This window comes from Chenopodium quinoa, unplaced genomic scaffold, assembly GCF_001683475.1.
Source record: "Chenopodium quinoa cultivar QQ74 unplaced genomic scaffold, ASM168347v1, whole genome shotgun sequence".
NCBI lineage: Eukaryota > Viridiplantae > Streptophyta > Magnoliopsida > Caryophyllales > Amaranthaceae > Chenopodium > Chenopodium quinoa.
In genome coordinates, this window is record NW_018743697.1 from 1,559,088 (window position 1) to 1,701,330 (window position 142,243).

A 142,243-nucleotide genomic window follows, 5' to 3' on the forward strand; every position below is an offset into this window, starting at 1 on the left:
TCTTGATCATGCTTTTTCTAACATTTTTCAGGCTCAGCGAGATCTGGTTCTTCTATTGTCAAGATTTATTTTCTTCTACAACGCGGGTGGGTCTTTTAATTGATATTGTTGTGTTTATTGACTCACATTATTTTTCCATTAATGTTTAGCATTTCCTTCCTGCAGTTGATAAGCTTGGTGACTTTCTGAATAACTTTCCTACTTTTCCAAATTCATTCTTAATTGGTGGTCCAGCAGACATGTTTGTCATTGAGCTCACAGATCAGGTAAGTGATGAATGTGTGACTCAATATTATATCCCTTGGAACTTGGTACTAATTTTAGTCACATTGCCACTTAATATACTGCACAGCTTCTGAAGTTGAAGGTGGAGCCTGTTTTGCTGCATTACTTATCTCAAATTAAGGTTCTTCAAGGTGATACCACCTATATGTGATATCAGTGCTCAATCTTTGTTTCTTACACTTCTGGGTGTGCTACATCTTTGTCTTATATCTTTGGCTTGTCTGAAAATTAACAAATGCTCTAGGTTTGGAGCTTAGGATGACTACTAGTACACGGCTGAAGACTTGCTTGTACAGTTTTACTTCTCCTGGAGGTCCAATGTATCCAACGAGAGCTGTTCGCCATTCAGCTTGGGATGCTTTGGATGCCCTTTTTCCTGTGAGTACTAATGTCTTGGAGTTTATAAGCATATTTTCGTGTTAGATTGTTTGAACTTGTGTTTTTGAAACTTTGAGGTATCCAAATGAATTAGATCCTGTGGTTTTCAGCTTTACCTCTCGATTAGGTGTTGAACTATTTAGGGGTATGGCTGTGTTATGTACCTCTCCAGATCCATTCTAGATGGGAATTGATGCTGGATATTGTTTAACTTATAGCTGGGTAGATTGCTGAAATTTAGAGAGCCTGTGTATTACTACCTGGAACTTATTTTTGGCTCTAGCTTGCCTTTCTCACTTGGTTGGATGCTAATAATTTCTGACTGAAGCCTTCAATTGGCAGTAAACTTCAATTTTGAGTGAATATTTGCACTGAAGAAGGGGTTATTGTAATATGATTGTTGCCTTGTGAGTGCCACACTGCAACGTCACTGTGATTGTTGATAGCTTTAGGAACCCACGCTTGAAGGATTGGCTAGATGAAGTGAAAATGAGGACACTGCACTCTATTTAAACATAGTGATGGTTGCCTGTAACTTGCATCCTTCTTCCATTCTCTCACTACCCAAAATGCCAATTACCTGATAAAATGTAAATGGTGGAGAAATGAATATATGGACATATGCTTGAGGGCTGACACTGTTGAATTTAATCTTAAAAAGGCTTTTTCCCCATGTCAAGTGTAGAATCTAATTTCCTGAGCCCTGAGGTTAAGTAATAGTAGTACCTGTCAGGCTTAGAATAGGATGATGCCAGGACCAAGATATGTCGAGAGATCTATGGCTGTAATTGTTAAACATTGGGCTAACACCAAAATTCCTTACCCATGTTTACCCAAATATCATGTAGCAGTTGCACAATTGATGCCAGGCTCAGGATAGGATGATGCCAGGACCAAGATATGTCGAGAGATCTATGGCTGTAATTGTTAAGCTTTGGGCTGCAACACCAAAATTCCTTACCCATGTTTACCCAAATATCATGTAGCAGTTGCACAATTGGGTGGATGACCTGGACACTTAGCATGTCTGTAGGCGATGTTGTCAGTGGGACTGGTTCACCAGGGAAGTTAAAATTAATAATTCTGAAAGTTGAGTGGGCAGTTATTAAATTAAAGTAACTAGCCAGCTAGGTGTACTGGTATGTATCAGTGTATGCATGTGGGGGGGCTATCTAGTGCCTTAAGAAGAAAGGGGTTGTTTTGGTGAGAAAGCATGCAAGTTATTTGTTCTATGATTGTCTATGTGCTCATTGTCTTGGTATTGCTCTGTGGGAGTGGTTGGCTCTGAAATGATACATTCATCTGCATCTACAGGTTGGGCAATATCCTCGGCATCTCATCAGTCTGTTCTTCCGACTATTGTATCCTTGGTACTGGCCATCTTCCTGTTGGCATTTTGTAATCTCTTGCATAAAAGCTCTGTTTTATTCTTTGATAGGTTTGATTGTCTCAAGCTGGGATGTGTTTAGGGGACGTAAGATGTCTAAGAGAGACATGTAATTCCATTTCCAAAAGACTGGAATGAAACTTTTTGAGCACTCTTTCACCCTCTCTTGATTGATTTTCCACATGTACCAAGTACATGTATCTTTGTAAAGTCTCGTGTGTGTAATGGAGATGTTAGATACATTGTTGTGGTTGAATTAATAAAATAAGAAATACGAGTAGTTAAAATGCAGATCTAATCACACGTGAAATGGAGATAAATTCGTTTGTTATGTCTCTTTAAGCTTGGCATTGGTAATATTGCTAAACCCTAACTATAGCAATTGGGGAAGATTTACAGTGCCAAGGAGACAGCTATCGATAGATGGAGTTGTCCAGTTTCATGCTCGAATTTAAGGTGTTTGCACAGATGGCAACTAAGTACATAAATTTGTTTTTATTCAGTTGTAACAATGTCTTTCATGCTTGCCAATGAAAACCTTCAATCGTTTATATCATTAATCACGCATTTGTAAAAAAATTAAAATTGAATTATAATAAAGTATTCAGTGAGCTTCGTCAAAGAAGGTACTCATTGAGACTAATTTTATAGTAATTCACGACAATGATTTTCTTTGATTATAATTCACATTATGTAATTGAAGATGAGTAATGTATCAACTTGCAAGTAATTCATATGACACAGCTTTTAATCAAATCACAATGATTTTACATAATACTCTCTCCATCCTTAATTTAAAGCCCTTTTTTCTTTATTATGTGAGTAACAAATGCTAAAAAAAGACTTTGTATTAAGGGACGGAGGGAGCAATATTATTCTGAGCCCAAATCTTTCATACTCAAATTATTGCAATAATAGCATAAGATTTACTCACCCAAATGACATTCAATTCACGAGAAATTGTTATATACACCAAGAGCTGTCAACTCGAGTCGGGTCAATTCCATAACCTATGTGGGTCGGGTTTAGGTTGGGGTCATGCTTGAGTTGGGTCACATCGGGCCATACTTCTTATCGGGTTTAGGTCATGATACATTCGGGTCGGGTAAACAATAGGTAGGGTTTAATTTGGGTTAAAACTGGTTAGGGTAATTCACTGGTTCTAGTCAAGTACGGTTTAAGTCAATAATTTGCAGGTTAGAATTAGGTCGGGTCATTCTCAGGTTTGAGTCGGGTTCGGTTCAAGTCAATAATTTGCAGATTATAATCAGGTCGGGTCATTTTCAAGTCGGGTCATTCTCGGGTTCAAGTCAGGTTCGGTTCAAGTCAATAATTTGCGGGTTATAATCAGGTTGGATCATTTCCAAGTCAGGCCATTCTCGGATTCAAGTTGGGTTATGTTCAAGTCAATAATTTGCAGGTTACAATCAGGCCGGGTCATTTCCAAGTCAAGTCATATTCGAGTTCAACTAACTATAAATAGATAATTATCATTTTTATCAAGCTAATTATTTCCTTGACTATAATATATATGGCAATATACTAGGGAACTATAGTCTATAATTTAGGAATATAATTATCTCCTTTGAGTATACAACAAATATGTACTATATTTAACTCTTAAATTTGAGGATGATGCTCCTTTCTTTTGCTGGACTGGACCGACTTGGTCTCCCTAGACAAAATGCTTTGATCAATAATAATAAGGTGGTCTAAATTGCATTTAGGGTGATTTGAAATCGAGTCAGTAATAATTTAGGTTGAATTTAGGTCGGGTCAATAACAAGTCGTGTTAATTTCGAGTCGAGTTAATAACAGATCGGGTTGAATTTTTGGGTCGGGTTAGTAATACGTATGGTAAAATTTGGGACGGGTCAATAACAAGTCGGGTTTAATTTGGTTCAGGTCAGTAACAAAACGAATTGATTTCGGGTCGGATTTGTAACAAGTTGGTTTAAATTCAAGTCGGGTTAAAAACGGGTCGGGTTGAATTCAGGTCAGGTTAGTAACAAGTCGGGTAAATTTCGGATTTTTACGGGTTAAAACGGGTTTGGGTCAATTTTGGTTCAAGTCGGCTTTGGTGCAAGTTAATTAAATTGGCCATTGTAAACTGGTAAATCGGTGCAAGTTAATTGAATTGGCCATTGTGAACCGGTAAATCGGTGCAAGTTAAAAAAACCGGTAATTGATCGTTTAAAGGCAAATTGGACCACGATAACATTTTGGCAAACCGGTAACCGGTGCAAGTTGGACTCCCGGAGGATATTAGGGACCATGATAAACATTTTGGCAATTTTTAATCCGAGAGAAAAAAAAAAGTCAAAAATTACCAAAATTGAAAGCTAATGTCCACGCTTTTTGAGAAATTTTGGAGATTTTGGGGCCCGGTTCGCAAAGTGTTGAGATTTTAGGGAATACATCTGGGGGGTCATATAATGTCGTTTGGAACCTTATATGATCATTATATGTTGTCATAGATGTTTGTAATAGGCTTGAGTTAATGAAATCGGTGCCATTTGTAAACCGGTATATAAGTCGTTTAAAGGAAAATTGGATGGTTCCACCCACCCAATTGGACTCCCAAAGGTTATTAGGAACCGTGGCAAACATTTCGGCAATTTTTATTTTCGGGCGATAAAAAGTTAAAAAAATTCCAAAATTAAAGGCTAAGATTCACGTTTTTTTTGTGAAATTATGGAGGTTTCGAGGCCCGGTGTCGAAAAACTTGAAATTTTAGGGAATACATCTCGGGGTTATATAATGTCGTTTGGCCATGTTCATAAATGTTCATGGTAGGCTTGATTTAATGAAATCGATGCAAGTTATAAATCGGTAAATTGGCCGTTTAAAGGCAAATTGGATGGATACACCCACCCAATTGGACTCCCATGGATATTAGGGACCATAGTAAAAATTTCGGCTATTTTTATTTTCGGCCGAAAAAAAGTCAAAAAAATTCCAAAATTGCAGTCTAATATCCACGCTTTTTGAGAATTTTGGAGGTTTCGGGCTCGTCGGTCGTTGAAAAGTCTTGAAATTTTAGGGAATACATCTCGGGGTCACATAATATCATTTGAAACCATATATGATCATTATTTGTTGTCATAAGTGTTCATCATAGGCTTGAGTTAATGAAATCGGTGCAAGTTGTAAATCGATAAATTGGTCGTTTAAAGGCAAATTGGATGGTTCCACAAATTCTATTAGAATCCCGGAGGGTATTAAGGACCATGGTAAACTTTTTAGCAATTTTTATTTCCGGCCGAAAAAAACTCAAAAAATTCCAAAATTAAATCCACCTAATTTGCGAAATTTTGGAGGTTTGGTAAACTGGTGTCACAAAGTCTTAATTTTCTAGGGGATACATATCGCAGTCTTATAATGTCGTTTGGAACCATTTATAATCATTACAGTTGTCATAAATGTTCGTGGTATGCTTGAGTTAATGAAAACAGTGCAAGTTAAAAACCAGTAAATTTGGTCGTTTAAAGGCAAATTGGATGATTCAACCCACCCAATTGGACTCCCGGAGGGTATTAGGGATCATAGTAAACATTTCGGCAATTTTTATTTGCGGGCAAAAATAAGTCTAAAAATTCCAAAATTGAAGGTTCATGTCCACGCATTTTGAGAAATTTAGGAGGTGTCGGGGCCCGGTGTCGAAAAGTCTCGAGATTTTAGGAGATACATCTTGTGGTCATATAATGTCTTTTGGAACCATATATGATCATTACATGTTGTCATAAATGTTCGTGGTAGGTTTGAGTTAATGAAATCGATGCAAGTTGTAAACTTGTAAATTAGCCGTTTAAAGACGGATTGGATGGTTCCAACCACCCAATTGGACTCCCGGAGGATATTAGGGACCATGATAAACATTTCGGCAATTTTTATTTCCGGACGAAAAAAAGTCAAAAAATTCCAAAATTGAAAGCTATTATGCATGTTTTTTGAGAAATTTTGAAAGTTTCAAGGCTCGGTGTCGAAAAGGCTTGAAATTTTAGGGGATACATCTCGGGGTCATATAATGTCGTTTGGAACCATATATGATCATTATATGTTGTCATAAATGTTTGTGGTAGGCTTGAATTAATAAAATCGGTGCAAGTTGTAAATCGGTAAATTGGTCGTTTAAAGGCAAATTGGATGGTTCCACCCACTCAATTAGGGACCATCGTAAACATTTCGGCAATTTTTTTTTCGGGCGAAAAAAAGACAAAAAATTCTAAAATTGAAGGCTAATATCCACACTTTTTGAGAAATTTTGAAGGTTTCGGGGACTGGTGTCGAAAAGTCTTGAAATTCTAGGGGGATATATCTCGGGGTCATATAATGCCGTTTAGAACCATATATGATCATTATATGTTGTCATAAATATTCGTGGTAGGCTTGAGTTTATGAAATCGTTCTGAGTTGTAAACCGGTAAATTGACTGTTTAAAGGCATATTGGATGATTTCACCTGCCCAATTGGATTCTTGGAGGATATTAGAGACCATGGTAAACATTTCGGCAATTTTTATTTTCGGGCTAAAAAAGTCAAAAAAAAAATGGAAAAATTAGAAATAATAATCCCAACTTTCATCAATTTTGATAGAATAATCCCACCTTTGGATTATTCTGGAATAATCCAAACTTTGGGGGTAGTTCTTTTTCTTCAATTCCAAAAACCGGTGACCGGTTGAATGGGTTAATTTTTTTTTTTTTTGTTAAGTGAAACGTGTCACAAGTTAATTGGTCAAAAAATAATTTAAATATATATATTTTTTCTTCTTCTCAAAAAAAAAATTTAATAAAAAAAAAAGCCAATCAAAATCCGGCTAGCCACCAACCACGAAACCCGGCCAGCCACCACATGACGTCGTCCGATCGGAAAACAGGGCTGGTTTCCCCTTCCCCTCGCCATCGTCGCCAGCCCTTTCCCGACCTCCCGCTGGCCAATTACCCCAGCCACGAAAAGGCTTTTCATTTTCTCTCTCCTCTCAATTGCCCCCAAACATCCACTCCGACAACCACAATATTCGGCACCTGCGCCGATTTTCCCCCTCCCCTTGCCATCGAATCTCCTTCTCCAACTTTTCGGATACCCTTCTCAATCGAAAACCCCTAAAAACCACCAGGGAAATTCCTTCAAAACCACCTTGCTTGCTCCCGAAAATTGGCTACGATTTCAATGACTGCGATTTCGGTGGCTACGATTTTGTGGCTGCTGTTTCGTGGCTGGGATTTCGTGTCTGCGATTTCGTGGCTTCGATTGTTTTGTGGGCGGGAAAACGGTGACTGGGCTTGGATGTGGTGGTGGAGGTTATGGTGGATCGGTGGGGTGGTGGCTGGGCTGTGGTGGAGGTTAGGGTGGATCGGTGGAGGAAGGGAAGCTGGGTATTTTTATATTTTTATTTTATTTTTTATTTTTTTTTAAATTTTTGGACCAATCAGGACTTGACACGTGTCAAGTGATCTGATATAATAGGTCATTGACTTTTGCTGACCGGTTTGGGATTGAAGAAAAAGAACTACCCCCAAAGTTCGGATTATTCCAGAATAATCCAAAGTTGGGATTATTCCAAAATAATCCAAAGTTGGGATTATTCCAAAATAATCCAAAGTTGGGATTATTCTATCAAAATTGATGAAAGTTGGGATTATTATTTCTAATTTTTCCAAAAAAAAAATCAAAAATTGAAGGCTAATACCCACATTTTTTGAGAAATTTTGAGGGTTTCGGGGCTAGGTGTCGAAAAGACTTGAGATTTTAGGGGATACATCTCGGGGTCATATAATATCGTTTGGAACCATATAAGATCATTATATGTTGTTATAAATGTTCGTGGTAGGATCTAATTAATGAAGTCGGTGCAAGTTGTAAATCGGTAAATTGATCGTTTAAAGGCAAATTGGATAGTTCCACCCATCCAATTTTACCCCCAAAGGGTACTAGGGACCATGGTAAAAATTTCGGCAATTTTTATTTCCGGACAGAAAAAAAGTCTAAAATTTCCAAAATTGAAGGCTAATATCCACTGTTTTTTTTAGACATTTCGAATGTTTCGGGGCCTGGTGTCGAAAAGTAATGAGGTTTTAGGGGATACATCTCGGGGTCATATAATGCCGTTTAGATTTATATATTATCATTTTATGTTGTTATAAATGTTAGAGGTAGACTTGAATTAATGAAATCGATGCAAGTTGTAAATCAGTAAATTAGCCGTTTAAAGGCAAATTGGATAGTTCTTCCCACCCAATTTTACTCCCAAAGTATATTAGGAACCATGGTAAACATTTCGACAATTTTTTTTCCTGGCGAAAATAAGTCTAAAAATTTCAAATTTGAAGGTTAATATCCACAAATATTGAGAAATTTTGGATGTTTCGAGGCCCGATGTCGAAAAGACTTGAGATTTTAAGAGATACATCTCGAGGTTGTATAATTTCGTTTGGAACCATATATAATCTTTATATGTTGTCATAAATTTTCGTGGTAGGTTTGAGTTAATGAAATCGGTGCAAGTTGTAAACCGATAAATTGGTCGTTTAGAACGAATTGGATGGTTCCACCCATCAAATTTGACATCCAGAGGGTATCAAAAGGACCATGGTAAATATTTCGGCAATTTTTTATTTTCGGGCGAAAAAAAGTCAAAAATTTCCAAATTGAAGGCTAATATCCACTTTTTTTTTAGACATTTCGAATGTTTCGGGGCCTGGTGTCGAAAAGCAATGAGATTTTAGGGGTTATATCTCGGGGTCATATAATGTCGTTTAGATTCATATATTATCATTATAAGTTATCATAAGTGTTCGTGGTAGGCTTGAGTTAATGAAATCGGTGCAAGTAGTAAACCAGTAAATTGACCTTTTAAAGGCAAATTGGATGGTTCCACCCTCCCAATTGGACTCCCGGAAGGTATTAGATACCATGATAAATATTTCGGAAATTTTTATTTCCGTGCGAAAAAAAGTCAAGAAATTCAAAAATGAAACACTAGAATCCTCCTTTTTGAGAAATTATGGAGACTTCGGTTCCCGGTCTCTAAAAGTTTCGAAATAATAGGGAATACAACTCGGAGTCATATATTGTCGTATAAAGTTAATGAAATCGGTGAAAGTTCTAAACCGGTAAATTGGTCGTTTAAAGGCAAATTGGATGGTTACACCCACCCAATTGGACTCCCAAAGGGTATTAAGGACCATGGTAAAGATTAGGGCAATTCTTATTTTTGGGCGAAAGAAAGTCAAAAAATTTCGAAGGTTTTGAGGCCCAGTGACGAAAAGAAATGAGATTTTAGAGGATACATCTCGGGGTCATATAATGCCGTTTGAAACCATAAATGACCATTATATGTTGTCATAAATGTTCGTGGTAAGCTTGAGCTAATGAAATCAGTGAAAGTTGTAAAGCGGTAAATTGGTCGTTTAAAGGCAAATTGGATGGTTCCATCCAAACAATTGAACTCCAGGAGTGTAATAAGGACTATGGTAAACATTTCGGCAATTTTTATTTCCAGACGAAAAAAAGTCAAAAATTTCCAAAGTTTAAGGCTAATATCCCACGTTTTTTAAAAAATTTAGGAGGTTTCTGGACCCGGTGTCGTAAAGTTGAAATTTTAGGGAATATATCTCGGGGTCATATAATGTCGTTTGGAACCATATATGATAATTATTTGTTGTCATAAATGTTCGTGGTAGTCTTGAGTTAATGAAATCGGTGCAAGTTGTAAACTGGTAAATTGGCTGCTTAAAGGCAAATTGGATGTTTCCACCCATCCAATTGGACTGCCGTAAGGTATTAGGGACCACGGTAAACATTTCGTTAATTTTTATTTTCGAGCGAAAAAAAAGTCAAAAATTCCAAAATTGAGGGCCTATTATCATATACTGAACTCAGCTGAATTGAACTAAGCTGAAAAGAACTAAACTTAAAATAAACGTATGAGAACAAGACCAGAAGGCTAATATCAACGTTTTTTGAGAAATTTTTGAGGTTTCGAGGCCCGATGCCGAAAAGCTTTGAGATTTTAGGGGATACATCTCGGGGTCATATAATACTGTTTTAAACCATAAATGATCATTATATGTTGTCATAAATGTTCGTGGTAGGCTTGAGTTAATGAAATCGTTGCAATTTGTAAACCGGTAAATTAGCCATTTAAAGGCAAATTAGATGGTTCCACCCACCTAATTGGACTCCCGAAGGGTATTATGGACCATGGTAAACATTTCGGCAATTTTTATTCATAGGCTAACAAAAATTCAAAAAAAAAACTTCAAAATTTAAGGTTAATTCACGCTTTTTGAGAAATTTTAAAGGTTTTGAGGCTCGGTGTTGAAAATCCTTGAGATTTTAGGGGATACATCTCGAGGTCATATAATGTTGTTTGGAACCATATATGATCATTATATGTTTCTTAAATAATCGTAGTAGGATTTAGTTAATGAAATCGGTGCAAGTTGTATACCGATAAATTGGTCGTTTAAAGGAGAATTGGATGGTTCCACCCAGCCAATTGAACTCCCACAGGGTATTAGGGACCATTGTAAACATTTCGGTAATTTTTATTTACGGGTGATAAAAATTCAAAAAATTCCAAAATTGATGGCTAATATTCACGCTTTTTGAGAAAATTTGGAGGTTTCGAGCCCCGGAGTCGAAAAGGTTTGAAATTTTAGGGGATAAATCTCGGGATCATATAATGCCATTCGGAACCATATACTACCTCCGTTACGGGTTATATGCAACGATTTGACATAAAGCAGAGAGGAAAAATGTCTAATCATTGCACATAACCTGTAACGGAGCTAGTATGATTATTATATATTGTCTTAAATGATCGTGTTAGGCTTGAATTTATGAAATCGGTGCAAGTTGTAAATCAATAAATTGGATGTTTAAAGACAAATTGGATAGTTCCACCAACCTAATTGGACTCCCGGAGGATAATAGCGAATACGGTAAACATTTCGGCAGTTTTTATTTCCAGGCAAAAAAAGTCGAAAATTTCCAAAATTGAAGGCTGATATCCACGTTTTTTGAGAAATTTTGGAAGTTTCAAGGCCCAGTGTCAAAAATCCTTTAGATTCTAGAGGATATATCTCGGGGTCATATAATGTCGTTTGGAACCATATATGATCATTATTTGTTGTCATAAATGTATGTGGTAGGCTTGAGATAGTGAAATCGGTGCAAGTTGTAAATCGGTAAATTGGTCAGTTAAAGGCAAATTGGATGGTTCCACCCACCCAATTGTACACCCGAGGGGGTATTAGGGACCATGGTAAGTATTTCGGAAAATTTTATTTCCAAGCGAAAAAAAGTCAAAAAATTCCAAAATTAAAGGCTAATATCAGTATTTTTTGAATAAATTTTTGAGGTTTCGTGGCCTGGTGTCGAAAATCCTTGAGATTTTCGGGGATAAATCTCAGGGTCATATAATGCCGTTGGAATCATATATGATCATTATATATTGTCTTAAATGTTCGTGGTAGGCTTGAGTTAATGAAATCGGTGTAAGTTATAAACCGGTAAATTGGCCGTTTAAAGGCATATTGGATGATTCCACCTACCAATTTGGAATCCCGCAGGATATTAGGGACCATAGTAAACATTTCGGCAATTTTTATTTCCGGGCGTAAAAAGTCAAAAAATTCCAAAATTTAAGGCTCGGTATAGAAAAGGCTTGAGATTTTAAGGGATACATCTCGGGGTTATAAAATGTCTTTTGGAACCATATATAATCATTATATGTTGTCATAAACGTTCGTGGTAGACTTGAATTAATGAAATCGGTGCAAGTTGAAAATCGTTTAATTGGTCGTTTAAAGGCAAATTGGATGGTTCCACCCACCCAATTGGACTCTCAGAGGGTATTAAGGACCATGGTAAACATTTCGGAAATTTTTTTTCGGACGAAAAAGGCAAAAAATTCCAAAATTGAAGGCTAATATCTAGGGATGTCAGTGGGGTGGGTCTAATAGGAGACCCGCCCCATCGGGGCGGGGATGGGTCTAGCTTTGGCGGGTCGCGGGGCGGGGATGGGTCTAAAATCCATACCCGCCATGGGTGATGGGTCGGGGATGGTTTTTATGTAATACCCGCCCCGCCTAGACCCGCCCCACACCCGCCCCGCCCCGCCTCGCCTGACCCACCCCGTACCCGCCCCGCCCCGCCCCATACCCGCTTTATACCCGACCCATACATGCGTAAGATAAGTGATTAATGCGATAAAATCATAAAAAAAAAAATTGTGCTAATTGTACTGACTTACCTAGCCCAGTAGCCCACTGCCCAGTGCCCACCCTCAAATGCCTCAATCCCTCATTCTCAAAAACAAAAACCCTAATTTCTCATAATTCCTCTCACTCTCTCCTCTCAATCTACTTCCACGCATGGTCACACACTCACACCCCTCTCTTCGATTCTTCTTCTTCAACCTCGTGTGCAATCGGATCTTCGTCTTCAACCCGGTATATTTCTCGTCAATTTACTTGATAAATTTTTACGTTTTTGTTTGATCTACTTGAATTCAATTGTATTAACTTTGTTTCCCTTTTTTTTTCACAGACCACTGTCATTAGCCATTTAGCCCTGTTGAAATTACTCCTAAAACAGGTTTTTCTGATACATCTCGAAAGGTAAATGCATGTTGTTTCTAATAATTGTACTGCTAGTATGTGTGTGTGTATTTTTATTCATGTTGTTGTATAAAGATTTAAAATTAGTAATTGATTTCCCATAATGTTTATGGTTTTACCTTTTGGCTATGAATGTTTGATGAAGTTCTTTTGTTATAAATCATATTTGTTCATAAACCTAATTTAATCGGCAAAAGCCTATATTAACTAAAGTTGTCAGGTCCAGGAATCTCTATTGGGGTGACATTATTAATATAGGGATTAGGGAGTATCAAGTATGTGGGGAAACTTATTTCATAATCTAACAAAATTGTCAACTCCCTGGATGTCTTTTAACCATAAAATTATTTATTTCATAATCAAATTTGCATCATACATCAGCATTATATGTAACTTGGGACTACCATTTTCTGAATTGTAAATATGTATGACAAAAAATGCATACTTTCATAGTTTCATGACCATGCAATTCATTGCAAAATATAGGACATAAAATATTGATGCAATTTGCAATAATTCTCACTTCTTTAACACTAACTTGTAGTATTTTTAATATTTGTACTGTGAACAATTTGGAGTTACTGTTTTTTTTTCCTCTTATGTACTATTAATTTTTAGTTATATAATATGCAGGATTTTAATACTAAATTGACGGGTATGGGGCGGGGAATTAGCGGGGATGGGGCGGGGACGGGGCGGGGACGGGGATGGGGCGGGGGTGGTTTTGGAGTAGGACCCGCCGGGGCGGGGATGGGGATAATTTTTAGACCCGCGATGGGGATGGGGATGGGGATGGGGATGGGGATGGGGATGAAAATGTGAGGCGGGGATGGGGATGGGAATGCCAAAATCCGCCCCGCCCCGCCCCGTTGACATCCCTACTAATATCCACACTTTTTGAGAAATTTTGGAGGTTTCGGGGCCTAGTGTCGAAAAATCTTGAAATTTTAAGGAATATATCTCGGGGTCATATAATGTCGTTTAGAACCATATATGATCATTAAATTTTGTCATAAATGTTCGTGGTAGGCTTGAGTTTATGAAATCGTTGTGAATTGTAAACCGGTAAATTGGCTGTAGAAAGGCATATTGGATAATTCCACCTACCCAATTGGACTTCCGGAGGATATTAGGGACCATGATAAAAATTTCGGAAATTTTTATATCCGGACGAAAAAAGTCAAAAAAAATCCAAAATTGAAAGCTATTATCCACGTTTTTTGAGAAATATTGAAAGATTCAAGACTCGGTGTCAAAAAGGCTTGAAATTTTAGGGGATACATCTTAGGGTCATATAATGTCGTTTGGAACCATATATAATCATTATATGTTGTCATAAATGTTCGTGGTAGGCTTGAATTAATGAAATCGGTGCAAGTTGTAAATCGGTAAATTGGTCGTTTAAAGGCAAATTGGATGGTTCCTTCCACCCAATTAGACTCTCAGAGGGTATTTGGGACCACGGTAAATATTTCGGTAATTTTTTTTGGGCGAAAAATAGGCAAAAAATTCTAAAATTGAAGGCTAATATCCACGCTTTTTGAGAAATTTTTGAGGTTTCGGGGCCTGGTGTCGAAAAGTCTTTAAATTCTATGGGATATTTCTCGGGGTCATATAATGCCATTTAGAACCATATATGATCATTACATATTGTCATAAATGTTCGTGGTAAACTTGAGTTTATGAAATCGGTGTAAGTTATAAACCGTTAAATTGGCCGTTTAAAGGCATATTGGATGATTTCACCTACCCAATTGGAATCCCGGAGGATATTAGGGACCATGATAAACATTTCGACAATTTTTATTTCCTGGCGAAAAAAGTCAAAAAAAATTCCAAAATTGAAGGCTAATATCCACGTTTTTTCAGAAATTTTGAAAGTTTAAAGGTCCGGTATCGAAAAGGCTTGAGATTTTAGGGGATACATCTCTGGGTCATAAAATGTCTTTCGGAACCATATATGATCACTATATGTTTTCATAAATGTTCGTGATAGACTTGAATTAATGAAATCGGTGCAAATTGTAAATCGGTAAATTAGCCGTTTAAAGGAAAATTAGATGGTTCCACCCACCAAATTGGACTCTCAGAGGGTATTAGGGACCATGGTAAACATTTCGGAAATTTTTTTTTTCGGGCGAAAAAAAGGCAATAAATTCCAAAATTGAAGGCATATCCACACTTTTTGAAAAATTTTGGAGGTTTCGGGGCCTGGTGTCGAAAAGTCTTGAAATTTTAAGGGAATATATCTTAGGGTCATATATGATCATATAATGTCGTTTAGAATAATATATGATCATTATATGTTGTCATAAATGTTTTTGGTAGGGCTTGAGTTTATGAAATCGTTGTGAGTTGTGAACCGGTAAATTGGTCGTTTAAAGGCATATTGGTTGATTCCACCTACCCAATTGGACTCCCGGGGGATATTAGGGACCATAATAAACATTTCTGCAATTTTTATTTCCGAAAGAAAAAGTCAAAAAATTTAAAAAATTGAAAGCTATTATCCACGTGTTTTGAGAAATTTTGAAAGTTTCAAGGCTTGAATTTTTATGGGAAACATCTCGGGGTCATATAATGTCGTTTGGAACCATATATGATCATTATATATTGTCATAAATGTTCGTGGTAGGCTTGAATTAATGAAATCGATGCAAGTTGTAAATCGGTAAATTGGCCGTTTAAAGGCAAATTAGATGATTCCACCCACCCAATTGGACTCTCATCAAAGGGTATTAGGGACCATGGTAAATATTTCGGCAATTTTTTTTTTCTGGCGACAAAAAAGGCAAAAAATTCCAAAATTGAAGGCTAATATCCACACTTTTTGACCTATTTTGGAAGTTTCGGGGCCTGGTGTCGAAAAGTTTTGAAATTCTAGGGGATATATCTCGGCGTCATATAATGACATTTAGAACCATATATGATCATTATATATTGTCATAAATGTTCGTGGTAGGCTAGAGTTTATGAAATCGTTGTGAGTTGTAAACCGATGAATTGGCTGTTTAAAGGCATATTGGATGATTCCACCTACCCAATTAAACTCCCGGAGGATATTAGGGACCATGGTAAATATTTCGGCAGTTTTTATTTCCGGGCGAAAAAAGTCAAAAAAATTCCAAAATTGAAGGCTAATATCCACGTTTTTTGAGAAATTTTTGAAGTTTCAAGGCCCGGTGTCAAAAACGCTTGAAATTTTAGGGAATACATCTCGGGGTCATATAATGTCGTTTGGAACCATATATGATGATTATATATTGTCATAAATGTTCGTGATAAGCTTGAATTAATGAAAACGGTGCAAGTTGTAAATCGTTTAATTGGCCGTTTAAAGGCAAATTGGATGGTTTCACCCACCCAATTTTACTATCAGAGGGTAATAGGGACCATGGTAAATATTTCGGCAATTTTTTTTTCGAGAAAAAACAAGGCAAAAAATTCCAAAATTGCAGGCTTAATATCCTTACTTTTTGAGAAATTTTGGAGGTTTCGGGGGCCTGGTGTCGAAAAGTTTTGAAATTTTAGGGGATACAATGATACATCTCGGGGTCATATAATTCCGTTTAGAACCATATATGGTCATTATATGCTGTCATAAATGTTCGTGGTAGGCTTGAATTAATGAAATCGGTGCAAGTTGTAAAAATCGGTTAATTTGTCATTTAAAGGCAAATTTGATGGTTCCACCCAGTCAATTGGATTCCTGGAGCGTATTAGGGACCATGGTAAGCGTCTCGACAATTTTTATATTCGAGTGAAAAATAGTCAAAATAATTTGAAAATTCAAGGTTATTCATGCTTTTTGAGAAATTTCGAATGTTTCGGGGCCTGGTGTCGAAAAGAATGGAGATTTTAGGGGATACATCTCGGGGTCCTATAATGCCGTTTGGGACCATATATGATCATTATATGTTGTCATAAATGTTCGTGGTTGGCTTGAGTTAATGAAATCGGTGCAAGTTGTAAACCGGTAAATTAGTCGTTTAATTGCAAATTAGATGGTTCCACTCAGCCAGTTGGACTGCCGGAGGGTATTAGGGATTATGGTAAACATTTTGAAAATTTTATTTTCGGATGAAAAAAGTAAAAAAATTCCAAAATTGAAGGCTAATATCCACGTTTTTTTAGAAACTTTGGAGGTTTCGAATAAAACTGTCAATTCGGGTAAACGGGTCAGGTTTGAGACGGTAAGAGTGGGTCGGTTCAACTCAGGTCAAGTCATTTCTGATTAATTCCATAACCTATGCGGGTCGGGTTTGAGTTTGGTCACGTCGGGTCATACTTCTTATTGGGTTTGGGTCGGTTAATAACAGGTCGGGTTACATTTGGGTCAGGTGAATAATAGGTCGGGTTTTCACGGGTTAAATAGGGTTATGGTAATTCTCGGGTTCGGTTCAAGTAAATAATTTACGGGTTAGAATCAGGTCGGGTCATTATCGGGTTTGAGTCGGGTACGATTCAAGTCAATAATTTGCGGGTTATAATTAGGTCGGGTCATTTTCAAGTCGGGTCATTCTCGGGTTCAAGTCGGGTTCGGTTCATGTCAATAATTTGCGGATTTTAATCAGGTTGGGTCATTTCCAATTCGGGTCATTCTCGGATTCAATTCGGGTTATGTTCAAGTCAATAATTTGCAGGTTACAATCAGGTCGGTTTATTTCCAAGTCAGGTAATATCCGGGTTCAAGTAACTATAAATAGATAATTATTATTTTTATCAAGCTAATTATTTCCTTTGACTATAATATACATGGCAAAATTGGCAATATACTAGGGAACTACAGTGGCAGATGCAAGGCTATTTGATGGGGTTCCTTGACACCACTTGTATATGAAAAAATAATAATTATTTTTTTTCCTATAAAGTTGCTTATATTTTTAATTAAATGACCCCATTAAAAATTATCAAATGTGTTCTGATCCCGTTTAATTTTTTTTTCCTAGATCTGCCACTAGGGAACTATCTTCTATAATTTTGGAAAATAATTATCTCCTTTGACTATACAACAAATATATACTTTATTTAACTCTTAAATTTGAGGATGATGCTTCTTTCTTTTGCTGGTCTGGACTGACTTTGTCTCCCTAGACAAAATGCTTTGATCAACAATAATAATGTGGTCTAAATTGCGTTTAAGGTGATTTGAAATCGTGTCAAGAACAATTTGGAATGAATTTAGGTAGGGTCAATAACAAGTGATGTTATTTTCGAGTCGAGTAAGTAACAGATTGGGTTGAATTTTTGGGTCGGGAAAGTAATACATATGGTAAAATTCGAGTCGGGTCAATAACAAGTTGGGTTGAATTTGGGTTAGGTCTATAACAAGTCGGGTTGATTTCAGGTTAGGTTTGTAACAAGTTGGGTTAAATTCGGGTCGGATTAAGAACATGTCAGGCTGAATTCAGGTCAGGTTAGTAACAAGTCGGATTAAATTCAGGTTTTGACAGGTTAAAACGGGTTAGGGTCATTTCGATTCAAGTCGGGTTTGGTTCAGGTCAATAATTTAAGGGTTACATTCGGGTCAGGTCATCTCTAGGTCAGTTTATGTTTGGGTTTAAGTCTCACATACTCGGGTCAAGGGTTGGTTTCAAGTCAAGTTTGGGTCACCATTTTTTCGGGTTCAAATGGTTCGGTTAAAAATCGGGTTTAAATCAGTACTTCGAGTTGAGTCAACTTTAGCAGGTCTATATACACCTTATGTACGCTGTGTACGATGTACTAATGAACATTTTTTCTCATTTTAATGATTGTTATTCATTTAAATTTTCACGGTTTGCTGCGTTTTGAAAGAATTATTGTGTGTGGTAAAACCTCCAGCTCCTAACTTAAGCCCAATCACCATAGAAGGGCTTCAAAGCAATTTTCATTTTTGAAAGTAACCATGGAGAAATGTATAATATAGTCCCCAGAACTAGAAATCTGAAACACCTAAAAGCTAAAGTCAATCAAGTATTTCCCTCCTCCCTTGACAAAATGGAATTGAAGGGGGTATCAAATGTTAGGGTACTAATAGAAGAACTAAACACGCGTGATCCTAACTGCAATTCCTCTTATTCTAAATCACTAAATTGCTTCATATTATAAAAATAAAAAAAAAAATATTTAAAAAACGACTGCTCAAATGTGAAGGAAAGACAGGAAAGCAGCTATAATACTGATGCAATCATGCAAATACTATTCCAAACCACTTGATTAAGAGCAAACTCTAATACTCAGTACTTGGAACGGTTTACACCCCACAACTTCCAATATGTAAAACCAAACACACTTCTATCAACAGAAACACAAAATATATCTCAAGGTTAAGAGTGTACCCATCATAATCAAGTTATTAATTATTAACATAATCATATTTCTTTTTTGTTAATAGCAGTTACTAAACTCTACATGATTGTTCTATATGTTAATCAACCAAATGCGTACACTTCATCTGTCAATTAAAGAGCAACCTTAGAGATGAACTTCCATCAAGTCGATCTCATTAGTAACACACTTAACGTAAAGACCCAGTTATCCAAACCCATTTTTGTAAGGGGGGCCAAAATAGTCTTATAAAGCACAGTAGACTTTCACTGTCCTTTGTTTACCAAGAAACATTTGCTAAGTTGCTATAAGAGGAACCAAATCTCGTCTACAGATCTCTGGCTTCTTCAGCTGCAAGAGACTACGACTCCACACCACACCCTTTGAGGATTTCAAACATAAAAAATCGAGAGAAATCCAAATTACCTTGTTGCAAATAACAACCACGTCACAACAGCCAGAATTGAGAGTAATATCATCAAGCAGCTATGCAAACAAGATCTATTACACACAATCCATGCACAGCAAATCAAGTCATCTGGCCACGTCAATCAGATACCATGTCATTTAGGCAGATTATCAACTGGTTTTAGCAGGTTGACATCACCAAACTTAGATTTGGAGCTTACCCACAGCTCCATCTCTATTCATAAGCAACAAGAATCAGCTGATATAAGATTCATAATTCGACTCTTCAAACTTCACTTTCCTGAAGACTCAAAGCCCAATGGCAGATTTCAAACATCTAAAAAAACCTGGCATTTATCAAGATCCTCCAGGGAAGATCTGGTATTTAATCTGAATAAGAACCCTTTTTACTGCCATGACAACAGGTCAGGCAAATAAGAAATTGATTTCCACAATAAGGTAACTAACATAACAATAGAAGACTTGTTAAAAAGTCAATTGCATAATCACTAGCTTAAGCACCAAAAGACAATTAAAAATAGCCAAATGAGCAAACAGAGGCCCTACCTCGTATCCAAGCTCAAATGCCAAGATAAAAAAACCAGAACTTCATCAACCGCATACTGACACTCTGAATGAGAAAAATCAAACTTCCATGATCTCGAGGGTCTGTCTATCCACATTGTATTCGAACAGCCAAAAAGATCCCACTTCGTTGCAAGGTATATGAAACAGTGAAAGTGCAAATAATCTATATCTGAATAATGACATACTAATAGCTGTTCATTAATTGGTATTTAACCCCCAACCATATGAAGTCTGGTACAAAGCCCAAGCTTTTGATACCAAGATCCAACTACTGGCCTCTATCTGCTTGCCTAAAATAAGATGTCGGTAGAATTAAACAAAACAGTTGAAACAGCCATCAAGGACACAGTGTTGCAAGAGTATAGGTTTAAGACCCAAGAGAAGACAAAGAAAACCCATATTTTGCTTAGTTAGTCTGCATTGCTTCTGAGTGATACTTGTCCAAGTCGGCATCCAGGTCATCTACAGATACTGATGCCTTTTCATCACGGCCTCTTCCCCTGCCACGTCCTCTGCCAGAACCGGAACCAGAACCACGGCCACCACGAATGCGTCCCATTGCACCACCTCTTCCTTGTCCACTGTGAGAATTTCAAAAATGGAAAGAAAAAAATATTATTTTTAAAAAAAAAATTGAATTATGACAACGTTATCCAAGAACAGGTAACTGACATATTAGTCTATCAGATACCAGTAAAATCCTATTAGAATAAGAAACAGCTCACAATATATTCAGGCAATAATAGAGTAGCAATATCATGTAGTATGTTGATGAGATGATATCTACTCCCTCTGTCAATTTTAAATCTTTACAATTGGAATTATATAGTGAGAGAAAAATGGTTAAAGCATAAAAATTAAAAGTGACGGAGGGAGTAACTTTTCAGGGCAATTCATGGTAATTAATTCATTTTGCTAGCAAAACTAGGGCTTGTTTGGTTTACATTCCTAGGAATTTTATCTTGTTTGTTCTAAATCAAAGGAACTTGAAGTTCCCATAACCAACAGGGGACCTGGAAATTTGTTTGCCATGATGCAAGTTCTAATTCCCATGATTTTCTACTACCTCCATTTTCATTTTATTGTTAACCAAAATTATAATCACACTATTGCAAATAAACTTCCAAATCAAGTTTTTAATTGCTGCTGTCCATCTCTTATTAATATTGATAATAAGCATTGTAAAGCTGATATATGAATATGATTATATGGAATTTAAAATGACATCATATAGCCCACTCATTAAAAACATGAACGAATTATCAATACCTAGATTTTTTTCGTTTAACGTTTAGTGGAAAGGTGATATCAATACCAAGACTCTTATTCATTACAAGCCAACTCATTAGTTCATTGCCAATTTTAAAATGAACGTATTTTAAAAATAAATAAAAAAAATAAAAAAAAAGATTTGACTGAGGTTTCTATCTATAATAACATTTGGACAAGAAAAACCCACAGGACACTACATTTATTATGAATAGCGCTATGCAAATTATCCAGTTATACCATAGTTAACTTTTCTCACAAATAAAAATTTAAAAAATATCACCAACACTTACTATACATGTATATGCATAGTTGCAAACAGCTTGGTATTCAATGACCATGACAGTCTCTACTAGTCTACTAGACTTAATTATTCCACTTCAATCTTCTTCCACAATATCAAGAGTAATAAGCCTCAAGTCTCAATTTAAAACAAATATTAGAATGGAAATAACAGCATTTACAGAGCATCCAGTCAGTCAATTAACCAACTTGATATTTTAGTCCTAGGGACACCACGCAATTCACTGAAACCATGAAATTGTAGATACAGATTCATTGTCAGCTTAATTATTATACACGATTATAATAGTTGCAGATGACATAAGTATTTCAGGATTAAACAAGATAAATAGCTCAATTATTGGACATTATCCCCCCCCCACCCCCCCCCCCCCACCCCCCACAACCCTGTTCAAAAGAAAAAGGGTCAGCAACAAGATACAATTTGTAAAAGTCCCAGCAACCTAGGTAGAGTACATTCCAAGAAGTCATTATGGTACACTTATTATTCAGACTGGAAGCAAGGAAGAGCAAAGAGTTACAAAGTACGAAGTATATAGACCAACAAAAATAACACAATGCATTGCTACACCACATATCAAATTAAGTGCATGATCTGACAAGAAAAAGGAAAAATATCTTCAACTGTTCAGATACCAAAAATAGGAACAAAGTATCAAAGTATAAGAAAAAAATACCTTCTAGGACCAGGTGGATTCCTAACAAGGCCATTAAAAACTGGAGGTAAAGCTCCCATAGCCGCAACATTTGTCCCCACGATCTCGATTTTCATTGGTTTACCATCAAGTTCTACGTTATTATACCTCTTGACAGCAGCCAGACCATCTCCTCTTCGTGAAAATACAACTTCAGCAGTTCCCTGATAAATAAAAACCCAGTCTAAACATCCACAGTACAAAACCGCACAAGACTCCTGGAAAAGAGGAGAAACAGAAAGCCTCAATACCTTCGATCTCCCACTCCTATCGTAATGAACAGCGTAACGTTTCAGGTCACCAACCTCAGAAAAGAGCTCCTGTTATCAATTATTCCAGAAAACATTAGGTTTGACACCATCCATTTCTTCAATCTATGATCAAAACATCTACGTATGATGGAATACAAACAACTAGGAAAAACCCAGTGGCAACCATGTTTTGTTTTAGAATTTAGATAGCAAAGAAGAAGAGAGGAAAGGAGGAAGGAAGGGGGAGAACGGTGAGCTCCATTTTCATATTTCGCTCTCCTCCCCCTCCCCCTCCCCTTCCTTCCCCCAATCCTTTATCCAAACAAAGGAGATTAATCCTCCACTTTTCTCATCCACCCCCCCCCCCTCCCTCTTTCCCTCCATTTCCTCTAATCCAAACACAGTGCAAAACTTGTATCCTAACCAAATATTGTAAATGAATTCTCCAGATATATAGGAATAACAAAGTGCCGGTAAAGTACGTACCAGTTCAAAATATATTAAAAAAACACACTTAAATATATATGATTTTTTTTAATTAGTTTATTAAAACCCACTATTTGACAGGCTTAAATAGCTCTAATATATGATAAACAAACAAATTTCCAAGCTAACCATAAATTTAACACTTAACGAACATCGAAACGGCCTAAAATTCCAATAGAAACAATATAGGGAGGAAATTGAAAACCCTAAGTTTAGAATAAAAATAATTTTTTTAAAAAAGCGAAAATTTAATACCTTGATGTCGTCATTAGAAACACCGTAATCCAAATTAGAGATATAAAGCTTAGTTCCAGTCTCAATTGAAGACGCTCCACCACCACCACCAACAACACCAATACCACCTTGATTACCAAACATATCATGCTGCCAAAAAGAATCAGGTGCCTGAGATAAATAAAACCAAATCACAAATTACTCAATCAAAAATTCAAAAAAATAAACAAACAAAAAAAATTGTGAAGATTTAAACGGCAAATAACAAGAAAACCCTAGGAGAGAGAAAAGATGAAAACCTTGGACATAGGCATAGAATAAGGGGTAGAACGATTGGCAACGCGATTATTAAATCTTCGAGAAGGTCCGGGGCCGGAATAACCTCTACCACCGCCTCCACCTCTGCCTCTACCGCCGCCGCCGCCGCCGCCACGGCCGGAAGAAGATTTGTTGATCTTGATGAGATCGTCGAGAGACATGTTTAACCGATTTTCCATAGCCATTGAAAGATGTGAAGATTTGAAGAAGAAGAAGAAGAAGAAGAAGAGAGAGAAAATTGAAGGGGGAAAAAATTGGGGAAAATACAGAGATCTAGGGTTGGCTCAAAAGGAGGATGAGAGAGATTAGGAGGATGATGGAGAAAAAAAGAAAAGGTAAAAATAACACTGTGTTTGTATGACTCGGAAAGTCGGAATAGGAATATACAGTAGATATTTTTTTGATTTGATAAAGATAAAATCGTTAACCAAGTTGAAATTTGTGAAAAATTGTGCAAAAATGGTGTCGTGGTGTAGTTGGTTATCACGTCAGTCTAACACACTGAAGGTCTCCGGTTCGAGTCCGGGCGACGCCATTTTATTATTTTTGTATTAGCACTAATACATCGGATCCTATCAGAACTTTGCGGTTAAGCTTGCTTGAGCGAGAGTAGTAATAGGATGTGTGACTCCTTGGAATAACTCGTTTGGAATTTCTTTTTTTTTAAATGATGGACGTAGAGGAAACCGTTTGAGTAATTAAGCAATTATAGGAAACCGTTTTGAGTAATTAAGCAAAGTCAACTCAAATATTACCTGAATCCAAGTTGTCAAATAGAAAGAAAAAAAAAATACATTGTATAATCACACATCTAAAACCAGACGGTTAAGGCCTTACAAGTATAATACATCGTGTAGTATATAAATCTCTATCTCTAAATGATCCTATCTGATTGTTGGTTGTAAGACAAGCCGAAGGATTTTAGAACAAAACCAGAACAAACCACAACAATGGGAGCAAATATGATTGGGATGAAAGCATCCAAGGAAGACCCCTTGACCATATGGGAAGGCAAGCACATACTCTTTCCAGGCAAATCCAGAGGAATCTTCACGTAGCCATGAACCTCGCATCCACGGGATTGCCATAAGAAGGCAAGCTCAGGGAAGAACGCAGCCACCGCTGCCACCATGACCAACACACTCGTCCACATCCCTGCACGGTAGAGCGTTCGACTGTCAGTAGCTAATCGATGATAAAATGAGCTCAAGGCTAATGAGAGGGACATCTTGATTGATGATAACAAATGTAAGATGAATTCAAAGATTCTACTTATCAGTTTGTTAAGGGGAAGAACAAGAAAGTTATAAAATTATTAATCAATAGAGAAGAGGAGGGCACACCATTACATTTCTAACATTGACTATTTCTTTTTAGAAATGGATACCTCACCTCAAGCATTATAGGGAATTAATTATATTAAATAGAGATTGTACAAGAGATTAAGATAGAGATTGAAATATTCAACTGTCGGGTGGTTACCCAACTAGTATGTCAGAATAAGAGTATGATCCAATCATCTACTCCAGTACAACATTCAGTTTATCATAAAAAGAATTACACTTTGTTTGGATAGGAAGAAATGGATGGAAAAGAAGAGAAGAGAAATGGAGGGGGGCAAAATCTCTTGTTTGGATAAAAGATTGGGGGAAGGAAGGGGAAGGAGAGGGAGGGATCCATTTTCCCTCTCTCTATAATAACCATAATCTCTCCAAAATTGGAGAGATTTGGAGGGAAAATGAAGCTCACCTCCCCCTCCCTTTCTTCTCCCTTCCCTTCCTCCATTTTCCCTCCCCTTCTTTTCCTTCCTTCTTTGCTATCCAAACAATGCATTAAGTCTTACCTGGGAATAAGAAGAATCAAGAAATGTATGCAGAACTTCTTGCCCGGTATCCAGGACTGAATTGACCCAGCTTTTGAGGCCTCAATATACCCCATTGGTACCATTGCATCCGACGTTCCATTCTCAAAGAGCTTCAAATCATTTTACCATTGCATCGCAGCAATACAAATGTTCTACGCCTCATACAATATTTGGGTTCAAAAACTATTGTTACACCTGCCAAAAGATAATCAAAGACCATGAGTATTTTTAGTCAAATCTCGCAGAATTTGCTTAAGATATGACGGCTGATAAATGAGTCATGATTTAATAGAGGGGATACATATATTTGATGGTGTATCTAACATAATCTAAAAACCTTTTGGAGGCAGCTTCATACGGCAAGTTTATTTCCGTGCTGCACTTCATTAGTCTGCATGATCACAAAAGAGCAACGAGAGTCCCTCACCTTTTTCCACATTGTCTCGCCTTCAAATCTTCAATAACCAATCCCTATAGTCCATGATCAATCAATTCATGCATCAAATCATCAAAGCACAACTTAAAACTCCAACAACAGACCTACTCACACTAACACATTAAGTTTCACCATTTTCTCTCATCAATTGCTGCAAACATAAACCTTGTTCCGAAGTATGTGCCATGGTCATAAAGCTACACTTTCTTGTCAAAGGGGATCCTTCAGCAATCAGTGATTAGACAATCCACAAGATAAAGCCAGGAATGGAGCCTATAACACATAGCCAGCCTCATTTAAGCTAGACAAGGTAATTCGTATTACTTGCTCACCCCCCCCCCCCTCTTCCCCCTCCACTCCCTTAGTACATTTTATTGCATTAAGATAAGATTATTTTGGTGAAACAAATGAACAATTTAAAATAAGTATTTATCCATCTCTTAGTCAGAATACATCAACACATTGAAAACACTGTTCAGGGATGTGCCCGAAATTAATATGTAAAACGATGTTTGAAATCTCCCCCCCCCCCCCCAAAAAAAAAAAAAAAAAAAAAACTCACACACACAAAAACATCCTTTTGATCATTGTTGTCACCCACATATATAACATGACAAATCCAAACAAGGCCTGTAGTTACATGTAGGACAAGCCACATGATGAAAGCACCAAACCAGAACAAGCCACAATGACGGGAGCCAATATGACAGGGATATAGACATGATAAGAAGGCCCTCTGACCACATGAGTAGGCAAGCACAAAATTGTTCCAGGCAAATCCAGTGGGACGCTCATATAGCCATGAACCCCACATCTATGGGACGCCCATAAAAAGGCAAACTCAGGGGAGAATATAGCCACAGCTGCCAGCAGAACCAACAATCCTGACCATAGTCCAAGACGGCAGAGTGATCGACCATAAATTGCTAATTGATGATAAAAACAAGCATATGAACAATGAAAATGACATCGAGAAATCAGGAATTCTGCTAATCAGTATGTTTAAAAGGGAGGATGAGAATATGAGGCTTTTGCATCAGCACTGGGGGGTGGAGAAAGAACACCCCAGGGGTCCTAAGAACTCCTCTTACATTGACTAATTTTGTGTAGTTACTGATATATGGTAATGGATAACCTCACCTCAAGCCTCACAAAACATTGACTTATTTTTTTATGAAACATGTGAGGTTAGAGGGAGAAAGTGGAGAAAATCATCTGTTGACTTGGCAACTTGCCAACAACTAATATTGCAATTTGGAGATATGAAAAGTACTATTATTGGATCCAATATGCTTAAAAGGGTATGAAAAAAAATCTATAATACATCATTCAGCTTATTTATTTTATATTTTTTTGATCATAAATCTGCTTCAGAAACAGTCATCAATACACTAAAAAAAATAGAGGACAGCTACTATAAATGTTTGGCAAATAAGTAGCAGTATCTTTAATAGTCTGCCATTTACGGCAAAAGTCATTCCAGAAAAGTTAAGCAAAAATCTTAAGAGTGTAGCAGGCAAGCTAGCAGTTACAACAAAACATTGAGAATCCAAAACGCAACAACATACCTGGTGACAATGATTAAACACTGCAAAGGCAGGCAGTAGACCAAAATGTCTTTCATTTCTGGTTTTCAGCTGCTGCCTGCAGACATCAACATCAATACCAGTCAGCCATTTACATGAGCAAAAGCCAACCCCATCTCAAAGCTATAAATGAATAACAGCTGAGGAGTAAACAAAGTATCTTACCTTAACGTGAATCAATGCATGAGAACATACTCATACAATAGGCAAGTATACTACGAGCATACGATGTCATCATCTTAAAGGACCAATCAAACTCTAAAATAACTAAGATTTTCAATGTAATGGACTGTTAATTCACCACATCAGAGACTTAAAGGGTACATTTCATTGAATCCGTTCTCCAACTCAACACAAGATTCCATGTCATCTCTTGATACCATCTATCAGTCTTCATAATTAATGGATGTTCCACAACTTAACTCTAATTCCACACCAGCAGAATTGACATTCATATAACAAGCCTTATTTCCAGCACGTTTAAAATCCAAATGACATTAATGCCCCTTCTTGACTTCAACATTCCAGGGGTTTCATCAGTCGTTATCCATTTCAGTACTCGAGCCAAATTGAGAAGTCAGTCAGACTGAAAATTAATGAATAGTCCATTAACCCAAAATCTTAGAACCCAGGGAAGGGGGAAGATTTCAAGAAGATTGCAATTTGAACCTTTTAAAGAGTATTATAGAAATGGCAATATCATCTTATATTGAAAATATCAACAACAACAACAAGTCAACAACAGGAACATAAGTTACACAATTTCAATAATTCAGACAGCTAAACCAAGTTATGACTCGCATATATTAACCAATGAACCTATGTTGATACGTCTGATTTCAAAGTGACTAACCTGATTAGGAGATATAGGATACAAAATATCATTAATTTTAATCTTCAGGAGATGGAAGCTCTTACCTTTAAAGTGTACCCCTGCCAAGTCCTCCAATCTCTGTATACATTTTGTAATAAAACTTTAGATGATTAACCCTGCAGTGACATGTCCATAACAATTGACCTATTTACACTTTACAGCATGTAACCTAAGGAGCAGCAGCTTCTTCCAATAGAACTTTAACTTCATCAAATGCGGCTCAAACTCACAAATCACGGTAACAGATAAGACTAGGAGACATGTATAGAAGCAAATTGAAGAAAAGGAAATCAAAGATTAACAAGGGGAGGGCATAAAGGGTATATTGTGATCAAACTTAGCCCAAGATATAATTTATGTAACACCTCGGATAAAACATATAGAAGAGGAGAAAGGAGAAACATAATTCAACAAGATAAACAAACACCAAAAAGTTTATAAAAGTACTATAAGAGATAAGGAGAACAGTGCATTTTTTTTAAGAAACATACAGCACGAAACAATCTACATAAGTGGGCTGGATTACAATACGTAAGTAAACTGATGTTAAGCTGCACTATAATCTAACACATAAAGCTTTTTTCACACAATATTCAATATTGGGAATCTGCTTAGAGTGCTGTAACTCAAATAAAGTAATTCATTCCCATAATCAAAATACCCTCAGTCCAAAAAATTAAAGGGAAAAAAAACTTGAAAAGAAGAGTCCAATTCCAAAAACTCCCGCTAATTCAGACCCTAGACCAGTTAATCACTTGAAGCACCATCATCCTCTGCATTTTCGCGCTCTGCAACAAACTTTTCAATGAGCCTCTTACTCTCCCCATCGAGAACAGATCTCCTGGTTGAATCACAGCTAGTCTGACCATCGTTAAGCACAGGATCCGAATGACAGAGAACAAGTGCGACACCTAAAGTACAAAAATAGAAATCAGTCATAAACAATAAAAACAGAAATCTGCCTTTCACTAACATAGTAACATATACCACTTGCCATTTAATTGTTTTTACTCATAAGTTGTTAGAAAATAACCAAGCAATCACTATTTCTACTGCCACCTTTCAAAAACTAACAACATAGTGCCATTATAGCAAAAACATCAACAAAAAGAATTCAGAAAGAAGATTATACCTTCAGGTGTGCATCGCCTTCCAAAATTGCTCAATCCCACATAGTTTGCTTTGACAGCACCATTATTGTATACCAACAGTGTGGGTAAATTACAATCAGGATAGTTAGGAATACAATCCGTAGATATTATCTTGACAAACTTCGTTGCTGGATATCTCCTAGCTAGCTCTTCCAAACATCCCATTAACATCTCACATGCTGCAAAGCTGCCAGTGTATTGAAATTTGAAACTTAAGTATATGACACAAAACCAAAGTCATAGCAACCAGCTATTAAACAAATATAACACGACATGCTACTGATGTCTGATAAAACTATGCATTAGCCCACGATCCAGCATTGTTAGTAAATTATGTCCAGAACAGCACCAAAAACGAGCTTTTCTTTGCAAATGGCACCGTCAATTTGGATACATCAATCATGACTTCATTAGTCAAGCAAAACAGTGACTTAATGATATACAGGATATACATATAGGTCCTGAGGTATCATTCAATCAATTAATTAATCATTCAAAATGCTATCAAAGGATATATTATATGAACATCACTTCAAATTGCACAATTGAATCATGAAGCAAAATTACACAGCAGAAAAGCAATTCCTTTTTTTGAAAACTCACCCTTCTTTGTAGAGAATAACAACAACCCAAATTTCCGGGGAAGCTTGAGACACCTCACGGATAAAATCCGACCCAGAAATTCGAATAATCGATCCGAATTTCGCAACTTTAGCAGCTTCCCTGATCTCAGATAACCTTTTCTTCCTGCAATTGAAATTTCCCACCATCATATTAACAATCAACAGAAATAAATCAAAGCAAAACCCTAAAAATGAAATCGAAATTGAAAGTAAAGTATGATACCTGTATTCTTCGAGGAATCGGTCATCATCAAGATCATCCTCGAGATCTTCAAGCTCATCATGGGTTTTTGAATCGATCCATGATTTGTCTTTGGGTTTGGAATCCTCGTCTTCGGCCGGAACAAATGGGGGCGGTTTGAACGCCGGCGGTTTTTCAGGGAGGTTTCCGAGCTTCCGTTGGATGTCGTCCCACTGTGTCGAAGTTCCTTCAACGTCCTTGTAAACGAAATGGTAATCCGCCATTGTTACTGTGTCACCGACCTTAACTCAGATCCCTTGATCTCTTATCCTTGAGTCTGCTTCAGAAATGTAATGGGATGGTTTATTCTTGAGTCACTTCTCTCTTTTTCTGTGTCTTAGTTTTGTTTTGTGGGATGTGTGTGAAAATTAGATTAAAATTAGATTAAAGCTTAAAGGGGTTTTGTGACCATTATAAATAAATTTTTGTGAGCATTATAAATGAATTTTAATTTATGTACAGAGTAAATTGAATTACTCATCAAAATATTATAAAAAAAAAGGAGATTAAATTAGATAGAAAACGCTCTTTTTAATTGATTTAATGAGCTTTGAGAGTCATAGTCTTATTAAAAGTATGTATTTGTTACCTTTTGGTGTATGTTTCAATAAATCATCAATAACCCTAGAAGATAAATCCGAATTGATATCAGTACCCCAAGAGCACGCTCAACCTTGGTGACGTGGCCGAACAATAAGAGAAAATTAGAAAATAAATAAATAAACATACATTTTTTCGGGTCCAAACATAAGAAAGGTTATCCAAACACCAATACACAACATCTTTCTCCATGACGCATACTTCTAAACATCATTCACCTTTGTTGTTTAGCCAACAAGCCAAATCGGATATAGTTTATCATCCCCCTCGCTGCCAGAGTTTTTTTGTATCATGACTCCTTAATCAGACTAAAACATGAATACACTTAACCATTCAAATCTACGACTCCAATTAATATCATTAATTTACATCCATGATTACCTACCACCAATTACAACTGCTTAACACCCATGAAATTTAAGGCCTACTATAGAATTGCCAAATTGGCAATACTTTTGAGACAGCACAACATTCTCATGAAATTCAACAAGCAGCAAATGTGCATCAATGCATCATGTTTTGCAACACTTCACAGACATGGATGGAGTGGTGAATGGTGTTTATATACACCATATCCCAGTATATCATGTCGTACTCCTTACTACATTCAAAACTTCCACCGAAAAAAGGTTTTCCAAACTCCTTTGTCTTCAGACCAACAAATGAAACCATATCAGAAGCAAACCTCTGCCATTATAAACTATTATGCAGAATAAGAAAAAGAAAAATAACTTAGTACTTGAAGTTTCTTTCTTCAAGTTCTTTGAATTCATCCCATCACTCAAATAAGCATCAACAACTCTACCCATAATAAATCCTAGCAGCTCTTCCATTACTGAATTTGTTAGAAAAGCAAAGTTCACTTCCCTCCTTGTAACTATCTTGCTCTAGCCTATTTCGGTTATTGTTAGCTGGTCCATGTTCCTGCTCTGACATTATCAGCTTCTTGTTCTATTTATATTCATCAAGACCATTGTCAAAACTCAGGACTCGCCAAAATGTTGTAAGCTCTAACTTTTCTAGTTTTCTACATAACCAAAGTGGAACTTTGGCTTTTTCCCAGGTTTCCAGCCTTCATTCTCCCTTAAACAATTACAACAGCAACTCTACCATTAAAAGCTGATGTCTATAATTCACACGCCCTATAAAATATAGTATCAGAATCAAGCAACCAGTTGGTGGAATTCCTCACACAAGCACATTACCGGTGCATGTTTGAACAAGCATCACCGGAGCACCCATACCCTTCACAATAATAGCTTCAAGGTTAAAAATGAATGGTGTTAAAGCTTTGTAAATTCTTGAAATGAGAAGGCACTTCAGAACCCCAAAAGGCCAAAACTAATTCATGAACTTTCAGACTTACGCGCATAATCACAAAATCCTACCAGAAAGCCCCTATGAAGGAAAATGTACTCCTTGGTCCTGGAAAATGATCTTTCCGCTCACACTGTAAATGTCCATCATACATCTATTCCCAAAGTTTTCAAGATAAAGAACTTGTAAAATGCACATCAACCGTCCTACTAAACACTGATAGTAGGCTAGTAGCTCAGCATCCATCTACTGAGTAGATGACTACTGCACTCCCACTATCCCACTTACATCATAACTACGAAATTTAAACTAACCTCAAGCAAGCATTTTCTCACTTGCAACCTTTACAATCCCAAAATAATCATCCAATCCAACCGACATCATTTCTCCAAGGACAATTCTCATTTATTTTTTCTTCCTCAAGTAAATACTCTTCATCCCTTGCCTGTATTCCCATTATTCATATAAAAGTGGTTTGGTCAGAATTACAGAACACCTATAATGGTTCTACTGTTACTATCCATTGTTTCTTCCTGCATGATACTCGATGATATATCCCCTAAGGTCTCACCTTATTCCCAACGCTTGTTTTTGGCTTATTCCCTTGTCACAGTGTTCACCCGTTAAAGTTGGATATACCAATTCATCATAACCCAACAATTAAGCTAAGGTTGAGGAAGGGTTGAAGTCTAGCTTTCTTTTTCCCGTGACAACATCAATGCCTATATCAGAATCCTAAATTTATCATTTGAGTGCATCAGTCACGAACTTAAACTGGCTTCTCATATCCCATTAAAGATTGAAAGGAATACTTCGTAATATACAATGAAGATCACGAGGTCAATATACCAAGAAATCAAAGTTTAAACCTCAATCTAAACAATGACAAAAACCAGCTAGCCACTCTAATTGCCTACTAAACCTCACTGTTGAGTACAGTCCGTGTTATGAAATAGGACCTTTTTTGGGACTTTGAATTTGATTGAGGAACGATGCAAAGCTAAATGAGAAAGCAATTAAAAATGAACAAAATAAAACACACAAGATTTATAGTGGTTCACTCAAAATGAGCTACATCCACTTTTGGGGAGATTGGAGCTTGTATTACTCTTCAATGAAGGAAGAATTACAATGGAGAAAGATGGTGTTCTTGGTGAACTAATTTAAGATCTAAGTCTCACTTGTGTTTCTCTCTCATACTCTCTACAATGAAAAACAAGAGTATATATAGTGCAAGATGAATCAACGGTTAAGATTACATCCCGAGCAAAATAAGAAGAAATCGCAGCGCTGGAACAGGGGCTCGAAGGTTCGACCGAACCTACTCTAGAAATGAAAAGAGCATCAGTTCTGCCTAAAGGTTTGACCGAACCTATTAAATGGTTCGGTCGAACTCCCCCTCTGCGGACAGCACTTCTTTAAACAGTCATAACTCCCTCGATTCTTAACCAAATCAAGCTTATGACCAGTCGTTGGAAAGATCTTGAGAAGAGCTATCACCTCCAACTTGAATCATCTCAATATCACTACTAGATCTTGAGATATGATCATTTTAAGTCAGCCTTTCCATGCTTCTTTGCTTAAAGCCCCAAACACCATAATACTAAAGCATATATCAACATGGAGCATTCGAGGCACACATATAACAGTCCGCCTTAGTTTTACTAGCAGTGAATGCATTCACATAACACACCTTGTACACAGTAACAAATAGCAAGAGAAACCGAACAATAAGATTAGCTAAATAGCTAGAATCAGCCACAGAGCATCATCACGAACTTTCAGAGTCCAGCGAAGCACAGATAAAGCAATAAGCTGAATAACTAGGTCCTAAGCATTCACCATATACAGACAACAATCTCATTCAAGAGAAGATTTCCCAACCATCAAAACATTACACTAAGCTTAAAATAAAGGGGATAACACACAAATAATATTGACATAAACTTCAAAAACAATCAGAATTTCAAACAGTTTTTAAATATTAGCGCATTTAAGCAGTTCCATATACATTCTAAAAACTGCAGAAATTAATTTGAATTTCAATTAACTCAAAACATATAACATGGTTACCAACTCATAGTATATAACACTTAAACTTGGATTCACAAATAATTTATCATCAGAAATATTCACCAATTTAACAGAAATTGAATTAAAAATAATCTCGAACTGATTTCGACAATTCGAATAAAAAGTACAGAGTTATTCTTGAAATTGAAAGACCAACAAAAAAAAAAAATCAAAGAACACAGAGATTTCACAAAAGGATTTCCATTAATTTGTAAGAGTAGATACATCATAACCAAGTCTATTCAAAAGACATAATACCACCATAATTCAGTTCCACATTTACCCAAATTTCAACAACCAAACCCTAAGTCCTACCGAACCAACCCACAATCAACAAAAACAACATTAAAACCAAATTTAAGAGCTAGTAAACTTGGTAACAGCCTTAGTACCCTCAGAAACAGCATGCTTAGCCAATTCACCAGGAAGAACAAGTCTAACAGCAGTCTGAATCTCCCGAGAAGTAATCGTCGGCTTCTTGTTGTAACGAGCGAGTCTAGCAGATTCCTGAGCAAGCTTCTCGAAGATATCATTGATGAAGCTGTTCATGATGCTCATTGCCTTGCTGGAAATTCCGATGTCAGGGTGAACCTGCTTGAGAACCTTGAAGATGTAGATCTTGTAGGTTTCGACGCTCTTCTTGTGACGCTTCTTCTTCTTGTCTCCGGCGGCTGCTCCGGCCTCCTTTGGAAGCTTCTTGCCGGCCTTTGGCTTCTTCTCTGCCGGAGCTTTCTCGGCGGCGGCGGCCTTCTTCTCCTCTGCGGGCTTCTTCTCGGCGGGCTTCTTCTCAGCTTTGGGCGCCATTGATGAGATGAGAGAGAAAACTTGAGAGTTTTTTTGGGGGTATGAAGTTTTGATTTGTGAATTAGAGAGAGAAAGAGAGATATTTGCGGTGAGATGAAGAAATGGTTTGAGATATGTATTTATAGGGAATAAAGGTTTGATGTTGTTGGAGGATGAGGGAAGGCATGGCTTTTGTAAATGCGTTGATTTTGTTTTGTTGTGAATATTGATCTAACGGGTGAAATTAAAAGGAAGTTAAGAAGAAGATGCTGTACGTGTTCAGAAGTTTTGAATACGTGGCGATGTTTGATTTGTTTATTAGCATTCCTTTGGATTGATGACATGGCTGTAAGGTAGATTTGGGCTCTTAATTTTTACTCCGTATTTGCTTGAAAGTTAAGCGGGAAGGATGTGGCGCCCCATTTTTAATTGTTTTTGCCTTAAAATTTTGAACTTTAACCCCCAAAAATCAAAATAAATTTGCACCATAGCCGCCATTCTTAATGAATACTATCCTTCAAAAAATTTTAAAAAAAAAAAAATGAATAATGAACACTCCATCAATATTTGGGCTAGTAACATATGTTCATATCTCTGACATTAATCAAATGTTCAAATATATGAAGTACTAAAATACAGTCAATTTAAAATTGTTTATAACAAAATACATAAGTAACATACAAACTAAAACATTGATTAAGGCCTTGTTCTCATCAAATTAATTTCAGTTCAACTACTAATTTGCTTCTCTCGTAAAATATTCATTTCAGTTCAATTCAACTCAGCTTTAATAAGTTTATTTCAGCTCATTTCAATCAATGAGAACATACCCTAAAATTAACTTGATCAAAACATCATAATTTTGAGTTAGCTACACGCCTACACCAGCTATATGAAAAGGCCAAATACAAATCTAGCATATCGACTAGAAGAAAATCAAAATAATGAGAAAGCCATACATTTAGAAACTTATCCTCTAACCTAACCATGAGGATTTAAATGGCATATTCCCAAGGGAGCATGACCTTCTCTTTCTTCCCATTCACCTTTGCCTCATTGGAGCCACCATCTACAACCTAACTTTGTTTTCCATTAACAAATCTTCAAATCGAACGTTGAAGAAAAAGAAATTTAAATTTGAATTCTAGAAATTTTAAATAGAAAAGGAGGAAATTAAAAATGGAAGAAAAAAGTTTATGTTGGGTAGTGAAGGATAATTGAGGTCGGAAGGTGTAATGTTTCAGGAAATTTGAATAATCAAGTTGAAGGAGATGGAAGGGAAAAAACCAAATTACTATAAAACAATGTAATTCTAAAGCGGATCAACTTAAAGTAGATGAACCTTATAATCATACTTATACAAAATTGATATTGAAGCCCTAATTTTCTTCCACTTCCTTTTTTAGGTGATAGATAGATTTTGACTTTTTAACATTATTTACCTGCTAATATCCATAAATAATTTTGTTTTTTTTGCTTACTTATTGATGAATAGATATATTTATCGCTTAAATCCATAAATAATTTTGTTTTTTTGCTTACTTATTGATGAATAGATATATTTATCGCTTAAATTAAGCGTGAAAAAAAAAAGAATGAATATATATACTATTTTTTTAACAAGAACAAATAAATATTATTTCGTAATGAATTGGCAATAGTTTATTTAATTAAGTGAATTAATAATACGGAGTAGAAAATTAGAATAGTTTCAATTAATATTTTATGAACCAGTTGCAACATGTTCCAATCTTGATTTTGTGAAAAAAGTTGCAACATGTGTGTTGATTTCAACTTTGAAACTTTTGATAGGGTATTATGCGATGCTTATTTTCCTTAAGCTTTTTAACTAAAATATTGCTTCATATGAGTAGCTTTTATCATAGGTGTATGCAAAATATCAATCAATATTCAATATACTAAAGGCGAAATAAAAAATGACACTTGTCATGACATGGTTTAAAATTTTCCCTCCAAAAGGGTGTTTTTTTTTTTTTTTTGCCAAAGCTACTTAATCAGAGAAGTATTTAATAATTACTTTACAATAATATTTTTTTTCTATTTGGCAAGTATATTCATTTTTACACATTCAACAAAGATTTATTTATTTATTTATTTATTTTATGACGGGAACAAAGTCATATAATACAATAATGTAATCTTATCTATAACGTTGTAATGTAATCCATAGTTATTTTTATTAGTCATACATTCATTTCTTCCTCTGCTTTCTTTAATGATTTAAAAAAATCGTAATTACATAACTTTCATCCTATTTTGCAATTTGATATTATTTTATATAGTAAAATAATTGTATTAAACTAATGATAAATATTGAAATTATCGTGCATGACATGGGATCTAACCTAGTTTAAACTAACAAGAGGCAATATTAAAATAAAATTGTACTATGTATCATTACAATTTTACATTCTTATATTGTACCTGTATGAGTTTTTGGTAACAAGGAAAAATGGAATAATTGTTGTTATAACAAAACCTATCACAAGATAGGTCAACACTTAGCTTGAAAATAGGGTTCATAACAAAAAATACCCACTCTCATGCACAAGTAGATGATCAACCCCGTTTATATGCACCTAAGGTTAGTTTTTTTTAGTCAGATGAACAGAAAATATTCTTTGATGTATATGAATTATTTTAGTAGGCGACAATTCCATCTCGACACTTTTTTTCCTCCTTATATCGATAATTACAATAACTTGATACTCAAACAACATGCATATGTTGAATAGTTAATTCATTATCGATATAAATTAGACAATAGAGGTTGTTTGCGCAAATTCCATCTCACCAACGAGAAAGCAAGCAAACATTAGAGTTTTAGAAAGAAAAAAAAAATACAATTTTTTCGTAATGATATCAATTACGCAGTAATCACTTATCTAATGACATTTTTTAAATAAATCAATTACTTTTATTAAATGTAGGTTTCACAAATTTTGATTTATTTGCAAATATGTCATGTTGATTGAAATATTTTGTTAATTTATTTATAAAAATATCATTAGATTAAATTAACAATTTTTATTTATCATGATGATAAATCACGACTTCATGGAGTTTTAGATTGGAAAAAGAAAGAGAGAAAAAAAAGAGGAAGAGTCTGTTCTCATTGACTGAACTCAGCTGAAATGAATATTAGAGCTGAGCAGAACTGAGCTGAACTAAACTGAATTTCAACGTATGAGAACAGGCCCGAAGGCATAAAACGGTGACATTTACATGGACTAGGCTAGGCGGCTAGCAAGCATTGATCACATATCCAGTTTTGACCCATGGAACTATGGAAGTACCAATAATCTGGATTATTTACTTAACCCATAACACTTGAAAACCCTCTAACTTTGACCATTTTGACAGAGTAAATGCTTAGCTTGATCCCACCAGGAAAAATAATCCACATTCAAATGTTCGTGGAGTAGCTACATTTGGAGAAATCTGAGGAGTCTTGCAAAGTCACAAGGACTAAAACTCGAGATATGACTATAATAATCATTCACCCAGATAAACATCAGTTACACACTTACACAACTGCTCGGCATCACTTCCCCCACCTCTCCTAAGAATCTATGGAGATTGAGAAAGGAAATAAATTGCAGTTTGGCATAATAGACAGATGAGTATCCAAAGTGACATGAGATCAAAGCTATTCGTACATTGAAGAACAACATGAAGCCAAGAACTAGAGCCAAATTCAGTAACCTTCATTTCAATTGACAGCGCAAAATGTGCTGTACAACCCCACAAATTATACATACTAAGCATATTGAATCACACTATACCAGAAATCATTTGACAAATTGAATTATCACCAACAATATAAATGTGAATGTCACCTGTATAGGCACAAGATCTCAAGGTCAAACTTGGGACAACTTAATATATAACATCCAGCATCCACCATCAACAAACTATTAACGTCACTTTCTTTTTAAGTTAAAAAGAGTGCGCATGGAAAAAAAAAAAAGCATCTTCATAACTAGCCTGTTGAACTTAACGAGCTCGGCTATTGAAAACATCAAGGCCCATCTCAGTGGGATCAGTTGCCTGCAGCTCCACCTGAATGCCATCCAACTCTCTCTTGAATCTATCCTTTGAACTTGCATATATCATCTTGCTCCTCACCCTTGCTGTGTCAGGAGACCTGCATTGGACACAGAGAGAAGTGTCAAAATATGTTTGCCAAGCCTAAGGTAAAATAGAAAACAGATTATAGCAGCTATATTACCATGCAATAAAAAAGATCTTGCTTTTCTGGCAATTCTCCTCTGTTACGAAATCAAAATCATACACAGCATAACGGCATTCATCAGCAGGAAGAGCCGCACTAAATTCTTCATAGCTTTCAGTTGTTTCTCCCACCTTCTCAACAATTACTTCCTTTTGCTTCTCCTCAATCTTAAAAACAATGAACCGGTGACTGCGCTTTGCTTTCAGTTCCAAAAACCTCAGCTTGCAATCATCGTGCACAGCCATTCCAGAAGCTGCATTGGCCTGTCAGTTGTGCAAAGTTCAATAATTATGAATTTCAGCTTAACTGCCCTTTAAGACATGTGTAGATGTCCGTACACACACAGATAGCTGCTAACATGAGCCATACAATGTCATGTAGATAATCCAATGGGGTAATGCTCAACACCATAGACAGTCACATATTAATTCACTGTCCTTACATTAGTTCCTTATACTCTCAGGTCCTAATAACTCCTAAAATGTACACAGCCAAATCCTACAGAGAATAAAAACAGTTGGCAGCAGTAACATCAACTAAAACATCAAAGACAAACATATGTTCCTTATCTTGTCCATAGTCCATACCATCATTCCTGCAATCTAAGTGTTCCCATACCTCCCGTGTATACAAATTATAAATTCATAATGTTGATTCCATGATACCAAATTAGATACGTCATCTGAAGTGTACAGTGATTAAGGGTATAGATCATCAGCTTCAGTCTTTCAGGCTAATTTTTAAATGTGGGGCACAGACATCTACCAGTGAACTACTAGGCAATTACAACAAGACATAGTTCGACTTTTTCTTTAGATCAATACTAAGAACTATATTAATTGCTAAGCACATACCCTGGCCAAGTAATGTCTTAACTCTTAACTACTTTCTCCATTCCCCATTCCCTATACCCCCTACCTCTGTCAGATATCGGCCCACAAAGGCCTTTCTCTCTCTGCCTAGATCCCGATGTCTCCTCTTGCCTGCCCCTCTAATTATACCATCCATCTCACAGCCTACCATAATGGAAGAACCTAACCAAATTCCCAATCCAACAATAAGTCCCCCCACCCCCCCCCCCCTCCTACAAAAAACTTGGTCCTACACTCCTAACCATACCCTAAATAAGAATTAAGCCAATTTGGCCACATGGATCAGATTTGGCCACATGTAGGACCCTGATCTTGGAATGGCCCTGTTTGTCTTCAAATTGGCTATGGTTGTCGTAGGACCAGCGGAGTTGGGAAAAAGGAGTGTGAGCTGCAGGTGCACTTATGTTGTGCTGTGATATACTGTGATTTGAAGATGGTGGGATCACATAAGTATCTATTATATGTTTTCTTTTAAAAATAAACATTAATAAAGCATCTCTACTTTTTAAAATGTTTGAATCATATTCATCCCCCCTGTGTAACATGCACGCAGCGAAATAGGGGAAGCACCAAATCAAAGGAGTTAATTAGAAGGTGAAAATGGAATGAAGAAAGAATAACTTCCAAAACGAATATATACAATTGTGATCAAAGTATCCAATGCCTAATTTCGATTCTTCGTTACACCACTAACAGAACCAAACCAGCTCCTTAGACTCAACTCAAACCCTAATTGATCAACTTCAACCCTCACACACACCCAATTTGATCTTAAATCGGTGAAAAAACAATCAACTTCATAAATTAGTCTAATCTTAAGCAACAACTACAGCAGCATGCGACAACTTTATGCTAAATCATTAAAATCAAGCGAGAAAAATAAAGCAACATGCATAAACTACAAGCTAAATCATTAAAATTAGGCAACATCATAAATCATTTTTCAATCAATTAACAAGGCAATAAATACACGATCCACCAAGCTCAAACAAACCAAATCGAAAAAATAAAATACGAAAATTGCATGAATAATCCAGCTTCAAAATATACTTCAATAACACAAAATCAAATACCAGAAAACAAATCCATCACACAAACAGCAAGAATTCCAATACATCATAAGCTTAATTGAAGAAAACAAAACCAAAAGCAGATCCAAAAGCAAAAAAAAAAAAACTCAAAAATGGATGCAAAATTAAGCTCAGAAATTCAATTACAGATAAAAAACAAAACCTAAAAACACGAAATTAACAAAGGAAGATGATTGATGAAGTTACCATGGTGATGATTGGATGAAGAACTGAAGAAGATAAAGAGGAGAGAGAAAAATGAGGGAGAAGAAGACTGCGTAGAAGTGAAGTCGGAGACGAAGAGAAGGAAGATAGTCTTTTCTCTTTTTATAATTTTTATTTATTTATTTATTTATTTGGGTTGGAATATATTTTGATGGGGTCGGAAAATAAAGGAGGTTTTTATGGAGGTTAAGCGAAGGAATCGGTGACCCTCTTTGGGCTTGTGGAGTTGTGAAGGGTGGCAGAAATATCAATGATGATTTCATATGCGTGACAACGGTGAGATTGGGGAAAAGTCGGTTCTTCCAATTAGGTGTTGCCACGTATTTTTTGTGTTTAAAGTCGTTTTTGCCCTTTTGCTTTTGAGGTTTTAAAGTTCATCTTTAACTTTGATTTTGAATTCAATTGGAAATGGAATTGGGAATGTCCTTGATATGGATTTTAAATTGATTTGGAAGTTGGATCAATGAATGGAATTTTATGAATGGTGTGAGGGTGTACTTGAGTAAAAGTGTTTTATATTCTGTTTGTTTAAGAATATTAGGAAGATAAATATTGTGAATATATTTTGGGATTATCTTTAGGTTATCTTGGCCTTGCCCTCCAAGTATCCCACTCTATATATACTTTTGTATGTGGCCGTTTATATGAATGAGAAATATAGAGAATACTTTAAACCTAATTTAACATGGTATCAAGAGCCTTGTGAGATCCCCAAAAAAAAAATTCCGATCATTATTGGATTTTAACACCTGACAAAAGGCTGAAAATGGTTTTTAACACCCCCCAAAAAAAAACTTTTATTTTAACACCTCCCAAAAATATAAAAGTTGGAAGTTAACACCAGTTAACGATTTCCGTCACGGAAATTTAACGTGGGTCCCACAAATTGGCTTCAACTTCAATTTTCACCCAGCAAAACACGAAACTTCCTCTCTGAACCTTCATTTCATTGATTTTATCCATTACAGATTTTTGGTGCTCATAATTTACAGATTTACAGATTTTTGGTGCTCATAATTTACAGATTTACAGATTTTTGGTGCTCATAAATCAAACCATACAAAAAATAAATAAAAAAATTCAACACCGGTTCATCTTCTCCTTCGTTGGAGAACAAAGCGACTGAGAACTTCCATTTTTTTTACCACCAATTCCGCCGCCCATAAAGGGCCCTGTACGGCTACTGACCAAGCCTTCGCAGCCAGCAAACATGTTAACTGGGGACCGGCCACCAAAATTAAATCAACCACCCAAGAAACCAACCTTGCCCCATCCCGTTAGCCACCCAGCTCCCTCCCCCGACCGACGACCGGCGAACCCATCCCACCCCTTTTCCCCACAAACGCAACCCAACCCTCTCCCTTTTCCCCTGCTGCCCCGACCCAAGCCACCACACCGAAACCACAATCAAAGATCTGAATCGCCGCAACCACCACCACTACCACCACTCTTCTGCAACACTTTGCTCCAAACCCTAACGAATCGACCCGCCTTAACCTTTTCGGCCACCCTAACCCCTAAACCACCACACCGTAACTTTTTTCGGCAAACTTAAATTGATTTCTAGACGAGGTTCGATGGATCTGCGATTTGCTCTGATTTCGGGAATTGATGTTGGGAATTGATTTTTTGCGGTTTGAGTGAGGAGGTGGCTGCAGGGGTTGCGATTGTGGGCTGGTATTTGGAGAGGAGCTGATTTGGTTGCGAGAACGGGGAAAGGGAAGGGGGGTGGGTTCGGTTGGCAGCGTAGGGGTGGGGGAAAGGGAGGGGGGTGGGTTCGCGCCGGCGCCGGCGCCGGCCGAATCTCTGGGCACCGGCCACCGGCAAGGGGGAGGGAAGGGGTGGCAGTTGAGGGGAGGGTGGGCAAGAACGAAGGAAAGAGTTTGGGATGGCAGCCATGAAGATGAAGGGAGGAAGAAGACGAAGAAAAGATGAAGGGAGGAATAAGAAGAAAAAATGGGATGGCAGCCACGAAGGTGGGTGTCGTAAAAAATTGAAAACGAAGGAGAGCGAAAACCAATTTGTGGGACCCACGTTAAATTTCCGTGACGGAAATCGTTAACTGGTGTTAACTTCCAACTTTTATATTTTTGGGAGGTGTTAAAATAAAAGTTTTTTTTTGGGGGGTGTTAAAAGCCATTTTCAGCCTTTTGTCAGGTGTTAAAATCCAATTTATCCTTATTTTTCATAAATTTTGTTCGTGACTATGAGTTCTTTGACTGATTTTCATATATTATTTTTTTTTAATTACTTTCTTGCGTGAGATTAAGAGATGCAAGGGGGAGATGGAGGAAAATCGAAGGTCGACTTGACCTTTCACCTAGGTTCAAGTGACGGGCCAGGTAATGTCATCACTCCGATTCAATTACGGGGAGACAATTATGATGAATGGGCTAGAGCTGTGAGGACGGCTTTGAAGGCTAAGAGGAAGTTTGGCTTTATCGATGGCTCAGTTGCAAAGCCGAGTGCTTCTGAGAAATTTGAGGATTGGGTGGCTGCACATTCTATGTTGGTGTCTTGGTTATCTAATACCTTGGATCCAATTGTCCGGTCGACTCTCGGTGATTATGATGATGCGAAGTTGCTCTGGGATAATCTTCGTAATCGATTTTGTGTTGTGAGTGGAACTCGGGTCTGTCAATTGAAGACAGCCTTGACAGATTGCAAGCAAGGGAAAACAGAACTGGTTTCTGTTTACTTTGGCAGGTTGTCAAAAATTTGGGATGAATTAACCACTTATGTTTCGGTGCCGGAGTGTAAGTGCGGGAAGTGCACATGTAACATTGTGCAGCAAGTTGAGAAATTGAGGCAAGATGATTTTATTCATCATTTTCTGATCGGCTTAGACTCTGCTTATGCGGCTTTAAGGGCTCAACTTCTAGCCCAAGATCCTTTGCCGACGGTAGACAAGGCATATCAACAGGCCATCCAGGCTGAGCGCTTGCGGGGAGGGGATGTGACTGCTCCTTCTGATGATCGAAGTAATGCGGTGGCCTTCAAGTTGCAAAGGCAAAAGCCTTGTGGTGAAGGTAGTGATAAATTTTGTGCTCACTGTAACAGGGAAGGTCACGATGAGTCGGGTTGCTTTCAACTCCACGGCTTTCCGGATTGGTGGGGTGATCGTCTACGTGGTGGGCATGGACCAGGTCGTGGTGGAGGCTCGGCTGGCCGCGGTGGAGGACGGACAGGTGGCAGGGGCAGAGGGGGTGGTGCGCCTCCTGCTCGAGCAAACAAGACTGGTGGGCAGCAGCTCTCGCAGCCTTCACAAGCTGCTGCCGCGAGTGCCTCAGACGGGGCAACTCTTGCTGGAATTTCATCGGCCCAAATTCAGCAGTTACTCGATCACTTGAACTCCATTAAACCCAAGCTTCACGGTAAGCAAGATATGGGTTGGATTATTGACACCGGTGCCTCAAATCATGTGACTTGTGATGTTTCTTTATTGATGAATGCATCAAATGTGAGCCATTATCCGGTGGGATTGCCGGATGGAAATTATGCAAATGCTTCTAAATTGGGATCGGTGACATTGCAAGGAGGCTTACTCCTTAAAAATGTTCTTTATGTGCCTCAATTAAATTGAAATTTAATTTCAACGACTCAATTATGTGATGAACCAAATTGTGTAATGCAATTTACTAATAAACTTTGTGTTATACAGGACCTAACGACGAGGATGGTGATTGGAGCGGGTGAACAAGTAGATGGACTTTACTATTTCCGGGGTGTTCCTACGGTGAAGACTTTGAAGATAAAGGTGGATGGGTCGACAAAGTTGTGGCATCAACGGTTAGGGCATCCTTCGGGAAAAGTACTTCAACAACTTCCGTTTGTGAGTCATAATCGTAGCAAATTTAATTCATGTGATGTATTCCCTAGGGCAAAACAACATAGGAGTAGTTTTCCTTTGAGTCGAAATAAAGCTAGTCGTATTTTCGAACTAGTCCATTTAGATTTATGGGGGCCTTACAAGACACCATCGTCTTGTGCTGCTCATTATTTCTTAGCTATCGTAGATGATTTTTCTAGGAGTGTGTGGATTTATTTATTAAATAATAAAACGGAAGTTGAGTATATGTTTCATAATTTTGTTGCTATTGTTAGACGTCAATTTTCTCAAGAAATTAAAGTGGTTCGTAGTGATAATGGTACGGAATTCAATTTGTTCAAAGAGTATTTTTTTGACAATGGCATTTACTTTGAGACCTCATGTGTGGGCACACCTCAACAAAATGGGCGTGTCGAGAGAAAACATCAACATATTTTAAATGTTGCTAGAGCCCTTAGATTTCAAGCAAATTTGCCTATAAAATTTTGGGGGGAGTGTGTGCAAGCGGCATGTCATTTAATTAATAGAACTCCCTCTAGATTGCTTGATTATATGACTCCTTGTGAAATTTTATTTGGCAAAACACCTTCATATGAGTATATTCGGGCGTTTGGGTGCTTGTGCTATGCATATAATTTGAAGAGTAAGGGTGATAAATTTGCAAGTCGTAGTAGGAGGTGTGTGTTTCTCGGATATCCTTTCGGGAAAAAGGGATGGAAGGTGTACGACTTGGAAACTTGTGAAATTTTTGTGTCAAGAGATGTGACATTTTTTGAGACCGACTTTCCTTTTATTGCCCCTAGTGAGAAGCCCATAAAGGTGAGTGTGAGTGGTGGAGATGTTGGGGATAGTGATGATGAGTGGTGCGTCATGATGGAGGGGAGTGTGTGAGTGAAGATACGGGGGTGGAGAGGGAGGCAACAAGCTCCACAACCCACCTGCGGCAGGCAGCTCCAGACCGCATGGAGGTCGCGGAGGAGACTGCCCACCTCCCTTACCAGCACGCTGCATCATCTGCGGCTGCTGGAGTTGATGGGGGTGTTGGTAGCACGCAGCAGGGGGCTGCTGCGGCTGCTGGAGTTGATGGGGGTGCTGGTAGCACGCAGCAGGGGGCTGCTGGGGGTGCTGGCAGCACGCAAACCGAGGGAGGAGGGGGTGATTGCAGCACGCAAACCGAGGTAGAACATCAGTGCCTAGAAGCTCAAAATGGGCAATGTGAGATAGATTGTAATGCAACAAGGGACACCGAGGCCTTGGGTAAAGGCAAGAGACAGAAATTTCCGAATGTAAAGCATCGTGACTTTGTGACACACACGATCCGAAATATAAGTCCATCTACATTATCTCAGAGTTCACCTGCGACATCACTTTCCTCAGGTACTGTTTACCCTATAACACATTTTATTGATTCTCACCGGTTTTCTGTGAAGCATAGAACATATATTGCTGCCATTACAGGAGGACATGAACCCAAAAGTTTCAAGGAGGCTATGAAACACGAGGGTTGGAGGAAGGCAATGGCAGATGAGATACAAACACTTGAAGAACAGGGTACTTGGGTACTAGAGAAGCTACCACCGGGTAAAAAGGCACTTGGAAGCAAGTGGGTGTACAAAGAAAAATACGATGAGCATGGGAATTTGCAGAGATTGAAAGCAAGATTAGTCATCTTTGGCAATCATCAGGTTGAAGGATTAGACTACAACGAGACATTTGCTCCGGTGGCAAAAATGGTGACTGTGAGAACCTTTCTTGTAGTAGCTGCAGTGAAAAATCGGGAAGCTCATCAAATGGACGTTCATAATGCATTTCTTCATGGTGATTTGGAAGAAGAGGTATATATGAAAATTCCCCCTGGTTTTGAGAAAGATAATTCTGACAAAGTTTGCAGGATGCAGAAATCGTTGTACGGGCTTAAACAAGCCCCTCGGTGATGGTTTGCAAAGCTTGCTACAGCTTTGAAAAATTATGGCTTTAAACAGTCATATTATGATTATTCTTTGTTTACTCTGACAAAGGGTAAAATTCAGCTTAATGTGTTGGTATATGTAGATGATTTAATTGTTACAGGCAACGATAAAAATGCTATGCTCAGTTTTAAATCATATTTGGGAGATTATTTCAAGATGAAAGACCTTGGAGTGTTGAAATATTTTTTGGGGCTAGAGGTAGCCCGGAATAAACAAGGATTTTTTATTTGCCAGAGGAAGTATGCACTGGATATAATTACTGAGGCTGGCTTGCTTGATGCTAAACCTGCAGAGTTCCCTATGGAACAAAATCACAAGTTAGCATTATCCCAGGGAGAGTATTTTCATGACATTGAGAAATATCGTCGCCTCATAGGACGACTAATTTATCTGTCTGTTATGAGACCCGATTTAGCATATTCTGTACACATTTTGTCACAGTTTATGCAGAAACCCATGATTGATCATTGGGAAGCAGCTTTGCGAATTGTTAGATATTTAAAGAAAAGCGCGGGACAGGGTATTTTATTGAGATCTGATAGTGCATTACAGTTATAAGGTTGGTGTGATTCAGATTGGGCAGGTTGTCCACTCTCCAGACGATCCTTAAGTGGTTGGTTTGTGCTTCTTGGCTTGTCTCCAGTGTCATGGAAAACCAAGAAGCAGCCTACGGTGGCTCTTTCTTCGTCAGAAGCAGAATATCGTTGTATGAATGCAACGACTTGTGAATTAAAGTGGTTGAAGCGCCTACTTGGAGATTTAGGTGTTCGACATGAGAATGGGATGCACCTTTATTGTGATAGTCAGTCTGCATTATATATTGCGCAGAATCCAGTGTTTCATGAGCGAACAAAACACATTGAGTCAGATTGTCATTTTGTTCGAGATGCAATTACAGATGGGACGATTATACCTTCGTATGTTCCTACGACGGTTCAGTTGGCTGACATTTTTACAAAAGCTTTGGGAAAAGCTAAATTTGAGTTTCTACTTCGCAAGTTGGGTGTCCGAGATCCGTACTCTCCAACTTGAGGGGGGTATTAGGAAGATAAATATTGTGAATATATTTTGTGATTATCTTTAGGTTATCTTGGCCTTGCCCTCCAAGTATCCCACTCTATATATACTTTTGTATGTGGCCGTTTATATGAATGAGAAATACAGAGAATACTTTAAACCTAATTTAACAAAGAATAATCGCAATAGTTTGATTGATGTGTTTGTTTATGTACAATTTTAATTATTCAATGTAGAAAAGTAATGTTTTTGTTAATACAGAGTATAAGTGAGTGGTAACTTTGACTCAAATATCAGAGCGCAAATCCCAAGTTTTGTGTTTTTGTCCACTAATTTCCTCAATCAATTAGGTAAAAATTTACAATAATCGCATAGCCAATAAACATATCAATTTATGCTACTAAATCCTCAAGTCCAATCTAAGAATTATCATGTTCAAGTCACAAGCATTTTAAGTTATATGAATATGACATATCAGTGACATTACCATCGTTCTTTTTTTGTGTTACATGTGTGCTCGGTTAAATTTATTTAAATCACTCTTTATGGTACGCCTTTGAATACATGATTGACTCTAACAGATGAGAGTTAAATGCCACGTGGAAAAAGCGTGATGAGAAGTTCACACTAGTAAACAAAGCAATCAAAATTGCACTGAATATCTTTTTCTTTGTATTTATAATATCTTTATATTTGTATTTATATTAAATAATGAAGTATCAAAGATCGATGTGTATTATTAATGCCTATAACAACTCTAAGCATAGTGGGAGATGAGATTTTGAAGTATTGGAGGGTTCAGGTACTAGTGTTAATATTAGTTGAAACTTGAAAATAAACATATACGAATTTACAATAATGCAACAAAATCAATTAAGATTTGCATAATCAATCCACGGAATTGTTAACACTTGTTCACACCAACGACCAATAAGATTAAAGATAATATTGGTAAATAAAGATCCTCATTTGTTTTTCAGACTTTCAGTTGTCATTCTTATGTCTTAAAGCCATAACCTTTAGTATTGCCTAGAATGTCATTGTCCAACTTGTCAATAATAATCTAATAATTTGCCATGTTAATAATGCACTTGACATATGACCTAGGATGCATGGACACTTCATCCAATTGTCGTGTCCGTGTCGGACACCGTGTAAGATACCGACACCCGTGGGACACACGACGACACGTCTCGAACCGTATCCTACTATGATATAGGTTGTTCAACTTTTTTTGTTAAGATATTTTAAGTAGAGTAAGATAAATAAGGTAATTGTTAAATAATATGGGTGCCTTCATATTGTTATATGATACTATTTAATATTATGAGAGGATAAAATGACAAATACATGGTCAAAATCTTTTTTAAAGTATATTTTATGAATATTAGCATTCCGTACCCGTGTCCCTTATTTTGGAATAGACGTTTTACCGTATCTGTTTCGTACTCGTATCCGTGTCCGTACCTGTTCTTGTGCAACTTAGCATATGACATGACAATATATATAACACAATATCAAAACAAATACACACGCGCACACATTTGAAAGAAATATGGAGAAATAGCTATAAAAAATTTACAAGATAAATACAAAATACGAGTACATCTGTTAAACAAGTAAATGACATAATACAATACCATCTATTCATGACTTTTTTTTATTTTTTTACATAAAACAATAATATTATTGTTAATAAATAGGCATTACCGCATACGACATCTACAATAACAATAAAGATATGTAAACTACAGATTAAGAGTAAATAACATAACTTTTACAATCAAAATCATAACTATTTTGCATATCGAGCATAGCTCACACTCTACCGCTTCAATCTTGACGCGATCAGTGATTTTCGATGTCTTTACATCTTTCCAAGTAGAGACCTTCGCAATCTACGCTGATGTGTTTGATGGTAGAGTTGATGACGAACCCCAAACCCATTTGAATCCAAATCACAATTCCAATTATTATTAAAACCCTAAAAATAAAATTCTCATCCATAAATGAGAATCAAAATCCCGAAATTTGGGAAAACCCCCCAAAAAATTGGGACAAACTCTCACAAACGGAGAGAACAAAACAAATCAAATAACAAATAGGCGAATTAAATTAAAGAAAAATGGTCAGAAATAGTCTAATTTCCGAAAAAATTAAACTATTTCCGGCCTAAAAGACTAAGAAAAATAAAAAAAAAAACCTAGAGAGAGAAAAGAGAAAAATTAGGTAATACAATCTATTCATGACTTGAATTGATTTTCTTTTAGTGTTTCACAGTGATATTACTTGTTTTATAAATATATTAATTAAGATCTAATTCCATTTAGATTAGCCTGATCCGAATTTAGGACATTCCAACAACCTTATTAGTAAAATCACATTGCTTTCAAAAAAATAAAAATAAAAAAAATCACATTTATTAATTGAAAATAGAGTTGATCATATTAGGACAACCTAGTTTTAGGTATAATTATTTTCAACCCGCATAACATTTTTCTTTAATGCTTAGGAAAATGATAAACATAGCTCTATAAGAAGCTAAAAAGGAAATATTTAGGATAAGGTTACATTAATTACATTGATTTGCGCAAAATTTTGTCATAAATTCTCAACTTAATTCCATTTTAAAAAGTACATTCAATGCTTATAAATAACTCAAATGACTACATATATTATTACCCTAATTTTTATTATTCAACGGGACTTGGACATGCATTTCTAATTTTTTTTAGTTACTTTCGAATTTTTTTGGGTTGGCCTAAAAACCTATTAAGCCCGATCTAATTTTATAGGTTTTGGGCAACAACTATTTTTGGCTTGGCCTTTGATCATTTATTTCCTAAAACAGAAACAAGAGGAGAAGAACAAAGAACAGAACAGTTCATCTCATCTCCATCGACTCGAAGTTGCTCTCCACCTTTTTATTTCTTCTGGCAATTCAGGTAACCTTTTTACTCAATTTGTTGGATAGAATGGGCTCAACACTGCCCTACTGTAAAGTCTGTAATTATATGCACGTACACAAATTTGTTATTGAAAGCTGCAATTTCGTACTCAAGCAGAAATTTGATAGCAAATCCTAAATTATGGTTTGATTTGATTTGTGGATAGATAGGTTTGATGCGTTCATTTTTGTAAGTTGGATAATGCTTGCCACATGTTCGATGAAATGTCTAGCAGAAATAGTTATGTTATTGTTATTCTTACTCCAATCCTCCTATTACTCATTGATCATGTTCTCATGTTCTTACTTGCTGGAATTAAGTGAATCTGTTGATCATGAAAAATGTTATTGTTTATTTTCTAAAGGGTGTTTGGAAGCATCATTAATTAGGTGATATCTATTAATTTTTGTCAAGTAATTTGAATACTCATTCTGCATGACTATGTCCTTTAACCTGTTTATTCAAGCAGTCATCTTGTTAGTATTGTTATAATGTGGATGGTAAGGATTTATTAATATGGATGGGATTCGAAGGGATACAAAGCTTCCACTGAGGTTCTTGCTTTCCTCTGCGCGTGCTAGTGAGATGAGGCTAATTTATACTTGGCATTTTGGTTCAATGCTCAAAGCTCGAGACTTCCATCACCTTTTTACCGGAATACTTCATATCAACCAATACGTAACAGTGGTAATACTAGTCTCTTTCCCATATCCTCCCTTAGGATCCTTTCAAAGTCTAGTTTTCAACCTTTTGAGGATATAGGAAGTTTTATAGAACAGATTATGCTAGTAGTATCGATATGTCCCAAGACAGTGATCATAGGATACGTTTGTAGGCCTAGAGACTGCACGAGGGCGGTCTGTAAGCAAGTAATTTGGATTGGTAAAAATTCATTCTAGGTTTCTTATTAGTGAGACCTACCTCATGAAAATTTGAAAACAGTGCAACTTACAAAGGTCCCCCCCCCTCTGATTTTGCTGGTCTGGTCAAGGGTTTGTCTCTAAAATTATAAAAGTTTGCTACATGATTTTGCGCTTTTAATTTTAGTTGGTCTGTTGAAACTCTCTGTTTAATTTTATAATTATATCAGATTGTTTATAAATTATGTTGTCCGTCTAAGATTGAATCAACATTTCGACTTCTGAGTTCTGTAACCATCCTTGTAATTGCAGTAGGAGCTTGAATACTTTGCTGTCCCTAGGCTCTGGGTTTTACTTCATTTAGTTCTATACTGCCCTTGACAATCATATATTTTGTGTATTGGGGCTGATGATTTATACCTTGACCAATAGTTTCATGAGATTTACCTACCCTCTCTAAATGTTAAAGATTGGTAACTACTGATTGAAAACTAGTTGGAATCGAAATTTGAAGAAAATAGAGCTACTTGGTGATTGATCTGCATTTGCATGGACATTAAAATTGCACATTCTATGTAATATCAAAAAAGTGCTACTTTCGCTCTGAACTCAAAGTTATAGAATAGGGCTGCATTTCATGCTCCACTGTTTGATTTTGTGTTTCATTTGCAAGGCAATAATGTTTTTTTTTCCATTCATTTGGCAGTGAATTGAAGCACACAACTCTGATTTTCTCCACTATCTAAGCAGAATAATGTTGACCAGAATGCTGTGTTGTGAGCGTATAGCCTACCCTTCTGCAATGCTTCAGCTGGTTCGTAATGCCTGTACAAATTTGTTTGTTGGAGGTGATTCTTCCCCTTATGCTTCTTCATCTATCGGTCCTTCCCAATTCCCACCTCTCCAATTTGCATGCAAACCAATCCTTTATGTGAATTGTTGTTACCTGCGTGTATGGCTCCAGAAGCACGTATATCATGCTTAGGTTGCGTTTAGTTCATGTACACTTTTTTATTCTCATGGAAAATTGTTATTGACTTATCAGGTTTCAATCATGTTCTTCCTCTGTGATTAGGGCTTTCTTATGATACGAATGAAACTGTATTACGAGATTCTTTCATGCAGTATGGGGAAATTATTGAAGGTAATATTATAGTACTAAATACTACTGTTGAAGTTTATAGTATTGAACTATTTTTTTTTTTCTCTACTTGTTATGTTATTGCTGATTGATGATTATGTGTTTTCTAGTAAGAGTTATTTGTCACCATGTCACTGGAAAATCAAGAGGATTTGGATTTGTGAAGTTTACTTCTGAAGATGGTGCTGCATCAGCTCTTAAGGAAATGGATGGTCAGGTTAGTGTCCAATGGCTCACTTCATTTTGCATATCTAGCAACTGAAGATCGTGAACCTGTCATTCCTGCTGCCAAACAGGTATTGGACGGGAGGAATATCCGTGTTCATCAGGCCCACAAGCAATGATCATGATTTTCTTCTATATATGGAGCTGAATCACTTTTGCATGTGCAAATGAGTTTATATTGAGCTCTATCGATGAAATCTTCCATGGAAATATCAGAAACTTTGGGAGCAGCCTTGTGAGTCCATTCGTTGATCACACCCTTGAAAAAGCAAGATAATGCAGATAATATAGCTGTAGCAAGTACTTTTTTGGTCAATCTCCTTTTCCCAGGAATAAAATTGTGAAAGACTGAAAGATGTAGAACTTCGCATTTGATCACTGTGATAATGATTTTCCTAAAGCTGTAATTTTCTTAATTTGTTGTTCGTGGATAAAGGCTGTAGTTATTAATACTTGATACTTTGACATTCTCTAATTACATCTATTTGTGTATGTTTATCAATGGAGCAGGGAGATGCACCTATTCTACTCCTTTCATGCTTTCATGGCTGAAATGCTTGGTTTATGACTACTCCGTAATTAACAATTTAACATTGTGAGAGTGAGAGATGGCTCAATTGGTTAGAGATTCTAGGATTGATTTTCAACCCGCCCTTTGTGGCCCTCTACTTAGGGCCACCATAGGCAGATTTTCTGCTCATCTGGGCCTTGCTATATCTTCATTCTTCATTTTAAAGCACAATGACTTTGGGCTGGGAATCTATTAACAAATTTTGAAATAAAAATAAAATAAAATTGGTGTATAGAAAAAAAGAGAGAGAGAGATGTAAATGAGATTTGATCTCGTGTTTTGGATATCATCTTTTAAAATTTTAACCAACTAGAAAAGTCAATGTTGCTAAAATGAATAAAAAAAAGTCAACAATGGTATGTGTATAAATTGATAATTATTACTCAAATTTATCTTGTTTATAAGATTATGGAATTATCACACCTATGATTAGAACTTGTCTTGAGTTGAATTATGCCTAATAGCCTTTTGCTTCATCCACTAAATTGATGGAAAATAGGTTGATCCATAACTTTGACCTTTAATTAATACTAGGCTTTTAGATAATTATTATTTTATTCCCAATATAATGTTCTTGTTTGTTTGTATGTTCCCGGTCTCTATATAAAGCTTTGTCACTAGATCACGTGATGGTACGTGTTGTAAAAGTTCATGGTTTGACTTTACACATTTGATTGATTCGTCAAGATTCACTTTATGTTTTCTTAACCCAGTTGTTGATGCTTATGTATTCTTTTTCATTATTAGACATATACATTTTAAATTTTCTAACTAAGATTTTTGGTACATTGTGTGGTAGATTTGGAAGACAATCATACAAAAGACAATTATATTGTAATCCATCTGCTAATACAAGCATCTTAGTTAGAGAATGTAATAACAACGGTGGTATTCTCTTAATCACAAATCTAGTGAAATAATTTGAACTTGTTGACCATGAAACCACGTGCGACATGAATTCATGGATAGTTCTTTCTAAGACAAAAACTCAAATCATAGTGCCACTATATTAAAAAGAAAAAAAAAAACAAAAAAAAGGAGAGAATTTCGCAGGTGTGAATACTGGAATAAGTGTAAAGTGTTAGCATTTGCAACACAAGATCTTAACAATAATTTAAATTTGTAGCGTTTTTTCCTTTTTTTTTTTTCAAGTTGTTTGCTCTTCTCGTTCGTTCACCAAGGAAGAGCAAAACCAAAAATATATGAATGGAGCATACAATTGGACTATAATTGATCTTACTGATGGTGAGTTATCTTCACTTTAATTGATGTTAACTTATGTGACCTTAAAGCCGTTTTTGGTTGAAGTAATTTGGCTGGAAAAGAAAAGAAAGGAAAAGGTTTTAATATGTTCTCATGTTTGGTTTGATGAATGACATAAAAATTTAAAAGAAAGGAAGGGAAGTGAAAGGAAAGTCTCTTTACAAATTTCAAGCTTTCCTTTCCTCCCAAATTTGGAGGAATTCGACTCGAAAGAGAAAATGTAAGCATATTTCCTTTCTCTTCCCTTCATTACATTTCTTTTACCAAACATTGGAAATAAAAATTCCTTCTTTTCCTTTCCCCTCCTTTCCTTTCTCTTCTTTTCCTTTACTAACAATGAACCAAACAAAGCCTAACTTACTAGATCTGGATAGTCTTTATTTGAACTTATTGAATATGGATAAACCTAGTTGGTACTTATTAGGCAAAACTAAAATTGAATAGACTTAATTACAAGAGTATGGATTTGAGAGAATAAACTTCTTAGAACTCAACATAACCTAATGGATAGGATTTGATTATAAAAAGCTTATCTACATACCCTAAAACTTATATTTGTAAAATGTAAAGAACACACTCTTAGACCTTGTAAAACATAAGATGTGTTTTTATTCACCTGATTTACACTTATCTGGACTCAATCGAAATTATCTAAACTTATTAAAACTTGTTTCAGTTGTAATTTGAAATTGGATAACCCTTATTAGACCTTTATTTTTTCTGAACTGGACTTATTAGACCTAAATAAGTGAAAATAAGATGATTACAACAAACCCCTAATTAAAACATACTACATATAAATTTTGGGTGAAAATACTACAATGCTTGATTGCATTGGGATTGAATCTTAGCCGGTATACTTATTAGTTGCAAAAAGCTTAATGGTAAGACACTGTATTGTTCTATTTTATCATCCATTAACTTTATTCAAAGAATAGCAAGTTTTGATAAATTCACATAAAAGTTGTAAATTCAAATTTTATATAAGATAACTTTAGGAGTTAATAATTAATTAAAATAATTTATGACAAAGGTTAATAAAACTGAGCTGCCTAAGTAACAAGGCATTATAAGTTTAGGTAAGTCGTTGAGTTTGAGATAAGTTCACATAATAATTGATAATTCAAGTATGATTACTTTAGGAGTATATAATTGAAATAAATTATGATAAATAATTAAAGATAAATAAAAGCGAGTTGCCTAAGTAATAAGGCACGATAGATTTAGGTAAGTTGATGAGTTAAAATAAGATAAACATAAATTCAAATAATATAAGTAAAACCAGGTGAATTGAATGCATCATACGGAGTATGTATATACTCCGTAACTTTTATTATTTAAAACACACAAACGAGTACATAATAGTCTTATTAGGCATTCACCTGAACTCCGGTTCAGTACCCGTAAAATTTATTTAATTTAGAAAAAAAAACTTTTTAAAAAGAGCTTACTTAATTGAAATAAATTTTAGTTTATTTATCAATAAAAATTAGTAACTCAAAAAAAAAAAGAGTATATATTAGAAAATTAGTTAAATAAGTTCTAATCAACAAAACTATTTTAATTCAGCAAATATAAGAAAAAAGAACGAGGTGTAGTATAGTTCATTAACATATAGTGTACATGTATACTAAATATACATGAATAATGATCTTTTTATAATTAAATCACTCATATAAATTTATAATTATATGTAATAATAATACTCGTAATAATAATAATAATATTAATACTCCGTAATAGAGAACTATAAAAATAAGTTTTAATCTGTAAAAATAAGGTAAAAAGAACAAGATAAAATATTATATGTACTCCGTATTAATACTGTAGTAGTATTTATACTTTGTAATTATTTCGCTCATTTATTTTAAAAAAATAAAATTTACTTTCACAATAGTTTTTACGAAGAAACAAAGAGGGAAACAAAAATAATGTTGAAAATTTTAGAAAAAATGTGGCGGGTTCCAATTCTGAAACCAAAATTTCAAAAAAAATGATACTCGCTTCCCATTGGTCCATTCAAAAGCACACGGATCGCTATCAAAAACAGATCCTAATCCGTAAATCCAACAAATCCAACGGCTCAAAACCCACAATCCAATCTCCCCCCAAAATCCCATTTCCCACAACTCCACTATATAAACCCACAACTCCCTCCACCCAAATTCACCATCAATCTCATTCAATTTCTCTCTCAACTTTCTCACTCTAAAAATCCCCATTTTAATCTCTGCAAATTCCTATCAATGGATTCCACCACCGGAGGAAAGGCGAAGAAGGGAGCCGCCGGAAGGAAGGGCGGAGGCCCCAAGAAGAAGTCGGTGACTCGCTCAGTGAAAGCTGGATTGCAGTTTCCCGTTGGTAGAATTGGCCGTTACTTGAAGAAAGGTCGTTACGCTCAGCGTGTTGGTAGTGGCGCTCCTGTTTACCTAGCCGCTGTTCTTGAGTACCTTGCTGCTGAGGTATTATATCAATCAAATCAATTCATATCTTTGATTTCATTTTTTTTTTTCCAGATTTTGTTAATTCATGGAAAATTGTGTTTTCAAATCTAAAGTTTTGATTTCATTTTGATTTTGATCTGGAATTTGATGATTGATTTATGTTGAAATGAAGGTTCTGGAATTGGCTGGAAACGCTGCAAGAGACAACAAGAAGAACAGGATCATCCCAAGGCATGTTCTCCTTGCAGTAAGGAACGATGATGAGCTTGGAAAATTGCTCTCAGGAGTGACAATTGCGCATGGAGGAGTTCTACCAAATATTAACCCAGTTTTATTGCCAAAGAAGACAGGAGATAAGGCTGCAAAGGATGTGAAGCCATCTCCCAAGGGTGTTAAATCCCCTAAGAAAGCTTAGATGATGATGATAGCGAGGACGGTTTCGGGTTAGATTGAAGGATATGTTTGAAGTTGGTTTGTGTTATTGCATTTTGTAACTATGGTAGTATAAGTTTAATTAGGGTTTTTAAAGGGTTAGTCAGGGGTTGTATGTTAAAGGGGATTGAGTCAATAGCTGATTGATTCAGTTTCTGTAATCATACGCTTATTAATGAAAAACAATATTTATTCTCCCTTATATCTTTATTCTCTAATTTGCAATTTTGAGCAATTTAATTTTTTATTTTCAATTTTATTGTTATGGTGGTTCAATTCAATTTGTTGGTTAAAGTATCTTGAAACTCTAATTCTATCAAGTATTAGTATAAAATTTGGAGATTTTTAACCTAATTAAAGAGTTGATTGCTGTAAATTTATAGTATATGGATTAAAATTTGGAGATTCTTCACCTACTTAAAGATTTGAGATATTTTAAGTCAGTTGATTCATTGTTTATTCCGTAATAAATTTTTAGTTTTTATTTGTGCTGTTCTAAGTCTTCTGTCAAGAGTGAATGTTTTGAGGTAAGTTAGGTGTTTCATGAAAGCTGAAAGTTATTGGTTAAGGTGTTGGGTGAGTTAATTTGAACCAGATTAGTTGAGTGAGTTGATATAGTATTAACAAATTCCTAGTGTGAGCACAAATAAGGAATTATAAATGTTAAGTAAAATTTCTTGGATTGTGTTTATTTTAGTTGTATCTGAGTGCAAGAAGTATGCTACTGGGAATTTAAAACTGTGAAATCAGAAATCTGGAACCAATCACTAATTCATTACAGAAAAGCTTAACTATAATTGACAACTTGACAGTTTGAAGATAATCTGGACATTTACGAAAAGCTTGAGGTATGTTCATTTAAGAAAAGCTGGACAAACGCAAATTCCTTTAAGAAAAGCTTAACTATAACAGTAATCTTGTCAAATGAAGGGTAACATAGGGAATGTTTTGAGGTAAGTTCAAACAATGATACTATGGAGTGCTCCATAACAAGACTGTATATTGTTAGCATGAAATCTGACGCTGACAAAATGACTATTGCAGGTTTGATCTATTTTACCATATACTGTGATGCTTGGAATTGGCAATTGGGCAGTACTGATATACAGGAAAAATTGCAGATTTAACAAAACTTGGAAATTTGAAACTACAAAATAAGGAACTACGTTGTCAAACTGAACTCATATTTCACTTCATCAAATAAAATAACATTGTACAACTTCCACTAGTACATGAAGGCTCTGGTATGGCACTATGGCCCCCATGTGACGGGGGTTCGAAACTTCGAGCCTCATTTCCCCCCTATACCTTACCTTGGAAAAAAATAATAATACTATAATAAAAAAAAGAAGGCTCTGGATTTGACATGAAATATTGAATTACAGAATATTCAATAAATTCTGGTTCATACTTCATAGACTGAAACTTGAAAAAGGATTAGTTGCAAATTGAAACATGAAGAGTCTTTCTCCTTTGCGAGTGTTGGCACCGGAACTCAATCATAAGCAACCGCCCCTGAGCTTCCTGAGTCCACAAAAGGTGCAAGTCAGGAAACGTAAAACAACAGACCTGAATCACATGAATCTTACAATGCCAAACAACTCCTGATCCCAATCTTAAGCCACTGCCCCAATTAAAATGTTCCATAGTGATGCAGCAGGCACATCAAACTCCTGATCACCTGCATGAAGCAAAGAATACACCATTAAAACAATCTTTAGATAAAGAAATGTAGACATGATATAAGTTAGAGTTGACACTAGGGCATTTGTAGGCTAAGATGGTGGTTATTCAACTTATCCTACTCTAGAAGTTAATTGCATTTCATTAATGCATTGTTCAATTTTCGAGTCTATTTCCTTTTTTCCTTGACAAAATATTCAGATTCAGAATAAAAAGCTCAACGGTGGTTGTTTTTTAAGCAGCACATTACTTATTCCATGGGTAATCAGCAGAATCAGCACGACATCATAATCGGTTTCTAGCATATAAGTACCTGAAAAATCACTAATATTTTCATGTTAACACCATGCAGAAATTACTAACATTGGAATTGCAAATTTCAAGCTGTGGCACTTTGCAATACCATAAAAGTAAGGAATTGTGCAGACTGCACTACTACTTATGCCCACCAGCCTTAGCAACAACTTCATTCAACTACTTGCCCAGTTTATGGATACAAAAGCTTATTAGGAATCAGCTAGAGAAAACCAGATTCTACAGAGTGCAAGCCGGCTGACTTGTTAGAAAAAAGCTTGGTTCAAACTAAACTACTATGAAGAAAACTCAGATTAAAACCATCCACCAATTAAGAAAACCTCAGGATGATCTTCACTATTTATTTACCCACCGAATCATAACATCATTTTGAACAGTAAAGAGGAAAGTACAATAATGCCCAAGAATAACATTGCAGCTGGCATCAGATGTGTGTTACTAGATTCATGACAACATAACAGATTAACAGATAAGGGACCTCATAAGAGTAATAACTACTCATGTAATCAACGATAAGTTCTTCATTTTTCAGAAAATTCAGCAGATAATCCTAAAGTTCCAAATTAAGTATAGGTCCAGGTTAAAGAAAGTCGGAGAAGGATGTAGAGGAAACCGACATGCATGTCACTAACTGTCTACCCAGTTGTGAAAGTAGCACCCTGATACAGAATCTTGTGTGTAAATAATCCAAAGAAGCATAGCAGAGAAGATTTTCAAAATATGTACCCAGAAGTCAATTTAAATGTTGTTAATTGTTCTATACATTTCTTCAACACTGTTCACAATCCACTTTTTATCCTCTCATTTCGTGAGACTTATGATTCAGTAGGTCCTAGCTATAGTTTTCCCTGAACTAAATATATGGTTTCGACTCATGCTAGACATGGTTGGTTGATCCTCAATGATGACAAGGAAGTCTTACAAAAGACATATGTTGTTTTCTCTGGAATATACAGAATATACACCTACAGCCACCAACTTAGAGTTCACTTACACTCCCTAGCAAAATATATTCAATGAAAAAAAATCAGCAATGCCAAGCTGTGTGAACAATCAAGTAAGAAATAGTGTCAATTGACATCAAAATTACCAATTTCCTATTTACTGATGCAGAGGTTTACTACTGTAGAAAATAAGACCATGACAAAATGCAGGCAACATTGTTACTTACTAAGTTACTAGAATTAAACAAGTCTAAAATCTGAGTGCCATCATTCCACCAGTAAACGCTGATCATTCAATGGTTGGAACTTGCATCAGATATTACTAGTAGCTCAGATACTACAAATCTAATTGATGCTTCTAAATCTCAACTGTCGAGGACCTCATAACCCCCATAACCCTTAACGAAACTGCAATTCATCTATTTTCTGATAGGGATAATCCAAAGTGCATATTCAAGTTTCAAAATAGCAAAATGATATTGGATAGTTACACGAGAATATGGACATGCTTATATGACTGATAGGAAAAATCACTTGTCTTGGTAACTCAAAAGATATAGAATCTTATATTGATCATTTGACAGAGATAAATCCAGAAAGATAAAGAAAAACTGGGGAAGAAACATTTGTTTGATTTAAGTCTTCAAAAACTCAAGGTTTTATGAGAAGAAATTTCATATTTCGTATTTTATTCTTCACCTTCGTTCAGCGACTATTTATCCTTCGTATTTTATTTATCCCCAATCCTAACAATAACATGATTCCACCCCCATTAACCAAAGGACCAAGGCATCCATTTCCATATTAAAAGAAACTACCGATATTTCTGTAATTCAGTGATCCCAAAATGTATGTCCTACACAATTTCAGTATTTGTAGTTGGTAGACAACGAAAAACAAGATTTCCATATTGGTCACAAAACTCTTATGAAGTATGTATATGTGAAACAATAGCAAGAGTATAGGAAAACGGAACAGACGTGTTGAGAACCTCCCATATTATCTGAATTCCATATCGGTCACAAAATCATACCAAAAGCAGTCCCATGAAACTATAGATCACACCACAAGATCTTTCTAAGCCAATATTAATATGAAAGAAAATTGAAGAGATTTTGAGGTCAGAAAACAGAATTTACGGACCATAGATAATATAGGATCCTAAATAAGTGTCAACATTAATGATCTCTACGGCTCTATCTAAGCAGTATAATTCTTGCTCGTCATAAAGATCACCCCACAAATCACCCCTATCTAAGAATATGATGTAGGAAATATTTCTTAATAGGAAGTTCCAATGCCCGTGAATTTTTAATACCAAGGCAATGCCAAGATTTATTTGGTAGATATAGGAGTTATTACAGTTCCTGTGTTACTGTCAACCAAACATTTATAAGTCAATCAATTTTAACTAACTAGGAAAGTCAAATTTTCATGTAGTTACAACTTACAAGCCAATAAAAACAATCGCTGAGACTTTCTTCTCAACCGGAATGAGACTTGACTAAGTAGATAAAGAGGGGGCTGATTAAACTTCAATCACAGGGGTTTCTCTAGTAACCTAGTCTTTGAAGATAAGTCACTACTGGAAGCCTCTTTAAAGACAGGTGACAACTTAAAACTTTAAAAGGCAACCTGCACTATCTATAGATTAAGTACAAAGGCCCAACCCTGGTTCTTGACATCCAGACAGAGTATTCAAGTTATGAAATTTTAATCACCGTTACTCAGTTCTCTGGACCATCAAAAGGCTAAGGACTCAATCTCTGCATATCATCCTGCTCAAGTTCCTTTAACTTGGTGAAATTGATGCTTATTTTCTATAAGTTGTATTTTCTCTGAGTTGTTTTAATTTATACAGCACCGCACAGTTATAGACTCAGCTTGGCTCAAATACCTTCTCCATATTCAGTTATCCATGGCTCAATGCCAATTAAATCAAGTTGCAAAAAATCACCAAATTCTCTTCTTCCAATTATAAACAGATTGCTTGATAAATGAACTAAAAATCCCTAAACAACATACAATTTCTCCACTAATACACAAGCAGTCAGTACTACTTATTTGCTACACTGAACTATTATCACAAAATATACAGCTTACCCAACTCTTACAAAGCTCATAGTCGCATACATGCAGGAACCAGCAAAAAAGGCATTATGGAAAACTATAATGAACAAACTATAAACAGTTCAAAACATAAATACTCAGTCATAGCCTGAAAGCTACAGAGAGTTGTTAAGCAACTTACCTTGTCCAGTGAACAGCAAGAGAAAACAAAGACAGCTTAGAATGACATATAGGTTCTTTTTCAGCCTCATCCTAATAATCCATTGCTCCTGCAAATCCAATAGACAAAAGGTTATACGTTCAATTCAAAATGGTTGATATCAACGGAAGTAGAGACAATCAGACAATTGGTAGTGTTAGGGCCTGTTCTCTTCAGATTATTTTCGGTTTCGTTTCCAAGAAGTGAAGTTCAGTTCTTATTTTCATTCTCTCATAAAATATTTAGTTCAACTCCAATAAGTTAAGTTCAGTTCTGATTGACTAAACTGAGCTGAATTGAACTGAATATTTTATGAGAGAAGGAAATAAGAACTGAAATGAATTAAAAATAATCCGAAGTGAACAAGCCCTCAGTCAGAACGGGCCCTTAGTCAAAACAAAAGGATATCCACTTTGGAACAAAGAAAACAACATTACCCAGATGCTTTAATAACATCTCCTGTCGCCTCCCACCACATTTACCAAGGCAGTGTAGATGAAGCAATCTTATTGATAATATGCATTACCATCTGAATCTAAAGATAAACCTTCAAATCAGTAGGCTTTGGCATTCAATGAATTAGACTTCTAAATGAATTTAATTTGAAATTAATAACAATTAGCTTGTAACTACCTAAAGTACCTATCATATTCATCCACATATCATTCATTGAAAATTCAAATGCTGAAGAAATACAACATTTTCATCAGCTTACATTTAAATTGAAACCCAAGTAGACAAACACTTTCGCAAAAACAAAGTTAACAATACCGAAATTTAGTGCCGTATACAAAGAACAGTCATTTAATATTTCATAACTGCATCCAGCTAGCACAGATTCATAACATAAGCATAAAACCTAATGATCTAATAGATAGAAGCAATCACAAAACTTAACAATCTATAACACTAACCGTAAACCCTAAAGGTTGGCTAAAATTAAAACCTCAAAAGGGATCCATCATGAAGAGGTTTGCATTTATGATTAATAAAAAATAAGAAAAGTTGAGTAACTTTAAGTAACTTACAGCATATCTTAAAAAATTAGTCCATGCAGAGGAACCAAGGTTAACATAGCAACACCCTTAAAAGTTTTTGCATATTTTGCTTCATTCACTATCAAAAATCAAGCAAAAAAAAGCAGGATAGATACCGAGGTACGACTATACAATGAATCAAAGATATTAGAAGCTGAGAATGTGAGGAAAAGGAAAGTATATAAGAAGAAAAGGAGTTATACACTTAAACATATTAAAATCATATCAAGTATTAAAGCAAACAGAGGTACCACCAGTAGACGGAACAAGCGAGTAAAAATATGAAATAATTAAATACATAAAATAAGCTTAAATATAGAATTCACAATAAAGTCCACTTATTGAAATACCCAGTTACTTATATTGAGGAGCCAAGCATAAACATCTTAGCTTTTTTTTTTTAAAAAAAAAAAAGAAATAATATGCTTGGAAGTTAATAGATTCCAACTTGCCAACAAAAACGAAGGAAAACAAAAATATGGATATACCGATGGGATTATAGAAACATTATAAATGTTAAAACTTAATGCATAGATTCAGTATTTGACAGAAAAAGACGGTTTAAGCAAGAAAAAGTTGAGAAGGCAGAAGGGGAAACCTTGGGAGAAAAGTCGGAGGTGGAAGGTCCATGAAGAATAGAGCATTAGAAGCTCTACACAGAGACCTAAACAATCCAATGGTAACCAACAGAGGTAGATTTAATTTTTGTTCTCTTGTTGCACTAAATCTAAGTATACATTATCCAAATCTTTGAAGAAGTTATAATCCCTGTTAAAAGGTCTTCAACTCTATCAAAAGGCTTAGCCATGCCAACCACTGATTTGGCAGCAAATAACCCTATAGGTCACTACCCAACCATCTACTATACGTACTATAAATAACTTATTCTCTACAAAATTGCAGCAATTAGATATCACACTTATAAGTACGAAACAGGCCAAAGTATCAGAAAGCTATGTAATGCACAGATATAGCAGGTAGAATCAAGAATAATCGGCTGAAAATTACAGATGATAGCTTACTCAAAAAGAATCGAACATAGAGGAACAGAAACATACTTCAACATCTCCTTAATCCTTCAAGTTTTCAGTAATGTGATCGACTAATTATAAGACCCAAGGAAAGACTTTATTGTAAGCGATATTCCATGACGTTACTCAATGCACATGCAGATTTATTAAAGTTCTCATGTAATACCAGCGGACCAGATCCCAGATATCTAGCCCCGCTCCCTTGTCATAAATAGCCAAAAGTTTAAAAAAGTGACTATCTATCCAAAAATACCGAAGTACCTAAGCATGTAAGCACACAAACAACATAAATATCACAGAACAAAACTGATTTGGACAATAAAGATACAGGAACTGATGAAACATTTTTTTTTCCCCTTTTTACTGAGGAAGATGAAGCATTTAGTGGCCTAATTCATTTTCTTGAGGTTAGAAAATCTATTCATTGTAGCATACACACTCAGAACATAGAACCTGATCACAAATTTCAGATAAAGCAATGCAGGGGGTGAAGGGGCAAGGAGAGGAACAAACAACGCCCAAGTCCCAGCCTCCAATAGATGTACTCGGGTACTCAAGAAACTGTGTTGGATGGTGGTTAAGGACATGTAAATACAGAGCGTTGTAAGCAAGCCAAAGATGTCAAAAGCACAAATAAATCCTTCTCTGGGGAGAAAAGGGGTGGGGGATAAGAGCATACAACTCAAATTGAACTTGTATTGAACTGCTCAGCTAGAAAATACTGCTTCAGCAAAATATACGGTGTACAGATGCTGATAGCAACCAAACTTTGCATGGAAATAATGGTATGCTATGCTGATTCAACAATAAACCAGTTTGAAACTGTAACCCTGGCATTGACATCAGAAAGCCCTTAAATCTTTGTATAAATAAGTACTACCAAACCAATATCTACTGCAAGATTTCATCTAGCTATACAAGATTGATAATTGATCTACTAAGGAACAGGGACATCAACGACATGGATCTCTTACAACTGGCTTCAAAAGTCTGCTATCTTCCACATTCAGAAACCAGTAAAAAATAATATCTGAGGCACTTTAATACAAGAATTAGTTAGTGAAGCCAGGATTATTTCCGAATTCTTAACTAAACCCCGAAAACCCTAGGTTGTTTCAACTCCAGACAAGGACCACTCCACCTATGGAAAACTCTTCTCTGAGTTGTTTTTCTATACACACCATAATATCATCAAGTTTTCATCACACAAATATTAACAGATTGCATGATGTTTAACTAAATAGCACTGACCAACTTATAATTTTCTCCAGTATACACAAGCAGAAATCATCAAAAACTACAATTAACCAGCAACTATCCATGCCTTTTAGTTTTTACACATTGAAGTTCAGAAAAACCAGCCAATTTTACCTACTTGTTTCACTGAACAACCGTGAAATCTTGAATATCCCGAAGTATAAAGATGAACATACCCTACACTTACTCAGCTTAGACACAAAGCAACGAACAAAAATGATATCATGGAAAATCAAAAATACTAACCATAATTAGCTCAAGTTATGAAAATTTGAAGGCAAAAAAAGGTTGCAAGACAGCGTACCTTCTCAAGGGATCACCAGGAGAAATACCAGGTTGAACGTCAAATTGATTCATCCTTAATTCAATGCTCCTGAAACTCATATTACGAATAGCTTATATCATCAATTCAAAACAAGTAAAAGCATTTGTAAGTAAACATGGCTCGCACACTTCCTCTATATTTAGTAATCCAAGCCAAATCACTCAAGCTACCGTCAACTTCACATCCTCAAAACAAACAGATTGCTTAACGATTAATGAACTACGGAGTATAAAGCACTAACCAACATATAATTTTCTAAACACAAGCAGACAACATCAAAAGGTCCAATCACCTAGCAACTATCCATGCTCTTCAACATAAGTTCAGTACTTGGTATTAAACAAGGATCCTGTACCTATTTGCTTCACTAAACAAACTTCAATATCGAAAAAATATACAGTAATCTACCCTACGCCTACTTATCTAAAGGAACGATAAAAATAAAGAGGCACATGGTAAACGATAATGAACATACGACATGAAAACTCTACCATATCTGAAAGCTATGAGGTGTTTCGAGACAATGTACCTCAGCTTAGAACGTCAAATAAGTTCTTTGTTCAGTTTCAGCCTTACCTCCGCTCTAATGCTCCTGCAAATTCAAATGACAAATGATTATATGATCAGTTAAAACGGAGGTTCAAATGTATTGGTTACGATGACAGCTCCATTACCTTGATGCAATTGAAGTAGATCCCACATTTGGCAGTCAGCGAGATAAGGAATTAGGGATAACACAATCAATGATTACTCAAATTGCTAACAATGAAACACAAAACATTTTAATTGTTCAATTGTGCAAACACCATTAGAATCTGCAGATTAACCTTCAAATTGCATAAGTCAGTAAATGATATAAGGAATTGAATTTCAACGATTTATACTACTGATGAAATTATATTTAACAATTAACCATTAAACATAATTAACAATTATGAAAATCGCAAATTAGCAATCCAGAAGATAAAAATTAAGTACCATATAATTATAATAGTCATTTAATATATCATAACTGCATCAAGCTAATACATAAACAGAAACATAATGATAAAATCTAAAGACCTAATAATAATAGACATAATCATAAAAACTTAATCTAAAACCCTAACCCTAACCCTAATTTCATAACCACCAAACCGATAAATACAACCATAACCACCACAAACTCCACAAATCCAACCTCAAACCCTAATTTAAGAGCTGGTAAACTTGGTAACAGCCTTAGTACCCTCAGAAACAGCATGCTTAGCCAATTCACCAGGAAGAACAAGTCTCACAGCAGTCTGAATCTCCCGAGAAGTAATCGTCGGCTTCTTGTTGTAACGAGCGAGTCTAGCAGATTCCTGAGCAAGCTTCTCGAAGATATCGTTGATGAAGCTGTTCATGATGCTCATCGCCTTACTGGAAATTCCGATATCAGGGTGAACCTGCTTGAGAACCTTGAAAATGTAGATCTTGTAGGTTTCGACGCTCTTCTTGTGACGCTTCTTCTTCTTGTCTCCGGCGGCTGCTCCGGCCTCCTTTGGAAGCTTCTTGCCGGCTTTTGGCTTCTTCTCTGCCGGAGCCTTCTCAGCGGCGGCGGCCTTCTTCTCCTCTGCTGGCTTCTTCTCGGCGGGCTTCTTCTCTCCCTTAGGCGGCATTTTTGAGGTTTTTTTTTAGAGAGAAAAAAGTGAGAAATTGGGGGAGATGATGAGAGAGAACTGAAAATGAATTAAGATGAGAATGAGGGTTACAAGAATGGAAGAAGTGTTTATATAGATGGGAGAGGTTGGTTCTGATTGGTTGATGGGAGTATACACGGATCGATGACGTGGGTGGTTTAGGATAGTGAAAGTTTTGGAATTTTTGGATTTTCCGCCTTTTTTATTTTGGGAGATTTCGTCATTTTCGCGCCTGGTAATTTGGAAGTACCAGCTTTGGTTCTTACTGGATTGGGCTTTTTCTATGATTGGGCTTTATAAAGTAATTTGCACTTGTCATGGAAAATTGGAAACTATTTCATTGTAATCTTCCATAGTTCCATGGCAAGATGTAGTACTAAAATTAATGGAAGAAATTGGGACTCATGAAGAATAGTGGACATCTTATAGTTTCTCACTTTCTCCCTAACTTCTCTTTAAACCCTAAACGAAATGTTATTATAATGAGTATTGAAATTGTTTTATACATTCGGGTGTTTGGTGTACCTAAGAGTATTTTTTGCTCAATTTGATGATTATTGCTCATTTTATCATTGAATGAACAAACAAATATTCTTAGGGTGTGTTCTATTCACCTGATTTTTACTTATCTGAACTTATCTAAACTTATCTGAACTTATTACACCTTATTAACACTTATTTTTACTTATTAACACTTATAAGACTTTATTAGACATTATTTGCCATTCTTGAAACATATTGTGTAATATATTGGTAATATGAGTATATATATAACAATATATTAAAATAAAAGCAATAAAATATGAAAATATTAGCATTTTTGAATATATTAAACTTGTTGATTTGCTTAACTTTTATATAAGCAAAATTTATCTAGTCTTACCATAACTTATGAGTATAACGTTACTTTAATTTTATTTTTTATGCAAATGTTACTTTATTCTTATATGAAATCATGATAATAAAACACATAAAATTTTACAAAAAAAAAAAAAAAAAAAAAAAAGTGAAAAGCAATCTTGATTAGTAATAACTCTATATAAATATAATAAGTGGAAATAAGGTGAGGAGAACGTTAATTTAGAACTTATTAACCCTAAACTTATCTGAACTTATTAACCTTTGTCTGAACTTATCTGAACTTTTAGACCTGAAATAAGTGAAAATAAGGTGAACAGAACAGACCTTTAGTTGTATCATATATCCGGGTGTATATTACAATCTCTCTAATGAGTCCTTTCACCATTTTGAACAATTTTTATTATATGTTTGTCAATTTATTAAACCTGAAATAAGTGAAAATAAGGTGAACAGAACAGACCTTTAGTTGTACCATATATCCGGGTGTATATTACAATCTCTCTAATGAGTCCTTTCACCATTTTGAACAATTTTTATTATATGTTTGTCAATTTATTACAATGAATTAATTTTCCTATCAAACAAAGTTAACTTTAACAAGATCTCGTATAATAATAGTTTTTTTATTTAAATTATAACTCATAGCATATGCAATTAACTTGATAAACAAAGTTTTTCAAGTAAAAAAAATAAAGAAGTAACAAAATTTTAGGAATTTAAGGATTAAAGGGTAATATTTAATAAGTACCTTGCACACGGAGTATTTACAGGCAAAGGCTAAACTTCCACGAGAGTACGAGACTATGGCCTTCACCCTATTCTAAGGATAAACGACCCTATCAGGTGGTGAAGTTGACCTTGAAATTTTTATATAATTCGACATTGTATTTGGAACACAAGCTTTGCCACAATCTAGCCGGAATTACAAGTTAAATACACATTTGAAGTTATAAAAATTTAATAAACAACTCATCTTCAAAATGTCATAATTTTCTCGTCGTTTGTCAATATTTGGCGCATGACCTATCACTACAAGTATAGTTTACAACCCAATTAAAATCACTCCATTATCATTTATGGATTAAAAGTCATAAAAAAAATAGTTGGCAATAGTCAGTTTCATCATTGATTCATTTCTTTTGATATGGTTATGCTTTATTTTAAGTTGAAATTATCCATTAATTTAGCTACCTTCTATATCAAAGCTCACTATACACAACTTAGCCAATAATAGTCCATCCCTTGGAGTCCATCAAAACACACAAATGAAGAGTAATAAAGCACAATTTGAGCAAATAACACATATTTGCATCTAACCCCTAACTTAAAATAGTACTCTGTAGTATGTATAGATAAGGACTTATTCCTTTGCATTTGGCATTCATAAAAAAGTTAATGAATTGTTTGTGGATCTTTGTTTTTGAGTAACGATATTTGTTAATGAATGACAAATCAAAATTTGAATCAATTTTCAACAGTTATATCTCAATAATGAAAACAAGTCAATAATGTTAACTTAAGATGTCTATTGATGTATAACAAGGGGTCAATTTTCTTAGTATAAAAAATAAATCGGGACTCTAGTATGCAAATGGCATAATGAATTATCGAGTGTTCATGTTTGTATAATAATTTCTTCTCTTAAAAGGTCTTAGTTGCAACAACCCTTAATTGAGAGGTTCAGAAGCCTAAATTGAAACGATTATTGTCCAAAAACCAGTCTATTTAAAAATGAGAACAGTTAAAATTAAGCACCATTAACATCTTCGTCAATTAAGTCATATACTAAATTTCAATATCAACAGTTTAAACACTGAATCACATATCTTCAAAATGCTGAGATTCTCCGACGAATAATTTGCTAATACCTTAACACAAACAGAAAATCTTTCTCAGAATCCAACCAAAATATTGAACATCAAACAGAGCAGATCGAATTAACACAATCGGCAATTGGAATGTAAAATTGAGAAATTTTTCAACAATCTATTGAAAACAAAACATTTAGATCCTTTAACATTCCATATATCTGCAATTTTACAAAAGCAAACCCTAATCAAACAACCAAACTGCAGAAACTAGAAACCCTAATTAGAACAACCTAAATACACAAACAACTCTGTAAATTCATCCCAAAATCAATTTAAGAGCTAGTAAACTTAGTAACAGCCTTAGTCCCCTCAGAAACGGCATGCTTAGCGAGTTCTCCAGGAAGAACAAGCCTCACAGCAGTCTGGATCTCCCGAGAAGTAATCGTCGGCTTCTTGTTGTAACGAGCGAGCTTCGCAGATTCCTGCGCAAGCTTCTCGAAGATATCATTGATGAAACTGTTCATGATGCTCATCGCCTTGCTGGAGATTCCGATGTCAGGGTGAACCTGCTTGAGAACCTTGAAGATGTAGATCTTGTAGGTTTCGACGTTCTTCTTGTGACGCTTCTTCTTCTTGTCTCCGGCGGCGGCGCCGGCTTCTTTGGGAAGCTTTTTGCCGGCTTTTGGCTTCTTCTCCGCCGGAGCTTTCTCGGCGGCGGCGGCTTTCTTCTCCTCTGCGGGCTTTTTCTCGGCGGGTTTCTTCTCTCCTTTGGGAGGCATTTTGGGGATTTTTAGAGAGAGAGAGAGTGGTGATTTGGGATAAGAGAGAGAAAGTGTGGTGATAAACGACAGCGAGATGAGAATGATAAGATTTTAAGGAAATGGGAAAGTTTATTTATAGGAAAAGGAGGATGTTTCTGATTGGATGTTGAGAGTTTACACGGATCGCTGACGTGAATGATTCATGACGTTTTGGTCATTATTCGTTTTCCGCCTTTTTTGTATTGGGAGATTTTTGTAATTTCGCGCCGCTTCATTCAGTTGGCTTGCTAAATAGGATTTGGCCCTTTAACAATCCAATTCAGAATATCAATTTCATGGCTTCATAAAAAAAAAAATTCAATTTCAATCCAATTGGATGTTATTTCGGGTATCAAGCAATAACCGTACCTCAAGGCTCAAGTACTGTAATACATCTAAAGGGGTTGTACAGAGTTTGGTCTGGACCATAACCAAATCAGACCAAACCGTATTTTAGCGGTTTGATTTGGTTTACGGTTTGGTTTCGATTTTTTGGGAAATGCGGTTTGGTTTGGTTTTTCAAAAATTATAAACCAAACCAAACCGTAAATCAGTAAACTGCATTTTAATATTTATATAATATTTATAAAAATTAAAATAGTTATTATTTATTTTTAAAAAGAAAAAAAAATAAAAAACATGAAAAATCATTACAAGACGGTCAGTAATTCAGTATAATACTATACTCCAAGATCAGTTTAGCTCCGGCAATCATTGATATCACATAATGCAGCCCCTGATGTTGTCAGGTTGCTGCCAATTATTAAAAACTATAATGTAGTATGAATTATTATTTTTTTTGGACAAATGTATTATGTTTTTCCCACTGTTAATTTGTTATGTATTATTTTTATTGTGTGTTATTGTGTTAGCACTTGATTAGTTGGTTGTTATTTTTATTAAAACTTTGTAGTATAATTTAATCCGTTTGGGCTAATTATTTGAACTTTATTATAAATTTATTAATATTTGACAATTTTTAGGAAAAAATGTCGTCTCATCATAAACCGCATTATTACGGATTGGTTTGGTTTGGTTTCAATATTAATATGGTTTGGTTTGGTTTGGAAAATTGACCAAACCGTATTTTGCGGTTTGGTTTGGTTTATACTCAAACCGCACCAAACCAGACCATGTTCATCCCTACTCATAATTGCTTTAAAATAATTTGATATATTATTCATATCAACAAGATGCATCTTCCTTTTAGGGAGCTCACATGCTAAAATGCTCCATAATTAAGCGTGTTTGGCTGAGAGTAGTCTTAGAATGGGTGAGGACAAAATGCGCCGAAAACACTCATGTTGGTCTGTGAGGACAATTATTGGCCCTTGATGCACATTTCGTGACAATAGGCCCCTCCTTAATTTGTTTGGGGTCGGGGTGTTACAAATAGTCAAGTCCTAAGGGCCTGTTCTATTTAGCTTATTTTCAAAGTTCAGTTCTTAATTTTCTTCTCTCGTAAAATGTTCATTTCAGTTCTTAATTTACTTATTTCATAAAATATTAAATTCAGTTCAGTTAATCAAAACAGGCCCTACGACCTAAGCAATGAACATTGATGTAATTCTTGATTAGGAATATAAAACTTAGGGTTGATGCCTTAATTGATGCTTAACCTACACATAAAAGTTGTTAAACTAAGCTAATTGCCTGCATACTAATATATTGTCATACTGGGTATTGCAATCTTCTTTCAAAATTATAAGCAAATACATGAATTGAACACACTATAAATAACTAGAAAACTTTAAAAGATATGTTTTAAAAATAAATGAATTAAATGTACTTTGAATTACTAATCTACTATGTACGGAGTACTATTTATAATAGTCGTAAATGTCTTGCCTATTGGGTTAACAGTCTTAAGACCTTTGAACTATGTAACTCGTAAGTCCTTCGTTATGCAGGTCAATCTAATTTCCTCAAGGATAAAATTATGAGAGATGTAGAACTTCCCATTTTATCACTTTCATAAAGTTGTACTAAACTTTGTAATTTATTGTGTCATGGGTAAATGTTGTAGTTATTAATACTTGATATGTGTGACATTCTTTGATTACATCTATGTGTGAATGTTGATCAATTTAAGAGGCAGATGTATCCTTTCTACTCCAGTTACTCATTTCATTGTTGAAATGCTTGGTTTACAATTGACTACTTTGTAGTTAACAACTTATCATTGTTATACTAGTATAATATTACTTAGGTTTAGGGGTACTATTTTGCTCATCTGAGCCATGCATGTTCAAATCTGATGGAGATTTGTTTATAAATAAATAAAAAATAAATAAAAAAAATACAAGTGCATGACATGCAATGAGAAACAAATGGAATGGGGGCCATGTGGCATAAAGAGAAGTTGAGTGGGTGACGTGGTGTACTGAGTGGTTTTCGTGACACATATACGTTATTAGGAACACTTTTTAATTAATAGATTATTTATTAAATGCTACATCATTGTTTGAATTCCTTAACATATACTAAGTATTATTTTGCTCAAAATAAGACAATAATTACAAAGATAAACACGGTGTAGATATAGTGAGTAGATGTGGATAGCGGTGAATAAAGCGGAAGTAAGTATAAAGGAGCCTTGACTGAGTCGATCACAAAAAAAGGTGAATTGTTTGTAGTTTGCAATGTTGGGCGTAAACTATAATACTTGCCGGCAATTGAATACAATTCAATTATGGTCTGTTTGGTATCAAGGATTTCATTTGAAATTCTGATTTGGGCCAAATGAGTTGTTTGGGTAATACAAAAATTTGAAATTCTGATTTGGGCCAAATCCAAGCCATGAATTAATTATATCCAAATCAATGAATTGCAAATTCTATCTCATAAGATGTCGTTTCAAATTCTCACAGGTTAAAAAAATTACCCCAATTTCTCTCTCCTAGGTCTTTTTAGGTTTCCCCAATTTTTTTTCTCTCTCCTCCATTGAAGCAACTTCTTAGCTCTCTCTCCTCCGTCGATGTACTATGTATTACTGAAGATTCTATCCTCCATTAAAGCAGCTTGTTTGCGTTCTCCTCGATCGAAAAGTTACTAAGGGTTTTTTTTAAAAAAAAAAAACAAACAATTTTCAGACCACCGACCACCATTGGTATGTTACTTTGAATCACAATTTGGGTTGATTGATGTCATAATCTAAATAATGACTGTAGATTTTGGTTGATTGATGCCGATTTCTCATCTAATTGAGTCAGCAATTTGGGGATTTGGATGAACATGAGGAGGAATGTGATTTGGATGAACAAGTTGGGGGATTTGAATGTCAGGGAGAGTAAGCAAGGAAGAGAGAATTTTGATAAATTTGAAATTCTAAGTTTTTTCCAAACAGAGAATTTGGAATTGAATGTCATTAATTCAAATTCCAAATTTGAAATTCTAGATTTCAAATGAAATGATTGAATCCAAACACAACCTTAGCGTAATTGCTAACGTACTAATTAAAGTTATGTTAAAATTGCAATTTTCTAGCAATAGTTTTCTAACTTGCTAAAATTTTAATATGTTGATTCCAACATTGTGAACCAAACATTAGGTAAGGAGATGATACTCATCTTAGAAATGAACAAGGTACTAAGAATCAAGTTTTAACCCCATACCATACCACTCTTGTTTCATTATTGATTTCAAAGTTTCAAACTCATACCAGGTTGGGAACCAAACGCCTCCTTAGCACAATACCATACTTCATCCATTTGCCTTTTGTTTTTTAGAGGAGAAATGTTAGCAGAAATTTTATTTCATGTCAAGTTCCGCTAAGTCTAAAAGACCTTGCGGGAAAGAGCTATACAAGTTGCGAATAATTAGGCGTGTCTCATCTCGCAACAAGATGAGCAAGCGTATTTCATGCTCTACAAACATGAGAAAACTTAAAAGCATGAAACGTTTTAGCTAAATTACAGACATCATAAAAAATCAACCATAGTGGATAGTAATCAAGATCAGCCTTGTTTACTATTCAAGTGACATTTGTAGCATCGCTTTCAACCCAAATCTGCTCGTGCCCCATCCTCATAGCCATTTTATAGCCAAAACGTACTACAACAAACTCTGCAATCTCAACAGGAAAGTGCGTAGGGGTCCTTTTTGTTTCAGCCCACACAACATCCCCATCTTCATTTCTTGCAATCGCACGTAGGCCTCCAGCACTACCAACCCCGATATGGGCATCGACCTTGATTTTAATGTACCTAGGTTGAGGGCAGTACCACTTGGAGACAGTAGCAGGTTCTGGGAAGCTCACATGGTTGAAAACCTTGCTCGCATAAGAACAATAATCTTGCACCATTCTCATAAATCCGTCAGCAATCATACACACATCAAGGCGATTGTTGTCATGCACCCTTTGATTTTTGCAGAACTAAACAACCCAAGCAATGGTCATTACCTTTCTAAGCACATTTATGTCAACCTTCTTGTCCATACAAAGCAACCATTCAACAAAGTTTGTTTGCATCGGAGAGTCTGCAATTAGCATTGCTAGGTCATATTTCACCCAAGCTTGTTGCACTTCCGGGCAATCAAAGAGGGAGTGAGAAATTGTTTAAAATTGTTACATTGGCCTTTTATTGTCTATTTGGCATGTTTTCAAATGAAAATATTTTAATTTATCTGTTGCATGAAAATTATTAAACTACCCATAAATCAAAATAAACTCAATAAAAACTGTGTATGAGAATATTACTGTATTTTTTAAAAATGAATTAATGAAAATTCATGGTCACAATCTAAAAAGTTAATTCCAAAAATTACCATGAGGCAATAGTTTTTTTTTTTTTTTTTGTTTTTTTTTTTTTTTTTTTTTACGGGAAACGCAATATTATTAACCTTCAACTAGGCACGAATCGGCCACAACCAGATGAGTTACATCATGAGGATAATCCTCCAACCAAACTCTAAAGTCAATATAAGAATTACATAATTTGGCTAAGCTATGAGCCACCTTATTGCCTGAACGCTTCACAAAAGAAAAGGAGCACATCTGACATGATCGAGCAAGCAAGAGGATGTCATTGAAGATCCTCCCAAAGGCATTTGTTGTGATAGTAGCCTTCGATAAATGATAAAAAAAGCTTTAAGCAATCCGTCTCTAGACAATTCCTCAAGAAACATGCTTCCATCGTAACTTGTAAGGCATGCCTCATAGCCATTGCTTCCATAACATCCACTTCATAACACCCCTCCATTCTCATACACATAGCTGCAACTACATCCCCAACATGATCACGCATCACCCCTCCAAAACCAGCAACTAAAGGAGACAAAATTGCTGCATCTGAATTTACTTTGATGACCCCAACTTGAGGGGGTTTCCACTCGGTTTCAAGGGTCACAACAGGGGGGCGTATAGTGCTGACTTCCATAGCTACCTCATACTCTCCAATTAAGCTCACAGCCTTACGAATAACTTCGGTTCCCTCGATCTTCTTCTTCTGGAACGCCCAACCATTCCTACGCAACCATATACCCCAAGCTACACACCAAAACAAACTCCACCATTTCATATCCTTACAAACCTTATGAATCGAGAGACACCACTCTCTAAAAGTCTCACCATTATAGTTCTCAATATTCAGCCTTAATGGAGAAGTATACCAAATCAAACTTACCCCTTCAAATTTCACAAGCATATGAAGCATACTCTCTTTTTCACTACCACACATTGGGCACCAAGTATCTATCTCCATTCCTCTTCTTGCAAGGTTGTCACGAGTTACCAGGGCATTCTTAATGGATCGCCAAGCAAACATTTTAATTTTTTGAGGAACATCCATTTTCCATATCATCTTCCAATCAAAAGAGAGTCTATCATTCGAAGTCGATGCCGTATCCTGATTCTGCCCAACAGTGAGCATATTATATGCGTTTTTAACCGTGAAACACCCATCCTTCGAATATTGCCACATCCAAAAATCTTTACTATCGAACATAAAAATAGGGATATTTCGAATAGCACTCACCTCCACTTAAGAGAAGTTGGCTTTAAGTTGATCAACATCCAAGCATCTAATACAATCCCACAATTAGCGCACATACACAAGACAGTAGCCAAACTCGGGCTGGCTTGAAGCTACAGTAAATCCCCTAAGGGTCGGTATCCATGGATCACTCCAGATATGAGTCGAAGATCCATCTCCAACATTTCTTCTAACCCCCCTCATTAACACATCTCTAGCACCAAGGATGGATTTCCAAGTGTAACTCGAGCTCGGTTGAACTTTTGCATCTTTGAAAGTCGAGTGAGGGAAGTATTTACCTTTTAACACCTTAGCCATGAGGGATTCCTCATTTGAGAGGATACGCCAAGCTTGCTTAGCTAAAAGGGCCTTGTTAAAATTTTTCATATTTCTAAATCCGAGACCCCCTTGACTCTGTGGAACATACATTTTCTCCCAAGCAACCCAACAGATCTTATTTTCCTCTCGTTGTTGCCCCCAAAAAAATTGTCGACACAATTTTTCAACAATATTCAAGATACTAGCCGGGATCAAGAAACATTGCATAGCATATGCAGGGATTGCTTGTGCAATGGATTTAATCAAAACTTCCTTACCGACTTGAGACAAATATTTATCCTTCCACCCTTTGAGTTTTTTCCAAATCCGATCCTGAATATTCTGGAAAACCTGTTTTTTAGACCCTCCAATGTAAGTTGGAAGGCCCAAATATTTATCATGTCCTTCGACGGCCTTAAGATAACTTCATCTGAAGCATATTTTTCCGTTCTTGATCTATGTTTCGGCTAAAAGACACCTCTGATTTGTCCATATTCAGTTTCTGACCCGAAGCAATCTCATAGGTAGAAAGAATACCAAGCACCTTCTCAACCTTCTCTTCCGTCGCTCTCACGAATAGGACACTATCATCAGCAAAAAATAGGTGAGAAATTGGCTTAACATGTCGACCAATTTTCACCCCATGAATAAGACTCTTGTTCCCCGCATATCTAAGCAACGCAGATAGCCCTTCCGCACACAAAATAAACAAGAAAGGGGAAATGGGATCTCCTTGTCTAAGCCCCCGAGTGGACTTGAAAGTTCTCGACGGTTGCCCATTGACAAGAACATCAAAAGAGGTAGTACTCACACATTTCATTACCAACCTCACAAAATTATCCGGCACACCCAACTTCAACATCATATCCTGCAGAAATTTCCATTCAACTATATCATATGCCTTACTCATATCAAGCTTGAGCCCAAGGTACCCTTTTTTTCCCTTCTTCTTCTTTCTCAGATAATGGAAGCACTCATAGGCAACTAGCACATTGTCTGTTATCAATCTTCCCGGAAAAAAGCCACTCTGCGACTCATGGATGATGTTAGGAAGAACTATTTTTAGCCTATTGGCTAACACTTTTGTGATAATCTTATACAACACATTACACAAACTAATAGGTCTATAATCAACAGGAGACACACATTCTTTTTTTTTCGGAATTAATACAATGTGAGTCTGATTAATAGAACCTATATCCCCATTATTATTCAAAATATCTAACACTTTCCCCACTACATCATTCCCTACAATATCCCAAAATTTCTGAAAAAACACGGCGGACATACAATCGGGCCCGGGGGCCTTTGTAGGGTGCATTTAAAACAGGGTTGTATGTACCTCCTCTGCTGTGAATGGGGCTGCTAGGCTCGAGTGTTGTTTATCATCAACAATCCTGCTCACCTTATCAAGCACCGACTCCACTTCAATATTTCTATTCATAGCGAACAAGTCTTCAAAAAAATTAACAAAAATTTCTGAAATTTGTTCCTCCTCCTTATAAGTGTTCCCGGCCGCATCTTGCACACATCTGATATTATTCCTCTCTTCTCTTTGCTTGGCTTTTTGGTGAAAGAATTGTTCTTGTCCCCATGCTTAAGCCAATCTTGCCTACTTCGTTGTTTCCAATACATTTCCTCTCTTCTTTCCAGTTCATCCATGCGATCATCAAGGGCTCTCCTTTGTGCTATCACCTCTACTGTTTGAGCTTCACCCATAAGGACCTTCATTTGAGCCTTACACGCCTTCAATTTTTCAATAAAATCCCCAAACTTATCCCTACTCCAAGCACTCAGTCTCGTAGAAGTGAAAGCAATTTTAGAGCACAAATCTCCACCATAATCCCAAGCCTCAACTCTAATATTTGCACAATTCTCATCCCGAAGCCACATTTCCTCACTACTAGAAAACAGCTAAATCACGACGGAAATTTTCCGTCGGAAACACCCTGTTTTCCGTCGGAATTCCGTCGTAACTAGTTGTCGGAAAACTATTCGTAGGAAAATGGGCTTTTTCCGACGGAATTTCCGACGGAATTCAGTCCGCCGGAAAATATTTTCAGGCCCGAGAAAGTCCGTCGCAAGTTTCCGACGGACTAAGTTCTGTCGGTATGTTGCGACGGAAATTCCGTCGGAAAATTATTTTTAAAAAACCAAAAAAAAACGCCTCGCACCACCCCACCACCAGCCCACATCACCAGCAACCACCCTGCACCACCAGACGGCCAGACCCCACTGCACACCCTTTTCCCACCTTCAAACATCACCACCAACACCCACAGCAACCGTTTTCCCACCTTCAAACACCACCACCGACACCCAAACCAACCACCAATCCACCTTCAAACACCGCCACCGACACCCACCCTAGCCCCTTCCCACCTTCAAACACCACCACTCCAAAAATAAACCCCAAAAAACACAAAATTTAGCAAAAAAAAACCGAAAATAACCCATAATCGAAAATCAACCCAAAAATACAAAAATTGAGACAATAAAATCGAAAAGCACCACACAAATAAATCAAAACCAATGGATCTACAAATTTAGCAAGAATTTCATAAAGAAAATTAAAAAAAAAACGATAATTAACCACAAAAATTATCCCGAACCACAAAAATTATCCCGAACCAAATCTCCATAAAATTTCTAAAACAAATCTCAGAAACCAAAAATACGTAAGAAAAAATTAACATACCTTGAATTTTACCAACAAATCCCCAAAATATGCTCGAATTTGGGTTTTAAAGGTCAAATTCGACCATGAAAACTCTAGATCTAGAGTTTTCATGGTCGAATTTGACATGAAAAACCACTAATTTCTAGAAATCGGCGAGAAATCGACTTGAACACCACTATACACACTGCCCATTGTCTTGAACACCACCACGAAGAACTAAAGAGAGAAAGAGAAGAGGAAAGAGAGAAAGAAGATGAGGGGCAACGAACAGCCAGCAGGGAGAAGAGGAAGGAGAGAGAAGAAGAGGATAGAGAAGAAGAGAAGAGGAGAGAGAAGAAGAGAAGAGGTGCATGCAACAGGAGAAGAGGGAGGAGAGAAAAGGAGGAGAAAAGGAGAGGAGAAAAGAGAATGGAAACGGCTGAAGGAGAAAGAGGAGGAAATAAAGGTTTTAGGGTTTCTTCAAAGGGGTTTTTTTTTTTAAAAAAAAATATACATTCCGACGGATTTAAATTCCGTCGGAAATGGTACTGTACGACGGAAAAATCCGTCGGAAATTTTGACTTTTACGACGGAATTTTGGGTCCGTCGGAACTATTCCGTCGCTATTTGCCTGTTTTCTAGTAGTGTCCTCAAACCGATACAATTTTTTCTTCTTTTTCTTCTTTTGCTTTGAGACGACATCTTGGACACAAAGGAGAATAGGAAGGTGATCAGATTTTCTCTTTGTGAGGTGAGTAACGAAAGAACCCTGAAAAGCATCTCTCCAAGTTCGGTTTGCAAGAAATCTATCAAGCCTCTCTTGAATGCTCTCTTCCCCACCTCTATTATTCGACCAAGTAAAGTCATGACCTATAAAACCGAGGTCCTCCAGCTCGCAAACACCAACAACATCACGCAAGATTTCCGCTTCCTCCATATCAAACACCCTTCCGCCTTGCTTTTCACCCGAGTGAAGCATTAAAATCAAGTCTCCACCACATAGCCAAGGAGTATCGGTTCCCCCCTTTAAAGAAATTAGGAGCTGCCCGATTTTATATTTATTTTCTTCATCTGGGTGGCCATATATGCCAGAAAATCGCCACTCATCTTGGGTGATTGATCTTACCCTTGCATCAATATGATTCAAAGAGAAAGACCGAATATTGACATCAATACTGTTATTCCATAAAAGCGCCAAACCACCTCTTCTTCTCCTACCTTCCCCTTCGCAATCCACAATAAAGCAAGAGCTGAATTTTATTTTATATTTTATTTTTTCCATTTCGAATGCTTTCAACTTAGTTTCCATAAGGAACACCATGTGGGGGATTTCAAGAAAAACAATGCGTTTCAACGCATTAATTGCATCGGTACTCCCCAAACCTCTGCAATTCCACGACAAAATATAACTCATTTATCACCAAGAGCCCTATTGGTGGGGCTCGCCACTTTCACAGCATTAGGCACTTGAACTCGCCTCCTTTTTTCTTTCTCAATCGAAACAGTCATCACAGCCTCACTCTCCTCCATAGAATTATCAAGACTCCTTTTTTCTCCTAACACCACTACTCCAGTGCTCATGCTATGATCCATATCCCGTGACACTCTCTTCCACCCTTTCCCTGCCTTCCCATCCCCTTTCATCGCTTCCTCTGTACCACTACTTACCTCCCTGTTCATTGCCTTTCCCGCCCCACTTTCATAGTCAAGCACCTCAGTACTCACTCCCTTTGAACTCTCCTCCATCAGCCCCTTATCACCTATATTAATATCATTGTCGAGGCCAACAACATTGAGCTTATCAGCCATATCAAGAACCCGATCAATATCATCAGAGCTAGGTGGTTTCTTCTTCGATTTTGTAACAAACAGGACCTTAGCCCCTGCCATTCGATCAGACCCACCCCCCTCATCGCTCACACTTGAAGTATACTTCCAAGGTGAGGCTTTCATCCACGCCCCATAAGAAGTAACTGGTTTTTCAGCATCCCTGTACTCCTCGCAATCTTTCATTCCATGTCCCATTAAACCACAACAAAAACAAAATAGAGGAGGCTTTTCATATTTAACTTCAAACAATTCTTTTATCCCCCCTCTTAATTTTAATTTAACATGCTTAGCCAAAGGCTTTCTCACATCCACAAGTACTCTAATACAGATAGACCTATCAATGCCTACTTTCGCAGCATTGTCCAGTTTAACAAAAACCCCCAACTTATTACCAATTTTCTCCACATTACTCACATTTAGCGTTCCCTTGAGGGGAAGATCATACACCCTTACCCACATAGGTAAATGGAAAATTTGAGTGTCAGAGGGTTTTACCGAATCAGACGCCTCGCCAAGGATAAGAGCATGCCTGTCGAAGTGCCAAGGTTGGTCATCAAGGACCCTACTTTTGTTGCGCCAAGTTCTTATCAATGCCAGTGATGTCTACTCCATGCTTAGGTTGCCAAACTCCTTTCATTGTATTAATGAAGGCGTTGACATTAACAGTCCTATTGGTCCAGATCTTCCCAACTATGGCAAGTTCGACCCTCGCATCATCATCGTCTTCGCCTTCAACATCCCAGTCAATAACATCATTTACATCATCAGAGGGTTCTTTATTAAGATTACTTTTGACAACTCCTTCAGAGTTATCAATAATCGGGCTAGAATTAGTCTCCACACCAGAAATTGTGATCGATTTATTTGTGTCTCTCATGATTGAGGAGACCAAACAAGACAAAATTATGAAAAAACAAGTACCAATAGAGAAACTCGACCCAAAAATAGAGAAGACACCTTGAAAATTCAGGAAACCCTAGTCAAGGAGACTAGAACCAAACCCTCCCAAGGAAAACCATGAGGCAATAGTTCAAGAACAAAAGAGTACCAAAAAAAAAAACCTAAAATGTTCAATTAAAGGCCATTTCATCTACAGTAAACCAACACCAATACCAAGTAGAGTCCACCAAATTATAAAAGTTCAACCCATTAACCGAAGCTTAAGAGAATTCGGCCCATTACATTGGTCCAACACTTTTTACTCACTCACACACTGACTTCGCCTCATTCGTAAAGAGTGAAAGCTGCTTAACAAAAACAAAGCGCAACACTTTTGAGCTACCAAAACCCTAATTCTTCTTGAGTTTGCCTCCCTGTGTTCTTCGCGCAGAAACCTCGCTTTTTTCGTCCAGGTATAATCTCTCTCTTCCTCGTACTTCTTCTGCTACTAATTTAATCTGGTTTTATTTTAATCAAGCTATTATTGTTTAGATCCTCTTGATTTTTTTGTTAATTCAGTTTTCTGTGGTTATTTTTTTCATCAAATAATGGATAATATGTTGTTGTTCATTTATAATTATTATCTAAGTGATTGGAATTTCAATTTGTTTTCTTTACCAGCTTGTATTTTTGATTGTTGTGTTGAATTTACTGAGGATGATGTATATATATTTTGGTGATACTTTGATTGTATGATTTCAGTAGAAAGGGTGTTAACGGTTTTGATCTGGGAAATTCGTTGAATTTATGTTGTACTTGTCCCCTTAAAACTCCTGATTATTATTTATTTTTTAAAATGTATTTTTCTTTCTGTTATAGGGTTATAAATGATGGTGATTTATCGAAATATCGTTTGATTTTACATCCTTAATTTCCTCTGAATTGCAAATGAATGAGAGTAGCTGCAAATGTAATTAATTATTTATAAACCGTTGAGAATATAATGTTTCGACATGGGTTTTCCCCTGTATCTTTAAGCTAAAGATTGAAGTCAGGTTTAAAATTGTCCAATAGAATTAGAGGCATATAATGGGATTATGTTGAGTTTCCTATTGAATATACATTTGAACTGGTTAAATGTTTATGATTAATGGAGGCTGTGGTTCTCGCGAAGATTATTATATAAGGCTAATTTTATTGACTTTTCGACACTTAGCTGAGTTTTAAAAGTACCTGGATGTGTGAGCATTGACAGTGATAAGCATTTGTTTTTATTTCATTTTTTAAAATTAATCCTGAGTGTTTCATAATTGGCATTGTAATGGGTTCTAATCTTTTGCACATAACTTAATTGTTTCACATCATGTATCAGTAATTTAAGCTTGCAAGGATGGTGAGGACAAGTGTTTTGAACGATGCTCTCAAAACTATGTACAATGCTGAAAAGAGAGGCAAGAGGCAGGTGCTCATTAGGCCTTCCTCAAAAGTGATTATCAAGTTTCTCATTGTCATGCAAAAGCACGGTATAATCTCTTCATACACTTGTCATTAATAGTTTGGTTTTCTCTAGGGGATAATGGGATATACATTAATTAGGCTGTCTGTCCTTACATTTTTGCATTATGTAATATGTATCGTTGATTGCTTTCTACAGGTTACATTGGAGAATTTGAGTATGTTGATGACCACAGATCTGGAAAGATTGTGATTGAACTGAATGGAAGATTAAACAAGTGTGGTGTTATCAGCCCTCGTTTTGATGTCGGAGTCAAAGAGATTGAGTCCTGGACAGCAAGGTTGCTTCCCTCCAGACAGGTTAGATGTAGTAACTTTATCATTAGTTGCTTAAATTGTTTCAGCTATTACTGTTTGAGTTGTTTAACAATAAAATTGTATGTTCTAGCTTTTTTTGTTTATGCCCTCAGAATAAGGCTACGATTTTGTTCTCATGGTTTTTATTTGAGTTACTTTCTTGTCATTTTGAGGCACTTAATCATTATCTGTTCATTTTTCTTCAGTTTGGATATATTGTCCTAACAACTTCGGCTGGCATCATGGACCACGAAGAGGCTAGAAGAAAGAATGTTGGAGGCAAGGTGCTTGGCTTCTTTTACTGATGAGAAGGTTCCATGGATTGACTTCAAATTTTGGATCAGTACTACAACTTTGAATATTTTTGCCTACTCCTATTTTCTTCATGTTTTGAATGTAGTGCCCCGTTTTAATATATCTAGTTTTTCTTGTGTGTACTCTGGTGTGCTTTTTCCTATCAAATTTAATGAGAATTGAGAACTAAAATTTTACTTGCGAGTTGATGAACTTCATGCATCTCTCAATGAAGTGTTCCACATTTTGTCACTATCTCTCAGTGCTGTTATGCGCAGTGAGGAACCAATTTCAAATTCTGGGTGTCATATGTTTTTAATAAAGTATCCAGCAGGCTCACGTTACTGCTGGATCTATTTTAGTTCTGGAATTGGCATTATGTGACATCAGTAACCCTGCCCTGTATGTGATCTTACGTATGTGTAATCTGTGTCTACTTTTGTAGGTTGTAACCCCTGTTCTCTGGAGTAGCTTGTGATAATATATACTATCTCCGATTTTTATTAGTTGCAACTTTGGGGTATTATTTGTGAGATATAAAATATTCCAAAGTTGCAACTAAAAAATATCGGAGGTAGTGTTTGGCTAATGTGGTATTAATAGTCTTTAATACAATGTAGTTATGTAGGTGATAGGAGGGAGTGTAGCCTATATAAGCTGGCTACATAACATACTGACGGTGGGATATCAACTATTTCTTCTAAGGAAATCGAGTTAAGCTAGATTATACCCTGTGTCTGACTCAATGCTGGTCATTCACACTGGATTAGGTTCTTGCAATTGATGAGTCTTGGAGTATATGAGTTCATGGCCCTCAACTCTCACTGTCACTTGGACTGGCTTTTCCGTAGTCTGTAGTAGATGCTTTCAGAATAAGAAATGTCTTTGCCATGTTCATTGACCTCTAGTTTGTATTTGGATAGCTTGATGCTATAATGATGCCCCCTTCTAGCAGAAGTGAAATCTGATGTATGAACAGTAAACATCTCTATATCCAAATCTCAGTCATTGAAGTATTACCACAATTTTAATGTTGCAGATTTTGAGATATTTATTCACTCTTCAGTGTAGATAAAGAGAGAGACAACTTTCATCTATTTTGTATTCTTTGTAACTGTCAGCAACTACACATCACAGCTTGATCCACTTTCAACCCTGGTAATAGACTAGCAGTGTGTGATGTTACTGTATTGTTTATGACATGATTTTGTGTGATTCTTGGCCTATTGGACTAGCCTATAACATAATCTAGGCAGTTGTACCTTTTTCAGTCTTTCTATTTTTTGTTAAAGCCCGTTTTAGGCAATCGATTGTGGACTCTGGAGGCCGTATGTATGCCAAACTAGGTTATTTTTAGAATTTTAGTATAAAAAATATGAGTTAAGGTAGATTATGTGACATCTACTAGGCTTGAAAGTTGATACCAGTCATTGCTGAAAAAAATTGCTCCGAAGTATAGACCTGTGATGAAATGTTGAATAGTTAGATCTGTAGCAGCAGAAATGGAATTGTGGGAATAATGGGAATTAGATGAAAAATTCTTATAGTCTAAGAGCTGGATTGCAGGACTTGCTTTAAAGTTGTTTGCTGGCTGCTATTGCAGTAAATAGTTTAGTTACCCAGTTGAATAATGAATAGGGTTATGTAACATTGTACCCCTATTAGTTGTTTTACCCTATTCAGAAATTACAGTAAGGTTATGGTGTGCAGATACTCAAGAGTCAAGACAGTAATCTGTGTGATAGCGTTTCTTAGCACTAGTTCATAAACACTTTGGAGTTACTCCGTATCACTTATGAATTTACATGTGTAGGTGTTAAGACTACAGATAAACGCCTTATCCTGGATAGTACAAAATTGATAACATGGACTTTGTATCACATTGATTGCCAAGAGAAGTTCCCAATGGGGCACCATTCATGCAGACAGTGGTCAAGTTACGCTAGGTTACAACACGATTAAAGTTGTACAATGGTGTGCTAATGCTGATGAGAGGGAATAACAATGGCGTAGTATCAGATAGGGCGTCAGGGAAGCCCAGGACTCTTTGAGTAGGTGTAAATTGATTGAGGACCTTAATTATTTTTAGAGTAAAGTATGTTTACCTTGCTAAATGGCCTTCAAGATTATAGTTGGCAATGTACCTAAAATTGATTAGTCTTAGCAAATGTTGATTGTTTAGCTTGTGGGGAAGACTCACAAGAGTAAAATACTGACTTGTATGTGCCTACTTGACTCCTTACTTTGTTCATTTTGCTCTAGGTTATATTGATTCAGCAAATCGATGATTGGTTAGTACGAGCTTCCTCCGTTTCTTATTATGTGCAACAAAGGGGTATTAATTAATACCCCTTTGTTGCACATAATCAGAAACGGAGGTAGTAATGGAAATCTTTTCAAGTTACTCATGGTCTAATTCATCATTGAGAAATGGCTATAGATTCAGACTTAAATTTCAACCATTTTCGGCTGCCCAAAACATCCTTCACCAGAAAATCACCAATTAAAACGTGCAAATATAGTGTCATCATACAACATTAGTGGTCAATGTTAAGCTTAATTGCTTAAAATACTTTAAAATGAAAAAAGGCCTTTTACTGTAAAAGAAGAAAGGAGTTCATGAGTACATCATAAGCAATATTTGTACTGTTGTACAAGCTGTAAAGGGTTAAAGAGCACTTGCTTTCTCTTCACCTGCAAATCTGAACGCCGCATCACAACCACCTGACTCCGCCGGTAGTGTGATTAGCTATAAACTTGTCCTATGGCTTGAGCTCGTGTGCCATTGTTTAGAATTAATCTTTTTTCCTTCGAAAAATGGCGATAAAACATAGAATGTTTCACTAGCTGATACAACAATTAGGTCTTACGATCAAAGTTTGTTTATACGCTTAAAAAAAGAGTAAATTCATACTGATGAACAAATGCAAGTAAGGAAAGCTATAAAAAACATAAGCTCGAAGTAATTTGATTTATTATTCTTTCGTTACAAAAGGAGAATAAGAGGAATCTAAACTTCTTCTTTACTCCTTTAATTTAACACAGGATGATTAGGAGTATTACCTAATATCATAACCTCTTCTCCCATTCTAAACTCAACCAAAAAAAATAAAATAAAAATATAGAACTTTGCCAAAGGATAGACAGTTGCCCCATCTTTGATAACCCCAACCATAGTCTCAATGATCTTGATGATCATCAACCGAAATCTTCGATCTTTCGGTATTCATCCTCACCATTGCTCCAAATCCTACGCAGGCCTTCTACTTCCATCGAATTCGATCATATTCATGGCTTTGGAGATTGGAGGGATACATAATGAGAATGATAAAATGGATGGGTTTAAGAGGGTTAAGAAATTGTAGAATGGTAATCAATGCTTGAATTTAAAGGAGATGAATGAATGAAATAAAGGATTGTAATGTTTGGTAAAAGGATCAAAGCAAGAGGTATCTACTTAAGCATATTCTTCAAACTTTAAGTTACTATGCTTTCTTTTTTGATGATATAATTTCATTTCATAATTTATGCCACGTCAGTTATTTGATATTATGTGGAAATTGGAATCTACCTAAAGTTTTTCTCCACTCAAGAGGGGAAGGAAGGAGGGGGTAATGGGGGTATGGAGTATACAACTATGCATGTATGTATAAAGTGTCTTTTACCAATTTGTGGCATGTTCAATAGGATTGTGCCTATCACTTGCCCTTGCTACTTTGTCCAACATCCTAGAGATAAAATTATGATTTAATTAGTACAACTAGTAGTCTTCGTTTTAAGTCATCCGGATTAATAATGCATGCTAAGAGCGTTAATACCTAATTGTGAATATTTTAAATGAGTTTTTTTTTTTTTTTTTTTTTTTTTTTTTTTTTTTTTTTTAACATCTATCCAACTCATTGATCTTTGTAATTAATATTTTTTTTTTTTGGTGTTTAGAAAGCCACAAAGGGCGGGGTGAGAATCGATCCCAGGATCTCCTGGAATCGGGAGGGAAACTCTAACCACTTTAGCTATACGCCTATACCTCATATTTGTAATTATTTTTAAACGTTGTTTTATTCAAATATGTTCATTTTAGACGTGTAATTCGATTTCCATTCACAAAATTTTCAGCTCTACTTTTGTGACTTTTAGCCCTTGTGTCTTTACTTGAGAACTAGCGTGGTAGAACATTTTTTATAAGGAATTTTATTTGGAGTATTTATTTACAGTGACAATACACTCATACACAATAAATTCAAGTAGCTTTAGCCTTATGACTGTTAGGCTCTGTTTAATTCACCTTAATTTTGCTGAACTGAAATTATTTTTACTGAACTGAACTTATTTTTACTGAACTGTGAACTTAATTTTACTGAACTGAAATTATTCTTACTGAACTTAAATTATTCTTTTACTGATTTTCTATTATAATTCTTCTTTAAGAAAACTGAATTTTACTAAACTGAACTTATTTCAAAAACTTTTGTATACATCCGGTTTACACTAATATTAGTGTACATCGAGCAGTATGAGGGTAACTTTTAGCTAATTTTAGGGTAACTTTTTGCCCGTTTTTGAGTAACTTTAAACATAATACAATTTTTATATAAAAAAACAACAAGAAAAGTTTTATATAGGTAATTTAATTACATTCAATCATTAATAATTGATTTTTAGTCATTTAAAATGTGATTCTTTACGAATAAAGTGTAGATAATTTTTATTTGAATTGGATTACTTTTATGCATTCAGGAGTAACTTTTATTCATTTCAGAGGTAACTTTTAATCACTTTAAGCTATCTTTATAATGGATGTACAATAATTATTGTACACCCGATTTTTTTTAAAAGTTTATGAACTCATTTTTACTGAACTAAAATTAAATAAATTTTACTGAACTGAAATATTTTTACTGAACCGAAATTATTTTTACTTAATACTATTTTTTTAAGGTGAAGAGAACAGGGCTTTAATACATGATTAGTAATACATCATTAATAAGATTTTTTTTTTGAGGACAATCATTAATAAGAATTTGTGAAACACGTTTCCTAAAAAAAAAATAAAAAAACCTAAAACAAATTACGGGCATGCTAATGTTGTAATTTTCCTAATTCCGTTCTTGTGAACTTCGGTTTTTTTCTGTCTCCTTTATTTCGCTCCGAAGCAAATCGCGAATTCGAAAACCCAGGGTAGTTCAAGTTTTGGTCATCTTCCGAAAATTTTAAGCTCATTTTCAATTGGTAATTCATCAATGACTAATTAAATATTTGCAGATGACCCCGTCTAATTTTTATTTTATTTTATTTTATTTTTTTTCAGATTATGAAATGTCAACAATAGTTTTTCTCTTTAGTCCAATACTAGGTTAAATATCATGCCATGCACGGTCATAATTAAACTTTACAACAAAATTTATAAAGAATGGTGTTAATTCAACAAATTTATCCAAAAAAAAATATTTGTAACAAACTAATAGTCTCTAATTAAAGATATTGATGATCAAAGTTGTGTCTCAACAAATGTGCAAATCCAACCATAACTTATAAAAAAAACAGAGAAGTATAACATAATAAAATGATTTGTTAAGTTGTTCATATAAACGTTGTAAGATTTTGTTAAATTATAAGATTTATACAAATTATCCTACCAAAATTATTATTCCTATTTTTAATTAAAATAAATTTAAAGTCAAAGAAAAAAATTATAATAATATTATGATAATCTTGGATGATGATATATGTCAATACCTTAATTTTAAACTATGTTAGTATATTTGTAACTAAAAGATTTATAGTATATAAAATATATGTTGAAAAAGAAAAAAAAATTAATTGAGTATGATTGAATTAAATGTGTTGTCAAAATGGAAATAATTATTATGGTAGGTTATAAAATGGAAGTCATTAAAATTTGGCAAAAAAAAAAAAAAAAAAAAAAAAGAAAGACAAAAAGGCGGGAAATTTTTTTATAACATCGTGACAAGTGTCACTTTAGGTTCGCTTTTAGTATAAGTTAATTGATAATTACAAATTGCCCTAAAATGACTGTACATTAAAAAATTTAGTAATTTTATTTATAACAAAATAGTAACTCCATTTTTAATAAGTGTGCAACATATATTATTAACATGTATTTTATGATGATTAGTAGAGGTAAATAGACAAATTTACTTGAAAATCACTAAGAGATAAAATGTAGTGTTTTTTTTTTTGACAGTAAGATCTAAGAAAGGAAAAACAAACAACTTAAAAAGACCAAAAAAGAAACTCCCGAACACGAGCCTTCCCAGCCAACCAATGCGCTGGAGATACCCATTGCCTTGGAACTTTCTGAATCTTGCAGGCCTCAACAGTAGCCAAAAGAGCCCGAATATCCTGAATTAACCAGCAGAGAGAAATGTCGTCACGTTGTTTCCGGGCCAACGTCATACAAAGAGGTTCTCAATCAGAGAAAATGAGGATTCTACGAAAACCCCTTGCGCATACATGTCTTAACCCCCAGTAACAAGCCTGTAACTCAGAATGGAGAGCTGAAGAGGAGAAAGAAGCACGGGCACTCCCTCCTCGCACTACAGGCGAATCACAATCTCGAAAAATCCAACCCGCACCAGCCGAATTGTCCAAGGACGACCAAGCCTCATCAAAAATCAAACAGATATCAAATTTTGAAGCAATCTCCCCACAAAGAGTGGCCACCATACCTGAACTAGGTATCCTAGGCCGAAGATCCCTCGATTCATTAACGAGTACCTTATCTATTTTCGTTCTCAAAATACATGTTAACCCCTGTTCTTTTGAGCTGCCATGCTTTGATCTGCTCTACTTTGCTCGGTTCTATTGACTCTGATGTTAGAACAAAAAAAAAAAGCCTTATTAAATAATGCTCAGTATGAGTAGACAAATCATACTACGAAGTATATTGTAACTAGCAAATTGAATCACAATGTTATCCACTTGTCAACTCATAATGTTTGGAGTAATATATTATAAAAATAATTGATCTCAATAATTTTTATATTTATCCTAATTTTGATACCAAAAAAAAATAGAAAAGACACAATTACCCGAAGTGCCACCTAATCGGTTAGCAATGCTCCATTCATTGATTCAATTGAGGAGCACCAAAAAATAATCTTTCCTAATAATAAAAGAGGGCCGGTTCATCTCAACTTCCTTCTTTTCTCTCTCCTCTCTTTTATCTCCGAACCAAATCGCCGATTTCGACAAACCAGGAATTTAAGAGAGGATCATCTTCAGAAATTTTTAAGCTCATTTTTCAACTATTATTAATTCATCTAAGTTTTTTTTTTTTTTTCTTTTGGTAATTTTCTCTCTCCAAATTAACTTCTCTCTTCAATCAATCACATTTTCATGGCCGATCCATGCTTTATGTCTCACATTTTCTCTCTGATCTAGTTAATTTTCTTCGATTTTTTGTTGTTTTTGTCGATTTAATTTAATTTTTTCGATTCGATTTTAATTTTAAATTTGTTGTTTTTTGGATTTCAATTGCAGGAGAATATTTGATTGAAAGTTTTTCTAGGGTTTCTGGAGGTGTTTAATTAGGCTGCTCGACCTGCGAGAGCTCGCGCTGATTATGATTATCTCATCAAACTTCTTTTAATCGGAAACAGTGGTAATGTATTTATCGTTTGATTAAAAATGCGGTTTTTTTCGATCTTTGACTGTTTGACAGTTTGTAATCGAATTGATTGACTCGTAATATTTTTGGCATTGAATCTGGTATGCGACTGTGAAAAACATATCTGAAAAAGTGTGCCAAATTATGTTGCCATAGTTGTAGTTGAAATAGGAGAAATTTCAATTAGTAGATGAATAAATTGATAAAATCATATGGCCTTAGTTGTATTTGAAGATGACTTATTATCTGTTTCGTGTATTTTGTTTGAGAAACTCGTAGTCATCTATATGTTTACCGTGTTCACTGTATAGTTTGGAAAGGATATGTGTTGTGGTTCCTATGGAAATATCTTCCATCATTTTTTGCTGTGTGCAAATTGTTGCTTTAAGAATATACGGTGAATCCTTAAAATTCTGTTCATTGCTCACTGCTTCAGTTGGTTTTTGGATCCTGCATTTCATCTATGTAGGCAACCTCCAATATGTATATTGTGGTGCTATGTTGTTTCATTGGCTCTATTAGATTGTTAGATATAGAAGAGAAAGAGAAAATTGACTGTCTTCCAAGTAGGTTTCACTCTGTTAGCAGCTATTCTAAATCTTTGCTGTGATTTGTTATATATATATTAACTCTGTGTAGCATGTTAAAAGTGAGAACTCTGGGTTCTTGGCACCTTGAGCCGTAAGGTTTACAATTTTTAAAAGCTACACTAGTAAAAATGGCATGGGTGGTCTCTGCAGCCTTTATTGTGCAATGATATGCCTTAAGTATCTATTAGTGGGTGACAGTAATCATTTTAAGAGTTACGAAGTATATGATAGTCGTATTGGCATGACTTGAAATCATTATTCTTCTCTGCCTCTGCTCGACATCATTTACTGTGAAATTTCTAAAACTCTTTGCTTTGTTATTCTGTGTTATAACTGTTGAAATGTTGTCAAATTTGTGAGGGCATTCAAATAGTTGGTGTCATAAAGGGAGCATTTCAATGGAAGTGAAGCTCCAATATATGAAATTGTGTTAGTTGGTGTCTTATTTGCAGTTTATATACTACCTCCGTTTCATATTTTTTGCAACTTTGGAATATTTTATATCTCACAAATAATAACCCAAAGTTGTAAAATACGTAGTATATGAAACTGAAGGTAGGACTATGCTACTATATCTAGTTAAGCAACTGGTGATGCTCTCTTTCCAGATTGGTTCATATTGTGGCCTGAAGAGACTAATTTATTGCGGTTTTTACTAACTCATGATTCACTTTTGTATCGTATTGTGTGTTGTGAAATCTTGCTCTGTGTATTATGTGCTGGTGTAATCTTATTACAAGTTCTATGTAGATGGTTAAGTCTTGTGAATCATAATTCTGGCTTCCATTGCTAGAATTGTCTTTTATCATACAGCTTTGAAATCTTTATGCTGTGTTTATATGTTGTATCACAATAAGCTTATGAAATTCTTACAGTATGGCCTAAATAATTATAAATATAGTTGAAACTGAGTAGGGGATGTTGATTGGAGACTACCAAATGATATTAATTATGCTTAACTAAACTATTTCATCAAAATTTGTAGGTATTTGCTGAATTTGTTAAGAACCAGCAATTTCCAAGAACAAAGGGAATGGCTGACAGTGATGAAGACGATACCTTCTACTATCGGTACTCCACCCCAACAGCTGCTCATTCTACTGCTTCTGCTTCGACCACCACCAAGCACAGCAGCAGCAGCGGCAGCGGTGGCTTGGCTCCCTCTAAGTCAACTGTTTATGTTAGCAACATTGATTACAACCTCACTAACTCTGACCTCTTCACCATCTTCTCCACCTTTGGAAAAGTCGCTCGTGTCACCATTCTTAAGGACCAAGCCACGCGCCGTAGCCGTGGCGTTGCCTTTGTCCTCTTCGTCTCCCGTGATGACGCTGTTTCTGCTGCCCGCCAGATGAACGAAAAAATCCTCAACGGCCGAACCCTAAGAGCTTCGATTGCCTCAGACAACGGACGCGCAGCTGAATTTATACGTCGTCGTGTTTATAAGGACAAGTCTAGATGTTATGAGTGCGGGGAGGAAGGCCATCTGAGCTATGAGTGTCCCAAAAATCAGCTAGGTCCCAGAGAGCGTCCTGTTCCTAAGAAGGGAAGGAGAGAGAAGGAGCAGAGGAGGAAGGAGGATGATGAAGTGGAGGAGAGAGAAGGGGATGAGGAAGAGGTCGCGTTTGAGGAGGATAATTGGGCTTCTGTGGTTGATAGTGATGCTGATCAAAGGTTGTTAATGGGGCATGACGAACAACAGAGATTGGCGAAAGGGAAGAAGGTGAAAAAAGCTAGCTATTTCAGTGATGAAAGTGGGGAAGAGGATTGAACATATTGTATATTGTATTTAGGGTAATTGTCAAAATGATCAACCACCTTCTTTTCTTTAAATTCCCCTTCAATTATAAGAAATCCAAACTATTTTCTTGTCCTGATATGTTGTCACATATCTACTTCAAGTCACACTATTAGCGTTACAATTGATTGGGAGGTGCTGAGAAGGGAGGTAAAAGGCAGTTGCTTATTAGGCCTTCCTCAAAAGTGATTATCAAGTTTCTAGTTGTCATGCAAGAAAGCATGGGCATGGTATGATCTCTTCATACAGTTGTCATTACTGGTTCGGCCTCCTTTGGGGAATTATATTTAATAGGTCATCTGTCCTTAACTTTTTTTGCTGTATGTATCATTAATTGGCTGTTGTGTGTTGCTTTCTACAGGTTACATTGGAGAATTTGAGTATGTCGATGACCACAGATCCGGAAAGATAGTGATTGAACTGAATGGAAGATTAAACAACTGTGGTGTTATCAGCCCTCGTTTTGATGTTGGTTAGTCCACACCGGTTTAGATTCTTGAGAATGAGACTGAGTCTTGACTCTTGAGGTTATGACTCCCCAGCTTTCACCCGCACTTGGACGTGCCTTTCTGCAGTATGCTAAGAAAAAGAAATGGCCTTACCCTCCTCCTTGTCCTCTTGTTTTAGATTTGAATGGTTTGATGCTAAAATGATACCCCCATTTGTGGTATGTGGGGCAATCAAAAGTGGCACATTTTGTGATCTGCAACTTCTAGAAGAAATGAAGGCTGATTTTGGTATTAATGGGATTAGATGAAAAATACTAGGAGCTATGACCTAAAGCTCACCAAATCTGGATTGTAGGACTTACTTAATAGTTGTTTGCTGGCAGCTGTTTGGACCCAAATTTGGTTATGTAACGTTGTTCCCCCATTATTTGTTTTACCCTATTCTGAAATTACAGTAAGGAAGTTTAATCATGTAATACTTCTAGCAGGATATGTCGTGCAGATACTCAAGACAGTTTAATTGTGTGATACTGTTTCTTAGCACTCCATAAACACATTGTAATTACGCCCCAATAAGGCCCCATAAACACATCAGAATTACGCCACATCACGTAAGAATTTACATGTTTAGTTGTCCGACTATATAGATAAAAGCCTAATCCTCGAGACAAAATTGTTTACATGGACTATACTCATTCTTGCAAGAACTTGACAGTGGGACTTGCTAGACTCCTGTCTCCTGGTGCCAATTTCTCGCGTTGATTGGCGAGAGAAGTCCCCAGTGGCGCACCATTCATGCACATGCCAAGGGCAATTGATAGGCACAATCCTATTGAACAAGCCCCAAGTTGAAAACAGACACTTTATACATGCATGCATAGTTGTATACACCATACAACCATTACCATACCCCTTTCTCCACTTGGAGGTTGATTCCAATTTCCACATAATATCAAACTATTGACGTGGCATAAATTATAAAATGAAATTTAATCATCAAAAAAGAAGCATATAAGGACTTGAAAATTCATTTGTGGAAACAGTAAATATCTCGATTTAAACACCTGTCAATATTGTTATGTATTCCAATCCATTAATCTTTGTAATAATTTTACATGCTGCTTTAATTTGACATACATTCATTTTCGACGTATAATTTGATTTCGAGTCATAAAATTTTCAGGTCTACTTTTGTGATTTCTTGCCCTTGTATCTTTACTTGAGAACTAGTGGTGTTACATTTTTTGTAAGATATTTTATTCTTTTATGGAGCAGTCATACAATCATATTACAATAATTCAAGTAGCTTGCTTTGTGACAACTAACTCACTCATCATAATAAGATAAACAACTTGATTAACTTAACAATACATGATAAAGCGATAGACGTTGAATATCTTTATTCATACATCACACTAATACCACCTTGTTTAATGTATATAGATTACCAATTGTTGTCAAAAAGGATAAAATTGCATTATTTTGACCTTTTCATGCTTTGTCATTGATGTTGTCCATGTTGCAACTTTAATGTACACCCACCGAATCGACAATGCATAGAAGAATGAATGAATGAGTGAATTTGAGTATTTTTAAATACGGCAGACGTCAACATTAGAGGCCATACCAATAGCTGTATATTGTAGCTACATGAAGTGAATTTATAGCAACTTCTTTAAGAGTTTGTACTGTATGAGTTGTATTCTCACCATTTTAATTTCTTTCTTGATTATAAAGCACTTTGTAAAGCCGGTGCTCTCTGATCGAATCTCTTTGCATATCCTATTTGGGAAAAAAGAGGAGTGTACAAATATAGAATGCATCGAAAAATCTAGATTTTGAATGATGAGGAGGATCCAAAGATGGCTATAGGTTATTCCTTATGATGAGCCAATGTGTTTTGGGGTTAATTTGGCCACCCCACAACCCACGTACTTTGTACAGTGACAAAATTTTTAAAAGGTCGTGCTTGCACGGCCCAAGCCCACGTGCGATCATGTTGGGTCATGTTGTGCCTGCGTGTCTAAATTCAATTTTACTGTGTTCTACTTGCGATATTATTTCATGCTGAGCTATGATGTGTCTTGCCGTCCTTCCCTTAAAATAAAGGTAGCTTATGTCTAAGTATGCATATAAACGTATAGTAATCTGTCATGCCATGTCATGCCTTGCATTTTTTTGTGATAGGCCATATCTTCTTCTAGTCAGCCTAACCCAATGCCATCTAAGAGGATCAACCCAATTAAAGCAATTGAAAGAGTGGAAACTAAGGGCTGATGTTAGGAGGGAAGTAGGAGTGTAGGACTTTTTAGGTTTAAGAATAATTTTGTAATTTACTTGTTTTTTGGCCTTAACAAACAATGCAATTAAAAACATTATTGTTACTTTCCAACCTATAATCAACCAATCATGTTTTAGAAAAAGAGCATTAATATGTGTCAAAAACACTGGCATTATTCCACTATGACAAATGAAAAAAAAAAAAAGCAAGAAAAGACCATCAAAATTCGACCAAAAGTTGTGATCTGATTTGCATAAGCTGGACAACTTTTTGAACATCAAATAGATAGGAAGATGAGCACAAATGCAATAGCAGACAAAATAAGGGTTGATGGGGGGTTTTAGGCAATAATTGTTCTTGACATGTTTCCTCTTGAACAGGAACAACTAACATGTGCATATCTCTTGTATAATTTTCTCACATGGAAGCCTCCAATTTTGCGCCTCTAGTAATTATAGCTCCCACCATTTAATCTTGGAAACCATGTTTTAATGCTAGAATCTTTACTTAATTTAGTGCATTGAGTTTTGAGTTTGGACTATATTTTTTATTAATTTTGCAATAAGCCCAGGCATCTCTTCGTGTTTACAAATTAGGAGAACATTGAGTTGAATGTTAATGAATGAGCGACCATAAATGAAAGAAATGCGAGAGTGAGAGATAGTTCAAGTGGTTAGAGCTTTTCTGTCGGTTCCAGGAGATCCTAAGATCGATTCTCACCCCCGCCATTGTAGCTCTCTAAGCACCAAAAAAAAAAAATGAAAGAAATGCTATCCCTACTTTTTCAAAAGTACCACTCAATTCTTATGAATAGTGCTAAGGCCTAATATAAAAGAGTTTGTTACACGTATTTTCTAAATATAATTTGTTTGAATCTCTATCTACATTATAAATTCATAATAGGATCATTTTTTTTCCTTCACCTAGTTCATATTTTGAGCTAAGGGCCTGTTCATATTTACTGAACAGAGCTGAACTGAACTGAACCGAACTGATTGGAGCTGAACTGAACTGTATTGAACTGAACTAAACTGAACTGGACTGGACTAAGCTGAAATGAATATTTTATGAGAGAAGGAAATTAAGAGCTGAACTGAACTGAATTGAACTGAAAATAAGTAAATATGAACAGGCCCTAATTCGGATTCAAATATAAGTTTTGAGTAATTTGGCTCCAGACCCCATCCATTTATTGTTGCGGGGGATTGAACACGCGATCCTGTCTACCAAATACAGTTCCAATCACCACTGCACTAACAATCAATTGATTACACTCTAAATTTTCTCAATACTTTTTATTTTCTTATTATACTATGCCTTAAGGGTAACAATTATGTCTACATTGTCAATTACTTAATAGTCGTATCCTTAATAACGAAGAATAGTTTATTCAATTTACAAAATATTTGAACGTTGTGCATCAATTTTCAATTAGTCGTTCACCATGCATAGAATGGTTCTTCACTCTTCACCGTGTACGGAGTACCAATTGGTTGACTGGGTGGAAGCATTCGGTCTTGTGAGATAGATATGGGTGGAAGCATTCGGTCTTGTGAGATAGATATGAGGGCCTGTTCATATTTACTTATTTTCATTTCAGTTCAATTCAGTTCAGCTCTTAATTTCCCTCTCTCATAAAATACTCATTTCAGCTTAGTTCAGTTCAGTTCAGTTCCAATCAGTTCAGTTCAGTTTAGCTCAATTCAGCAAATATGAACATGCCCTGAATTTTGCCAATGAAGATGGTATAGAGCCATAAACAATTCTCTCTGTTCTCTTTTACTTGCAAAATTATTAGACGACGCATAATTTCTTAGTATAGTGGTATGACAAATCGATATAGCACATTGGACTAAATTCATAGAATTGCATCTTACATATCCGTTTAAAACATGATAAATAGTCAACTTTAAATTAAAAAGAATTTTGTACGCTATTAGTAAAAACGAGTATAATAGCTAACAACTTATTGACGGTTAACATTTACTCCTACAGGTAATGGTCACCTCCACAGTTTTGCCGAACACGAACACATCCTTATTTTAATACGAAATATATACCAATATATTCTCAACGATAATATATATCAACATAAGCTCAACGATAATATCAATATACATAAGTTGTCTCCTTTGTATGCCCCCAGGCCCCAACCTAATATGGTCCCTAAGGTCCAACCACTTGAATTAAAAGTTTCTATAAATGCTTCTCCATCTTTATTTTCATGATTTCACATTAGTGCTATTGTAAAAATGCCAGTTATCCCCAAGGCCCCAAACATCATACCAGTCAGACCATAATAGGTGTTGAAAAAAAAAATTCAAAACAGTACAACAATTTATTCGTCCTAAATTCCTAAATTTGTAATTATCAATGACTAATTAAATATTTACAGTTGACCCTGTCTAAAAAAAAAAAAATTTTTTTTTGTACAGATTATGAAATGTCAACAATAGTTTTTCTCTTTAGTCCATATAATTACAAATTGCCCTGAAATAACTGTACATTAAAAAATTTAGTAATTTTATTTATAACAAAATAGTAACTCCATTCTTAATAAGTGTGCAACATATGTTATCAACATGTATTTTATGATGATTAGTAGAGGTAAATAGACAAATTTACTTGAAAATCACTAAGAGATAAAATGTAGTGTTGTTGATAGCTAATTATTCATTTACAAGTATCCTATCTATTTTCGTTCTCAAAATACATGTTAAGCCCTGTTCTTTTGAGCTGCTATGGTTTGATCTGCTCTACTTTGCTCAGTTCTATTTGCTAAAAAATTCAAAAGAACAAAGCCTTATTAAATAATGCTCGGTATGAGTAGACAAATCATACTACAATATTATATTATAAGTTTATAACTAGCAAATTGAATCACAATTTTATCCACTTGTCTACTCATAATGTCATACCTTGGAGTAATATTTTTTAAAAATAATTGATCTCAATAATTTTTATATTTATCCTAATTTTGATACCAAAAAAAAAAAAAAACACAATTACCCGAAGTGCCACCTAATCGGTTAGCAATGCTCCATTCATTGATTCAATTGAGGAGCACCAAAAAATAATCTTTCCTAATAATAAAAGAGGGCCGGTTCATCTCAACTTCCTTCTATTCTCTCTCCACTCTTTTATCTCCGAACCAAATCGCCGATTTTGACAAACCAGGAATTTAAGAGAGGATCATCTTCAGAAATTTTTAAGCTCATTTTTCAACTATTATTAATTCATCTAAGTTTTTTTTTTTTTTTCTTTTGGTAATTTTCTCTCTCCAAATTAATTTCTCTCTTCAATCAATCACATTTTCATGGCCGATCCATGCTTTATGTCTCACATTTTCTCTCTGATCTAGTTAATTTTCTTCGATTTTTTGTTGTTTTTGTCGATTTAATTTAATTTTTTCGATTCGATTTTAATTTTAAATTTGTTGTTTTTTGGATTTCAATTGCAGGAGAATATTTGATTGAAAGTTTTTCTAGGGTTTCTGGAGGTGTTTAATTAATGGCTGCTCCACCTGTGAGAGCTCGCGCTGATTATGATTATCTCATCAAACTCCTTTTAATCGGCGACAGTGGTAATGTATTTGTTGTTTGATTGAAAATGTGTTTTTTTTTTTTTAGATCTTTGACTGTTTCTGAGTTTGTTATCGAATTCGTTGATTCATGATATTTGTGGCATTGTGTGTGTTTTGATGGATCTGGTGTGCGATTGTGAAAAAAATGTGTGAAAATGAGTGCCAAATTATGTTGCCATATTCTAGTAGATATTTGCATGATTTTTGATGATTGTGGAATGAATGATGATTTGAGGATTGTTGTAGTTGAAATAGGAGAAATTTCAATTAGAAGATGAATAAATTGATAAAATCAGATGGCCTTAGTTCAATTTGAAGATGACTAATTATCTGTTTCGTGTTTATTATGACGAATTCTTAATATTCAGCTCATCACTCCAGTTAGTCTTTGGATCCTGCATTTCATATGTGAAAGGAACATCCAATGACCAACATGTATACCTGTAGTGCTTTGATTCAGGCGCCATTTGATTGTGAGATATGGAAGAGAAAGAGGAAATAGACTGTCTTTCAAGTAGGATTGATGCTGATTCTAAACCTTTGCTGCGATTTGTTATATCTGCATGATTAACCTTGTGTAGCATGTTTATAATGACAACTCTGGGTTTGCAGTTGGCACCTTGAGCCAAGGTTCACATTTCTAACAGTGCCTTATAAATCAACACTAGTAGTAATGGCATGGCACCTTGATCTCTGGAGCCTTTATTGTGCGACAATATGCAATAGATTCTATTAGTGTATAGTAATTATTTTAAGAGTTCTGAAGCATATGAATATATGATAGTCTTATACTCTTATTGGCATGGCTTTGAATTCATTATTTTTCTCTGCTCTACATCATTTACAGTGAAATGCTTAGAAGTTATATTCCTTGCTTAGTTATTCTGCTTTGTAACTGTTGAAATGCTGTCAAATTTGTAATAAATGTTATACCTTTTTAGTATCGTGGATGTGTTTTCACCATGCCAATCACATATGCAGGTGTGGGTAAGAGTTGCCTCCTCTTGCGGTTCTCTGATGGTTCCTTCACAACAAGTTTTATCACAACCATTGGGTATTTTATTACTTAGGTTCATGGGGTTAATTATTGCTGATTTGACAGATAAGAATTTGTACAGACTCTTCAGTTTTCTATACTGTGCATTTCTTTGTGCAGTATTGATTTCAAGATTCGGACCATAGAGCTTGATGGCAAGCGAATCAAACTTCAGATATGGGATACTGCTGGTCAGGAGCGGTTCAGGACTATCACAACGGGTAATGGTTCAGTTTTGCATATGTGGTTAAATATTTGTTTGTATGCGTAACAAATGAATACTATTGTGTTGGCCATTTTAAGGAAATTGGTCTTCTGCGCATACATGTAAATCTAAATGTTTTCTGATAATAGTAGTATATATATACTCCCTTCGTCCCACAATATAGTTCCTCTTTGTGTTTTTTCACGGTATTTAAGACTATGAGTGGATGAAGTACGTTAATAAAAGTGAAAAGTACAATTATAGACAAAAGTTAGAGAGAAAGTGGAGAAAAGTACAAGGCATGTGCAAAGTTTAAGGATAATGTAGGAAGTAATATGAATGAAGTTAAAAAAAGTGAGGGTATAATGGTATTTACATATTATCCAAAAGTAGAAATAGGAACAACATTTTGGCCTATATTATGGGAAAACATGAACTATATTATGGGACGGAGGGAGAATATCTAAAAACTACTTGTGTTTACCAGTGACTTGACCTTTGTTTTTGCCAATTTCAGCTTATTACCGTGGAGCCATGGGTATTCTGTTGGTTTATGATGTAACTGACGAGTCATCATTTAACAGTAATATATTCTCTTCTCTCTCTCTCTCTCTTTTTCATTTTTTTTTATTTTAGCAATATACCTTGGCTCTCTGAGATCATTGCATTCTGTAAGGCCTTTTCTTATGTTGTTAGAAATCTGTCCATGTTACTAGCTGGTGCTATTATTGGCTGAGTCCATGTTTATTCATTTGACTAGAGATGAACTTTTCCCTTTGAAGTTAAGCTGCTTCTTTTTTCAGATATTAGAAACTGGATACGCAACATTGAGCAGCATGCTTCTGATAATGTGAACAAGATTCTGGTAGGGAATAAGGCTGACATGGATGAGAGTAAAAGGGTAAGGAATATTTTAGGCTTTTGGAGTTCAACTTGCAAGACTTGCATTTTAGTTATGACTGCTTGGCCTACAAAACAAGCCTTTCAGGTTTCTCTGTATCAATTATATTTCCTTTTACATTTCTTCAGGCTGTGCCGACAGCCAAGGGACAGGCTTTAGCTGATGAGTATGGGATTAAGTTCTTCGAAACTGTAAGTAAATGGCTTGGGATGTGCTTTACATAGCTTTGTATCGTGGTATTATTAGTTGGTTTTTTTTAAACGAGTATTATAATCCTTGCAGAGTGCAAAGACGAATTTAAATGTGGAGGAAGTTTTCTTTTCCATAGCGAGAGACATTAAGCAAAGGCTTGCAGATTCTGATACAAGGCAAGAGGTAGGATTCTGCATCTTACAGAAATTTTCATTTTTTTTGGTTTCATTGCTGGTTGTTTTATGTACGTATGCAATGTTAATTGCAGGCTCAACCGTCAATTACGATTAAACCAGCCGACCAATCAGGCAGCCAAGCAGCTGCTAAATCAGCCTGCTGCGGTTCTTAAGGTGCCGGCAGTTGATTGGACAAGGCAACATGTTCAGTGGAATTATGTGTGCAAAACAGATGAATCTGATTGTTATGACAATGTGATGGATGCTTGTAATATTTGTTACCATCATTCTTTCCTTAAACCTGTTTTAGTGTGCCAAAGATAGTTTTTAATCAACTAGTATAGTTGTTCCTGTGAGGCTGTGACATTTTTTTCCCCTTTTCTTTTTTATTTTTTCATTTGCTTGTCTAATTAAATCCTGTTTTAGCCATACATTGATACAAAGCCTCTATTCAATGATAGCTTTGAAAATTACCAATCATTCTTACAATTTTTTTTTTTTTCTTTTAAGATTAGCTTTGCAAATCATTAGTGTTTTGAGTTGGGAATTATGTTTCTACAGAAGGTTTTCCATATTCGAAGTTGAAATTGATTTAAGGACTAATTAGCCAAGCAATTGCCATCACAAGGTTGGAGGGATTGTTGATGCGAGAGAAAAAGTAAAAAAAAAAAAAAAAAAAAAAAAGGTTGATCATACACTAGTTGAGTAGAGGGTAAGATCTGTAAATTTAATGAAAAAAAATGCGTAGTATTTATTGGATTAAATAAGCTAAAAAAAATTCTAAGAAAGGTGAAACATGAAAAGTGGCGATGCAAGAGATTTTTGTTATAGTTATAGGGGTAATGAATTCTTTTCTTTGCTAGTTCTAAAATTTTGGATGTAAGAATATAAAAAAAGGTTACACAAGAAGTTTGGAGTTTAGAACTCCTTAGCTAGCTTGCCCTGACAATTTTGGTTTTCAGCCATTTATACTTTACTTCTTCTGTTTTACTATACATTAGTATACCCATTTATTTGGATGTAGGGTATGTCTTGATTTACTAAAGTGAACTATTTGAAGCTGAACTAAACTGAATAAAGGTGAAATTAATTGTTTATGAGAGAAGAAAATTAGGAACTGAACTGATTGGCGCTAAAGTGACTAAAATTAAGTTGAAGAGAACAAACCCCATAATTATCAATGCATAACTTTAAATTAGTCAAAGTTACTTATGTAAATAATGATAGAAGTCAAAACGTGACAACTAAAATGAAACAATAAAGTACTACGACGTACTTGAGTCTTTTATTTATTTATTTATTTATTTGGCAAAGGTTTTAGGACATACTGGTACTTGTACCAGTATTGTTTGATTATGTTATGAAACTTCACTGAATTGTTAGTTGTTACTAGTACAATTTATTAAATCTTACAATTTCAATTGTAATGCATAAATAAAGAAAATCAAGAGATGATATCTGTTGCCATATCTTCTGCACTTGTTGCTGCTGCTCCACCCAGTAACCCAAACCCAGCTAAACGCTTAGATAAATGCTCGTCCATGGCAGAATTGAAGCAACTTCACTCCCAAATCATCCGTCTTGGCCTTTCATCTGACAACGATGTAATGGGTAGAGCTATCAAGTTTTGTGCTTTGTCGAAATCTGGTGATTTGGTTTATGCCCACCAACTGTTTGATAAAATGCCCCAACCAGATGCTTTTATATACAACACCTTAATCAGGGGTTATTTGCAATGTTATTTGGCTAGGGAATGCTTGATTTTGTACTTGCGAATGTTGCAGGACTCTGTTTTTCCTAACAACTTTACATTCCCTTCTCTTGTTAGAGCTTGTTGCATTGATAATTGGGTTGTAGAAGGCAAGCAAATTCATGCCCATGTTGTCAAGTTTGGGTTTTTGAATGATGGGTTTTCACAGAACAATTTGCTTTATATGTATGTGAGTTTTGGGTTATTAGAGGAAGCTCGTCGGGTTTTTGATAAGATGCCACGAAGAGATGTTGTCTCGTGGACTACCTTGATTAGTGGGTACTCACAATTGGGTCTTGTAAATGATGCTTATGATGTGTTTAGGTCAATGCCTAATAGAAATTCAGCTACTTGGAATGCAATGATAGCTGCATATGTGCAGCATAATCGTTTCCACGAGGCGTTTGCTTTGTTCAATGAAATGAGGACCGAAAATGTAGAATTAGATAGGTATGTAATAGCTAGTATGCTGTCTGCTTGTACAAAGCTAGGAGCTCTGGAGCAAGGAGAGTGGATTCATGGATATATCAAGAAGAATGACATAAAGATGGATACAAAACTTGCAACGACAATTATCGACATGTACTGCAAGTGTGGGTGCCTGGAAAAGGCTTTTGAAGTTTTCAATGAGCTGCCTTCAAAGGGGATTTCTACATGGAACTGTATGATTGGTGGTTTTGCAATGCATGGAAGAGGAGAAGTAGCTATAGAGATTTTCAAGGCTATGGAGAGGGAAGCAGCTGCTCCTGATAACATCACTTTCTTGAACGTTCTCAGTGCTTGTGCTCATTCGGGATTGGTTGAAACAGGACGCCATTACTTCAAGCATATGACTGAAGTTCATGGACTCGAACCAAGAATGGAGCACTATGGTTGCATGGTTGATTTATTTGGTAGAGCAGGATTGCTGGAGGAGGCCAGAAAGCTTGTTGAAGAAGAGATGCCCATGGAAGCTGATGCTGGGGTGTTGGGTGCCCTTGTTGGAGCTTGTAAGATCCATGGAAACTTCGAGCTAGGAGAGAAATTTGGGAAGAGATTGATTGAACTAGATCCTAATAACAGTGGTCGATATGTTCTATTAGCCAACCTCTATGCAACTGCAGGCAAATGGGATGATGTTGCTAAGATCAGGAGGTTAATGAATGATAGGGGGGTGAAAAAGGCTCCAGGTTTTTCAGTGATCGAAATGGAAGGCATGGTCAGCGAATTTATTGCAGGGGGAAGGGCTCACCCTGAAAGCAGGGAGATATACTCTAAACTTGATGAAGTGCTTGAGAGAATAAAAAGCCTAGGTTATGTGCCTGACACGGATGGAGTATTGCAAGATATTGATGAAGAGGAAAAGGAGAACCCTTTAAATCATCATAGTGAAAAGCTTGCCATAGCATTTGGGCTACTGAAGACTAAACCAGGGCAAACCATTCGCATCACCAAGAACTTGAGAGTTTGTAGAGATTGTCACCAAGCAAGTAAACTCATTTCCAAGGCTTTTGATCGCGAAATTATTGTGAGGGATAGGAATCGTTTTCACCATTTCAAGAATGGTGAATGTTCTTGCAATGAATTCTGGTAAGATATGGCTTTTATTGTCATATAGATGCACATGGATTTTGCTTAGCTCATATATGTACATCTGTTGTTATTGGTAAGATTTGCCTTGTCTCGTGATTCTCTAAATGGTTCCCTCACCGCGAGTTCCATCACAGCTATTGGATAGGCCAAGTACTTTATATATGGAACGACTGGTCAGTGGGCAAGGAAAGCCTCAACTGCGCCAAAGAATCCTACTTCTTTCAGTCAGGCAGGTAAACTCTCATCAGAAAAGGATGTTCCCGCAGTAGCTTTTTTTGTTGAGTTTACCATCACTATTACGAGACTTGTGTAGATGCCTTATATGATTATACTTGCGTGGATTGGAGGATTGGGAACAGAAGGTGGTCTTAAGAATTCATTGTGAACATCTAATATATCTAACAGTTGTGCTGTATCGATATTAAAATTCAGAACACAGAGCTTGAGTGCTAGCAGATTAAGCTTCAGATATGTGATAATGCTGGTCAAGAATCCATCATAACAGGAGTAATTTTTCTTTATGCCTATATTCACAACTGATTAGCATGATAGTATGATACTATATTTTTTAATTTTTTGGGGATACTATATTTTCTAATTTTTTTGGGGATATCTTTAGTTTGCATTTAGAACATTATGGTACATATTTATTATAAATACGTACTGTTGTCGTATAAGATCATGTAGAACCGATAGGACACTGATGTATAATACATTTAGTACTCCGCAATATGAGTGAATAATATGAACTTGAATTCACTTTAACCCGACTAAACCCACTTCCAGCCCAACTTATTTCTACCCAATCCAATTACAACCTAGCCCATTCAAAACTTGATGTCTTATCATCCACCCTGTTCATCCTTAGGGCTAATTCGGATTTGAGAATCAGTTCTAGGTGGTTAGATTCCAGTCCTCTCCCGATTATTATTGTGGGGATCGAATATGAGTCCTCCCTACCAAGTATAGTCCTAATCACCACTACACCAACATCTAATTGGTTACGTACTATGATATATTGTAAAATTTTAGTAAGTGGTAAAAAGTAATAGGAGATTTGTGAAATTAAATTATCCAAACAAAAATTTGAAGTATAATTGAACTCCATAGTTTACACCATGGTAATGTACAAAATTTATTATATATCCACCTAATTATTATTATTATTATTATTATTATTATTATTATTATTATTATTTTTTTTTTTTTTTTTTTTCCGGTAATTGACAAACATTGTAAAATTTCCAAGCCTTACAAATCACCATCACATGACAATGTGACCATTAAGAAGTGTGGATTCAGTAGGAATGTAAATTGATTCTACTTACCAAATTAAATATTATAGAGTATCTCCTTGCCTGATGTTTTTTGGATTTAAGTAATATTTTGGTAAAGCTCTAAGATTTGTATACATATGAGATATGCATGAACTTTCTTAAAGTTATTCCAATTGATAATAATATGATGAAAATGTTAATTAAATATTTTGTAGAAATTATATCTTAATTGGAAAAAGAGGAAGATAAAATCTATATAGTTAGCACTAACCAATTAACATAAATATAATATTTACATATTTTCTACACATATATATCCTATAAAAGGTTTTAATTTTATAAGCCAAACTCTTGGATGAATTTTACAATGGAAATACTAAAGACTCTACAACAAAGAGTGATGGAGGCAGAGCAAGCCAGGTTCCTTGAAATACGACGTCGTTTGCAGGAGATAATACCTCAAAATTCTTATAATTCTTCGTTCTTCTCCTACAATGTAAGACCATTATGCAGTTTTTATTTCTATTATTAAAAAAAAAAAAAAAAAATTGTTTTTAATCTATCAATGATATTAATATGGAACCATGTTTTTATGTGTTTAATTTCCTTCTTAGATACTCAATAAAGAAGAATTCTACGACGCCTTTGGTTCGAACCCTAAGGAGCCTAAATCGGTCCGAAACGAGTCCAATAATTCTAATGGTGTAGTTATGGTCAATCGAGAGGGTGAGAGGAATAATAATCAGCAGGTGGGGATGCGTCCATATCCATGTAATCTTTTTTCTCCTCGACCATCCTAATTCTTCATATTATTGTTTTTGTTTTGAGACAATTCTATCTTTTAATGAATTTGAGGTACTCGTAATTCTCATCAAATTATGTACCATCATGATTCTTATGTAATTCATGTTAATTTTCTTTTATGTTCGATAATTCATATATATCCTACTTGTTCGAGTTATAGAGTATACTTTTTTTTTTTTTTTTTTTTGAAAACAGTTATGGAGTTATTATACTTTATTAATTGCAATTCATTTTTTTTGGCATAACAAAGGAAAATAAACTTGTTACCCGTATTTTTCGCAGCAATTACGGATTGCAGATACACTTAGCATTCCAAATTCAGAATTAAGAGGAATGACAGTACAAATGGACATGTTGATAATATGAATATAATGAAGTTGGCTATTTATTTTTTTTAGACTAATTTGGTTGACCAGCATTTCAGCAAAAATAAGGTGATGTGAATGAGGTCGTACAATTTTCCTTGATTCAGAACATTCAACATACAAGCGAATGAACTCCGTAGCATACGATTGTATTTGGTACTCAGATTTTATTATTGAATATTGGATAAAACATAATTTTTGACCAAGTTATACTCCGTATTTCCGTAATTTGTAACCTGTGGAGTCAATTGGCGCTGCCTAAAATTTTCAAGCTTAAGAATTTTGGAAAAATTTTCCATCAAATTTGCCATTTATCTCCAGTAAAACTTTATGAATTTTATTTTTTAACATACCAAGATACTCTACAATCTTTCAAACGTGTCTAATAGCAAAAAAAATCTACTAATTGGGAGTACTTCATACGTAATGAATCTAAAATAAAAAATATTAAAAAAAAAATGCTAACCTAGTCATGTATGTGTACTCAAATTTTCAATTTTTTAACCTAACGGAACATGTACTCCGTATGTATTTTAATTTGGACTTTTATGTTTGAACAAGTATATACTTCTTTCAAGTCCAATTATACAATATGCATTGATCTATTCATTAATTTAATTTTCTACACTGAATGATCGAGCGAATCAAGAATACATAGCATACCACTTAATCGAATATGTAATCACGTATCCTCACTGATTGAATCAGATACTCATTTAATCCGATATGTACTCACATATCCTTACTGATTGAATCAGATACTCACTTAATCAAGTATGTACTCACTTATCCTCGGTGATTGAATAATATATACTCACTTAATCAAGTATGTACTCACGTATCCTCAGTGATTGAATCATATATACTCACTTAATCAAATATTATGTTCTCACGTATCCGATATAAACACTTAATCGAATATTATGTTCTCATGTATCCTCACTGATTGAATCATATACTCACTTAATCATATACTCTTTTAATCTGATATGTACTCACGTATCCTTACTAATCAAATCAAGATACTCACTTAATTGAGTATGTACTCACGTATCTTTACTGATTTATTAATCGAATTAGGTACAAGTTTTGGGTTTTAACCTTATAGCGTATTAATCGGGTAATTGATTACTCGATTAAGGGCCTATTCTCATTGACTGAACTCAGCTGAACTGAATTGAATATTTTATAAGAGAAGGAAATTAGGAGTTGAACTGAACTGAAAATAAACATATGAGAATAGGCCCTAAGTTAATTTGATCATAGAAGAATATAAATTCGAGGGTTGGATTAGAAAACCAACAATACCTGGCCTAAAAGGCTAAAAATTAGTCTAATTAAGCAAAGGTGTCGTTACCTTGCAAATTTCATACACCGGCCTATACTACTATACTAGACAACTAATCAATTGCATTCAACAAGTAATTAAATTAATTAATTAATCAAATTTTGACAAAATAAACATATCATAGAAATCAAAGAATAACCCATGAATTAAAATATAAAATAATAATTGCCTAACTGTACTGTGTACGTAAACATATAACAAAATCGAAAACTCTAATTTTCACCATACTATATTCTAAAAATATTGTACTCCGTAATATTTTCCCCTAATTAAAACTGGTCTAATATTATGATCTGTACACCAGAAAAATTAATCTAATAAAAACGAATTAAGCACTAATTAAATCAAAGATTTCATAATCAAACTCAATCACCAGCAGTTAATTGGCTGTCTTAATTCCAGCTTCAGAAAATCTTTTTCTTCTTCAACGTTATTCTTCACATCACCAGATTTTTCGTCATGTTGTTCAACAATCTCACCTTCTTCAATTTCATAATCATCGTTGTTAATAACAGCAGCAACATTTTCTTTTTTTTTCTTCCATAAATTCAAATCCAAATCCAAGCAAACTCTCTTACAACTACCTGATTTCATCATTACTGGAAACTCCGATACGACGTCGTTGTTATTAATCTTCCTCTTCTTCTCACCGCCATTGTTTCCGTCACTATTTCCAATACTACCCTCGGTAGTCACACTACTCAACGCAGCCGCCGCCGCCGCAGAACCACCTCCGACGGCAGATAGGGTTTCTCTGTGCCGTCTCATGTGACCGCCGAGAGCTTGACCAGTAGGAAACTCAACACCACAAATCTTACACGAGTGAGCCTTCGGTTTCGCCGGAAAACTCGTCATATCATCGGAAAAATCACCGGAATTCGGCGATTTAATCTTCTTGTGACTCGCACGGTGACCTCCTAACGCTTGAAACGACGAAAACTTACGATCACACGTCTTACAAGCGAACATACGTCCAACGCCGTTTTCGTTATCGGAATTTCCACCTCCGACGGAATTGACGGCGGCGGAATGAGCAGAAAGAAGCATGAGACAGTTAGCCATGGCAGAAGTCTCAATTTCTCCGGCGCCGCCTCTGTTAACCATTGTTATCGTGTTCATCACGTTTTAGATTTAGGAATTTTAGAGAGAGAAAATAAGGTTTTAGAATTTTAGAGAGAGAAAAAGAGAGTAAAGATTTTTAGAGAGAGAATACAAGTAGTAGTGATTGTGAAGAAGTAAGCAAAGTAATGAAGTAAATTGGTGGGCAAGGATGCTGGTATATATAGAGTGCGGCTGTGAGGTGCCAGCTGAATTAACCGACTTTGTGGTGTGTGGAGTGTTGAGAGAAGGAAAGAGTGTTTTGTCTGAGGTGTGAAATTACGGGTATACCCTTTTTGACTTGGACGTTAAGTTAATATTATACGAGTAGGAAGATTTGGAGAAGTAGACTTTTGTTAGGTTTTGGATTATCATGTGACTAATCTCCAAGTCGGTACTAAATTTGATTGCTAATTTAAAATTTTACTAGTTTTTTTTTCCTAGTCACTACTATTTATTTCATTATTATTATTATTATTATTTAATTAAAAATCAATGGATAAGATATATAGATAGTTTGATCATTAATAACTTTAATTACACATTTGTTTAAATAAAAAAATTTTAAAATTATCACTGACTTTAATTTGATGAAGATAAAGTTAGAAGACACAAGCATATACTCCGTACTTCGTAGTAGATTTAAAATGTTATGAAGTACGTAGTATATGAAAAGACAAAACATAAATATATTTTTTATTATTTATTTATTTATTTAAGTAGATAAATTTATAAGTCAAAAAATATCTATTCAATATCAACAAGGTGAATAAGGTCATAGAATTGGACTAGTATTATCTTATCTAGCTCATCTAGAACTGATCAACTAAAGCAAGCAGTTTAGAAAAGAGAAAAGATTAATTACATTGTAATAGTGAGATATGTGATTACATAAGATAATCCGTGATTGTACGGCAAATTGCAAATATTAGGTGGCGTAAATTGTATGACCAATCACAACACAGAGTCATCAGCGGCAGCCCAATCGGGATCAAGCTAAGTCGTACGTCTTACTTGCTACTACTACTACTACTTCATTTATTATTTAAATTAAATATTATAATTATCCACATATTAAATTTTTAATAATATTATTATTAATTATTCCTTAATTAGTTAATTAAGTACTGTATTCCAGAAGCTATTGGATTTTACACGGTTTGTAGCCTACTATGACGTCATCCATTCACATTACATTACATACATTCGCCACGAAATTTACGTGCCCCACGTAGAAGCTAAGCGCGTAGTCACTAGTCAACTCTCACTTACCTTAGCCCCCGCCCTTGATTTGTACTACGTTCATTCTCTCGCTCACTTTTTTGTGTTTCCTGTTAATCTGTATACTATTAGCCCCTTAATTAAAAAGATTTTATTGTGTGTTAATTTTGATGAGACATATGATGACATCATTACTACGCTAATCTAATCTAGATCTCATATTAACTATTGTGTCATTTATGTGACTAAAGATTATAGATTGATATAACCATAAAGGGTATTTCTTATGTGATTGATCGATTGCTTGTGTTATCGTCTCATGTCCGCTTTTATCTTTTCTTTGTGTGTATTGTACATACAATCCGGCGATACATGTATTGCATGTGTTTACGACAGCTGTAATGTGTATAACAACTGTCATGTTCGTTCTGCAATCATAATCTCACGAGACATGCACGCAAATGTCATATGTCGTGTGTATAACAATTGTTTCGTGCACATCTCACGATTCACACCCGACACAATACACATGAGAATGCATGTAAATGGTTGTTGTAGATATGATTTATTGATCATCCTTTAAGTACACACTTAAGTTTATAATAAGATTACCTCAAAACTTGTGTATATTTATTTGCATTCACTTATTAGTTGTATATATAATTACACATGTCAAATGACTCAAATGTATATATGTTGTGTACTATTTTCATAATTATTATTTCCCTTAGCCAAATGTAATAATACATTTCAAATTTTATTTGCACCTTATTGTACGTGTTTTTCCCCTTCATTAATTAAAATTCTACAATAATCTGCATGCATACCCAATTGGTTTATTACGAACTATAGGTTTGTTTATGATGATAGCATGACAAACTTGTATCACTATTATATTATGTAGCTGACCAAGGTTTACCATTTCTCTAAAAGCTAGATGTGTACAAATAAATTAAAACATGTTTCAAATCCAGGTTGCATAGCAAGTAAGCTAAGTCAAAGTTTTAAATTTTCAATATTAAAAATCTCAAATTAGAGCTATTGATGTTGATTTTCCTCGAAATTTCATTAGCCCCACGAAACCGAACTAGATACCTTGACAATTTGATGATTGTAAGAAACTGCGGATTGGCCGGCAAGTTATTGTCAAGAAACTTCTCATATTTGTCTTTCTTTAAATTCACACTTATGCTCTCCAAATAAATATAACAAGCTAGATTTTGTGTATGATAGTCTTATATTATTCAACTATGTATACTTTGAAAAGTTATTCTTTGAAGTTAAAGAGAATTTATGTATTTTTATAAAACTCCTTGGTTTGTTAGAATCTTACTTTTACAATTATACTTGAACTATGTCAATTTATATATTCTGACTTATTTTAACCTTATCCAAATAAATATAACAAGCTAAATACTTATTTATAAATATCAAATTTAGGGTATGTTCTCTTACGTTGAAATTTAGTTCAGTTCAGTTCAGCTCCTAATTTCCTTCTCTTATAAAATATTCATTTCAGTTCAGTTCAGTTCAGTTCAGTTCAGTTCAACTCAGTTCAGTTCAGCTGAGTTCAGTCAATGAGAACAAGCCCTTAATTAATACTTCGTACTGAGTAAGATAAAGCAAAAACTTGTTATGTACCTAAATGAAAATAACTAGCTCCTCTTGTGATTCAATTAGCTAACCAGCATTAGCCGGATTTCCCCTCCCAAAAAATTTGTAGTAGTTTTATATTCGAGTATTAAGTTAATGCATTTGTTAAGCATAAGAAAAATTAGTTGAGTTGCATTGGTTCTTGCTTTTTGTCAATCATACCCATCTACTGCCTTAGGTAAAGGGGGTTCATTCAAATCTCACAACTTAAATAATTCTTATTGTTACCTTCATTCTCACTACAAGAAAAATCACTTTTCGTAGCAATTATTTCGTAGCGATTGTTCATTCGCGCGCTACAATATGCAAGTATGTTTGTGAAATAATTAAGGATGTCGTATCATTTTTATAATCGTCATGGTTTTCCCATATAAAATCGATACGGAAAGCATAATAATACATACCCACACTATTTTTACACATTTATATAATTTTGAGAAATCGTATCATTTACAATCGCCACTAAATCCTAAAAATCGATACGAAAAGCCTTTTCAACACTAGATATATAAATATTGTTTGACAAAGAATACATAAAATATGTCATAGCTTATTGGTGAAACATTTAATATAAGAGTTTGAGGTTGCATGTTCGAATCTTGTAAAGATCATACGCATGTTTTTTTGACCATTCGTTGGGAAAGCTTTTTGTTGCAATTACATACTAAAAGTTAAAATAATCGCTACGAAAAGGTTATTTTCTTGTAGTGTCTTTTTTTCTTTGATCATCTTTTGTAAATAATAAGTAAGGAAAAATTTATTCGTGTGAGATCTTTTTAAATTCGTCTCATAAGTACTAGTATTATATAACTTTTATAAGTAATATATAGTACTCCAACTTTTATAATTTTCCTTATAGAGATTTAAAGCTATTAATTGTTTTGCATTGACAAGCATGATAAAAGAAACAAGCCAAGTAAAAACACAGATAAAATAGTTAATACGGCCCACCCTTTACAAAGTTTTCGGATCCATCTTTGCCAAAAACTTTAAGTAAGTTTCAATGGCACACATTATTAATAAGTTATTCATTGTACTTTACAGAAACTTAATAGAAATATAGCCTAAAGTAGAAAGAGTTGGAGAATAAAAACAAGAGTTGCATGGTACGTAGTACTATGTATTGGTAGGGTATTATTTGCAACATAGAAACTTCGTTGTTAAATAATTTTATTACAATTGAAATACTAAAGAAAATAATAATCCTAATAATCTAGGATTGTAAGCGAGCCAAGTCAGCAAAAAGGTAATGCAAAAGAAGTATAGTAAAAGTTGAGGTTTCGTGGGTGCCACGTTTGAAGCCGTCACCAAATTAGAGTGGAATCTCACCAGTGTATCTACCGATTCTACGCGGTGCGACGCCAAGTCGTAGCCATTAAGTTGTCTTTCATTTTGCATTCATGTTCACATTCATTCTTCTAATAAATCGTTATGGATGGGACAATTTTATTTTTATTTTTTTGAGAAAATTTTATTCACATTTTCATTAGTCATAAATTATTATGTTGGGAGTATTACAAATTGGTTTTAATATGGAATCTACTTTAACCTTGTTTTTTGTGAACCAAATTATCCTCTTCCTCATCTGGGTTGCCTATTAGCCCATTTTATATCATCTATAATATTTAATAATTTAATACGGAGTATAAATTAGATTGTTTAGAGTTTCCTACCAATAATTATATAAAGTAAATAAATCGATAAACTTCTTTGTTAAGCCTTGTATCGTGTATAATTAATGGGCCAATGTATAAGCCCTAATATATTGTGCATATCGTAATACAAAACACAAAACACTAATCTCCCTATTCTCTATTTTTGACATGGTATCAGAGTCATGCACGAATAATTTGTGTCATTGGGTGATAGTAAGAGTAACTCCTCTATGTTGTAAAATGGAACTAAATTTCCTCTTTTCTCAATGGAAAACACTCATCAATATGCTTCAACACAAATAATGTACTTGGTATTACTTATGTTGAAATTCAGTTCAGTTCAATTCAGTTCAGTTCAATTCAGCTCAATTCAGTTCAGTTGAGTTCAATTAATGAGAAAAGGCCCTTAGTATATAATTTACTTATGTTATTCTGTAACTATAATAAAGTCATACTTGGTAAAATTAGGGTAAAGTAAGCCGGGGTGATACAATTATATTGTACTGTACTAAGGGTATGTTCATATTTACTTAATTTCAATTCAGTTCAGCTCCAATCAGTTCAGTTTAGTTCATTTCAACTCCTAATTTCCCTCTCTCATAAAATATTTATTTCAGCTCAGTTCACCTCCAATCAGTTCAGTTCAGTTCAATTCAGCAAATGTGAACAGACCCTAATGTATGATATGAAACTTGATTAGTTCATAGTCAATCAAATGAGGGGTTTCATCATGTAATCAGGTGGAACAAATGTCCTTTAATACATACGATTATGAGATATTAGAGTGGGTAAATAGTGACCATCGTTTACTTGTCAATTGTTATTCAGTGTTTTATTTAATCTAATACTCTTACGTTACTCGAGATCTAGATAATAAATATAGAGTTCGTTAATATACTTTTAAAAGTCTTAACTGATAATTATAAACTCAAGGTTCTTACTTCTGAAAACGATGTGAATCAAAGTTCGTTCTAGTTATTCCAAAAAAGTACACCCTCGTTTTCTTTTGCTATACTTAATTATACTCCGTAGCAAATAAAGTCTTGAGTTTCCAGAATTCCACTAATCTGATTTCTAATTCTAGATAAAATCAATTTTAATTTATAAAAAAAAAAAAAGAAAAAGAAATTACGCATGGGATGACGCCGGTGAGAATCAAGAATCAATATTAATTACGGCTTTGCTTGACCTTAAAATGCATGTATTAATTAATTAAGTGACCAACTTTTTTATGCTTGATTAATTATTAGGAAAATTTAATAATACCACCAACTATTGTTGCTAAAATTGAAAATACCACCTCAAGTTTTTTTTTTAAATTTTACCACCTAGTTTTTTCCAAAAGTTTTCAAATTCCCACCTTTTGTGCGACATGACGTCATCATGGGCCCACACTTTCGTTTTCCCTCGATTTTCCTCTTTCTTCCCACGATTTCCTTCCAATTTCATCTTTAAATTTGATTTCAAATACAAAAATTTCGCAAATTAGGTTATAATTGCTACAATCTAACCTACAACGAACTGAATTGAGTAGTTTAATTAGGGTTTGGGTAATCAATTTGGGGGGTTTTTGCTCAATTCAAAAAATTAGGGTTTATGAATTGATTAATTGGACAATTAAACATGTAATTGGGGGCAATCAACGTCCAATTAATCAATTCATAAACTCTAACTACATCCCAAAAAATTATGCAGCCACTTGTCCAATTAATCAATTCATAAACATGTAACTGGGGAAAAACATAATTTAAACATGCGCCAATTACTTGTTTAAATTATATTTTCCCCCTATTACATGTTGAATTGTCCAATTATCAATTCATAAACCCTAATTTTTTGAATTGAGCAAAAACCCCCAAATTGATTACCCAAATCCTAATTAAACTAGTCAATTCAGTTCGTTGTAGGTTAGATTGTAGCAATTATAACCTAATTTGCGAAATTTTTGTATTTGAAATCAAATTGAAAGATGAAATTGGAAGGAAATCGTGGGAAGAAAGAAGGAAATCGAGGGAAAACGAAAGTGTGGGCCCATGATGACGTTATGTCGCACATAAGGTGGGAATTCGAAAACTTTTGGAAAAAACTAGGTGGTAGAATTAAAAAAAAAAAACTTGAGGTGGTATTTTCAATTTTGGCAACAATAGTTGGTGGTAATTATCAAATTTTCCTAATTATTATGTATTCTTCTTGACCACTTTCATATCTTCTAGTCAGTACATCTATGTGACTATGTGGGTTCTAAACTTCTAATCAAAACACATTTAATTTGTTAATTTAGTGTGTTAATTAGTTGTTTTAAGGCAATACATTGCATTGTTCATAATTTTAGAATATACTATGGATGTAGCTAACACTAACACTCTAAACACATCGTATTAAATCACGTGTCCGTTACGAACTTACAATTATATTTGGGAATTGCTATAAGATTTCGCCGAAAAGGCGAAAAGTGTGGATATAGTTGATTTAGGGCATGGCTGATGGCCGGTACGGTATACTTAGGACGGTAACGTCGTTGTTGACAAATTTGTGTTAGTTATGGATTCGACAAGATCATTAATATTTAGTTGAATTAATTAGATTTTCATTTATGAATTTTAGAGGTTTATATTATTCTACTGTGTAGTGTGTATACTTTGTATGTACTAGTTGTAGACTAAGCAATCTTAGATGGAATGCATGTCCAACACGTGCATTATGATTAGACCTTCTAGATTAAGGACATACGAGTAGTATATATATCCTCTTTTAAATTTCAAAGATTGCAAGAAGTTGATTAGAATAGTAAAGAATGAAAGAGGAAGGCATGAGTTAGTACATAGGGAAATGCCAAAGAATGTTCCACTTTATTTAGGTCTTGACCGATGTTTAGTTTATGTATGCCACATTACCACTAACAATCTAGTATAAAGTAGCTAGTTTACATAATTACATACAGTAATAGTAGCTACGTATTAGGCTAGCTAATATACTTGTCAAATATAACAAATAAATATGCTTGTATTGTCAAATATAACGAACAAAAATTTGAAAATGATAAACTACTAGTTGAAATAAAAGCTAATTGTGTGTGACGAGCAAGATGAAAGTTAGCTAAACTTTGATTAAAACACAAATTCTAATAAAGCAATATATCTATCGATATTTTCCATTTCCATATCTTCCCAATTTTGCGACACAAGCTTTCTAACTCCCAAACTTCCTAGTTCTCGACTCAAGGCACTATTCTTGCATATCGAGGACATGAGAAAACAAAAAATATAAGAAAAAAGATAAAGTAAAACAGTTGATTCATGGAATCTGAATGTTTACCTATAAGGCATAATGCTATTATGCAATGTTGAAGCCATTTTATATAAGTACTTCATATGGGAAATGGTGTTTTTTTTAGGAAAGAAAAGGGTTTAATTTTACTTGAAAGAAACTTTTGCCACACCCTAAAACCTAGAGTTTAAACTGATGCATCATGTCATCTTTGTCGAGAAAATAATAGTTATTGTAGCCGTGAAAAAAGATACGAGTACTCAATTGTAGATTTCATATAGGTAAAGATGCATTATTTTATGGTTGGCCTAGAAGCTTAATTTGCCACAATCGGTATGAGGTTCTCATTGGCGATTGTTGCTCGTATCGCCCAACACGATAATATAACACAACTACGTTCCAACGACTCGTACCCACATATATAGATCTCTAAGATTTGGGAGAGCATATATGTTTAGGATTTTTCACCTTTTGGTGTTTCTCTGTGCGTGTCATGACTCAATATTTACCTCGAATATATATAATCGAAAAATAAAAGTCGTATAGAAGTCATTTTGTGCAAATTTTAGAGTCATACACGCTCTTACACGCAGGACAACCTTGAGTTATAGGAGCGAGCTATTAGCTATAGCTCGTACTTGATGAAGTGCAAGAGTAACATTCTCCGTTTTACATTACTCCGTACAATTCCAACGACCTCGATTCTCAACATCGATCATGCCATGGCCCTAAGCCCCTAACTCTCTAAGTCACCAACACGACCTCATGGGTTGAAATTGAAAAAAGAACTGGACTCCAAACAAGTACACCGTACGAACTTGTATGATGAATTATCAAATTCCGGAATTAAAATAACCAAAAAGCCCAAAAATGAAGTAGATCATATACAAGTAGTTCAGGACTTGAGATTTTAGTGTGGGTTGAGAATTATGATGACTACATTATTGTATGTTAACTAAATCGAGTAAAATGCCTTTTCTCACTCTCAAAGTCAGGTCAAACCAATTTAACTATGGTTACTCTCATGGAGTCACTCAGTGTATACTAAAACCCTCTTTCTCTCTCCTCTTTCCACCCCCTTCTCTCTTTCTCTCTCTACTTCACTGAGTTCCGAGTTGAAACCGCCGCCGATCGAAGAATATGAGGTCACCGCCCAAATCTCCGGCGACAATGTCGGCGCAACCGGAGCCGATCGAGGTGATTCGCGCCGGAAAGCGGCCGGAGATGAGATTGGTTCCAATTCTTCCGAACATTCCAGAATTCGAGCTTCCTGATGGCTGGGTTGTTGAAGTCCGCCCTCGTGGTCCCACTTCCTCCATTAAGATGTCTGACAAGGTCTATTTTCTTCTTTATTTTTACTATTTTTGTTCAATTTTGTTTTTAATTTACATAATTTGCTGTTCTTGGTTTGTTGATATTGTGTTCTGGAAGTGATGATTGATTTTTTGATTGAGTTTTGTGGTTGTTTACTTGTTTGTAGTGTTTTAGGGTTTTTGTACTGTTTGATTGTTAGAATTAAAGTGCAGTGAAGTATTGTTTTTAAGTGGATTTTTTGTGATTTTTTTTTAATTTGATTGACGTTTAGCGGAGTTGATATTGTTTAGGTAAAGGGTGTGTTGAATTAATACTTTCTAGAGTTTCATGTGAATTTCCTCTGTATTTAAAGGATTTGTTGCTGTTGGTTTGGACCCAATTTAGATGTTTATGTGGCACGTGTAACACGGGCGTGTAGGATTTACGCGCCCTCCCCGCTCGCAAGGTGCGTAAGTGGTTTTATCGATATGACTGCGTGGATAGCACGTTCCAATCACTTAGTAACAAGTCAGTCGAAGCAATGTAGAGTCGTGATTACAACGTGATTGGACCATGTATCGTACGCAGTCAATATATAAGTATTATTAATTGTGTTATGTACATGTGATACATGGTCCAATCACGTTGTAATCACGATATGTCTCTACATTGCTCCGACCGACTTGTTACTCTTTGCATGCATATACAAAGTACCATTCAATTACAATTCTGCGAAATTACATGGAAATTATTGATTGATTATTGTAAAGCAAATGTGAAACACATACTTTGTGTAGTACATTTTACCTAGCTTTACATACTTATTAACATGCTATGGAGTGAATACAAAAACATGGACTCACTAGCTACCATTTGATACAAGAGGTACTTAAGCTAAAGGTGGTTCAGACTTTGTGCATAACCTATGTGATTCAGTTTGATGTTATGACGAATTGACGAATATACTCCCTCTGTCCCATAATGTAGTTCTTGTTTATGTTTTTTCACAGTAACTAAGAAATAGGAGGAGAAAGTGGATAAAATACATTAATGAAAGTGAAAAGTACAATCATAGACAAAAGTTGAGTGAGAAAGTGAAAACAAGTACAAGACAGCAAAATTCAAGAATAAATTAGAAAGTACAATGAATAAAGTTAAAAAGTGATGGTATAATGGTCTTTACATACTATCCAAAAATAGAAACAAAAACAACATTTTGGTTCTCTAAAATAGGAAAACAAGAACTATTTTATGGGACGGAGGGAGTATATGTTTTACACTTGTGTCTGCCAATATTTTGCGTATCCATTGTATTAGTCTCTATGATCGATCAGTATAGTGTACTCTTACACCAGACATTGTGCCATACTGCCATGTGCCCTGTAGCCCCTATTGCAAACAACTTGAGATTATTTCCCTATAGTACTATTTCCTAAGAGAAACTCTTGGCTCTTTCATTCTTGAAACAAGTATTCTCCTTGTATCTTCACATAAAACATGGTAGCAAATATCTATTCTCAGGATCTGATTATTTGATAACTACATAGTACTTTCATTCCATGCTTATGGTCTCCAGTCAGTTTCTGATTTCTGCCAAATTAATCATTCCATATCTCCGGAGACAAACTTCTCTACAAATTTCAGGATCACTCACCAGTCACCAGCATCGACAAGGAATTGTATGGTTCTTGAATAATGCTACCTTAATAATTTTCTGTACGGAAGTTATGACCTAACTGAGTGATAAATTCGCTATTTAATTGTATCTCAAAACTTGGTGAATTGAAAGAACCTTTGGAGATGCTGGCAAAGTATACTGCGTATGATTTCTTCACTAGTCTACTGCATTATTTTTTTATTAATACAAACTTTTCTTTCTTGCTATGCTAATCTTCATAAGTATTATTCCATTTCTACTTCAGCCTTCAGTTTGTTATTAGCTATTCAATCTGTTGCTCCTGTTCTTGTATTAATCAAAATGGGATATTTATGATTATCTTTTTTTTCAGTATTATTATGAGCCTGGAACTGGACGTAAGTTCCGTTCTCTGATATCTGTCCAGCGGTACTTATCTGGAGTGGAACATGTTGTTGTGCCCAGGAGTAAGCCATCCAACAAGCAGCCATCTAATAGTCTGGTGGTGAGTTACTCTAGAGATTGATTGGTTTATTTGTACTTTACTTCTTATCTTGCTAACTATGGTTGCTGTTGTATATATTTTTTCAGCCTTATCAACATTCTGGTACCGTTAGGAGAATTGTCTATGGCGGGAAGGTAAATAATGAATTTATGAACTTGCATTTTCTGGTCAATAGTAGTCAGAAGGATAATTCTCAATTTCCAGAACAAAGGTGTCTTATCATTCTCAATTACCGTTGCAAATGGCTCCAGGTCTTGAGGCCAGATGAATTAGAGGAGGCACGCCTAGCAAAATTGGATGACATTGTTCCTGAAACTTTTCAACCTAAATCATCTTCCATTCTTCCTGATGGCTGGATAGTGGAGGAAATTCCACGAAAATGTGGTACTAGATGTGACAGGGTACTTTCTTTATCCATATTTGCCTCAATGTTGTAAAAATGCTGTTATCCTCTAAAACTCATCCTTACTAGTTATATGAAATCAAGCTTGTATATCGTCTATAAGTGAAGGTTTGATTGATTATTCCAGTGTTTGAGTTCAGATAATTGCTTTTGTCTTGTTTACATTCACAAAACCTTTATGCTGCGGAAAATGTTTAGAGGTTTGTGGGTTAGAGTGAGATGCTTTGCTTAAGAAAATCAAGATCCTTTTCTTGAGTGATTTAATTATGGCTATTTTGCCAGTTTCTTACATGGCTCTGCTTTTGTTCATTTTACCTATCAGAAGTCTTGCTTGTAAAGACCTGTCTATATACGGAAAAACGATCATAAATTCTTTCTTTCTAGGTGCATTGTCTTCATGCTTGAATATTAAAAATTGAGGTACAACATTTAGAGGTCATACATTCTGTCATGGGCCCTCATGGCCACTTGAGTTTGTATACTTTTGTATCTATAAATATTATTTTCTGCAGCATTAATGTGGTAGCATAAGGCAACACTTACTTTTATTGGGTAGTTAGGGATAATAAGAGACAAGTTACAACATTTACAGCTGATTGCAAAATTTATCTTTGCAGTGTTAATTTGGAAGCAGAAGGTAAGGCTTATTTTAATTGGGGAGAGGGAATGTAGATCACAATTCCTTTCATGGTGACAATTGGAATGACTGAAGAATAGTTAACATTTTTTCAGTTAAAGGGTTTTGGTTGGATTTAATCATGATTTTTATTGGTATTGCTTTTTATTAGTTGAAATTGTGGGGCACTGTTAATTTCTGATGACCTTTATACTTGCATTCTAGTTTCTTGTAAAGATTTTCCCCTGCAGTGTCTTTCCCTGCTGTATTTTGTGATTCTGGTTTATTTGGATGATTAGAAATGATAGCTTTAGTCGTGAACTTGAGATTTGACATCTTTATATTGCAGTATTATATTGAGCCAAGAAATGGTCAGAGATTTCGATCAGTACCAGAAGTTCAGAAATATCTGGCATCACATAAATATAGCTCTAAAAGCAAGGCATTAACTTTGAAAAATCATTCAACTGTAAGTAGTACAATTGACTCTTATGTATTTGCTGTTGTGTCTACCAGTATTTTGATTATTGATACAATGCCATCTTTACAGGCTCCACGAAGTCCAGCTCCAAGGAAGAAGAACACTTCACTTAAGACGTTCAAGACGTCAATGTTCAGGACATTCAGGACGTCAATTATTGATCTTACAAATCCCCCAGAAAAGATTAATTGGGTATATAGCGGTGATGGGACAGATAACTGGAGCCCACTAGTAGAAGAATGCATGCTTCCAGATTACATAAAAGAACAGTGGGAAGAAACTTTCTTGCTTGGTATGAATGGATGGAAGCATCGAGTCCCACAGGTACTTTTATTTCCGTCATTAATAGCCCTTGTCATATCACCATTTCCAAAAATATGTATCGTATTATTTATTAATTGCCTGGCAAATTTCTGAATTATGCAGTTGACGATGGGTGAGAGCCTTCAGGCAACAAATGCATAGAGTGGAGAATCCATTCTCCTGCTGTAAATTTTATCCGTGGTTGATCTATCTTGAACTGAACTGATGTGTACAGTATTAGAATTGTTGAGGATTTGGATCTCTGTTAAAATGTTTTCCCTTAGCGGCTTAGGTGCCAATGTTGAACAAATATTGGGTTTACCTCCCTTTCAAGTAGTTGCCTATACAGCGGCTTCATGATTGTGTCCGAGGAAGCTTCCCCTACCCAATAGGTACCAGAAATAAGAGTGTTAGTGTTTCAGTTGCATTATGGATTTGTGAAACACTGAAACTATTTATAAAGCCTTGTTTTTTTTAATGGTGCCAAAATCATTTCCTCTGTTTTTTATATGTGATACTGATGTTGAAAGAAGAATATAGATTAGTTGTGATTTTACTTGTAAACATAAAAAATTAAATTGTGTTATAAGAAATTAATAGGCCAAAAAGAACTAGATTAACAAGGGCCAGCTAATTGCGACAGTGTTCTAAATACGCAAAGGAACGCTGAAATGTAAGCGGCCGTGCAGGATTTAGAAGCGTTACCATGTTGCTCTTTTGAGCGAGCTAATCAAGTGACATTTGAAGCAAAAACTACATGACCCAGGCAAACTTATCATATTGAGCATAAAAAAAATGTCTGAAAAAGGCCAAAATTAATTAACCAATACGAAATTAACTCATCTGGGATTTTTCCTGTTATGGCATACAATGGTCCAGTTGCCAGTGTGCAACATAGTATCGAAAAAATCTTACTTGTATTTACAAGCTCAAATCGAATGTTAGAAGAAAGAAAAAGTATAAAATGATCCCTCAGCAACTAAACTGCAATGTACTGTTTAGCAAAGCATTGAACTCCGGTGAAATTTTGTTACTAAGGCAAGCTTCCAGTCAAGTAGAGGGAGAGTTTCTCTCTCAAGTCGGAAGCAGTCAAGTCGGCAGATTCACATGTTTGTTGTCGATAATTCTCATCATGGCAATGCGACAATGAGATCTCGTCCTGTACTTCATCTTCTAAGTCAATTACAATGTTGTGAAGGAGGCAGCAAACAAGTATGATCCTCGGTAACTTATGCTTGTCAGGTCTCCACATAGCTCCATGTATTATCTTCCACATCTCCTTCAATCTAGCCAATGCTCTCCTTGCCACCATTCTTGTTGCGAAATGCCGCTTATTAAAGTCTGTCTGAGTCTCTGAAAGACTTTTGCCTTTGTAAGGTGTAACTAGCCATGGTAACAAGGGAAATCCCGAGTCTCCTACTATGTATTCCCTTATTTCCGATTCTTCAGAAAGTACTGATTTTCCATTTAACCGTTTTCCCTGCTCACATAATTTGAAGAAATTTGAGCTTTTAAGCACTATAGAATCACTCAATTTTCCAGGCCATCCAGTGACTATGTCTCGCAGCCTCATATCAGGATCTACGATTGCCTGCAACAGCATGCTATGGTTTTTCTCGCGATCAAACCATACTTTATTAGCAGGGTCTGCCAAAGGCAAACACATTGTGATATGGGTAGTATCAATCGCCCCACAACAGTTTGGGAATCCTCGGATTTTCTCAAACTTTGCCTTTATATTTGTCATTTCTTCATCAGAGGCAGGCCACTGAAGGTGGTGAAGTCCTCTCTTCTCCATAGACTCCACAAAACGCCAGGTAACTTGTGAGACTGTTGAATGGTGCAAGCCAAATAGATCTCCAACTGATATTAGGGATTCTCCTGAGCTAAGTCTTCTGAGAGCAACTGCTACTTGGTCATTTAGAGATAAAGGCTTGCCATTTGAGAAGGAAAAATGGCCTGGTTTAGCAGACATATCTTCTTTTACAAGCGAGCATATATAGTTAAATGTCTTCCTTGATATCTTGAAAACTAACTCGAACTTATCCAATCCTTGTGAAGGAGGAAGAAGACCTGTATAAGAGTGGAGATCATACTCAGGCAATGTATGACAATTAATAATAGGATTCTCACAGTCAGTTGTGCATGGCAAACGATTAAAACAATCAGCTATACTAAACAGAAGAGGACAGGTGATTGATATGAAAATGTTATTATGCTGCATAACTTTGTTAATACCTTAACTAAGGACTCAAGTGTTATCTTGAATCTGCACAAGGATAATCATGACATATTTCAGACAGCTCAATGCAAACCATTCACTGCTAGAAACCTATAAGTCTTCACACCTATGAATAGTCAATAGTTATATTTTCTTAATTGCTATCAAATTTGTGGTGTCATTTTTCATGAAAGAAGATTTTTTTTTTTGTTTTGTTCTATTTTTCTGACGGAAAATTTTCTTGTAATTCATTTTTCTGAAGTCTGAACGATCAGTTCATATTTCCGTCATTTATTTGCACATAATGCTATACATTTTCAGCAAATTCCACCCTCTGGCATTCAGAGCAATCATTCTTTTATTAATCTTAACAAAGTGAAAACTCAAAAACTTCAGCTCCTGCCACTTTTCACCATGACTCAGTAGGCTACACCATAACTTATGCTCAACCAAAGGTAAGAAGAAGACTTTAACATACTCCAGGGAAAATAAGAGAAATTCAACTGAATTCTTTCATGATTTAGGCCTTTAGCAACACCAATTTTAAAATAAAACAATTTCATAGAGGTAGTGAAAAATCAAAATTGCATACTCATAAACCAATTAGAATACGGTATCCATACAATAATGGATCCACAGCTTCTACTAGCTTGCAGCAATTTTTTTTCTCATTTCAGCTTTAATGTTCATTACACATTACAAGGCTCTGCAGTCTGCTGACATCTTCCCACAGAAATAAGTTAGATCAGATTTTGTAACTGCCCCCAATTACATTCACTAAATCGTTTTTTCGTCTAAGAATTCCAATTACCTCCTTTCATACAACAGAAAATCAACACTGAGTCACATGGGCCAGACAACCAAAATGTCAACTACAAGCAAAGTCCTAATTAAGATAATCTAGTTCCTATTCTTTTGAGTGAAAATTGTGAAACCAGCGACTAAGGAACATTTATAGCTTAAAAAGTAAGCATGCTAAAGAAAATCCATAATTCACATAGAATGCTGTTGCTTACTGTCTTAAGATCTCAAACCAATCCCAAACCAACAAAAAAAATCCATAATCCCCCACTTGGCACATCAGTTGTATGCCTGTGTAATCTCCAACTTAATATCTGAAATCTACTATGAATGCCCCACACAAGTTTTACATTAGATTTCAGATACCTGATGTTAGTGATGTAACCCTCATGAAGTGATTGGGAGATTGCCTATAGAGGAGCTTATGTTTCTCAAGATATCAGCTGCCTAATATAATCTACAAAAACAGATGGGATATCGATTACAGGAATGATTTCTGTCTTAGAGCCTGCTTAACTGAACAGTCAAGAGAACAAAGTCGTAAGCTCATCTCCTCTATTACAGTGGAAAACTGTCAAGGTCTGATCAGCAGATCTCGAGCTATTAACACCATCCAACTTGCACCAATAAGCACTTAAGCAGTGACCCACCAAAAGGTTTTTTTTTAAAAAAAAAAAAAAAAAATTAAAAAAGCACAGAAAATTTGAAAGCATAATCCCCTGCAGATCTGAATTACTGTAGCTTAATATTTTCTTATATCCATACATTTTCCAGAACATATCTTGCTTCAACATTATCACACTTACTTTATTAATGCTGTAGGTGGATAAAGGGGGGGGGGTGAATATATGCATCCATACCCTTGGGACAGCATAGAGGCTATTTCCACAAATACTCTCAATCATATACTATCTCAATTCCTCAAACATATAACAAATAAGAAAACGAGGGCAGTCTAATGAGTCCTTTCAATTTCAAGTCATTGTAACCCAAAAGCCAATACACTGATCAACAGAAACTCCCTTGGATAAGCGGAAAGCGAGCATAACTTGGATCTCAGTTATCTACAACAGTTATCTACAACAATTACTGAAAGTACCTCCTCCCTATAGTATGGCAGATAGCATAAAGACCTCAGATTGAATCTCGTTTACATCACAACCCTTTATAACTCTTTCTATACACCAAAAAACACAACCTCCCTAGCATGTTCAGCAGTTTTACAACATCTTATCATCCTCAAACTCGAATTTATCATTAAACTCACGAAAACTAGGAGATAAGGATAACAAATTTCTACAGCTATATGGAAGATGATAATGCTAGAAACCCCTCTTAAGAAATGTCTAAATACATTTACAATCCAAAGCTACAAACACCACTCATTACCAAGCAGAGCAAAATAATGATGAATCTACAACATTTAACATTAAATTCAACCCATGAACATGAATTTTACTATGTAATAACAAAAACCCAGATGCCAATCATTCCAAAATATGATCAAATAGAGTAATTCACACAAAAATCATATACCCAGTTACAAAAACATGCTATGAACAAATAGAAATACGGGACAATAAACAAAATTTGAAGAGCAAAAGTATACCATTAATACCCTTAGAGAACTCAACCCACCAATCTCCAGACTCTTCATTTTCTGAAACATCTACCTTTCTTTTCTTCTTTGACCCTCTTATTGGCCCCATCGAGTCAATTGAAACCCAAACTCTGAAATCAACCAAAAAACCATTAAACAAAACAATTAAAAAAACCAACCATTTGTTTATATAAGATATAAAATATGCAAAAGCATATAATAAAATAAAAGGTAACTAAAACAAGATCATAAGCAAAGAATTTGTATAAAATGGTGGGTTTTGTAACATAAACCATGCACAAAACCATAAGAAGATGTGAATTTTATAGAATGCAAAAATAATGGTGTATTTTCTTGATGCAAAATTAGTCAAAAAAAGGGATAACTTAAAACAAAAACAATGGGTTTTTCTTAGGACAATGTAGCAAGAGAAGAACATACAGTGAGTTTCTCTCTCTACAAGTTTATGGATTTTTAGAGAGAGAAGAGGGGAAGTTGGAAGAGATAGTAGTACTCGTATTTTTTTTTCTAGCTATTTATGGTTTTTATTTGTAGTAGCGCATGTTTTTTGAGATTTCCTTTATACTATGAACAAAAAAAAAAATGGCAAAAATTGAAAGAAAAATAAATTATATTTCTTGCTTGATTTGCACATGAAATTGTAGCTTTTTGCAGTAATAAATAGATTGGTTTAAAAAAAAAAATTGATGGTCACGCCATTAACATATTACTTGGACCAATTTTGACTAGCATATAAATTACTAGGTTGTACCTTTTTATGATAAGAAGGATGATGATTATGATGTTGGTTTAGATCGATTTGAATGTTCGTAAGATGTATCTGTAATGCTGACTTTTTAGATATAGTACATAAGTTTCAAGGATGAGTTCCTATTGTGGTGCTTGAGGATTTATAAGGGTTTGGAACTTATACAACCACGACCCGTAGATAAATACGAAATAATACGAGTGTTTGTTTCGTTTTTAAAGGTAGTAAGTTTAGGGGTGTGCTTTGGCATTTTTTATTGGGGGTACAACTATTAAGCTTATGAAGAGATTCAATCCTCATTCAAAAACTTCTAGTACCCCATACTGTATTTTAGTAATTGTAAATCATCAAAAATAATAAAAGTGTGTAAATAGCATAAAAGTTGAAATATTCATTACAACTAAAATAGTCTAAAGAAGCACTAAACAAAATGAAAATTTGTTATGCTACACAAAATCATCACAAATCTCTCCAATAATGACATGCTTAGATTAAATCGTGTGAAAAGGATCCTATGTGATTATGTATTTAAGATTATTTTAAAGACTATGCGTTACACTGGATGCACAATACATGCCAGATGGAAAAGGAACCATTTAATCTTTATTTGGGAGGTGATGGTTGATTAGGGGATTTTGCTCCTACCAATCGGAATGCGCCACATGGGCCAATCAGGACCTGCCAAGTGTCTCCTAGTTGGAACTGTCAGGGCTTGCCACGTGGCACGCGCTTATTCGTCCACCTTGGACCTGTTATGTCACGACATGTGGCATACTCCATGCCTAATGGAGAAACCGGCCACCCAGGCCCAACTTCCGAGGGAAGCCCAATCGGCCCTAGGTTTACCTAAACCTAGGATGGGCACGTTTCCCAAGGTTATAAATACCTCCCTTAATCCTCATTAAGGGGGGGGGGGAAAAAACAACACGCGAAAAACATTACGGAACACACTAATAACCGGCTGATCTCGCTAACAAAGCAGATTACCTACATTAAACATTCTCACCTAGAGAGACCTTATTACTTTAATTTCCGCATTAATTACTCCTTAATCAGGTACTAACTTGACCGTTGGAGGCGGAGCTCACAGGAGTCTCCGTTATTTTGCAGGTACAGGCGTCCGGTTCCAGTCTCGGAATTGTAACTCTCCCGCAGGACATCAGAAAACCCCGAAACAATGGTTATATTGATACATTTAAGTATCTACCAATTATAGTACCTTTTAATTCTTAAAACATGGAGTTTTTAGCCGTTACTCGCGCATAAAAAGGTTAATTTGATATTGATGTCTACATCACATTAATTTCCCAAGATTTCCTGCATTCAATAAAATTTGTAAATCATACTTCTTCTACTCTTTTAATATCGTGATATTGGTAGAATTATACTTGTCAAAGTACATATTAGACGGCCTAAAACGTCTTAAAAGTATAAAATGACTATTATACTTGGAGTTGAATCCTATAAAGCTTATGAATGTTTTTCCTAACTTATAAATTACCATTTGTAAATATTGGTTAAAGACAATGAATTTTTTTTTAAAGTACAAACATTGCAATATTAAAAGAGTGAAACCAGATTATATTACTATTACTCGTAGATGTTTTCTTGTGAATGAAATCATAGGCCATGTATACTTGTATAGTCATTGTAATAATTTTTTGGTTGAAAATATCCTCTAGTTTTCAACCAAGGGTGAGCCCAACCCAATCTTGAAACAGGACCTAAACATTAGTCCCGCAACAGCTAAAGTGATGTGAAAATATCATGATTATTAAGCTCAAGATTTCTCCTGTGGGCTGTGGTCCATGATCAAATTGTGGGCCTAAGATGGGTCATCCTGCCCATAGTTTCTATATAAGTACAAAATTGAAGTAATTTGGCCCAATAAGTTGATCTTGGGTTCATGGGTTATGAAAGTTTTTCCATTGAAAGTAGAACACATTGTACCTAGCATACACGATACACCGTATGAAGTTTTTTTGGTAGTTTGCATCTTGTATTCTTGTATGTAGTATGAGTGAAGACTGCTCGGTGCCTGGCACGGCATGACACGGGGCAAGATTTGAACACGTGATCTTCAATTCAACACACTCACAATGTCTTACCACCAAGTATATCATACTTTATGATTTTTTATAATCCCGCAATATATTAATGTTTGTTTAGTGAAAGACAATATAAATAGCAAAATCAATTACAAGATTTGATAATTGATTCATAAATTAAATGTATATATAATAATGGTTAGCTATATCACTATGTGCAATGATCCAGGGTATTGCTAGTACCCAAATACTAGTTTATTTTACAATGTTGTATTTCTTACCTCATCTTTTACCCAATATTCATCCAATTAATAATATCCACAACATATACTAACTTAGTAACTATACCCTACTACACGGTGACAAAAATAATCATAGATTAAAAATATGAATAACAAGTATTCAATTAAATTATCCTAAAATTTTATGCTACTTAAATTTTGTCAATTAACACTGTTAACCCTTACATGTAAATCATACCTTAATTCTTAATAAACCAATGAAATTTTCTACTTACCTCTAAATCCTATCTTAATGAACTAATGATATTTCATGCATGCATAATACATACATTCAACATTAGGGCATGTTCTGATTGGCTGAACTGAGATAAGCTGAACTGAATAAACTAAATATTTTATGAGAGAAGAAAATTAAGAATTGAATTGAATTGAATTGAAATAATCTAAAGAAAACAGGCCCTTGGTGAATCACTGATATTTCTTGTATGCGTGGCATGTACATATAACAGTGTCAGACCTTCCTGTCAATCCTATCTTAATTTCCTTAACATCATACATTAACTCATACATGCAAACATATCATATCTCTCGTGATTCATCAAACAGACCTTGCAGGTACATCGAACATTGTCAGCCCTTACCTTTAAATCCTATCTTAGTGAACCAATAATATTTCTTGCATGCGTGACATGTACAATTAACAGTGTCAGACCTTCCTGTCAATCCTATCTTAATTTCCTTAACATCATATATTAACTTATACATGGAAACATATCATATCTCTAATGATTCATCCAACAGACCTTGCAGGTACATCCAGCATTGCCAGTCCTTACTTGTAATCCTATCTTAGTGAGCCAATAATATTTCTTCCATGCGTGGCAAGTACAATTAACAGTGTCAGACCTTCCTGTCAATTGATCTTATCTTATTTTCCTTAACATCATAGATTAATTTATACATGGAACATATCATATCTCTAGTATTCATCCAACACACTTTGCGGGTACATCCAGGCCAAAACCTTCAAAAATCCTCAAAAAACGTGGATATTAGCCTTCAATTTTGGAATTTTTTTAATTTTTTTCACCCGAAAATAAAAATTGTCGAAATGTTTACCATGGTCCCTAATAAACGACCAGTTTACAACTTGCATCGATTTCATTAACTCAAGCCTACTACGAACATTTATAAAAACATATAATAATCATATATGGTTCCAAACGACATTATATGACCTCAAGATGTATCCCCTAAAATTTCAATTCTTTTTGACACCGGGCCTCGAAACATTCGAAATTTCTCAAAAAACGTGGATATTAACCTTTAATTTACAAATTTTTTGACTTTTTTTTCGCCCGGAAATAAAAATTGCCGAAATGTTTACCATGGTCCCTAAAACCCTCAGGGAGTCCAATTGGGTGGGTGGAACCATCAAATTTGACTTTAATCGATCAATTTATCGGTTTACAACTTGCACCGATTTCATTAATTCAAGCCTACCACGAACATTTATGACAACATATAATGATCATATATGGTTCTTAACGGCATTATATGACCCCAAGGTGTATCCCCTAAAATCTCAATTCTTTTCGACACACGTCCCCGAAACATTCAAAATTTCTAAAAAAACGTGGATATTAGCCTTCAATTTTGGAATTTTTTGAATTTTTTTCGCCCAGATATAAAAATTGCCAAAATGTTTACTATGTTCCCTGATATCCTCCTCGAGTCCAATTGGGTGGGTGGAACCATCCAATTTGCCTTTAAACGACAAATTTACCGTTAAAAACTTGAACCGATTTCATTAATTCAAGCTACTACTAACATTTATGACAAAAAATAAGGATCATATATGGTTCCAAACGACATTATATGACCCCGAAATATATCCCCTAGAATTTCAAAAATTTTCGACATCGGGCCTTGAAACCTCTAAAATTTCTAAAAAAAACGTTGATATTAGCCTTTAATTTTGGATTTTTTTGACATTTTTTTCGCCTGGAAATAGAAATTTCCGAAATGATTACCATGGTCTCTAATACCCCCCGGGAGTCCAATTGGGTGGGTGGAACCATCCGATTTGCCTTTAAAACCATATATAATGATCATTTATTGTTTAAAACAGTATTATATGACCCCGAGATGTATCCCTTAAAATCTCAAAGCTTTTCGACATCGTTCCCAAAAATCTCAAAAAATTTCTCAAAAAGCGTTGATAATAGTCTTCAATTTTAGAATTTTTTGAATTTTAATCGCCCGAAAATAAAAATTGTTGAAATGTTAACCGTGGTCCTGAAAATAAAAATTGTTGAAATGTTAACCGTGTTCCGGAAAATAAAAATTGCTAAAATGTTAACCGTGGTCCCTAATACCCTTCGGTAATCTAATTGATGGATAAAAACATCCAATTCGACTTTAAACAGCCAATTTATCGATTTACAACTTGCACCGATTTCATTAACTTAATACAACCACGAACATTTATGACAACAAATAATTATCATATTGGTTCCAAACGACATTATATGACCCCAAGATATATTCCCTAAAATTTAAAATCTTTTCGACACCGGGTCTAGAAACCTCCAAAATTTCTAAAAAGGGTGGATGTTAGCCTTGAACTTTAGAATTTTTTGACTTTTTTTTCGTTCGGAAATAAAAAAATTGCCGAAATGTTTACCGTAATCCTTAATGCTCTCCGGAAGTCCAATTGTTTTGGTGGAACCATCCAATTTGCCTTTGAACGACCAATTTACCGGTTTACAACTTGCACTGATTTTATTAACTAAAGCCTACCACGAACATTTATGACAACATATTATGGTCATTTATGGTTTCAAACGACATTATATGACCTCGAGATGTATCCCCAAAAATCTCATTTCTTTTCGACACCGGGTCTCGAAACCTTCAAAAATTTTCAAAAAGCGTGGATATTAGCCTTCAATTTTGGAATTTTTTTTTACTATTTTTAGCCCGGAAATAAAAATTGCCGAAATGTTTACCATGGTCCTTAATACCCTTCGGAAGTCCAATTGGTTGGGTGGAACCATCCAATTTGCCTTTAAACGGACAATTTACCGGTTTACAACTTCTAGCGATTTCATTAACTCAAGACTACCACGAACATTTATATCAACAAATAATTCTAATATTTGGTTCCAAACGACATTATTTTACTCCGAGATTTATTCCCTAAAATCTCAATTCTTTTCAACACCGAGTCCCGAAACCTCCAAATTTTTAAAAAAACGTGCATATTAGCCTTGAATTTTGGAATTTTTTGACTTTTTTTCGCTCGAAAATAAAAATTGTCGAAATGTTTACCAAGGTCCCTAATACCCTCCGGTAGTCCAATTGGTTGGGTGGAACCATCCAATTTGCCTTTAAACGGACAATTTACCGGTTTAAGACTTGTAGCTGAGCCAATTATGTATAGCTGAGCCAATTAAAACATCAAAAATAAATTGATTAAAATAAACAAGCTGCGAAAAAAATAAAAAAAACCCAGAAAAAAAAATCGAATTATAATCGATTAAATTAAAAACAAAATCGAAAAAACCCAGAAATCAAAAAATCAAAACAAAATCGAAAAAATAAAAACAAAATCCCAGAAAAAAAATAAAAAAACCCAGAAATCATAAAAATAAAAACAAAATCGAACAATTAAAAAACCCATAAATCAATTAAAATAAAAACAAAAACAAAAAAAATTGAAATCGAAAAAACCCAGAAAAAATCGAAAATCAAAATCGAAAAACAAAAATCAAAATCAAAATAAGACAACGAAAGTAAAAATCGAAACACAAAAATCAAAATCGAAAAAAAAGAAAAAGAAAAATCAAAATCGAAAAAATAAAAACAAAATCCCAGAAAAAAAAATGAAAAAACCCATAAATCATAAAAATAAAAACAAAATCGAACAATTAAAATACCCAGAAATCAATTAAAATAAAAACAAAAACAAAAAAAAAATTGAAATCGGAAAAACCCAGAAAAAATCGAAAATCAAAATCGAAAAACAAAAATCAAAATCAAAATAAGACAATGAAAGTAAAAATCGAAACACAAAAATCAAAATCGAAAAAAAAGAAAAACAAAAATCAAAACTGAAAAACAAAAATCAAAAATCAAAATCAGACAACAAAAGTAAAAATCGAAACACAAAAATCAAAATCGATAAAAAAGAAAAACAAAAATCAAAATTGAAAAACAAAAATAAAAAATTGAAAAACCCAGAAATCGAAAAACTGAAAACAAAAACGAACGAATAAAAAACCCAGAAATCAATTAAAATAAAACAAAAACGAAAAAAAAATTGAAATCGAAAAAACCCAGAAAAAATCGAAAATCAAAATCGAAAAACAAAATTCAAAAATCAAATATCAAAATCAGAAAACAAAAACCCAGAAATTGAGGGAGGAGGAAACGTGTTCGTGGTGGTCTCCGTGGTGGTGTTGCATGTGCTCACTGTGGTGTTCGTGGTGGTCTCCATGGTGGTGTTGCATGTGCTCGCGGTGGTGTTCGTGGTGGTCTCTGTGATGGTCTTCGTGGTGAGCTTGAAGGAGAAGGAGAACGAAGAAAGGGAAGGAGGAGATGAGAAGGAGGAGATGAGAAAGGGAAGGAGATTAGTGGAGTGAAAGAGGAGGAGAGGAGAAGAGGAGAGAGAAATAGTAGGAAAGAAGAGGAGAGGAGAAGCTGCGAGTGAAGCGAAATAGGGTTTGGGGGTATAAATATGGCCGATTTTATTTTTTTTAGTTTAACCGGTTTTTTTAACATTAAGGAACGGTTCAATTGGCACCGGTTCAAACCGGTGCCATTTTTCTTTTTGGCACCGGTTTGGTCTGAACAGGTGCCTTTTATATTTTTGTAAAATGGCGCCCAAATTTGGGCCGGTTTGGCCTGAACCGGTGCCTTTATGGGGGTGCCTTATTGTATTTTTCTACTAGTGAAATTTTTTAAAAAAACGTGGATATTAGCCTTTAATTTTGGAATTTTTTCGCCCGAAAATAAAAATTGCCGAAATGTTTATCAAGGTCCCTAATACCCTCCGGTAGTCCAATTGGTTTGGTGGAACCATCCAATTTGCCTTTAAACGACCAATTTACCGGTTTACAACTTGTAGCGATTTCATTAAATCAAGACTACCACGAACATTTATAACAACAAATAATTATCATATTTTGTTCCAAACGACATTATTTTACCCCGAGATGTATTCCCAAAAATCTCAAGTCTTTTCGACACCGGGTCCCGAAACCTCCAAAATTTCTAAAAACAACGTGGAATTAGCCTTCAATTTTGGAATTTTTGACTTTTTTTCGCCTGAAAATAAAATTATCGAAATGTTTACCAAGGTCCCTAATACCCTCCGGTAGTCCAATTGGTTGGGTGGAACCATCCAATTTGCATTTAAACGGACAATTTACCGGTTAACAACTTGTAGCGATTTCATTAACTCAAGACTATCACAAACATTTATAACAACAAATAATTATCATATTTGGTTCCAAACGACATTATTTTACCTTGAGATGTATTCCCTAAAATCTCAATTCTTTTCGACACCAGGTCCCGAAACCTCCAAAATTTCTAAAAAAACGTGGATATTAGCCTTCAATTTTGGAATTTTTTGACTTTTTTCGCCCGAAAATAAAAATTAACGGAATGTTTACCAAGGTCCCTAATACCCTCTGGTAGTCCAATTGGTTGGGTGGAACCATCCAATTTTCCTTTAAACGGCCAATTTACCGGTTTACAACTTGTAGCGATTTCATTAAATCAAGACTACCACGAACATTTATAAACAACAAATAATTATCATATTTGGTTCCAAACGACATTATTTTACCCCGAGATGTATTCCCTAAAATCTCAAGTCTTTTCGACACCGGGTCCCGAAACCTCCAAAATTTCTAAAAAACGTGGATATTAGCCTTCAATATTGGAATTTTTTGACTTTTTTTGCCTGAAAATAAAAATTACCGAAATGTTTACCAACGTCCCTAATACCCTCCGGTAGTCCAATTGGTTGGGTAAAACCATCCAACTTGTCTTTAAACGGACAATTTACTGGTTTACAACTTGTAACGATTTAATCAACTCAAGACTACCGCGAACATTTATAACAATAAATAATTATCATATTTGGTTCCAAACAATATTATTTTACCCCGAGATGAATTCCCTAAATACTCAAGTCTTTTCGACACCGGGTCCCGAAACCTCCAAAATTTCTAAAAAATACGTGGATATTAGCCTTCAATTTTGGAATTTTGTGACTTTTTTTGGTCCGAAAATAAAAAATGCCGAAATGTTTACTAAGGTCCCTAATAGGCTAATACCCTCCGGTAGTACAATTGGTTGGGTGGAACCATCCAATTTGCCTTTAAACGAACAATTTACCGGTTTAAGACTTGTAGCGATTTAATTAACTCAAGACTACCACGAATATTTATAACAACAAATAAATATCATATTTGGTTCCAAACGACATTATTTTACTCCGAGATGTATTTCTTAAAATCTCAAGTCTTTTCGACACCGCGTCCCAAAACCTCTAAAATTTCTAAAAAAAAGTGGATATTAGCCTTTAATTTTGGAATTTTTTGACTTTTTTCGACCGAAAATAAAAATTGACGAAATTATTACCAAGGTCCCTAATACTCTCCGGTAGTCCAATTGGTTGGGTGCAACCATCCAATTTGCCTTTAAACAGACAATTTACCGGTTTACAACTTGTAGCGATTTCATTAACTCAAAACTACCGCGAACATTTATAACAACAAATAATTATCATATTTGGTTCCAAACGAAATTATTTTACCCCTGTGATGTACTCCCTAACATCTCAAGTCTTTTCGACACTAGGTTCCGAAACCTCCAAAATTTCTAAAAAAACGTGGATATTAGCCTTCAATTTTGGATTTTTTTGACTTTTTTTCGCCCGAAAATAAAAATTAACGAAATGTTTACCAAGGTCCCTAATTCCCTCTGGTAGTCCAATTGGTTGGGTGGAACCATCCAATTTGCCTTTAAACGACCAATTTACCGGTTTACAACTTTTAGCGATTTCATTAAATCAAGACTACCACGAACATTTATAACAACAAATAATTATCATATTTGGTTTCAAACGACATTATTTTACCCCGAGATGTATTTCCTAAAATCTCAAGTCTTTTCGACACCGGGTCCCGAAACCTCCAAAATTTCTAAAAAAAACGTGGATATTAGCCTTCAATTTTGGAATTTTTGACTTTTTTTTGCCTGAAAATAAAATTATCGAAATGTTTACCAAGGTCCCTAATACCCTCCGGTAGTCCAATTGGTTGGGTGGAACCATCCAATTTGCATTTAAACGGACAATTTATCGGTTAACAACTTGTAGCGATTTCATTAACTCAAGACTATCACAAACATTTATAACAACAAATAATTATCATATTTGGTTCCAAACGACATTATTTTACCTTGAGATGTATTCCCTAAAATCTCAAGTCTTTTCGACACGGGTCCCGAAACCTCCAAAGTTTTTAAAAACACGTGGATATTATCCTTGAATTTTGGAATTTTTTGACTTTTTTTCGCCCGAAAATAAAAATTGTCGAAATGTTTACCAAGGTCCCTAATACCCTCCAGTAGTCCAATTGGTTGGGTGGAACTATCCAATTTTCCTTTAAACGAACAATTTATCGGTTTACAACTTGTAGCGATTTCATTAAATCAAGACTACCACGAACATTTATAACAACCAAATAATAATCATATTTGGTTCCAAACGACATTATTTTACCCCGAGATGTATTTCTTAAAATCTCAAATCTTTTCGACACCTGGTCCCGAAACCTCCAAAATTTCTAGAAAAAACGTGGATATTAGCTTTCAATTTTGGAATTTTTTGACTTTTTTTTCGCCCGAAAATAAAAATTGCCAAAATGTTTACCAAGGTCCCTAATACCCTCCGGTAGTCCAATTGGTTGGGTGGAACCATCCAATTTGCCTTTAAATGGACAATTTACCGGTTTACAACTTGTAGCGATTTAATTAACTCAAGACTACCACGAACATTTATAACAACAAATAATTATCATATTTGGTTCCAAACGACATTATTTTACCCCGAGATGTATTCCCTAAAATCTCAAGTCTTTTCAACACTGGGTCCCGAAACCTCCAAAATTTCTAAAAATACGTGGATATTAGCCTTCAATTTTGGAATTTTTTGACTTTTTTTGGTCCGAAAATAAAAATTTCCGAAATTTTTACCAAGGTCCCTAATAGGCTAATACCCTCCGGTAGTCCAATTGGTTGGGTGGAACCTTCCAATTTGCCTTTAAACGAACAATTTACCGGTTTACAACTTGTAACGATTTCATTAAATCAAGACTACCACGAACATTTATAACAACAAATAATTATCATATTTGGTTCCAAACGACATTATTTTACCCCGAGATGTATTCCCTAAAACCTCAAGTCTTTTCGACACCGGGTCCCGA

General features: G+C 35.2%; 16 protein-coding genes, 1 long non-coding RNA gene and 1 other non-coding gene across 22 annotated transcripts in view; 9 read left to right on the forward strand and 9 right to left on the reverse strand.

Annotated features, from left to right (window-relative positions):
* The window catches only part of LOC110684099, a 14,162-nt gene extending 11,821 nt beyond the window's left edge, over positions 1-2,341 (forward strand). Inside the window, exons 7-11 of the mRNA XM_021860504.1 lie at positions 32-86; positions 166-266; positions 353-416; positions 530-663; positions 1,978-2,341. Coding sequence (XP_021716196.1) covers positions 32-86; positions 166-266; positions 353-416; positions 530-663; positions 1,978-2,163 — 540 coding nt within the window. The 3' untranslated portion in view covers positions 2,164-2,341. The remainder of the gene's footprint in view (positions 1-31; positions 87-165; positions 267-352; positions 417-529; positions 664-1,977) is intronic.
* Positions 2,342-19,722: 17,381 nt separating this feature from the next.
* LOC110684100 (THO complex subunit 4B-like) lies at positions 19,723-23,901 on the reverse strand. 2 transcript variants are annotated; one of them, XM_021860506.1, is made up of 5 exons: positions 23,521-23,901; positions 23,243-23,371; positions 22,502-22,570; positions 22,233-22,414; positions 19,723-20,564 (listed from the first exon to the last, which is right to left on the reverse strand). In XM_021860506.1, the coding sequence occupies exons 1-5, from the start codon at positions 23,722-23,724 to the stop codon at positions 20,390-20,392; spliced, it is 759 nt and encodes a 252-aa protein (XP_021716198.1). In that variant the 5' UTR covers positions 23,725-23,901; the 3' UTR covers positions 19,723-20,389. The 2 variants fall into 2 exon arrangements, with proteins under 2 accessions (XP_021716198.1, XP_021716197.1); XM_021860505.1 differs by having other exon boundaries at positions 23,243-23,392; positions 23,521-23,898.
* Positions 23,902-24,000: 99 nt separating this feature from the next.
* TRNAV-AAC lies at positions 24,001-24,074 on the forward strand. The gene has a single exon. It is a non-coding gene; the product is annotated as a tRNA-Val (tRNA).
* Positions 24,075-24,290: 216 nt separating this feature from the next.
* On the reverse strand, positions 24,291-30,707 carry LOC110684101 (phosducin-like protein 3). The gene is made up of 7 exons (XM_021860507.1): positions 30,297-30,707; positions 30,054-30,197; positions 29,432-29,637; positions 27,408-29,210; positions 25,741-25,874; positions 25,383-25,598; positions 24,291-24,694 (listed from the first exon to the last, which is right to left on the reverse strand). Exons 1-4 carry the CDS (start codon positions 30,536-30,538, stop codon positions 29,047-29,049), a joined length of 756 nt encoding a protein of 251 aa, XP_021716199.1. The 5' UTR covers positions 30,539-30,707; the 3' UTR covers positions 24,291-24,694; positions 25,383-25,598; positions 25,741-25,874; positions 27,408-29,046.
* Positions 30,708-34,489: 3,782 nt separating this feature from the next.
* On the reverse strand, positions 34,490-35,213 carry LOC110684102 (histone H2B). The gene has a single exon (XM_021860509.1). It carries the CDS (start codon positions 35,106-35,108, stop codon positions 34,662-34,664), a length of 447 nt encoding a protein of 148 aa, XP_021716201.1. The 5' UTR covers positions 35,109-35,213; the 3' UTR covers positions 34,490-34,661.
* Positions 35,214-38,794: 3,581 nt separating this feature from the next.
* LOC110684103 (actin-depolymerizing factor 2-like) lies at positions 38,795-41,739 on the reverse strand. The gene is made up of 3 exons (XM_021860510.1): positions 41,492-41,739; positions 39,340-39,605; positions 38,795-39,255 (listed from the first exon to the last, which is right to left on the reverse strand). Exons 1-3 carry the CDS (start codon positions 41,492-41,494, stop codon positions 39,105-39,107), a joined length of 420 nt encoding a protein of 139 aa, XP_021716202.1. The 5' UTR covers positions 41,495-41,739; the 3' UTR covers positions 38,795-39,104.
* Positions 41,740-51,101: 9,362 nt separating this feature from the next.
* LOC110683953 (glycine-rich RNA-binding protein 2, mitochondrial-like) lies at positions 51,102-54,020 on the forward strand. Its single transcript, XM_021860348.1, has 5 exons — positions 51,102-51,270; positions 52,840-52,981; positions 53,209-53,277; positions 53,385-53,491; positions 53,571-54,020. The coding sequence occupies exons 2-5, from the start codon at positions 52,888-52,890 to the stop codon at positions 53,616-53,618; spliced, it is 318 nt and encodes a 105-aa protein (XP_021716040.1). The 5' UTR covers positions 51,102-51,270; positions 52,840-52,887; the 3' UTR covers positions 53,619-54,020.
* Positions 54,021-57,487: 3,467 nt separating this feature from the next.
* LOC110684104 (histone H2A-like) lies at positions 57,488-58,419 on the forward strand. The gene is made up of 2 exons (XM_021860511.1): positions 57,488-57,795; positions 57,950-58,419. The coding sequence occupies exons 1-2, from the start codon at positions 57,580-57,582 to the stop codon at positions 58,190-58,192; spliced, it is 459 nt and encodes a 152-aa protein (XP_021716203.1). The 5' UTR covers positions 57,488-57,579; the 3' UTR covers positions 58,193-58,419.
* Positions 58,420-59,281: 862 nt separating this feature from the next.
* On the reverse strand, positions 59,282-67,787 carry LOC110684105. The gene is made up of 4 exons (XR_002503738.1): positions 67,600-67,787; positions 63,858-67,118; positions 63,403-63,490; positions 59,282-59,890 (listed from the first exon to the last, which is right to left on the reverse strand). It is a non-coding gene; the product is annotated as an uncharacterized LOC110684105 (long non-coding RNA).
* A 245-nt stretch (positions 67,788-68,032) lies between these two features.
* LOC110684106 (histone H2B-like) lies at positions 68,033-72,273 on the reverse strand. The gene is made up of 2 exons (XM_021860512.1): positions 71,744-72,273; positions 68,033-68,697 (listed from the first exon to the last, which is right to left on the reverse strand). Exons 1-2 carry the CDS (start codon positions 72,180-72,182, stop codon positions 68,264-68,266), a joined length of 873 nt encoding a protein of 290 aa, XP_021716204.1. The 5' UTR covers positions 72,183-72,273; the 3' UTR covers positions 68,033-68,263.
* A 9,405-nt stretch (positions 72,274-81,678) lies between these two features.
* On the reverse strand, positions 81,679-82,566 carry LOC110684459. The gene has a single exon (XM_021860917.1). The coding sequence runs from the start codon at positions 82,564-82,566 to the stop codon at positions 81,679-81,681; it is 888 nt and encodes a 295-aa protein (XP_021716609.1).
* Positions 82,567-84,189: 1,623 nt separating this feature from the next.
* LOC110684107 (40S ribosomal protein S15a-1-like) lies at positions 84,190-86,219 on the forward strand. The gene is made up of 4 exons (XM_021860513.1): positions 84,190-84,334; positions 85,234-85,384; positions 85,516-85,676; positions 85,880-86,219. The coding sequence occupies exons 2-4, from the start codon at positions 85,252-85,254 to the stop codon at positions 85,976-85,978; spliced, it is 393 nt and encodes a 130-aa protein (XP_021716205.1). The 5' UTR covers positions 84,190-84,334; positions 85,234-85,251; the 3' UTR covers positions 85,979-86,219.
* Positions 86,220-92,987: 6,768 nt separating this feature from the next.
* Positions 92,988-96,964, forward strand: LOC110684108 (U11/U12 small nuclear ribonucleoprotein 31 kDa protein-like). 2 transcript variants are annotated; one of them, XM_021860514.1, is made up of 4 exons: positions 92,988-93,276; positions 93,471-93,591; positions 95,173-96,215; positions 96,347-96,964. In XM_021860514.1, the coding sequence occupies exon 3, from the start codon at positions 95,221-95,223 to the stop codon at positions 95,956-95,958; it is 738 nt and encodes a 245-aa protein (XP_021716206.1). In that variant the 5' UTR covers positions 92,988-93,276; positions 93,471-93,591; positions 95,173-95,220; the 3' UTR covers positions 95,959-96,215; positions 96,347-96,964. The 2 variants fall into 2 exon arrangements, with proteins under 2 accessions (XP_021716206.1, XP_021716207.1); XM_021860515.1 differs by having other exon boundaries at positions 93,271-93,370.
* A 4,803-nt stretch (positions 96,965-101,767) lies between these two features.
* Positions 101,768-105,301, forward strand: LOC110684111 (ras-related protein RAB1BV-like). Of its 2 annotated transcripts, none has more exons than XM_021860518.1 (9): positions 101,768-101,981; positions 102,176-102,298; positions 103,280-103,352; positions 103,455-103,555; positions 104,057-104,122; positions 104,343-104,440; positions 104,569-104,631; positions 104,723-104,815; positions 104,901-105,301. In XM_021860518.1, exons 2-9 carry the CDS (start codon positions 102,226-102,228, stop codon positions 104,979-104,981), a joined length of 648 nt encoding a protein of 215 aa, XP_021716210.1. In that variant the 5' UTR covers positions 101,768-101,981; positions 102,176-102,225; the 3' UTR covers positions 104,982-105,301. The 2 variants fall into 2 exon arrangements, with proteins under 2 accessions (XP_021716210.1, XP_021716212.1); XM_021860520.1 differs by lacking the exon at positions 101,768-101,981 and adding an exon at positions 102,056-102,075.
* Positions 105,302-106,130: 829 nt separating this feature from the next.
* On the forward strand, positions 106,131-108,657 carry LOC110684110 (pentatricopeptide repeat-containing protein At5g66520-like). Of its 2 annotated transcripts, XM_021860516.1 has the most exons (2): positions 106,131-108,127; positions 108,265-108,657. In XM_021860516.1, exons 1-2 carry the CDS (start codon positions 106,260-106,262, stop codon positions 108,365-108,367), a joined length of 1,971 nt encoding a protein of 656 aa, XP_021716208.1. In that variant the 5' UTR covers positions 106,131-106,259; the 3' UTR covers positions 108,368-108,657. The 2 variants fall into 2 exon arrangements, with proteins under 2 accessions (XP_021716208.1, XP_021716209.1); XM_021860517.1 differs by having other exon boundaries at positions 106,131-108,355.
* A 3,385-nt stretch (positions 108,658-112,042) lies between these two features.
* LOC110684112 (zinc finger protein ZAT12-like) lies at positions 112,043-113,194 on the reverse strand. The gene has a single exon (XM_021860521.1). The coding sequence runs from the start codon at positions 113,041-113,043 to the stop codon at positions 112,294-112,296; it is 750 nt and encodes a 249-aa protein (XP_021716213.1). The 5' UTR covers positions 113,044-113,194; the 3' UTR covers positions 112,043-112,293.
* An 8,525-nt stretch (positions 113,195-121,719) lies between these two features.
* LOC110684113 (methyl-CpG-binding domain-containing protein 7-like) lies at positions 121,720-126,544 on the forward strand. Its single transcript, XM_021860522.1, has 7 exons — positions 121,720-122,153; positions 124,121-124,252; positions 124,339-124,386; positions 124,504-124,653; positions 125,621-125,740; positions 125,822-126,076; positions 126,179-126,544. The coding sequence occupies exons 1-7, from the start codon at positions 121,959-121,961 to the stop codon at positions 126,215-126,217; spliced, it is 939 nt and encodes a 312-aa protein (XP_021716214.1). The 5' UTR covers positions 121,720-121,958; the 3' UTR covers positions 126,218-126,544.
* A 311-nt stretch (positions 126,545-126,855) lies between these two features.
* On the reverse strand, positions 126,856-131,348 carry LOC110684114 (protein ALP1-like). The gene is made up of 3 exons (XM_021860523.1): positions 131,119-131,348; positions 130,687-130,808; positions 126,856-128,128 (listed from the first exon to the last, which is right to left on the reverse strand). The coding sequence occupies exons 2-3, from the start codon at positions 130,784-130,786 to the stop codon at positions 127,089-127,091; spliced, it is 1,140 nt and encodes a 379-aa protein (XP_021716215.1). The 5' UTR covers positions 130,787-130,808; positions 131,119-131,348; the 3' UTR covers positions 126,856-127,088.
* Positions 131,349-142,243: the final 10,895 nt, after the last annotated feature.

What these genes read in the sequence shown, in the direction of transcription:
- LOC110684100 (XM_021860505.1), bottom strand. Translation starts at nt 23,724, where the DNA reads ATGGCTATGGAAAATCGGTTAAACATGTCTCTCGACGATCTCATCAAG. An exon ending in ATTCTATGCCTATGTCCAAG is followed by an intron (nt 23,393 to 23,520) that starts GTTTTCATCTTT and finishes TATTTATCTCAG; the next exon opens with GCACCTGATTCTTTTTGGCA. An exon ending in ATAGGAGTGGGAGATCGAAG is followed by an intron (nt 22,415 to 22,501) that starts GTATTGAGGCTT and finishes TTTATTTATCAG; the next exon opens with GGAACTGCTGAAGTTGTATT.
- LOC110684101 (XM_021860507.1), bottom strand. Translation starts at nt 30,538, where the DNA reads ATGGCGGATTACCATTTCGTTTACAAGGACGTTGAAGGAACTTCGACA. An exon ending in CGATTCCTCGAAGAATACAG is followed by an intron (nt 30,198 to 30,296) that starts GTATCATACTTT and finishes TTTCAATTGCAG; the next exon opens with GAAGAAAAGGTTATCTGAGA. An exon ending in GTTATTCTCTACAAAGAAGG is followed by an intron (nt 29,638 to 30,053) that starts GTGAGTTTTCAA and finishes ATACACTGGCAG; the next exon opens with CTTTGCAGCATGTGAGATGT.
- LOC110684102 (XM_021860509.1), bottom strand. Translation starts at nt 35,108, where the DNA reads ATGGCGCCCAAAGCTGAGAAGAAGCCCGCCGAGAAGAAGCCCGCAGAG.
- LOC110684103 (XM_021860510.1), bottom strand. An exon ending in AAGATCTTTTTTATTGCATG is followed by an intron (nt 39,256 to 39,339) that starts GTAATATAGCTG and finishes TGTCCAATGCAG; the next exon opens with GTCTCCTGACACAGCAAGGG.
- LOC110683953 (XM_021860348.1), top strand. Translation starts at nt 52,888, where the DNA reads ATGTTGACCAGAATGCTGTGTTGTGAGCGTATAGCCTACCCTTCTGCA. An exon ending in TACAAATTTGTTTGTTGGAG is followed by an intron (nt 52,982 to 53,208) that starts GTGATTCTTCCC and finishes CTCTGTGATTAG; the next exon opens with GGCTTTCTTATGATACGAAT. An exon ending in TTAAGGAAATGGATGGTCAG is followed by an intron (nt 53,492 to 53,570) that starts GTTAGTGTCCAA and finishes GCTGCCAAACAG; the next exon opens with GTATTGGACGGGAGGAATAT.
- LOC110684104 (XM_021860511.1), top strand. Translation starts at nt 57,580, where the DNA reads ATGGATTCCACCACCGGAGGAAAGGCGAAGAAGGGAGCCGCCGGAAGG. An exon ending in TTGAGTACCTTGCTGCTGAG is followed by an intron (nt 57,796 to 57,949) that starts GTATTATATCAA and finishes GTTGAAATGAAG; the next exon opens with GTTCTGGAATTGGCTGGAAA.
- LOC110684106 (XM_021860512.1), bottom strand. Translation starts at nt 72,182, where the DNA reads ATGCCTCCCAAAGGAGAGAAGAAACCCGCCGAGAAAAAGCCCGCAGAG. An exon ending in GGCTGTTACTAAGTTTACTA is followed by an intron (nt 68,698 to 71,743) that starts GCTCTTAAATTG and finishes TGCCGCCTAAGG; the next exon opens with GAGAGAAGAAGCCCGCCGAG.
- LOC110684459 (XM_021860917.1), bottom strand. Translation starts at nt 82,566, where the DNA reads ATGAGTTATATTTTGTCGTGGAATTGCAGAGGTTTGGGGAGTACCGAT.
- LOC110684107 (XM_021860513.1), top strand. Translation starts at nt 85,252, where the DNA reads ATGGTGAGGACAAGTGTTTTGAACGATGCTCTCAAAACTATGTACAAT. An exon ending in CATTGTCATGCAAAAGCACG is followed by an intron (nt 85,385 to 85,515) that starts GTATAATCTCTT and finishes TGCTTTCTACAG; the next exon opens with GTTACATTGGAGAATTTGAG. An exon ending in GGTTGCTTCCCTCCAGACAG is followed by an intron (nt 85,677 to 85,879) that starts GTTAGATGTAGT and finishes ATTTTTCTTCAG; the next exon opens with TTTGGATATATTGTCCTAAC.
- LOC110684108 (XM_021860514.1), top strand. Translation starts at nt 95,221, where the DNA reads ATGGCTGACAGTGATGAAGACGATACCTTCTACTATCGGTACTCCACC.
- LOC110684111 (XM_021860518.1), top strand. Translation starts at nt 102,226, where the DNA reads ATGGCTGCTCCACCTGTGAGAGCTCGCGCTGATTATGATTATCTCATC. An exon ending in TGACGAGTCATCATTTAACA is followed by an intron (nt 104,123 to 104,342) that starts GTAATATATTCT and finishes TTCTTTTTTCAG; the next exon opens with ATATTAGAAACTGGATACGC. An exon ending in GGATTAAGTTCTTCGAAACT is followed by an intron (nt 104,632 to 104,722) that starts GTAAGTAAATGG and finishes TAATCCTTGCAG; the next exon opens with AGTGCAAAGACGAATTTAAA.
- LOC110684110 (XM_021860516.1), top strand. Translation starts at nt 106,260, where the DNA reads ATGATATCTGTTGCCATATCTTCTGCACTTGTTGCTGCTGCTCCACCC. An exon ending in TGTTCTTGCAATGAATTCTG is followed by an intron (nt 108,128 to 108,264) that starts GTAAGATATGGC and finishes GTTCCATCACAG; the next exon opens with CTATTGGATAGGCCAAGTAC.
- LOC110684112 (XM_021860521.1), bottom strand. Translation starts at nt 113,043, where the DNA reads ATGAACACGATAACAATGGTTAACAGAGGCGGCGCCGGAGAAATTGAG.
- LOC110684113 (XM_021860522.1), top strand. Translation starts at nt 121,959, where the DNA reads ATGAGGTCACCGCCCAAATCTCCGGCGACAATGTCGGCGCAACCGGAG. An exon ending in CCATTAAGATGTCTGACAAG is followed by an intron (nt 122,154 to 124,120) that starts GTCTATTTTCTT and finishes CTTTTTTTTCAG; the next exon opens with TATTATTATGAGCCTGGAAC. An exon ending in GTGGTACTAGATGTGACAGG is followed by an intron (nt 124,654 to 125,620) that starts GTACTTTCTTTA and finishes TTTATATTGCAG; the next exon opens with TATTATATTGAGCCAAGAAA.
- LOC110684114 (XM_021860523.1), bottom strand. Translation starts at nt 130,786, where the DNA reads ATGGGGCCAATAAGAGGGTCAAAGAAGAAAAGAAAGGTAGATGTTTCA. An exon ending in GTTCTCTAAGGGTATTAATG is followed by an intron (nt 128,129 to 130,686) that starts GTATACTTTTGC and finishes ACTCTTATACAG; the next exon opens with GTCTTCTTCCTCCTTCACAA.